The sequence below is a fragment of the Patagioenas fasciata genome, chromosome 2, assembly GCF_037038585.1.
Source record: "Patagioenas fasciata isolate bPatFas1 chromosome 2, bPatFas1.hap1, whole genome shotgun sequence".
NCBI classification, from domain to species: Eukaryota; Metazoa; Chordata; class Aves; order Columbiformes; family Columbidae; genus Patagioenas; species Patagioenas fasciata.
The window spans coordinates 90,239,886-90,370,966 of record NC_092521.1 but is presented as its reverse complement, the minus strand read 5'-3'; the positions used below and the strand labels follow the sequence as shown (position 1 = coordinate 90,370,966).

At 41.2% G+C, this 131,081-nt stretch overlaps 3 protein-coding genes and 1 long non-coding RNA gene across 12 annotated transcripts; 1 reads left to right on the top strand and 3 right to left on the bottom strand.

Annotated features, from left to right (window-relative positions):
- Window positions 1-2,789: 2,789 nt before the first annotated feature.
- On the bottom strand, window positions 2,790-25,397 carry RIPK1 (receptor interacting serine/threonine kinase 1). 2 transcript variants are annotated; one of them, XM_065832457.2, is made up of 12 exons: window positions 25,225-25,397; window positions 20,538-20,749; window positions 18,747-18,900; window positions 18,140-18,277; window positions 15,579-15,807; window positions 14,583-14,732; window positions 13,251-13,327; window positions 9,983-10,064; window positions 7,163-7,723; window positions 5,432-5,503; window positions 4,570-4,722; window positions 2,790-3,673 (listed from the first exon to the last, which is right to left on the bottom strand). In XM_065832457.2, exons 2-12 carry the CDS (start codon window positions 20,687-20,689, stop codon window positions 3,387-3,389), a joined length of 2,055 nt encoding a protein of 684 aa, XP_065688529.1. In that variant the 5' UTR covers window positions 20,690-20,749; window positions 25,225-25,397; the 3' UTR covers window positions 2,790-3,386. The 2 variants fall into 2 exon arrangements, with proteins under 2 accessions (XP_065688529.1, XP_065688530.1); XM_065832458.2 differs by lacking the exons at window positions 18,140-18,277; window positions 18,747-18,900; window positions 20,538-20,749; window positions 25,225-25,397 and adding an exon at window positions 17,491-17,682.
- Window positions 25,398-29,059: 3,662 nt separating this feature from the next.
- NQO2 (N-ribosyldihydronicotinamide:quinone dehydrogenase 2) lies at window positions 29,060-43,880 on the bottom strand. Of its 6 annotated transcripts, none has more exons than XM_071804540.1 (8): window positions 43,843-43,880; window positions 43,009-43,061; window positions 40,932-41,096; window positions 38,575-38,705; window positions 36,347-36,460; window positions 34,848-34,949; window positions 33,754-33,923; window positions 29,060-33,143 (listed from the first exon to the last, which is right to left on the bottom strand). In XM_071804540.1, the coding sequence occupies exons 2-8, from the start codon at window positions 43,013-43,015 to the stop codon at window positions 33,104-33,106; spliced, it is 729 nt and encodes a 242-aa protein (XP_071660641.1). In that variant the 5' UTR covers window positions 43,016-43,061; window positions 43,843-43,880; the 3' UTR covers window positions 29,060-33,103. The 6 variants fall into 6 exon arrangements, with proteins under 6 accessions (XP_071660641.1, XP_071660637.1, XP_071660639.1 ...); XM_071804536.1 differs by lacking the exon at window positions 43,843-43,880 and adding an exon at window positions 43,625-43,756 and having other exon boundaries at window positions 43,009-43,169; XM_071804538.1 differs by lacking the exon at window positions 43,843-43,880 and adding an exon at window positions 43,625-43,714.
- A 13,176-nt stretch (window positions 43,881-57,056) lies between these two features.
- LOC136098011 (uncharacterized) lies at window positions 57,057-85,697 on the bottom strand. 2 transcript variants are annotated; one of them, XR_011737538.1, is made up of 4 exons: window positions 85,610-85,697; window positions 73,120-73,261; window positions 72,253-72,897; window positions 57,057-60,708 (listed from the first exon to the last, which is right to left on the bottom strand). It is a non-coding gene; the product is annotated as an uncharacterized lncRNA (long non-coding RNA). The 2 variants fall into 2 exon arrangements; XR_010650890.2 differs by lacking the exon at window positions 57,057-60,708 and having other exon boundaries at window positions 70,595-72,897.
- On the top strand, window positions 85,399-130,496 carry DUSP22 (dual specificity phosphatase 22). Of its 2 annotated transcripts, none has more exons than XM_071804535.1 (7): window positions 85,399-85,662; window positions 92,189-92,222; window positions 100,711-100,793; window positions 116,878-116,927; window positions 122,249-122,323; window positions 123,847-124,018; window positions 126,819-130,496. In XM_071804535.1, exons 1-7 carry the CDS (start codon window positions 85,414-85,416, stop codon window positions 127,002-127,004), a joined length of 849 nt encoding a protein of 282 aa, XP_071660636.1. In that variant the 5' UTR covers window positions 85,399-85,413; the 3' UTR covers window positions 127,005-130,496. The 2 variants fall into 2 exon arrangements, with proteins under 2 accessions (XP_071660636.1, XP_065687083.1); XM_065831011.2 differs by lacking the exon at window positions 85,399-85,662 and adding an exon at window positions 85,797-86,109.
- Window positions 130,497-131,081: the final 585 nt, after the last annotated feature.

Genomic DNA, 131,081 nt, shown 5'->3' with positions numbered 1-131,081 from the left:
AATACATTGCTCTGAATTACATGGACTGTAGTCCTCTCTGCACTTAGTAATTTCAGCTTTGCCTCTGCAGAGAAAGCTCCTAGACTTCATGTCTAGACTAAAAGAGAAAGCAAAAGCAAGTGATTCAAAGGAACACAAGAATTCTAGGAAGGAAACTCTTTCATATCTTAAACTAGTGCTTTCTGTGAGCAGAACTCAGCTAGCAATAAAACCATGATCTAAAGTCTCAAAGCTCTTACCCTCTTAAAATGGGAAAACATAATGTCCCTGTGCATAAGTGGATGAGTTCACCTGCTGTGTAAATTCTTCAAGGAGTGACCATGACAAGGAGGTCTGCTGCTGCAACCCACAACCTTTTTCTCCTTTGCACCTCACTCAGTTTGTGAAAAATCTCTGTGAGGTTGCTGCATTACTGTGATCTCTGTCCTTGAGGCTGATAACTTGCCAGTCTGATGTGAAATTACTGTTCTGTCCTTTCTCTTTCTTTTACCTTGAAGGGTATCTGATCTGTGCCATAATACATCTCTATCTTTCTTCCTTGCTCCCATTATTTTATGTTGCTTTTAAAAAAATCAACTTTTTTTTCTTCTTTTTTTTTTTTTTTTTTTTTTTGGTGTGGTAGATGAAATGAGCAACCCAGTATCCAAGAAGTTAGTGTTAGCTAATCTCTCTCTGCCATCCTTAACATTTCTGTAAGTTTTTAGGCTGGGGAGAGCCCTAACTCTTTTCTTTGGATCTGTTGTACACCATTATCTTTTACATTTCACCTAGTTAACCTCATATTGAGTCCTATAGCTTTGTTTTTTACTATATCCATGTTAAGAAACAAGACCAGTCTTAATTAAAAGATATCAGCAGGATCCATGAACTCCCTAGGTAGTTTATTCTGGTAGTTAATCATCCTTATTATAAAATACGTATTATAATTTTGGCATGCTTGGCTGCAGCTTCCAGGCATTGGGTCCTATTATGTGGTTTTCCACATTATGCTAAAGAGCTTGTAGTACTTTATATTTTCTGCCCAGGAAACTGAATCTTCTTCTCTGTGACTGAGTTCTGTAAGCATTGTACTGGAAGAGTCTCTAGCTTTCAGTTTTGTTGTTGTTTTCTATACTAGCTACAATGTCACCTGAACTATGAGCACTAATTTAGAATTGGACTTGACAGCACCAGAGCCAAAATGGCCTACATCCCTTGCATCCCACTTTAAAGATCTAGGACTGCCCTGTGCCCAAGTCTTGTTCTGAGATGCTTCATGTCTGTGCTCTACATCTTTGTTGTTGTTTCAGAGCATAAGGCCCAGGCGTGCTTTCTTTAATAAAGAGAAAAAGAAGCATTTAGTGTATGTCCATTAAATTATCATGATTCATTTTGTGTACCAAATAAGACAAGGAACTCATGAGGGAAAAATAGAATGTTGTGTAAAGACTACACGTATGTGAGACCTTAAGGAAATGGAGGGTAGGGAATTGATGTAGCAATACAGTGAAACCAACCTTATTGGAACATAAATGAACTTTGTATATCTGTTTACGAATCTGTTTCATGGAGTAACATAGTAGCTGGTGGTTGTATTAATAACTCTGCGGACTGAGACAGAGGAGAAGACTCCCTGCTTCCCATGTGTTTCTCTTATCTGCTTCAAGAAGAGTAAATTATTATTTCTGTAAAGTGTATGCTTATTATACTAGAGAATGACGTATCTTATGTATTATATTCAAGAGTTTATAGAAAATTTAGCATGTTGCTAAGTCATACCACAGTAATATTTATTACTATTTTATACTGATAAACCTCAAGATAGCCTCAATGGCAAATATGGATTTTAGCACAGATTAACAGTAAATATGTAAATGCTCCAGCATCTGGGTGGATGACATAATCATTGTATTGATTTCTGCTAAACCCTCCATTTTGGGGGCCATTTCACTATTGCCTTGTGCTAAGTAGGTTTAAAGACTACAAATATGTTGATGCTTGCTATGATTCCAGTTTCATTTTGCTTCTACTAAAGGGTGGCTGCTGCATCAAAGAGCAGAAATCCATTCTAACTACTCTTTTTTAGATTGTTAGGGGTTTTTTGACAATAAGCAGAAGCTAATGAACACTTTTTCTAAAGCATAAAGAATGATCTGGTCCAAAACATCTGCTGGAAATATTTGTAGATTTGATGGAAGCAGGAGGAATCAACCTTCACAGGAAGAGTTTGGCATAATTATTCTTAGGACACAAAAATTTACAGCTCAGTAATTCTTTCATAGATCTTGCATACTGAGATTATGTTACTACTGTGAAGTTAGACTGACAATGAACATTCCCAGGCACTGGGATACCATCACCTACGCGACAGAGCTATTCCAGTCTTCCCTGACACAACTTCAGCACTGTGAAATAGCCCTTGCACAAATTTTTGGATGTTTTAAGAGTCTGCTATCCTGGCAGCAGGCTGCAGCATGCCAGTTAATCTCAGCATCCAGGAACATTCCTAGGCACAGTTAATTTTACTAGTCTAAGTGCAGCCCCAGAGATTCAGGAACTAGTAATGCTCTGAGCCTTTTGAATGAATAGGAGAATGCACCTTCTGTCACGTGGTAACAAAGCACTTTTCCCTTCCCAAAGCTCTCTGTTCCCAAGTTTTTACTTTGGATTGCATAATGATTGAATTTATTTTTTAATTATTTCACAAACCAGATGAGAGACTTATAATGTAAAATATTTTCTAACAAACAATGTAAAAATCTAATGCAATATTAACCTGTGAAAGAAGAATATTTTATCAATTAAATAAGTTTAAAGACAAAAATCATTTTTGCTTTTATTTACACTATTTTTTTTTGCATTATTCCAGACATCTGTATTTAATAAACAATATAAAAAGATTTTAAAAATATCATATTCATTTAGCAATCTGGGATAGTACCTTTGTAAGTATTGGCACTTCTGGCAAGATTTAAGTTTATTTTGTTTTCTGTCCGGGATTTTCAAGGAGTCAGTGTTTCACATATTATTACTGATATATTAGCTTTTCTGAAATGACACACTTGTTCAGACCTGAACAAGGGTACCAGCATGTTTCAGGATAGAATCTAGAAATTTTGTATAACACCTTCTCCTTCAATCAATATTACTATTGCATTTGGTGGTTACTAATAATTTTATGCAGAAGGAAGACGCTTATTTTCTTTTATCCTCTGGAAGACCAATTGTCTTGACATAAACTTCTTGATTTACGGGAGGTATTCACTGAAAACTGCTTGGCAGAAAGAATGTGTTCCAAAAAGTCTGTGCAAAAAGGAGAGCTCCAGAAAGTCTGTTCAGAATTATTACTTGTTATTGGAAGGCCTTCAGGAAAAAATACCCTAATTTCCTCCCAGTTCTCAGTCAACTTATTCCTCATTGATTTGCATCAAACCAGTAAGGAGATCCAGTCTGTGGCAGCCAAAGAGGGCTTTGGCAAGCTTTCCAACAGTGGCGCCTTTGGAGCCCTCCCTCATTACCCACTTCTGCAGCATTTGGTAAACTTTTTCTTTTAGTCCATCTCGTTCACAGTCGTGATCAATTTCTTCAATCTCGGGATCAGAGAAGCCCAGTTTACGAGCACAGTGCTTCCACTGTTTAGCCAAATTTTCTCTCACTAGATCCAGATGTTTCTCAGTCAGGACAGTAGCATTGTCTGCAAAAAGAAAGACAGTATAAGCAAATGGCATTGATTAACATTTCTTCTACTTTTTGCGCTATGGCACCTGTCTTCTCCCAACTATTTATTGGTAATATCAAGAGACAGAATTTTAGTGACACAAACAGAAGTGGGTTTCATGGAGGCAGTATTACCCAGTGATGCCAGGAAAGAAATTCCCAGTCGCAACACGTGTATTCACAGGTCAGTTGCTGGACTTGGTTTTTGATCTGAGGCTATCATAATTTGTCACTTAAACCTGCAAAATTGAAAATCTCCTTCTTAGAGTTCTGATGTCTGTATGATATGTTCTATATTCTGAAACACTACTTAAGAATACACAGGGATAGTTTAATTTGGTATTGACCAATGAAAATAAATTAAATTTAAAAATCTTCCTACCCAGATGAAGTGATCATGTCTACAACCCTGTCAGTGTTCAAGAAGTGTGTAGACAATGCTTTTAGATACACAGTTTAACTTTTAGGCTTCCCTGTGTGGTGTCAGGTGCTGGACTTGATGATTTTCATGGGTCCCTTTCAACTTGGGACAGTCTATGATTTAAACTATAACTCAGGTGAGGACTACCAATCCTAGCCTTGCTTCTACCACTTTGAGTGTTGTTATTTCTCTTGTTCTTGATGCATATACATCCATACTTGTACTGATAAGAGGTCATGAAACTACAGGACAAATGAGGTACATGGTATTACAGAACAGTATTAGCACAAACCCCTACTTATTTTATACACAGTTAAGTATGTATTAGAGAGGGATTCAAACAGCTGTTTCTCAAGTATGAGAGGGAGAAAGCTGTACTACTTTCAAGCCGAATGATTCTCAGATAAATATACGAGGAGAATACATCAAAACTAAGGAGATATTTCCCTTACCAAATATACCCATTGCTTCATAATGCGTATAAACTGCTTCTGTAGCAACAGGAGAAGTGCTGATGTGCTGATTTTGCTCTTCAATCTTCATGTGATTGTAGGATCCAATTTGAATTCCAGAACTGTTAGTTATGTTGTACTTGACTGAATCTTCTGTATAAGGGAATTTAATACAATTTTATAAAGAAATTTTACACTTTTCTTCCTTGTCACATGTGGCTCATCATCTAAAGACTGTAAGGGAAACCTGGGATTTCAAGTTTTCTTTGTGCCTGTAAACCACTTACAACCTGGACAAACCTTACAAGGGTTAATTAAAGAGTTCAGGGTGCTCCAAACAACACAGCTTGAAAGGAGCATATATTGCAATGCCTGAGGAACAAGACAGCATTTCAGGGGTTTGAAACAGCTAAACTGCAGAGACCAGTGCCCCGAGGAAGGCTGATCAGTGTGAAGCCTGCAGCTAGAAATTTGTATTAAAAATCCAAAGTGAGAAAGGACAGATGTTCCAAAGGCATATGTGGTTCAGGAGTTCGGTAGCATCACAGCAACTTGACGTTTAAACCAAGGAGGTGACTGGTTTAAGCATACATGAGATCTTGCAATGCCTTTATGTTTTTAAAAACTCTTTTACATAAAATAAGATGTTGTCATTGATCAATCAAATACACGTTTAACATTGTTTACAGGTCCTGCTAGAGATGGGGATTATTTTACATACCGGTACTGATAACTTCAGCTATGGTTAGAGGTATTAAAGAATAACAAATTATTTCAAGATCCTGAAGTTTTTTGCTGTACTGATCAGGATGCAATGCATAGCCTGTTAGCTACCAGGACAGATGAAGGCTACAGCACTTACCTGTGCTTAGTCTGGATGCAGGAGGATAATATGCAAAAGTTCCCTTTGTGAAAGAAGTGGAATCCTTGTTACCTAAACAAAGAGGGAAAACAAAAGGTGCCAAAAGTATTATGTAAATAAAAAAGCAAATGTACTTAAAAATGACTGCTGTATTTGTAACAATATGAGTACCTAGTTTGTGCTCTTAAATACAAAGAGATGAGAAGCTTTTTAATTAACATGACTTTATCTCCTTGAATAACTCTACTTAAAGCAATGACCTTGTTGTGGTTTTGCTCAGTGACTAACAGCTTTGATCATCCTTGGATCCCAGGGAAGGCAATGAGCTTCCACGTGGGTGTATGAATTCCTCTCTAGCAGATAGCCATGTGGGACCACAGCACACCACAGTTATGGACTGAGCTGCCTCATGTCAGGCACTGAAACTGGAAAATTCCAAACTCCCAAGTGTGCTCCTGCTGCTGAGACTAATTGCAGTTTTTATTAACAGGATGCTTGTGCCCGGCTCTAGCAAAGGTACAGGACACAACTGCATCTTCTGCGGTACCAGAGATGTAACTTCCTGCCCAGGGCAGGAATCAATCTGGATGCCCACAGCTGAGCTCTGTAACTCATGATAGGGCAGGAACAGTGACTGGCTTATGGGCACCCAACAAGACAATGGAAGCTCTTCTGCATCCCAGCCTGATATCTGCTACACTAATAACTGTTTCCTTTTTTTCTTTTGAACAGAAGACTTTATTAGCTATGTTGACAGTTCTAATCCCTGCCTTCTTACATGACAGCTCTCAGATTTATTTCAGTAAATGAATTCACATAAATCACTAATTACAGCCTCTGCATAAATAATTTAACAGAGTAACACCTTTTGTAGCACTCTGTCTGTGAATGGCTAGGCATCGCTGATTTTTTTTTTTTTTTTGGTGATACTATCTGGAAAAGAATGCCATACTAAAAATATCAAGCATTCAGAAGCAGGCTAATGTATCTCACAATACCTCTAGTTCCTAGAAGTTACAATTTATAGGCCTCTAGTTACCATTTATTTATACTTTTTGCCAGTGCTCAGTGTTCTCTTCCTCCTTTGTCTCATACCTTTCTACTCCACAGCTCACTAGCAAATACTGACAGAAGCTCCCCATCAGCACCAGGTACAGCCCTCTAAAGAAACCAGTTAAGAGCCTCAGTTCCCTGCACTCAGGAGGCTCTTCTCATGCTGCAAATCAAGCTAAAAATACCCATCTTTTTTCTGAAATGCTACAAATGTTGTTTCTGCACAAGCAGAACCTATGGTATGAATGTTACAATTTTGAGAGACAAAAGTTTTCCATCGCTTTCCTAGAATTATTGCTAGCAGCTCTTGGTTTTGGTAGCTGCTGTAGCATTATCTGCTGTCTGCTTTTAGATGGTTGGTAGCTGAAGAGTTAAGTATTGGATCTGAAGCTCCTCTATTATGCTGATACTTTATAAATGGTTCACTTGAAGTTGACAGCCAGAAATCAGTGAAAGCAGCATAATGAAGTCAAAGCTAGAGTATTTTAGTGACATGAATTAACCTCAAGTAAACAAAGAGAACTTCACGAAATAAATTCACCTTTGCTATATCACAGATTAACTGTTAGCAATAAGCAGGTCATTGTTACATAAACTACAAAACACTCTTGTCCACTTCAGTTTCAGAGAACAAGTGTATTTTTAGAAACATAGGTGTTGAAGGAGGAGGAATCTCACCCATATCTGCGTCTGCATTCTTTGGATACCAGTTTATGTTGGTCTGTGATGGCAAGTTTGGGCCAGATTCAGGCACAGGAGGTTTACTTAGGCTAAAGGTACTGGCTGGATGCAATCCATAGAGAGCCTCTGTGTTTCCCCTTGGAAAACTGTTACGGTTTGGCTCAAAAATATCTACAGTTCCCTGTTTTGGTGTTATTGCATCTGGTTGTGGCCAATAATACCGATTAGTGTTTGATCCCATTTTGTCAGCTCTTGGATACAGCTCACTCTGTTGAGGAAAACCAAACGATTTTGCAAAGGGATCATAGGAAACTCTTCGTCTCCTTTCTTCCTCTCTCATGTCAGGGGTGTATGCTACAGGTGGAACTGCTTTATCCATTCGGCTCCCGAATACATGGTAGTTGTATTCACACTGAAGTTTTCTTTCTAGGTTATCAGCATGTGTAAATGAGGTCTCACAGCTCTCAACAGGCTGGTTCTCAGAGGAGGCAGCGAACAGGGCTTCGTTAACCTGGCTGGTCATGGGACCTTGAGAGCTGTGTAGAGAATTAGGCTGATCTGAAAGGGAGAAAAATTACATATTTGAAATACATCCAAATGCAAGTATATAACTTTTTGCAATGACACTGTAGAATCTATTATGTAATTTACCTTTAATATTATGATAATATATAAAATGTGAAAATATATGTTACTTCCAGCATAAACTGTGTTTTATTTTACAGAATACTTTTACTGAGAGTATTACTGATTTTTTTTTTTTTTTTTTTTTTAATATCTAGGAAGTCCAGGCTTGTTTAAGTTATTAGTTTCAAAATCTCACTTAGTCATGTGGTGCCAGAATTGCACACTCTGGTTATAATGGCATCAAGTTCTCAACCACTGAAAAAAACAGTTTGTGGAGGCATATGTAGGGTCTGATTTACTAGTGTGTCTCAACCAGCATTAACTGGAGTTTAATTAGTGCAAAATTGGAGTGTAACAGGATGGAAAATAACACCACTGTAATAGCTGTTATTTCATACAGCACAAATAATTTGTCATTAAAGTCATGTTTGCAAATGATTATGTAAAATACCCCATCCGCGTATTTCATGATGCATCCTAGTTTATTTCTCATAGTCCTCAAAAATACATTTTCACAAGTAACATCCACCAGATGAAATAGTGTGTGACATCTACAGCTTTCAAACTAATTCTTACTATCGAAGGAAGCTCTACTTCAGTCTTGAGTTATGATCTGGATCATGCTGCAGCATTCCAAGGCTAAACAAGAATGTAAAAATCTGCTTGTTACTACTTATTCTTGTGTTTCTAAGGGTAGGTCTACAGTTGCTTTCTTAAAAAGTTCTGAAAGCTTCATAGTAGTCTAGAAAATGTGGTACATTGCCTAAAGCAAGAGACCCTTAAAGACCACTGTAAAATTGGAGTATATGTTTGGAGTGTATGTTTGTGCTTCTATTTTGCTCAGATAATGCCAGTGAACTGTTTTGTGGTTTTGTTTGTTTGTTTTCCAAACGCAAAAATTCAGTCCATATGAGGCAGGACCAAAACTAGTTCCTTTTGACGGCTGATGTTAGTACACCTTCCGTCTGACTTACTCTGCTGCTTTTGTTATTGCTGCTGGAGAGGGAGTGGGAGGAATAAGCTAATACAGAAACAACCTCATCAAAAGTGACAGCTATTAGCAATTCAGTATTAGTAAAAACTACATGGCATCCATTCTTCAGGGCACACTTGAGATGTATGAACAGATCCTGTGGGATATCTTTCACTACTGCTGTGTGAGTAATGCCCATTGACTGGAGAAAAAAACCTGACTTTGACTGACAGGCTGTCAAGATAGTATCTTTCTGCAGTGTAGATTCACAATAAAGCATTTCATACCTAAACCAGAAGACCATCTTAATCTGCTGCAGTCATATATGATTATTTCTGCTAAGGAAATGCAACTATACTAATTTAAAAATATAACAGTGGGGCTGCTCTACTGAGTCCATCAGTTCTACTGAAGAACAGTTATGGCAAGCCTAGCTTTGGGGAAGATTTATTAGTTACATGTTACAGGTTAACATCATTAATTTAATAATGTCTTTCAGATGCTGTGAGAAAAGTTAGCAGGACTGTTTTTCTACTGAATTTGATATTGTTCCTTGTAAATCAGCGTTGCAAATATGATCCTATATCCTTTGCCATTAAGAAATTTTGGTAAAAGAATTCCAGATACACTACTACAAAACTGTATTAGTGAAGCAGCTCTCTAGAAAACATGAAACATGCAACTCATCCAAGATTTTTAGAAGATATGAGAGAAAATTCATCTATTAGTACTCCTCAGATAGATTCCATAGAGCAAGATCATAAACAAAGCAATATGTTATAATTATGCACCCTGGTCCTATTCAGAGCATTCACAAGATAGGCTAGAGTGGGAAAAAGAAAAATCTTCATGAAATTAAAGCCTACAGTCGAAGCACTTGGCATGACTGAAAGGATGGGAAGAAAGATCAAATATGAAGAGTAATTATCACAGTGACCATTGAAAAGTCTAGTGTTAAATAAAATTTATTGGAATAGGAGAGGAAAGCAGAAGCATGTAAAATTAAATGGGTTCAAACTGTAGATTGTGGAAAATTTGAAACAGTAAGTATGACTTCAGGGAGCAAATTTAATCTCTTCAGTGATTACAATTCTCTATGAAACACTGAACAATTGAGTTTCTCCATAATCCTTTAGTGGTGAGATTACTTACTCTGTACATTTACACAACTTTATCTTTGGCAGAATACACAGAATAATGATGTGCTAGTGACTTACCTACTTGACTGCTACTGGTATCTTCTGCTACAGCATCTATTTGAAGGGACTGCATGCTGTTCAGCAGATCATCTGATTCTTGCTGCATGTAAGGAAGAACAAATGATCAAGTTATTATAGGCAAAAGCTTGACCACAGGGAGTACCTGTAGGGTAGGATGCAGCATAGCTTCTCAGTGAAGTGACCTGAACAGATTCCGTGAATCTGTGGGAAGAGATCCCATACTATTACAGAGAGCACAGCCTGATAAAAAATACCCATTACGTTGCTACAGGTGGACAAAATCCTTCCTTCAATGAAGGCAGGAAGGACTGCAATGCAACTGCAATATATATTATAATACTCTGAGTTGGCCAAACGATACCCTTGTATACCAACAATCATAACAGCATGAGCTTAATCCAGACAGAAAGATTTTGGTTGTCTGTCTTGTACTTATTGACTGGACTTTCTGCAAGCAATCTGTGTGAGAGGATGCTGCTGAGGTAAAGGTAGCAAATGTGCATTCTGTTTTGTGGATTTATATTTAGTAAGTATATTCATCAACAGGAAAGAGGCAAGGAAGAAGATTCACATTCTCAGGTATGGTCACATTGACTTTTATGAAGAGTATTACGAACAAGGAGTTCAGAGCAAATCTTCACAAAGATACAGTACAATTTCCCTTCTGTACACCCTTATCCTCATTTCACTGTGAGTGAAGGCAAAATCCATTCCTGTTCTATTCTTCTGATGTTCCCATTATTCAGAATTCACTGGAAGTGAAAAAAAAAATTACCTGGAAAAATTATTTCTCAGTTTCCCCCATTACTTCTAAAGTAATTTCTAAAAGTAGGGTTTGTTTTGTTGTGCGTATGTTGTTTTTTTTTAATTAAATGCAAGATGTACTTTCACAGATTAAAAACAACTACCATCTCTTCCTCCCAAAAAAATCTAGTCCCTTGCGAAAACAAAAGATGACATTCTAAAGCACATTATAACCTTAGGGCCTTAGATTTTACTTGAGTAACTGAACTGCTTGAGCATGGGGGTTGGACCAGATGATGTCCAGATGTCCCTTCTAACCTCAACCAGTCTGTGATTCTATGGTCCTTATAGTCAGGATGCTGTGGACTCTGCTTCCGTGATTGCTGATGGGGGGATGGGGAAAAGGCTGTGCCCAAATCCTCTAGCTCATGGTGCTATGGAAGCTGTATTAGTAGTTCACTGCACTGACTTGCCTTGGATGCTGTATTCACATTCTGTGCCCTGATTGGAACAAATGCTTTACTTCCTGAGAAAGTAATAGACACACAGTCCATTTTCTAAATGGTCCTTTGGTCCATTTGATTTGAAAGGTATATTTGCAGAGAGCTAATGCAGCTAGTATAATTGGCCATGATTGTGATTTGGGGCTGCTATCATAAATTAGGTGTATATACTTCATGTCATGAGTTAAGTTTGGTCAAATCAGTCCAGCAAATCTGCTTCACCTGTTTCATTTTGCAAAACTCTATTGCTTTTTTGAACAGTCACTGGTGCTTCATAAACATCACATGTTCTCTAAACCAGAAACTTTCATTTCCACAACTGTAGACTGAGTGACAGAAGGAAGCACTTTAAAGAGTAAATGAATGGTTTCACAAAGGATGTTGTTTTTATTCTCTTAGTTAAAATAACTGGGTATATGCTCTTCTGACACCCACTTCCCTGCAAAGATTAAGCCCCTAATACCAGGAGTTCTCACTGATAGCTGTCAGTACTACTGAGTGAATTAATAAAATCTGTGATTGAAAGCTTCCATAATCAGCCCAATTGTTCAAGAACTTCTCATTCTCTTATTTCCAGTCAGGAAATAATTCTTTTTTTCATAATTTACAAACCAAGCCAGAAAAGTAAGAGAAGCCAACTTGGACACTCGGGAAACACATGCAATTTCAAATTTTCCCTGTTGTTATTACTGTGGTAAAGCTTCCTGGTCTCAATCAGTGTGGGACTCATTAGACACTGCCTGAATGCAACACTGAAATTACCAATAGTCTACAGAGTTTTTTACGCTTCTTCTACATCAGATTCTGCCACTTTTGAATCTCTAGGAATAGCATTTTATTTCATGAGTGAGATTTAATGGAAATATGAGGAGCTTTTGCAAAGTATTAGCATAGAACCAGTGTCCCTCAGGTGGGAACAGACCTTGGAGGACCTCAGGCTGACCTCTTGCTCAAAACGGAGTCACTTATGGGATCAGAGTTGGTAGCTCCGAGCTTTGTGCAGTTGTGTGTTGGAAGTGTCTCATAATGATGACTCAACAAACTCCTTGGGTAACTTGCCCCACTGCTTGGCTGTCCTCATGGGGAAAAGTTGTTTTTTTTTCCTTTTACATCCAGTTTGAATCTCTCTTATTTCAGTTTATGCCCACTGTCTCTTGTCCTCCTACTATGCACTGCTGTGAAGAGCCTGGCTCTGTCTTCTCAAAAAACTCCACATAGGTAGGGGCAGGCTGCTATTTATGTACCCCCAAAACCATTACATGTCTGGTCTCAAACAGCCCCGGTCCCTCAGCCCCATCTCATATGGCAGGACTAAAAAGTGCTGAGCAGGTCTGCTGCTGCCTGTGACACTGTTGGCACAGCCTTGGACGCTGGTGGCCCACCTGATGCCCAGGTTGCTGCTCACCACCACCCCCAGATCCTCCTCCGCGGCACTGCTCACCAGCCAGGCAGCCCCATGCTGGCACTGAAGTCAGGGGTTACTCCAGGTGTAGCACATTTTATTTTTGCTTTCTGAATTTCACACTTCTGTCATCCCATTCCTCCCATCTGCAGCTGGCAGCCTTGCCCTTGTGACTGTATTGACTGGTCCTCCTAGTTTGGTGTCACCTGCACACCATATGAGACCATGCTCCGTCACTTCCCTGTGGTCACTGATAAAGGACTAAACCAGGGAAGGTCCCAGTGTAGCAGAAGCAAGCACTACTGCAGTTGTCACTGGCCTCCAGGTGAAGTAGAACCCATTATCTGCTGCCCTCTGAGACTCACCTTCCAGCCTGCCCATCCAGACAGTAACATCCAAACTTGGACACAAGAATATTTTTGGGAGACTGCATTGAAAATCTTCCTAAAATTGGGGTAAATGGCATGCACTGCTCTCACCTCATTCACAAATCCAGCAATTTTATCACAGAAGGAAACTGGGTCAGTCAAGCATGACCAGTCTCCATGTGGCAAAATCTGGACATAAGTGGGGTTGAGGAGAACTGACAATATAAACTGTTTAGAAAGTTACTTACTTTTAACTCCTTCAGATCATCTTCAATGCTTTTTCCTAGATTTTGGTAGTAAAATGGCTTGTATCTTTGACAAATTTCTGCAAAAAGAAAATAATTAACTGAATGTGGTTTTCAATGGAAAATAAGTGTGATTTATACTGCTAAAATTTTTGATGGATAAGGGTTGAATAAATACTTGTATGAACTCAGGAAAATTGTTCACATGGCTCATTGAGCCTTAGTATAGTAACAAGAACAGGATGATTTCTATTTTTTTTTTTTGGTTGTTACGTTGCTTTTTAGGATCAAAGCTCTCTGTTTATGATCTGTGACTGACAGCTCCTTTCCTTGACTTGACTGGCCAAAGGATTGGTTGCCACATTTTAAGAAATGAAATGCATTCAATTGCATTCAGCTATCTGATAAACAAATATCCCGTCTCTATTAACAACAGAATTGCTGAAATAATCTACAAATGTGAGAAGTATCAGTAGTTTGCATATGGGAAAACTAGAAGCTAAAACCCAGTGCAAGCATAAACTCAATCCATTAGCAGTAGATTATGCAGGTTAAATACAGAAACAGTAGATGAGTTTCTTCTGGTATGCACATTTCCTCTGAGTACACATGGTTGTTGTATATGAAGCTCTTGGTGCCCCTGTCTTAATCCTCAATTTCCTGTTAAACGTAGGAGTTTTTTTGGTGGGTTGGTGTTTGTTTTTTTCTTGTTTTGTGGTGGTGTTTGTTTCGTTTTTTTTTTTTTTTTTTGGCTTGGGGTTGTTTGGTTTTTTTGGCACTACATATTGAGACAGAAAGAAGACAAAAGAGGAGATAAAGACTTCTGAATTATTTGCTGAATGCTCAAAGTCTCCTTCCCAGACCATTCAGTCAAGACTTTTACTGACTGCAAGCGATTTGGGAACTGAGCATACAAAAGGATGATTAGTTAGTCAAAGGCTGTTGCATTGCTCACGGAAGGCTAAACTGGGACAGCTTTTGAAGCTAGCTTCAATAGGGTATTTTCTCAGTCACAGCCATGATATACTATGTCCCTTGATATTAGCTTTTCTGTCCATTTCAGCAGGAAGATTATGCTATGCTGAAGGCAAATTATCAGCTGGTATAAAGTGTCTTAGCTCCATCCACTCACTAGTATTTGTCCAATCTCTAAATGTTGGACCAGATCCTATTTTTAGTCAGGGTACAGGGAACAGGTTTTACTGGGCATGTGAATTCACACTTCTATTTTCAAAGCAAAAATTTATATTTTAAGAGGAAAACACTGATTTGTTTTGCTGCATTACAAACTATTAACAGATACAAAACAAAAAGCATCCCAAAGCAATGCCTTACCTGCAAAGACTGGCCGTTTCTCTGGCTCTTGCTCCCAGCATTGTTTCATTAAGTCAATAATTTCCACTGGACATTTATCAGTGATCTCCTCTATGTCTGGTCTGTTGCCATTCATGATGCCAAAGCAAATCTGGGCTTCATTTATACCATCTGAAAAATAAAATTTCCTATCAGATCCTGATCACGGGTTTTGCTTTCTTTCTGTAGGTAGAACTAGTGAAGCAGCTCCTTGTGCATTTGTGGATATGTAAAAGAAGATTTCAAAGAAAGATGCCTGATTTACAGCTAAAAATCCCTCACATTGGTGAATCTGGATCCACCGTCCTAATTTCCAAGGATTAGAGATTTATTTTAAGGTTGATGGATTTACTTCTATATGCAAGACACGCCCAGTGTGAGTAAGGGTAGCAGATTTAGCTCTCTAGAACCTGAATCTCAGTTATGCTCTGCACTGGTTATGAGCACAAAGATGGCCACACAGGCAACATTTAGCCATTTAGTTAGCAAAAGATCCATTAAAAATTATAAACATGTTACTCTGGAATTCTGCAGCCTGCTCCTATTGCTCTACATGAGTACATTGCTGCATGTTGAGAAATTCACACCACACAGCTGAGAAGCAGTAACTGGCTGTGGGACCATTTCTGTTAAAAGAAAAACCACACGTAACTAGACCACTTCAGGAAATAGCGTAGATCAAAGTTTTCATCCTGGCCTGGGCAAAGTTTGTCTAATTCTGTCAGTGAGTGCAGATTTATGCCCACACCGTGTGGATGTGAATAGATTTGTTTCACGCCTGCATTTCAATTCAGACTTTCTTGCATCATTCCTGACTTGTAAGCATCGACAACTAATGCCTCTTAATGGCCATGACCTGCTAAACTGGTGCTATTTTTGGGCACAGGCAATTTAGTCTACTGGTCTTAATTTTGTAGTTTTAAATGCTTAACATTTGTAACATAATTTTATGATAGCATCCTTTTGGAAGTAACTTACATTCGTATGGCTCTTTGTTAGCAAAAATTGCCCAGATCACTATGCCGAAGCTGTAAACATCTGATTTCTCCACAGGTTTTACATTAACACAGCGTAAATGCTCTGGGGCCATATAGAAGAGAGTCCCAGCATTGTTCTGGCAAGTGCTCTTGATTTGCTTCTGTCGGACAGTCTCTTCTTTGGTCAGCCGACTCCAGTTCTTAAAGGAGGCAACACCGAGATCTGCAATCTGAAAAATGAGACAAATCAGAGCTAGTGCTGTGATGAAGAGGAGATAAACAAGTATTTCATGCAGTGTTCAATTTTATAATGAATAGCTGGTCTAAAACAGCTCATCTAAAAACGAAACATTGCAAACATGCAGCTATGAGAAAGGAAAACAAACTATTTACTGTTTCATGGGGTTTTTTTTGCCTAAATAAAGTATCACTGCCAACTAGGAACCATTAGGATGAACCTTCATTATTAACTTAATCCCACTTGGAACAATTCCACAATGTAAAGAAAAAAGAAGTTTGGTTTTGCTCAGATTGACAATCACTTTCAAGATCCGCTTGCAGTGCTTGTTGCAGAAGACTCATATGAGAATAAGCTAGGATTCAAATCCAGAAGTAATCTGAGATGGGCAGATATCCCTCCTCCCTTACTGCCCATTCCACTTAGAGTCCATTTAACTCAACTTCCTTAGATCTTCCTATAGAAAGAGAGAGGAAGAGGATCTAAAATGATGTGATGTGTATGGCAAAGAGATGTAGAAAAGGATGGAGTAAGTTAGAGCAGGGATACCTGGGTACTGTGAGCTTGACAAGGTGACATTACTGAAACCTTACAGTTCCATTTTACAATTAGACTAATGGCTGATGGCAAAGAAAGTAATCCTTCACTCCTGTTCCCACAGCCTCCTGTTATGTGCTCCCTCTGCTCCTCCTGTTCCAGCACTGCCACCTACCTGACACTGGGAAGACCTCGTGCAAGGTCCTCAACCAGTCTGCTGAACCAAGTGCTCCCCAACAGAAGGGTAATGCTGCCAACAAGGCAAATCGTAATCTGCTCCTTTGGCTGCCTAAATCAGGGCAGGGTGGTCAGTTTATAGCATCAGTGCTAACACAAGCGAACAGGAGGTCAACAGGAGAGGGAAAACAGAAGAAAATGGGATTGCCTCTCTCGCCCATAGGCAGCTGTCAAACTGAGTCATGTAACAAAATCACTTCAGATAAAACAAGATGACACCTTGCCTCACTTCTAGCTCACTTTTCTTTATCTCTTTTTGTCTCTAACTAGCTTATTGTTCCTCTTGGGTTTCTAAAGCTTTGAGCTAAATTTAGAGGTCATGTATTCAGAGGAAGAGGAAAATGTGACATCCTGCTGAGGAAAAGGAGTCCAAGTTCATGTCTGCAAGTGAGAGGAGGTCTAACGTGATTGAGGAAGATATAAATCTTCGTATATTTGCAGTTTCCTAGAACAACTATTTCCCTTTATAAATATTGTCGATGTTAGACCCATTCAGGCAGACAGATCATAGAACAGCTGCCCTAAATTATACTTTTGATCAAGCTGCTTAAGGAAGTCTTATCTGATTCTGAATTTCATCCTGGGTTCCAGTTCAGTTTGTCATTCAGTGTGATGATAGCCTAGTTTGGTCCTGTCCATATAAGCAAGCTGAAACCCAAAAAAACCTCATCGAATTTACATTTAAAGCAGATTGTGATTTTTTAAAAAATTTTATTTGTGGCAAAAATTATATTTTATACCTCTTATCTGCAAGCTGGGACTGGGACTTCCTACTGTATTAACCTTGTCAAACAGCTTCTCACTAATTTATGTGTGAGAAATATCAAATATCAGAGCTCTCTCAACAGGAATTTATTCTGTAGTTTCAAACTGTAATGGGGTGATTAATTCAGCAACTCACCTTGACCAGAGAGGACATTTCATGAGGACTGCTGCATATTCTACTGAGGTTTACTCAGCAGTAGGCTGTGTATCTATGTGTATTGATCTAAAACCCCACTAAAGTTAATAGAAGGGCTTTGGAACAGGCTTGTAAACCATTCGTTGAAGTAGTCTCCTGCTGCTTTTTTTGTAGCTTCTGGCTGTCATTTTAAAATGATGACTAAGGGAAAAAGAGGGAGACAAAAGACGAAAAGGTAATAGGCAAAAGAAGGAAAAAAAGGAGGAGGTAAAGACAGAAGGATAAATTACAGCAATAGAGGACAAAAAAAGTGATCCATAAGTCATTCTACTTTGCTTCAATCTCTACGTGTTAAGGTTTATCCTTTCTAGCTGTTTTGTTATTTGCAGTTCATTAATTCTCAACAATGTTATTCATTTTTTAACAACCTTAGTAGATTTTTTTCACATTTGGGGGAAGATCATGCAAATCTCAGGTTTGGAGATTGTACAGGCCACCATAGTTCAGTGATCCACTGCTAACACACTTAGCGATAGCTCGGTAGACCACAAAGGCGTTGCTGTAGCAATGAGGAATACTAACCAATGCAGCTGAACTAGGTTCTTCAACCCAAATCACCAGCTCTCTCCAGTTACGTTCTAACAAGTACCTTAATGTGGAAATCCATGTCCACAAGGATGTTTTCTGGTTTTAGGTCTTTGTGTACGAAGCCTTGCTCATGCAGATAAAGCATTCCTTCTGTGATCTCCAGCACGAAACGCCCTTTCACTGACAAAGGCAGTGAGAGCTAAAACAAAGAACAAGAAGTACTATCTATTAAAAAATGCTACCACAGCCATCAAGTTAAAAAACAGTCTTTAAAAAAGTTTCTTCTCAGTCACAGGAGTACCTCTGTTCAAGCTATGGTAAAAAAGAACTACGGTCCTTCTTGGATTTAATTTTTGCATTAAAGTAATTTGAGAGTCATTCCATATTTACAAAAGCATTCTTCTTTAGCAAGTTCTCCACATATCCCTACAGACACTCCTATAACTTTGAACCTGTAAGTGTGGTCTGCTCATCTGTGATGGGCAGGAAAGCCATAGTTGTCCCCTGCCATCTCTAGAGAAAGCAGGGCTGCCCATGACTCTTCAATACAGAAAGGAAAATGAGAAACTAAGGAGTCCATTCTCTGGAGATGGCAGTAACATCCTGTCCCTTTCAAGCATCTTATCAACTCCAAGGAATGGCAAGGGATGAAGCAATTCACTGCTCACTTTCTGTAGCACTTTCATCATGTTCCCCCGGTCCACATACTCCATCACAAGTGAGTAGTTTCCATCTTCCAAAATTATACCTAGTAGTTTTACAACACGGTCATGCTGCAGTCTGCGCATAATCCTGCCTTCTTCAAGGAGGGAAGCATTATATCTGTAAAACAGAAATGACACTGAACTTAAGGTGCCCGGCTAGAAAGACCATAGGGATGAAAATGCTGTTGATTCATAATGAAAACTATGGCCAAAAATGTCGACATCCCCAGAGCCACTGTAAGATGAACCATACCTTCAGCTAGTTTTAAATTCATAGAGCTTTGTTCATGTCAGGTTCTATTCTCTAAGTCTGTACTCAAAGGCCTTGCACAAGGACTGTCTGCTCAGCCTAATTTTAAGGCCTGCTTTTCAGAAAGTGTATTTGTGGGTGCAGTGCTGGTTGTGTTATTTCCAAATCCCTGAACTGGGGTGAGATCAAGACAGGGCAGGGCTGAAAGAGCCTTTGGACAATGATCAAGACACACTCTACTACTTCTTGTACAGGAAACTACACAGGTCTCTTTCCCAAAGGGCTGGTATTCATTCTCACATTCAAAATGGATTTATTACAGGGGATCCACCCACATACTGGATGATAATAACATTTACTAATGATTACTGGTCTAGGATGAACTCAAAGCCTAACTCTTTACCTGGGCCTCAGTACAACCCATCAATAGTCACAGGTATGCAGATTAAATAGAGGAAGGGGTGGTATTTTTACTATTGCTGCTGTTCTAGTCATGGGGCAAAAGGATGTAAGAAAATAGCAAGACTGTGTTGCTTGTTAATGCTTTCCTACCCTGTGACTTAAAAGAAACTGCTTTCTCCCTCTATGTTTCTCTGTAGTACTAGAGAAGAAAATGGTTGGTTGTTTTGTTTGCATTAGGCTCAGTTATAAATTTGCTTAATACTTTTTGGTTCAATACTTCAAGGAATAACAAATTTATGAACCTGTATAGTGAGAAAGTAAAGCACAAAACCAAAAATAAATCTTGCAGGCTTGTCTGTTTTAACTGTGTTCATCCCAGACTGTCACTACGGTCTGCAAACTAGTAGAATCTCTTAATTTGCTTTCCACTGGCAAAATAAAAACTCTGTTAATTTATTTATCATAACCCAAAGTAGAAGAACATGGTCTTTTGTCTCTCTCCAGTGGATGACTCATGGGAGTTTTAGGATTGTTATGGCTCTAAGGTAGCAGAGCTGCAGTATGACCTGCATCCACTGAAAGCAACAGCTAATTCAATCCTTGAATTAAATCGGTTGGCTTGGCTCACTCTGCATTTTTTCAAGGGAGAGAGGGTTGCAGTTTTTGTATTATACCTGTGGGTTTGGAGTCCTGCTGATAGCTCATGTGTGTTTAGTTCTTAGTGGATACCTATGGTTGGACAATTATATTGAAAATTGATCTGTAAGCTTGAAAATATTGCATGCCCACTGAGTTATTGTATTTCCTTAAGTGTGTAAGAGTCCACTTGATTCTTAACAATTCACAACAGTGCTTATGTTGCAAAAGAAAATAAACTTCACTGGAACAATGAATTAAAACTAAAAAAGTTGGCTCATGAGGGAAAAAGGAAAATTTGCAGGACAGCTGCTAGTATTGTCTTAGAGTGTTTTCCCCACATGCAGGAACTGTAGGATCCAAAGATCTGAAATTATTACACTTTATTTAGATTTATCTCCATTGAGTTTAGAGGATTCCTTAGACTAACTGAAAGATAAAAATCAGAACTAAGATCTGCAACTTACTCAGTGCGCTGGGGTCCTGTATACACTTTTTTTAATACTACATATCCGTGTTTCTTGTGAAAGCATAAAGAAATCGTTCCAAATCCTCCAGCATCTAATTGTTCTTTTTCAAGCAAATCCTGGGTGTTCATGTAGATGTCTTCCAGCGACATGTTTGCAGTCTTTGTGCCTTAACAATTAAAACAAAATAAAGTACCCTTGTGCTTCTTGACCTGTAGTATAAAGGAAGAAAAGTGTCGTTATCAAGCATCTAGCTGTTCCACTAAATAAGTGCCTATGTAAGGAGTGGGACACAAGCGGATACTGTTGTGACCCCTAGGAACAAAGAGCCTCCATTTGAAACTGAAGATGCCATGGTGCTCACAGCATCAGATCTCTAAAGATCACTGTGATTTATCCTGTCAACCCACTTCAGTTATATTAATAATAAAGTCAATGTAAAACCATTTCTTTACCTGAAGATCTCAAAGTGCCATTAAGAAATAGTTTTTATCCATATAATATGCAGTAGATTGGTACTGTCCCTACACTTAACGTGCAAAAACTGAAACCCAGAAAAATCAAGGGCCACGATCCCCAAAGCATGTAGTGTCCAATGCTTCTGATAGGTGTCTCACTTTCTGACTTGCCTGAACATGGGCCTGTCAGGTGCCCAGATACTTATGTAACTCCAAGCTTCTTTTAGCCATCTTTGAAAATCTAGCTCTACAGAGTTTGCTTGAAGCTTAAAACAAACAAACAAAAGGTTTCTCTGGATGTTGAAAGAAAGAACCAAGCTTCCATGGGAAACTTATTTTCATAGGTCTCTTGAGTTTAAGCAAACAAATGGTAGGAAGGACTGTGGTGGGGATATAATGCAACTTCTTCCCTGCCCCTCAAGAAGAAAGAGGAACAAAGAAACTGTGAAGGTTTGCAGTATCTCCTAAGTGCACCAAGAAAAAGAGAGCTTGGAGGAGTCTATGAAATGGGTAGACAAGTGAATCCCAGTGGATGCCGCAATAATTTTAAGCCTTTGATAAAGCTGTGATGGTTACTTTCCTAACATGTCTCTCAGCAGGTAAAACCTTAAAAGAAATCTAGACAGACAGTACCTTTGGCATATGCCAGCAAGCTGCATTGCTAGCACAGGGACAAGCCACAGGCTCTGTTTGTTGGTTTTGTTTTTTTTTTTTTTCTCCCTGAACTTTTTACCTTAAGCACCTTACATCAGGTAAGGAGTCTGCTGAGAAAAGGTAAAGTCCAAAAGACTGGCAGGGCTGTTCAGTTTCTATTCCCCTTGGGGTGACTACAACACAGGTAGGTACACAGAGCTGGAAGAAAGGCACCATTTCCAAGTTCCACTAGCAGCAGTAGATTGGCTCATTCAGGTAATTATGAACTCTAAACAGTGTAGCAAATTTTTCAGACCAACAAGTGAGTACTAACTCCTGTAAACTGCTTTGCACATGTACCATCAAATCTCTGACTGAAAAGATTGCTTAATGTTGTTATGAACATCAGCTGCAGCCTGATTACCATAGCCTCTTTCTGGAGCCTGGGAACTGCAGAGGTAGTGAAAGCATCTATAGAGAGTAGGTGTCTGAGGGAAGAGAGATGTTTATGTGCAGATTTGGAAATTTGTCTGATCAGTGTAACAAGCCAAAATAGGGAAGTATAAGCTTAATACAAGAAAAAAAAAAAGTGCTTCCTCTTCCAAGTGTGTATCATAATCTCTGAGCCTTTATATCGACAAGGAACTTCCTCTCTACATCTGGAACGATGTGCTCTCTTCAGAGCTTTCTTCTTTAGCTTTTCTGATTTTGAAAGGATGCAAATTTTGTTTTGCTGGAGTGCTAGCCTGTGTTAGGAGCACAGGACTGAGGATATGGCTGCATTCGTTTGGTAAAAAGGTAAGCTCTGCTATGCCTAATACAGTTTTTAAGGAGAAGGGGATTGGTTTTGTTCATTTGTGTTTTTTAATTCCTTTAGAGTTAATCAAATAGCTGGGTAATATATGACTCATGGCAGTACAAAGAATACTCACTGCTTCTCTCACATGTGAGATTTTGTCTCCCTGTAAGTTTCTGGTGGTGGTTCTCTGGCCTTCTTGGTGTGATGCTACTGACTGTTGTGCAGATGAGGTGGATGTCACAGGTATGAAGGCCTGAGTCCACTTGAGAGACTTTAATATAGCATGAACTACAATCTCGCTTCTTTATCTGGGGTCTCCTTTTCAATAATTGGTTCAAAGTCACGTATCTGTGGTAATTTTTCCATGCTAACAATAATTATGTATCTAGGTAGTAGTTATTCTCATAAGAATTGTATGTGCTCTTCTTGTGAATGCAAATTAAATGTGTATTTTTGAATGCTGAATCTCTAAAGTGGCATTGATACTATGTGATAGCTTGGGGTTGCTGTTGAATACCATGGAACTTGAGAAAAACCAGCCCTGCCTAATACTGCAACAACATAGGACATAGTTCCTATTTACTTTGCTAATACCTGTTCCTATCAAACAACATATAATCAGCATAACCAGAAAGCCTGGAAATTCAGAAGAAGTTATAACTTCTGAAACAATGAGACAGCTGCTGAAATGAGTTGGATAACATTAATGAGAGGGAATTTTCTCATAAGGTGAGAGGGAAGCCTCCCCAGGCATGCTTTACTACTAGGATGCTATTACTTTTTTTCTGTTGTTATCAAGTAGTGAGGTACTCTGAGTAAAAGCTCTTTGATCAAATGACTTATTTCAAACTCAAACTTTTTTGTAGGATAGATATCACAGGAAAGCAATCTCTAGCAAAGTTTTTCAGCAAAGACTACTTATTTCATTATACTGTCTAACATGAGATATTGCCTGATGTTACCTGGAAATGTCAGATAACACAGAAATCAAGGAAGGGAGCTCAAAGCCTCAAATACATTCCAAGTTTACTGCTTTGTGTTGAGATACAGTGATTCAAATGGATCCTTAGCACCTATGATACATCAGCACATACACTGTATATCTGTGGTTAAGGGAATGGAAATTTTGTGGTTTGGTTCAGTCTAAACTTACACAAGCTATGCATACTTCTAGAGGTTAATTTGTGCTCTATAAGGTCACCCTCATCTGTATACTTGGTATACAGATTTAAACACAGCAATATAAAGCAATTTTAAAATATACTATTCTGAAGATCCGTATTAGGGCGGGGTGGGTTCATATTTAACAAGTGCCAAAACGTGCTATGAAGACTTTGAAGACTGATTGAAAAAAGAGGGGTTTTGGCTCACAAATGTTTGGGTTTTCTTTAGAGAGGGATAAACGTATAATAACTGTTTTTTTCAACACCATGGTTATGTTCTCCTCTCTGACCCCCAAAGGGCACATAAACTCCCAAGAATCATGACCTGGTCATTAGGTCATATCAGGCCTGATCACCATTCAAAAGCGGTTTGCTCTGTTTTAATAATTTGTTACTGACCTGATGTAGATCTGGTGTGGCCTGCATGGCTAAGAAGGATTGCTGAGGGCATTAGCACAGGAGTTTGGAAAAAGGTCACATGGTAATTGCAGCCCTTTTGGTCTAATCATCCTGACAAAACTTGAGAGATGTTACAGGATATAATCAGAGAAAGTGAAACAGGTTTCCAAACACCAAAACTTGTGGCCACTTAGTTATCAATTAGGAACAGAAGGGAATACAAACAGGAACCAAAGCTGGTATCACTGATACTGGTAACATGAGAAGCAAAATGGAGGGGTTCCTGCAGCTGAAGACAAAAATAGCGCATGTGTAGAAGATGTTTAAAAAGCTATCAGTGCATCTCAAGTCTTGCTGTAACTCTCATAACCCACTCTGTCTAAACCTTTCCCTTCTGGCTCGGGCTTTTCAGTTGCTGCATCTTTTCACTGAGGAAGGATTTTTTTTTTCTTTTGGAAACAGCAAAGCAAGTATCTGTGTCAGATCTGCAGTAGGTTACATTAGGCATTTCCGGGAACGCAAGGAGGAGCCCAAGACAAGGGAAGCAAAGGTATTTCATAGGACCAAAGCAGAGGGAGGGCAAAAAGTAGGGATGGGGGCGCAGCGGCTTGCATCAATACAACCGTGTCACAGTTCTGGTTTAGGACAGCAGTAGCCACATGAATGTGTGTTCATATATGGGAAATGGAGTAGGCTGTCTCGGCAAAGGCACCCCGTACCGCCGCGACTGCCGCAGGAAGGGGCGAGCCGGTGTCGGGTCCTCCCGGCCAGGCCGAGCTCGGCCCCTGGACCCCGCGGGCAGCGCCGAATGCATCCGCTGGCGGTGGCATCGGCAGGAGATGCGGTGTCGGCAAGCCCTGATGTCAGTCTTCTCCGCCTAGTTCCTCGTCGGCCGACTCAGCATGTTCTCCTCCTCCTCCCGGCGGCTTCCTGCCGCCGAGGCCGCCTCTCCGCTACCTCGTAGTGCAGCTTCCCGTCGCTGCGCTCCGGGGCTTCCCCCGCGGCCGGGCGACCCCCCCCAAGCCGCCGCCGGCGTGCGGGATGCACCGCAACCCCGCCGGGTCACCTCGCCCCGAGGCGCGTCATCCCACCAGCCCGGCACCGGCAGCCCCCTGGGATTCGGACCCCGCAGCAACGGCGCTTTCGCGACAGAGGGGTTACGCGGAGCTTTCGATTTCGGCGGGGCAGCCCAGGTTCCCCTCCCAACACCCCCTTCCCCGTCCGCTGTGCCTTACCGTGCCCGCGGGCCGCTCTCCTCCGTCCTGCCGCCTCCCTCGGGAGGACCCGGCGGGGTGCGGGTGCCCCGCGGCTGCGGGAGGAGGTCCCGGCCCACCCAGCCGCTGCGCCTGCTCGGAAGAGGCGGTTGCGTCTCGCTCAAGGGCGTTAACGGTGCTGCTGCTCATGGGGCTGCGTAGTGACTGGGTCTGTGCGACATAACGCACGCCCTCCACCGGGAAAAGGCGTGTGAGCCGTGCCCGCCCGAGCCGGTCGGGCGGCCGTACCCAGCGCCCGCCTGCATCGCCCCCTCCTGAGGGAACTGCGGAGCCGCCGGCACCGAGAAGGAGTCAGCTCCCGGTGCCCAGCCGCATGTGTGAGCATAGTACAACACATGAATGGATCCGGCCAAGTTACCTAGACTGACTGCAGTTGGGGGTTTGGTGCGTGGTGGAAATGCATTTCTTCGTTGCGGTTTTGGTGCCAAAGGGGCAGGTTTTTGTTCAGGAAGGGTGGAGCAGGAAGGAATTTCTGTTTGTCAACAGAAAAACTGTAACAGATAACAGTCCTACCAACAGCTACAGAAATACATAGCCTAAAAGGACAGCCATAAACCCTTCAGTAGATCTTCCTGCTCTACAGAGGTTAGTTGTGTCCAGGGCATCTCTTACAGATTTTATCTAGTTTGTTATTCTAACAACAAAGAATATATAATATATTCTATTGTTGTCATTAGGAAAACTGTTCTGCTATAGAAATAATGGTTAATACATCTTCTTCAGATAGGACTGATCCATTTGCCTTTCCTCCAGTGAAATGATGGCCATGACAAATGACTCCCCTCTTTGCCACGACCTTTCCCTTTCTAGAGAACAGCTGCATTCTCCATGGTGCTCCATGGATGCTGTGGAGTTCATGGCTCAGTACTATCAGGCACTACAAGAACAGCAGCAGCAGATCCACATGGGAGGGCAACAGCAGCCCACAACTTCTGCTTGAGGGAGCCTTTCTAAAACCGGAGGGCAAGCTTGACAGTGATGAGAGAATGAAAATGGTCCAGGTGCCTGGTCCCATTTGCTGCTGGAAACTGAGGCCCCAGACTGTCATAGATCTGGAAGAAACAATGGCTACAGAAGGTTTGATTTAATTCTGTGCTAGGCCCCATGGTGGATTTAATGGATTGGGTTCCACAGCTGTGGAGGACTTCTAAGGCTATATTTTTACCTGTCCTATTCCTGCCACATACAAACAAAACATTAACAAACAATAGAACCCCATTCAGTGTTGTGAGGCCTTTGAGATTTACATGGGTGCACTGGTGTGTAATGCTGGCATATTCTGGCCCTCTGTCCTTTATTTCACACTGAGATGGTCAGCAGTGCAGTATCTGAATTCTTAAACCATCCATGTACCATATCTGCTCTTCTAGGGGAAGACACAGTCTGATTTGTGCCTTTTGCTGGCCAGCATGTTCATCTGCAAGGGGCAGGTGGCTCCTGCCTTCCAGCTTTCCGAAAGGTGCCTCTTTGCAAGGATAGATGGGAAACAGTAATATGCAGGCAACTGCAGTTTTGGAGAGGTAGAACAGCCTTGGTGATCACTTCCAAGCTGAAGTTTTCTCTCTGAGTCTTGAGATGGTTTTCTGCACCTTCTTGGACAAACTGAACAAACAGCTTATTTCCAGGAACTCTCAAAAAAAATCCTGAATGCAATTGTTTCCACTCTATAAGAAAATCTTGAAAACGGAACTGGCATGTGCCCTGGGAATTCCTGTATTGAGCCAGAGAGTTTAATGCTCTGACAGTTTCAGATGCAGGGGCTGATCACACCTACCATAATGAGAAGACTCAGGATGGCTAGCTGAATTGCCAAGCTAAGCTCATCGTAGGCTGAGTACAGACATTTCAAGTCCGTCCACATTGTGAGGTATCATAAGGAGGGTGTTATTAAACCCATGGTCCAAAGAATCTGGGATGTTTGTCAACTAAATAAAGCAAAACCAAATCCAGACGTGCTGTCTCTGCTAGGCCAATCATGCAGTTTTGGTGTTCTGTTGCAAACCCAAACATTACAGAAATCTTTTGATAACATTTTATTTTTGAGGTGTTTGTTTTCTGCTTTTGAGTTTTGCTTTGTGTATGTGGCTGAAGGCACAAAGTAAGATGGCTAAATTTATAAGAACTGTGTGGTGATTCAGTGACAATTTGCCAACAAGCACTAGGCAAAAAAAGATAGATTAGCATTTATTTGTTGGTCTCTAGAAGTCAGTGTTGTCAGTTATGACATTCCTTCTTAAAATGAATAGGGAAAATAAATTGATCTAAAAATGCAATCTGAATTTACAGAGAAATCCATTCTGATTGATAAGAAAGGAAGTGGATGACAAGGCCACTACAGTTTTAGTGCTTTTCACGACAATGCATTCATGTGATCAGAAGTTTTTAATTTTAGTATTAATGAAAATAAAGTAAGCCCATTCGTTCTCTTTTTACTCTAAGTGAAACTTTCACTAATCTTGACTGAACTTTCATTTTTTCCAAAAAATCTCAGCCCTCTTATTAAAACTGACAGGAAAAAAAATGTAAATACACAGAATTCTAAGTGCCCCCATCCCCCTTTTTAAAAAATATGTAGCTGTTTTTATTGTCAGCAGGGTGAAAATTTCTGTATGTGAAATTTGCAGGTTTCATTGCACCACTGGAAAAATCGCAGGGGGCTGCTAAATAAAAACTGTCAAAACTGCACAGTGCTAGACCATGGCTATCTGGCACAGTTACCTATCTCATTAATCCTAAAATCAAATCACAATAAGCTTGTGCTGTAACGGGAAAGTGACTTTGCACAGGGATATTTTCCTTGTCTTAATTTGAAGGCTGTGTTGTACTACGCTTTGCCTACAGAAGTTTAAATTTTTCTGCTCCTTTCTTTCTACTTGCAGTTAGCTGCTCAGTGTCTCTTTAGAGGCTTTTTCCTCTCCATGTCTCACAAGAATTACGCGCTCTGTAGTGACCTGAGCTTAACGGTGCTGTGGCTGTGGCCATCCTTGGCTAAAGACTCTGCTGGGAGCAGCAGGGATGAGTGTTTCCTCACACAGGCAGTTCCCAGCTCTGGAGATGAGTCAATGCTGAAATGTTAATTCTGGCTTCAGCAGCCTCCCCGGACCTCTGGGGAGCGGGATCGTCAGTGAGCAAAACTTGAAGGAGATATTTGTCGATAGTCTTTCTGTAATCTACCTTTTAATCTAAAGTATTATCTGGTCTGATTGATCCCACTCATTTCCCCTTGGCTTCATGTTAAGTTCCAGTAAACACACCACCTTTGCACATGTCACTGGAGTACATAGAATAGACAGGACTATTTCAGGTGGAAGGGACCTACAAGGATCATCTAGACCCAACTCCCTGACCATTTCAGGGCTGACCAAGTTAAAGCATGTTGTTAAGGGCATTGTCCAAATGCCTTTTAAACACTGACAGGCTTGGGGCATTGACCACCTCATTAGGAAGCCTGTTCCAGTGTTTGACCACCCTCTTGGCTTCCTAGTATTTGTAGGCGTTGGCAGTTCTCTGTGGCAACCTGTTGCTTGGACAAGCTGGTTAGGCCTTGGTTTATTCTCCTTGTCAGATGTTAACAAAATGCTTTCTCATTTCATCAAGGGCACTTTGTAATTCCGAAGCAGCTATGGTGTATTTTGGCTACACAATCCTAGGGAAGAAACTGGTCTACTGTCTCCTTACTGAGTTTTCCAAAGACATCAGGATTCCTGCATGTTTAAGCTGCATTAAACCAATACTGCTGAATCTGGAGCAGCTTAAAAATACCTTAGGATGGTTGGAAATAACTGGTCATGAAACATTACTTCACTAAAGTTTAATATTCAAAGGAATAAGAACCTTACCAGTATTTATATATATTTATATATATATGATTTTTTTTTTTTTTTTTGTACATCAGTCTGCGCCAAGCACTGTGACACAAATTCTTCATTAGGTGTTTGCTTTGTATGTTGTTTTGTGGAGAATGTTCCTGTAAATATATGAACACCATCAGAGTATGACAGAAGCAACAAAGCTATTGCAGGAATAGACATTTCCATGACTTGCTTGTGTAATGATCAACTACTGCCACTACGCTAGAGGATCTAAAACGAGGCTGCTGAAATCCGAGGCTGTTGCTCTGGACTAAGCTCTCTTCTTCCCCCAACGTTTGTAGTCAAAGATTCTTTTATAAATTTTACTTGAGTTTTGGAACTAAGGCTGGAGTAGCTCTCCTGATTACTTTTTATAGTGACTTACTTAATTTGAAAGGAAACATTGTGGATCTTGGAGCTCGGTTTTCTTATGGATACATTAAGTATTTTAAACCCCTTAGAATGATGATACAATTACCCAGCACTAAAAATTGAGAGCTCCCTAAGCTTAAGTTTTTTGCGTGCCTTTAGAGTATCTTCTAACATGGTAAGACTTTTCTTAAAAAAAAAAAAAAAAAAGTTGTACATGAATTATGCATGGTATTTATTATTGGCTGTTCGTCTCTTCAGCACAACCTTTTGATAACTTGTGTACTGCAAAGTATATTCCTCTGCAAGCAGGCAGCTAGCCTCCATGACATTGTTCTGTGAATCAAATATTAAACGAAAGAAATATCTACACCTGCCTTTAAATGTTAATTTTTTTTGAAAACTTGGATAAAAAGCACCTTACTGCAAGAAATCAGTCTTGGTTTCTCTAGGCTATGAGGCTTATGGATAACATATTGATAACATATTTGTTTCCATGTGTTTTTCTGAAGTTGCAAGCAAATTGCACTTGCCATTTCAGAATATGAAATGAAAGAAACTCAGTTATGATTTTTGGAACCAATTATCAGAGAAAAAGAACAGAGTGTTGCCTGAAAATACGTTGGGAGGATGAGGACCACCAGCAACAAACCCCCAGACTAAGCGAAAGAGGAAAGCTTGTTGTCCTTATATACTTCTCCCCAACCTAAAATGCAAGTACAAGTTACTTGCCCAATCTTAGCTATATTCTGGTGAAGTCAATGCTGTTTTGACAGATTGCATTGGCTTTGGCATCATGTGATTTAGCAGGGCAATCATTCTTCAGATCAAAATGGCTGTAACATTTCCAGTGCTACTGTGAAACTAACACTGCCACTTCCTTTCTCTTATTAACCACAGACCACTCTCTATTGCTTTTCTGCTTGGTAAAATTCTCCCTTGAGTTTCTGAAAGGCACGTGCCACAACACACACGCACCCCGGCACCGTGTGCTGTGCAGCAGGCACTGAAAGCATCTCAGGACAAGGACATTAACTCTCAGCTCAGCACCCACTGTCCCCGCACAGTTGACTGGCTTCCAAAGCATTGCAAGAGCAGTGCCCTTTAGCAGATTTTTAATCTGTTGTGTCCACAGCTAAGATACAGCTCACAGCCCTGATTGCCTCTTCTCTGAACACAAGCAGAAGAGCTAGACCCTAAATAAAGTGACAAGGATTATGAGGCACATGGAACAATTTCAGTATGAGAACAGACTACACAGATGGGGACTGAGACTGACTGTGGAAAGTTACAGTTGAATAGTGGTTCTTAGTTTCCCCTTGCATCTTATACCCCCTTGTACGGTGGCTTTCAATTTGGAATGATATTCCTGAATAAATTTCTTTAGGAGGAGTTAAAACGTGGAGAGTGGTGATCTGATAGAGTCTACTTGCATTTCCAAGAGGCTTTTGATGAAGTTTTCTATCTTTTTTAGGAAAACTAGGCAGATGGGGATAAGAAAGAAGGTCATGTCATGGAGATGTGTTTAAAAGAGAAGACAGAGGGCAACAGTAAATGGTCAGCTCTCAGAACAGAGGGAGGTTATGAGTGCAGGGATTTGAGCTGCTGAAAATGATCTGGAAAAGCATACGAGCAATGAGGTTGAGAAAGTTTGCTGACAATACAGATTACTCAGAAGAGGGGGGACAAAGCAGATTGTGAAGCGTTCTAGAAAAATTGTTGAGTGAAATGGAAAGTGAAATTCAAGTTATGTAAAAGGGTGCACACAAAGAAAATAATTACCCTAAATTGATATGTGAAATAATGGCCCCTGAGCTAACTGTTACCACTGATGGCCAAGATTTAGGGTTACAACAGATGAAAACAGTACCTAAAGCAAATTGTATGTCAGAGATTCTAAGGAAAGGTGCAGAGAAAGTCATATGAATCCAAGAACCATGGAATTGACTCTGTGTGTACTTCTGCTCTCCTCAATAACAGGATAGTGAGATTGGAGGAGTTCAGCGAAGAGCAACAAGGGTGACCAATGGTCAGTGCCTTCTCTTGGAAGAACAACTGAGGAGGGCAGGACTCCATGGCCTGGGCAGGAGATTATTTAGGGAGGAAGTGATGCACATCTACAAAACTCTAAGTACTCTGTAAAAGAAAAGATGGAACTGATCATTTACTGTTGACTGGGAGGAATAAAATGAAGCTGCTGGGAGGAATAAAATGAAGCTACTGGGAGCCAGGTGCTTCACCTTCCCTGGGATCCCTCCCTACTCCAATGCTTCATGCAAGGAAAAAGCTGACCTGCTGAACTTTGCCAACAAATATTGTCTGCTTCAAGTTGGCATGAATTCAAGAGAAGACTGAACAAAATTCAGAGCAGAGATCCATCTGGCTTGGTAAATACAGAGAAAACATATATAGCTCAGGAAATTTCCCAAGCTAAATATAGTTGGAGCCCATGACAGTATTCAGCGGAAGTGCTTGCTCTTCCTGGTCTATAGCCACTGTGGAGAAAGAAACTGGGGTTAAAGGATCCTTGTTCTGACCTAATACAGCCACTCTTATATACTTACATTACAAATATCCAGTTTAATACACACACTTAGTGCTACTGTGTATGTGGGAACTGGTACATGTCTGCCAAATAGTGTTGAAAAGTGTATCTTCATCATACAGGTCAGTCTGAGATTCTTCAACAGTTAAACCCACTAATCTCTGTAGTTGATCCAATACATTAACATTTGGTTTGACAGTTCCAACTTCTGCTTTCATATCTGTAATTTCCTTCTTTCTTGAATAGTCTGGTAACTGAACACTGTGGTCATAAGGATGATTCCTCTCCCATACAATTTTAATATTTGCATTTGTCCTTCAATTTCTTTCAGGTAACTTAAAGTTAAGTCTTTTAGGCAAGAATCTGCTTTCCCCACAACTTACGTGTATAACATTTTCCATTTTATTCCCTTTCACTTTCTCTTTCCTATTCAAGAGTGACTGAGCCGAAGCAAATTTCTTGCTTGCGTAACCTAAAGACTTTGACTCAGACACTCTGAAGCAGACATCTGCAACAGCTTAGGGCAGCACCGCTTCCAGGGGTCTGTCTCTCCTACAGGTGGCCTCTCACCTCATACGGTGACAACAGGAACATGTGACTCTTTCCCTGCAGTAGCAGTTCCCAGTCTGGTGTATCATCCTACCCTGCCCTCTACCAGAATCTGAGCTCAGCATGTTTATTATCCAAATAGCCCTTAAGGAAATATAAGGGTGGGGCATGACAAGGCTGCTACAAGAAACATACAGCAGGTGCATAGACTGTGTGCACAGGCCTAAGTGTCATTTGATGGTGACGCAGAAGACCACTTCTTATTCAGGTCATGTTCTTTTAATATCAAAGCCAGCTGTTAGGTTAGTTGATCAAATCAAGAGATCCTGTAGCCAAGCAAGAAACCCACCCTTTGCCATATGCACAAAAAGGGTTAAGTGCTCACAAGCACTAAGCTTCAAGGTAAAAATCACGGATGTTAAGAGTCAGACAGTAATTTTATCCCACTAGATCCTGGCTCGCAGACAGACAGTGCTCCTGCACTGACTGCAGACTGCTGGTGCTGGAAATCTCTAAGGAAGCCCATCTACACTGACGCTGGAAGAGATGCACACAGCCCTCCAGACCTGAAAAGCAATATTGACTGCAGTGAAGGGAAAGGAAACAGATAGGACTCCTTTTTGTCTGTACTTAGGGTAACAAAAATAGAGAACTCCTATGTTAGGAAACTACATACTTTGCAAATGGGAGCTACATTCTATATAGAAAGGCAATACATGCACATACTGGTATGGGATATTTTTATTTGTTTTCCTGCTTTTCTGGTATCTGTCATAGCTTTAATATATTTGTAAATACATGGAAAAGCCTAAGGCTGTCTATAAGGCTTTCCAGCTGTGTAAGTCACTGTGCAACTGTACATCCTTCTGCATTATTTACAATCTGGCTTCATAGCGCAAAGGCACATGTGTAGATCTCTCATTTAAAAGAACAGGATTAGCCATTACAAGGTTGAGGATGGGCAGCATATTCCCTAGAAATAAAAAAAGTTTTGTATCTATCATTGAAGAGAAACCCTCAGGAATCAATGAAGATAAATGCTATATTGTCAAGTTAAGCAGGTAGCTGTAGTACTTGAGATAGCTACAGTTAGGAATTAGCATTCAGATATTGAGATAAAGCACAAAAAGAATGGAAAAAAAGATTTTTTTCTGTAGTTTTGTACCAGAACATTACTTGAAATACCACTCAGGAGAGCAGTTTATGGGTTCTTCATTCCAAAGAGTCTTCAGACGCTGAGCCCAGGCAATCAGCATCTCCTTCCTCTCCTCCTCAGAGGCATACTCCGGGGCGAAGCAGATGTGAGGGGCAAGGACTTTGACACCACAAAAGTGCATGATTCCATGCTAGACTCAAAGCAAAGAAAGAAACGCTTCAGGAAGTAGTCTTGCACTTTCGGTTCAGGAATGCGGAAGGTTCAAATCTGAAACCGTTTTTCTAACCCAGTATAAGGCAGGTTTTCTAAACCTGTGCATTCATCAGGAGAATGGAAATGGAAGAGTTCATTACCTATCCTGCCAGTCAGTATTGAAGGCTAGGCATTAAGCAGACTGACATATAATACACCGAAAAATAAGGTCAACTTCCATTTATTCTGCTCTCTGGAATTTATTTTAAAGTGCTATTAAACCCACAGAACTGTTCTCTTCAGCTGCTGTATGCCATTAAATTTGCAAGGATCAGTGACAGCCTGAAGTTCATTGTACTGTTTGAATTTCCACAGATTGCTCCCTGAACTGCAGTGTATTTCTCATCTACTTAGAAGTATTTCTTTAACCTTTTGCCTCTGGTTTAGCCAAATGATTCCAAATGAAGGCTAGTGCCTTTCAAATCAGCTCCACTTGCCATTTTCCCTCTGTGTATTTCAGATAAAAGGGTAGCAATAAGAAAAAATGTGCTATCTTCCGTATGCTGATCATTAATGCCAGGATAGTGTGTGACTCCCCTCCTGTCCCGCATCCTACATGAATAAGGTAGCTGCGAGGAAAAGAAATCCTGTGTTCTAGGGCTAAAGGAAATCCTATAACACCAGAGAAACTTAAAAGGCTGACAGTATAACCTTTCTCCAGATTCCAATCTGGAGGAAGGGGCACAAAACAACTCCAATAATCTGTGGACTTTTAAAGTTGTCTCAGAACTTTAGGGCCAAATTTATAACCTGCAGATGTTTGGAACTGACGATACTTGCTTATTATATTTCATATAAAATAAATAATAATACAACTGTTAATGGGAATAATACAAGGCAAACAAATGTACATATACTGTACCTGCATGGGCCACAGGAGATAGCGAATATCACCACTGATACCGCTTTTTGCATACATCTCTTTGCTTCCTCCAGTGGTGAAAGAAAACACGGCTAATTTGTTCTAGAATTAAGAAAGCAGCACTAGAGTTAGGCATGTTTAAAGAAGAGTGGTTGTATAGTTCAAGTGATATTCAGGGGAACCTAGACAGTATAAGCTTATAGAGGAGGTGGTGTCCTCCTCTTTCGCAGACCTGATGCGTAGTGGCAGCTCTAAGGCAAAGATTGATGGTGTACAACTAGACAGTGCACTCTGTGTCAGAGCTTTGGGCATACACAGGTTAAAATGAAAAGGAATTACATGTCTGACATGTTCTCCCCCATGAAATGTTTAGAAAACTGTGGCTGGAAAACACTCTGTTATGGAGAATATCTTCATTCCTGTTCTTCCTGAATGCAGCAATTGAATGAAACCCATCCCACTGCAAACTTGGGCTTGCTTGTCACTTGCCAAAGAATAATCTGAGAACAAATTATTCCTCAGGTGCTTTAAAACCCAGTTCAGAACATCTGCTTCTGTAACTATGGCATTAGCCACAGGCTTGTGCTCAGCATCTATCCTCTCGGTTTTAGCTTCCATGATTGAATTAACATTTTTTCTGGCATGACTTGGTGCAGTATCCAAACTGCCTTGAGCCCACACTCAGCATGTAGCTATGATCACTGGGGATTAATCCTGTTCATTTCAGCAGGGCAGCCATTTCTAAAATTTAAACAAACTGAAATGTTTGGAATTGTTAAGAAGATCAGAAATTACAGAGATTGATATGCAGCAAACATAGATGTAAAACTAACATTGAAGTGTTTCTGGATGCTGCATTTGTTACCAAATAAGATATGTCAGACAGTGGACCAAAATTCTCCATGGGTATTCCCAGTGTCATGGAGAATTAAAAAAAATACGAATTGCCATCTAGAGATACTGATTTTGCCTAATGTATAAGCTATAGAAAAGAAGAAGCTGAAAAGAGATAGGTGGGACAGAAGCCCATGCACTGTGTATTTTGGGTTTCTGATTAAGTTCTGTAGGTTAATTCCAACCTTTGACATCTAATCCCAAGGCAGGAATCTTGTCATCTGTTCTAGTATGCCACTCATTACAGATTCGTGCAATCCTACAGGGTGGGAAGAATGACAGACTAGTTTCAGAGAATGGATCAATTTAAACTGTTTGCAACAGTATGCCAGACCAGTGTACTCTGATACACCTACCAAATTATAAAGCCTATTTTGTAGGCCAACTAAAAATCTCCAGGAGATTGCTTAAATCTTTAGGAACCACTGCATCCTCCTTATTGTATCACCTTTCAGACAGTTTTAACAAACCAGGAAGTCACTCAACTTGTTACCAAAGCATTCCTTCAGGAGAGCATAAAAAGCAAGCTCTAAACAAATATAACAGAAAAGAAAAACCAGTATCCTCAAGAGCATTGCCCACATCTTGATCTTAATAAAACATACCTTGAGCAAACCGGAATCGTAGCAGTTTGGAAATTCGTGAGCAAATCCTCGGACCAAGACTCTGTCCATCCAGCCCTTCATGATTGCTGGCATGCTGAACCAATACAAGGGAAACTAGGCAAAAAGTAAATTACCTTGTTAGCATAGAGGGTCTGGGCCAGCCTTAGGCCTGGCCTACAGGCCAAATCCTGTTCTCTTAATCTGTTCAGATCTTGTACAGGCCTTCTTCCAGCTCTCTGTCAGGAGAGGCAGTAACTATGCTTGGCAAAAATAACTGAAGTGCTGTTTGTGGTTGTCTCAGGTACATACCTGAGCATCTGTAGCACACTGATGCCATGGTGAATGCAAGGGCTTTTACACAAATTAAAGTTAGAATATGATGAAGCAAGAAGGTGTCATTTAATTCAAAATTAAGACTCCACAGAATTGTGTCTCCTACTGCTGAAATGCAAAAGGCATATGTGATCTAATGGATGATCTGACCAAAATGCACAGAGAGAGCCTTTTTACCAGGACTGACATCTGGTGATTAGTTCTGATCTGACAGCCTGCTGACAAATGCCATAGGATCTTATGAAAAACTTACCTTCACGCCCTGCTGACACGATGACCCTGAATCACTTAATCGAGAAGAAAACAACTTCTTTAGCAGTAGGACCCTGTGTTTCTAGATACTCCTGTTAATCCATGGGACTACAGCCTACCTGTTGTGTCTTATTTGCATTACCCTGAATGCTTTATGGACTCTTATTCCAGGATGCATTGCTATCCCTAAACCTCTGTGCACATTGCAGTATTAGAAGAAATTCTGTAGAAGCTTATCTATGTGTGGCTTAATTCAAGGTGGAAACAACATAGAAACCGGGCAACAACAACAGCTCTAAAAGTGGTGAGTTTAGTCTAGTAAATTTTAAATTACTTTATGGTTCCTTTCAGAGGATTTTTCCTTCTTTCCTGCACCAGAACATACTCAACTCTTGATAGCATTCTGCAGACAGAAAGTAGAAAGCAACCACTTCCTTCAGGGGATGTTTTACTATACTTATCTCAGAAGCAATAGTGTAAAATGATGAAGACTTACAGTGAAATGCTTAATTGAGGTATGGTCATATTGTAAATATCATCTAGAATCAGACAGTGGAATAAATATAGGCTATGCCTAAGGCCAACAGGCACAACAGGTACACAAAGAAACGTGGGGCTCTTATTGCCTTACACAGTATTTCTGGGCCTCGAGGACACCAAGAACAGATCTGGCAGAGTGGTGAGCGGAGATGGGGTGTGACACCAGTCAGCAAGTCCGCATAGTGCTTTTGTGATTTGTCAATAAGGAACAGTCTGGTTGGAGAAGCCCAGATTCCCTGGTCACAGCTGCTCACCCAGACACTAAGCCTTGTCCTGCTGGCCTGTCTGACATCCATGGTCATGTACATCTTTGTGCATCCAGATATTAAGTTTGGCCCAGTGCTGGTGAATTAGTGGATCTGCTGTTGTAATGACCTGGACAACTATATTACTGATCTGTATTTATTACTGTACCATTACTTAGAGAATTGTTTATTCCTAAAGCTGTTAGTCTGGTGTCTTTTACCATATCCCAAACTTATAACTTGGTGGGGCCTACTTAAGCCCTTACATGCATCTCTGTGAGTAGATCTGTGTTTGATTTGCATGATCTCCAAGACAAAGGGACAGTATGGGGCTGTCTGATAACACGGCAGGGTTCTCAGATCAAGAATTATACTATTATTTTGCATTCAATACTTTCTGGTCTGAGTTGCTCAATGCAATCATTTTGGAGTGCAGGTAGCATGAAGACCAGTCTTCACAAAACCTATGCAATCAGACTACTTTTGAATATTAACTTTAAAGTGAAGCACAGCTGTGAATTTCACTTAAGTATTGTAAGGTTCTAATTTCAGATGTCTTCCTACTCCCCAAAAAGTCCAGTTTGGAGCCATTATTTTTGTGAAAAATTCATACTGGGCTACCATGAATAATGCTCATGCATGATCTGATATTTTCTTAAGTCCACATCATAGCAGAAAAACCTGACACCTTGAAATTGCTACACTGGATACAGACATTTTGTGTTGATGATAGAGCTACTCTTTCTTTTTACTTCGGCTAGATTCAATGTTCCTAATCTATAATCTCACTATTGCTTTTCTTTTGTTCAACCCTGTAAATTACAACTGAAGTCTTGTAATATGATTTAAAATAATGACCTGAAAAATCAGTAAGTCTGCTTCCTGCACCTTCTTTTGCTCTTCAATCAGATCATTGGACAAACCTCCTCTCTTGTAAGCTTCCCATGCCTCCACACCATAATTGAACTCTTCTGAGTTGTGCAAGCAACCTGTGGGTAGAAGTGAACAGTCATTACTTGTCCTGTTTCTGGTATTGTAGCCAAACAATAATGAAATACATGTTGCAATCTACAGTTTTAAATTGAGTTTAAATTGAGCTACTGCTTTCCATTTTTTCTCACTTTGGTTTGTTTGTATTTTTATTTCTTTTTGTTGTTTTGTTTTGTTTTGTTTTGGTGGCTTCTCAGCATCAGCACAGCTGATGGTGATTTGGTTTCAAACTGGAGATGAATGTAGTGTCTAAGAGTACTAAAACTTTTGACTTTCTTTAACAACATATGAAGTGCAATAAGAGGACCTAATCTTGGCTCTAGATTCTGGTGATGCAGATGGATGATTTAAGAGAATTTTACTAATTACTCTGCCTCTGCATTAGAGATTAGTGAAACCACCACGCAGTCACAAGCACTATGTAGCTGCTTTTCAGCTTCCATAACTGGGAAACTCAGCAGGGACTGGGGAACCAGTATGGGCTGGCTCTGCTGACTCCACTACAGTTGGGTGAGCTCATTCAAGTATGTCCGAATAAGATATATACATTCATTCTGCTGATTCAACTAGTCGATCATTAATCTCTAGCAGAAGAAATAGGCAGTAGCCTCATGAACTAAACTCCAGCAAGTCACAGCATGGTATCTGAAGGCACTTCTCACAACAACTCCAGGCAGTGCTACAGGCTTGGGGAAGAGTGGTTGGAAAGCTGCCTGGGGGGAAAAGGATCTGGGGGAGTTGATTGACAGCTGGCTGAATATGAGCCAGCAGTGTGCCCAGGTGGCCAAAAAGGCCAACAGCATCCTGGCTTGTATCAGAAATAGTGTGGCCAGCAGGACTAGAGAAGTGATGGTGCCACTGTACTCGGCACTGGTGAGGCCCCACCTTGAATCCTGAGTTCAGTTTTGGGCCCCTCACAACAAGAAAGACATTGAGGTGCTGGAGAGAGTTCAGAGGAGGGTGATGAGGCTGGTGAGGGGTCTGGAGCACAAGTCTGATGAGAAGCAGCTGAGGGAACTGGTGCTGTTTAGCCTGGAGAAAAGGAGGCTGAGGGGAGACCTGATCACTGTCTACAACTACCTGACAGGATGTTGTAGCATGGAGGGTATTGGTCTCTTCTCCTGAGTGGCAAGGTACAGGATGAGACGAAATGGCCTCAAGTTATTAGGAACATTTTATTGATGGAAAGGGTTGTCAGGCATTGGAACAGGCTGCCCAGGGAAGTGGTAGAGTGGCCATCCCTGGAGGTGTTCAAAAGATGTGTAGATGAGTTTCTTAGGGACATGGTTTAGAGGTGGACTTGACAGTGCTAGATTAACAGTTGGACTTTATTATCTTGAAGTTCTTTTCCAACTAAAATGATTCTATGACTTCAGAGAATGCTTGTGGACACATCTTAACGCATTTTTTGCTCTCAGTAATGCCACTATGAGCCAAGGCCCATATTTAGGAGTGGGCTTTTAGAAATGCTTATGTCTGGTCATTAATAGGATTCTTCTTGGTTTTGCCAGTGCTTGCACTGGACCTGTGTTATTTCTGTTTGATTCTTGTTTTAAAGAAGGAGTTTCAGCTATCTCAGATTATGTTATGGCTTTTTGTTTCCCAACCTGGAAAAATATTGTGGCTAAATCCTAGTAAGAGCATAGCAAAAATATCACATAAGCCTAACAAGAGCATCATTGGTTTTCTCAAGCCTTAACTGCATCATCTAGTAATTTTTAGTAATCATATACTACCAAGGAAGTTGGGAGGTGCCAAGACAACTCAAAAGCCCAAGCACTTAAGTGCCTGGAGCAAACTCGCAGAAAGTATTTGTAATGTTCGTAAGAAAGGGTGGCTCTTTGAACATCTTTGCAGTTGATTGCAAATACTGTAAAAATAATATTTTCCCTCATTCACTTTAGTCTAAGGGCAAAACACTGTTTTACAGTTCTGTACCATACAGATATTTCATTTTTTCTGATTGAAGGGCCATTTCTAGTGATCAGATTTATTTGAATAAAGATGATAATTTTGGGGTTCCTACACTGAAATGTCTTAGTTAATGCTAACAGAAAATAAAAAGTTTGGTTTGTTAGTTGAGAGATATTTGTACAAAATAGTATCAACTGTTTTTTGGAGTACACTTAACAGCATGCTTCTAGATTGTTTGTGCGGCAGGATAAACAAGGTGAAAGTTTGTATCATCATTATTGTTGAAAAAAGTGTATTTTGGCTAGTCTCACCAACAATATCATTTCTTGTGGCTCTCGGCTCAAACTGCATTGCATACAAATCAGACACTGTGACACTGCAGCCCTGCTTGCTCAATTCTTCCACAGCAATGCTCTTCAAAGATCCATTCAAGGACTTGGGCTCTTGGTGTGCATAGATTATCAAGACCTTTTTCCCTGGGAGCAGAAAGAAAATCAGAAGATACCTTTGAGTATAGGAGGCAGATACAAAAGAGTTTGTGGAGCTGGGGCCTGGTCCTTCATTTTTCTGTAGTGTGTTTTTCAAGCAGCGCAAAACTAGTGAAAACAGAATGGCAGTGGCAGCCTTTGACTCCTGCTTGGAAGCAATGAGTGACTCTTGAGGAACTAATCAGTAAATGCCCCCAGCTCAGCAATTTTGTGCTACACTGGGCTTTCCCAGGTGGAACTTGGTGGACAGTGCGTGCGTTTCCATAGCAGGTCACACTGCCCTACATCAGCACAAGCCAGTCCCATCTCTTGAGTCAGCATTTGTGTTCATCTGATCCCACTCCTCCCCAAAAACCCTCAACCAACAAGAGAAAAAAAAAAGTCATCGGCTGGTTTAGCTCCCTAGGCTGGGTCTGATAAGCAACAGCACAAGCATGAGGGGCAAGCTGGGATCAAAGCACTGCCAGCTTAGGTTCCCTCAAACTTGAGAGCTCAGAGCATCTTCCTACTGCAACGTGGGATACCCCCATCTTGCAGTTCAGTGCTGCACAATGACATCAGATATTTAAGATGCCACTGTCCCACTTCTGCATCAATACAGCAACTTCAACAGAAAGCAACATAACTTTGTCTTAGATGTGAGAGTGAGCTGTCTAGTGTATCTCAAACTGCTGGCAAAGCAGATTTAAGGTAAGTTGAGCAGCAAGACGGATGTGTTGGAGTCTGTGGGGGACTACGGTGGGTCTGTGCATTCCCTGACGGAGGGCATGGGAACAGAAATTAGCCTTGAAGATATTAAGGCCTACCCGTGAGAAAGGTGGGAGTAAAAGAGTATCCAGAGATATTAAGGTGTACCCCTGAGAGAGAAGGGAGTAAAAGAGTAACATGGATGAAAGCAAAATTAGCCAGTGAGATGTTACTACTGCAACTTGTAACTAATAGCAAAAAGACACTTGAGCTGGTAAAGACTATATAAAAAGGTGTTTGTGGCAATAAAAGACTGCTGTTTGAACTTAAGAACTTGGTCTATGTTGTTTGTCCATCTCAACCACGACAGGGGTGAAGCTTCTTAAACTGATGTAACAACATGTATCAGAGTTTACTTGTTCAAAATTTTACTGTACATAGGCCATTCAATTTCCAGATTTCTCTAGAAAATCATTCATCACTGAACACCAAGGAAAGACAAAATACTTTCATGGAGTAGTAGTTATTTATACATAAATGTTGCAGAGAAGGAAATTTCTAGAGATTATTGAAAATTACTGGATCTGCACAACATGCAGCTCTTGCTTCCTGACTGCCGAGACAAAAACTCAGGCATCTCCTGAGTTCAGCTACTCCAGGAGACACAGAAGCTATAGGGCCCAGAGCGCCACCAGGGTGACAGGTAAGTTTAAGGTATCAGAGATAATTAACAGAATGAGGGCTGAAGAATTAAAGAAACCATACTTCATTTTTTTAACCTAAATTATAAAGGGTGATTATTTCTTTAGTGTGCATAGCATTCATGAAACAAGTTTTCCCAAAAGACCATTACAATTTGTCATCAAGCGTATAAACTATTTAAATCTCTGCTCCATAACTTATTCTGGAATATCAAGACCAGTTAATGCTGCTGTTCTGTTTGCTCTCAGCAAACAAGCAGTTCAGTGGGTGGAGATGATACACGCTCACAGATAGGATAAGATAAATTCTGTGAGCTGTTGACCAGTTTCATATCAATGGAGCAGAGGGCACTCAGACACAGTGGGGACTGGAGTTTGCAAAGGCATAATTTACTGAAGTAATTTCAGTCATTTAGAAAGTAAAACCTTAGTATGTATACTTTACAGATATGTTCTATACTAGCATGCCCAGGCCTGAAGTGAATAGCATTTTTATTAGTATTTGTTCTTACCTGCCATTCTCCAGAAGCACTTCGTAGCTCCTGTCCTGAGAATCTGACACAGCCTGTAAACTCAAATGGCAAATTTGCTTATGCGAGAAACATCAGGAAAGGGTACCCGGAAATTCGCTGTTTCAGTAGAAAATGTGCCACTCCGTGCGGAGGTAAATGGGCTGCGAGGGGCAAACACTGTGTGAGTGCCTGTGTACATACACACCCCTACAGAGGCGTGCGCTGCAGAAGTCGTCGGAGGAGGCTGTGCCGGCCCGGGGGCGGTGTCTGGGGGTGACCCGTGGAGGCCGGGCGAGGCGAACCCCTCCGGCCGCCCCACGCTCGCCTTCCCTCGCTGTGGGCCGGGAGCGTCCAGCCTGGGCTCCACCCACCGCGCCGGACCTGCGCGGCTGCCGCACACCCGCTACAGGCTGGCGCTGAACCGAGCCCATCGCACCGACCCCCAAAGAAACAGCCGAGCGCTGCTCCTGTTTTTCTGACCACCCTCTCGAAGCCGGTTTCGAAACCACGCCGGCCCTTAGGGCAAGCGGTGGCGCTGCTCCGCAGCTCAGCGCCGGCCGTGCCGCTCGCCCGGGCAGGGCTGGAACTCACCCCCCGCGGCCCGGGGTGCTTTTACCTGCTACCCGCGTCCCCGCGTAGCCCTGCTGCGGAGCTGGGAGCGGCCCGGCCGGCCCGGCCTCGCTGCCCGGCCGGCCCGGCCCCAGGGGCTGCTCCGGCGGGGGCGGGGGCCGGGTCGGCGCCGCCCGCTCTGCGGCTCCCTTAGAGACCATGCGGTGCGCGCCACCCGCTGCTCTTACTACACGTGGTAACTAATACAGTTTATTACACACTTACTGGCGCCTCTTTGTAACTGGTGCTGCTCCTCTCAGAGTGTCGGGTCATCGATGAGTACCTCTGGCTCCTTGAAGCATTTGATTACCAAGCCAAAAGCATGTGTTTTCCTTTATTTTTTCCCTCATGTGTAAGGACTATGGTAATACATGGAAAACTAAAGAAAAATGCTAGTAGTTTTTATACTGCACCAAGGTAATATTGTCTAACAGACTACGCAACATGATACCTCACAGAAACAGTTTAAAAAATTACACTGTTCCTGCTAACTTTTCTCCATTCAAGACTCACTAAATATTAGGGTATTTCCAAAGGGTCCAAAGCTTTCTTTGGGCAGGAGCCAATGCATGCTCAGTCTTATATTAACATGGAGTATCAGAAACACTCCTGGATTCCCATCCAGGTTTTGACATAGCTCCTGGACTCACAAGTATCTTGTTCTCTTCCAGAGGTTTGATGTAAAGGGTATATGTATAAAGTAAATGGCTGATTTTCTCTTGAAGCATGGAATGTTTTAGTCCTCTCCAATATATATTGTTATCATATATATATGATTAATGTTAATAACATTTGAAAAGGTATACCTGAATATAAAAACAGCATTAGAAAGGGAGTGTATTTTTGTGGAGGAAGGACTTCAGAGAGCACATTAATTATGCATCAGATGGCCAGACAGTATATTTCTCTATATCAGATTGACAGCAGTGATCTCACTGTGGAGGTGACACTCCCACCCCCCATTTTTTAATAGGATTGTAAAAGTTTACAGGATTAGTTCGTGTGTTAATTCCAAATATATCCTGAAGTATCTTTTTCTCAGATATTGTCAGAATGACCTCTAATAATTTTACAAAATTAAAAAAAATTCTGTTTATGTTTATCTTTGGCCAAGGCCCATTATAAAGATTGCAGCAGCTACATTCAGCAAGTTCTTAGCAATCTCGTGAGGGCCCATCATTTTTCCAGAGCTCTTCAGAGAGTTCTTTATGAAACTCAGATTTCATAGTTTTAGGAATCCAATTATTTTTGCTGTTTGGGCAACTGAATGGGACAGAGTGACGTTTTCTGTAGCCTTCTTCTCCCTCTCCTGCTTCCCCTGTCTGCTTTAAAGTTTATTAGCACTCAGGAAAGCATTGCAGTATCTCAAACATCTTCTGAGATTTTAATTTTGCAGGTTGGGAATGTTCCTTACACACACACCCACCTACCATTGCGTTTGATATCCTTCTCTCTAGTTCTACTTTGCAATAAGAAAAGTTTTGGGGGATGCTGGTTTGTTTGTTCTATTTTTTTTAAAATAAGATTTATTCTGTCTAAGGACTTAATTGTTAATTAGCAGTGAAAAAAGTAGCTGTGGCTAAACTGGGAGAAAATTCTCCTGTTGCTGTCAGCCATTCATGTTCATTGACTGCGTGAGCCAGACTTTGTAGGAAGTTTGGATGTTTACAGTCTCTCTTGCTTTCGATTGACACAAACTGTAATACAAGACAAAGAACAGAAGAAAATGAAAATTCTGATAGTAATTCAGACCAAGGGTCTGTTCAACCCCGCTGACAAGTAGATGTGTGGGAAAGAGTAAGCGCAGGTAAGCACGTGTGATATGGATCCCACTGCTCTCAGCCTGCAGCTGTCTTCAACTCAGGCCTGGGCATGTTGTTTATATATAATAGTAACCTCCACTTTACCTCTCTGTCAAGCATGTTGTCCAATCTCCTTGTGAATCTGTGTCAACCCCTTAAATGTGTACCACTGTCCTGGACAAGGTCTTCTGCAGACTCAGCTCCTGCTATGTGAAGAACAGCCTCCCCCCCCCCTTTTTTTTTCTTTTTTGCTTTGCATCTGGTTCCTATCAGCTTCATTTGATGTTCTTTAGTTCTCACACTGGGAGCAACAGTGAAGAATTGGTCCCTGCTCATCCCCTCTGCCCATCGGTGATTTTGTGGACCTGCATCATGTGCCTCCTGAGTCACCTCTTTCCTGAAGTGCAGGGTGTTCTTCAAGCGGTCTTTGTTCAGAAACTGCTCTCTATTTTCAGTCATGCCTAGTGTTCTTCTCTGCCCTTTTCCAGTTCTGCTGTATCATTTCTTGAAGTGAGGGAACCAGATCTACATATAATATTCACAGTATAGATGCACCTTGTATTTACCTAGTGGTATAATGATTTTGTGCTCTGTGATCCTAATAATTCGTACTGTAAAATTAGCTTTTTTGACAGCTATTGAGTGTTCAGCTGATGTCTGTGTGGAATTATCTGTCATAATTAGAATATTTTACTCCTGTGTGGTGGTAGTTGGCTCAGAGCCCTCTATTTTAGATGTGAGGCCAGGTTGGTTTGTTCCTCTCCCATTCGCATCTCTTAAGACTCAAAGAGCCTAAAAATAACTTTAAATTGCATGGCCTCCTGAGCGGTGTCCAGAACACTGTGCTAATCTTAGTTCCCATATAGGTTAGAAACAACCCTCATGCTCTGTGAATGATTCACCTGTAGGAGGTATTTGGCTTAAGTTGGTAGCTTAAATACTGTTCTTCAGATACATTTAGGTACACTTCTGTACTCTTATCCAAACTACTTTTGATTTGTAGCCCCAAACCCTCTAGTGTATTTTATATTCTATTTTCAGTAATAAATATCTACTCTTAATATTACTCTGAAGTTATTGAGTTTAGTAATAAAAAATGTCCATTATCATAAGGTGTATATAACTCAGCTAGGAATTGGAGAGAACCAGCTCAGTGACCTGGAATATTTGTCCAGTGGCTGTGCTTTCAGAGAACTAAACTTCCTGAACCTGTGACAGTCCCTGTGAACAGTGACAGGACATCAAAGCATTGTCATCGCTTTAGGAAGCCCACTTCAAAGATGCTGTAGTGGTGCAAATGTTATGACAGAGGGGATTACAGTCAAGAATAGACAAGACTCTTTCAGGTGGAAGGGACCTACAAGGATCACCTATTCCAACTGCTTGACCATTTCAGGGCTGACCAAGTTAAAGCATGTTGTTAAGGGCATTGTCCAAATGCCTTTTAAACACTGACAGGCTTGGGGCGTCGACCACTTCACTAGGAAGCCTGTTCCAGTGTTTGACGACCCTCTCAGTAAAGGAATGCTTCCTGCTGTCCAGTCTGAACCTCCCCTGGTGCAGCTTTGAACCATTCCCACGTGTCCCAGCACTAGGTGCCAGGGACAAGAGCTCAGCACCTCCCTCTCCCGTTCCCCTCCTCAGGAAGCTGCCGACAGCAATGAGGTTGCCTCTCAGCCTTCCTTTCCCCAAACTAGGCAAGTTCGAAGTTCTCAGCCGCTCCTCATAGGACATGCCTTCCAGCCCTTTCACCAGCTTTGCTGCCCTCCTCTGGACACATTCAAGGACCTTCACATCTTTCCTAAATTGTGGGGCCCGAACAGTCTTCTCACTACTCCAGACCCACATAACTATTCTCCACCTAGGCAGGCATGCAGGTGGGATTCTTCTCTCCTAATTTTAGCTATGTAAAATTTAGGGCATCTAATCTGAACTCGGTCTAGAGCTGAGAGAGTCACTCTCAAACACAATTCCTTTCACTGCCAGTGGAAGGAGACCCAGCACTTGGCTTACAGCAGACACCTTGCAGCATTTAGGTGGCTACAAGGAGGTGAAAGCTGTCCTCCCCTGTCAGAAAACTTGGACTCCTACAGGCTTCTGAGCCATAGCTATTGTCACAGGCATGTAGAAGACGCAGTTTTCCAAGTGTAAAAAGTCCGTCCATGTCACATTGAAGGGTAAGGAAATAAGGGTTATTTTAATATTTTACTACTGCACCGAGGCTAATTACTGTCTGGCACGGAGAGCTGTAAGAGCAGCATTATAAAGTACCTGAGGTAGAATAGTTTACGATGAGTCAGAAGCTATAAACCACAAAGCATTCTGCTGAGAAGTGTTTAGAGTGAGCCCAGTGCTTATTGCTGTGACAGTGCCAGCAAAGTCTATAGAGCAAACAAAGTACAGTAGAAGCAGGTGGAAGGCTAAAAAACTGCAGATAACAAAGTGGCTGCAGGGGGAAGGAACCAGGTAGACCCACGAGTAGGCATGGCACCAAAATATTACACTTTGAAATGAAGTATGTTTTCCAGGTCAGAACAGTGAGGTACTGGCACAGTGAGACAGGGACATCTGTGGCACTACTTGATGTGTCATACTGTTTCGTGAACAGACAGAGACCTTCATTCCCCGGACTTGTCTGAATAACACTTCCTACCCTAGTATCCTGTAAGGAAGAAAAAAAAAAAAAGGTGTTTGTCAATTGCTGGTAAAAAAAACCCAAAACAAACAAACTAATAAGGGGTCAAAACAAGAGTATCTGTATACCTAAAAACAACTAAGTGCTTGTATTTACATTCTCTTCTAATATCTCACAAGACTTGAAGTAAAATTTTTGAGCAGATGATAAGAAAGATAAGAAAATCCTGCGTTTCAAATGTGTTTCAGAGAGCGGAAATAACAAAAACATTTTATTACCTCCAAATTATGTCCATTTATGGCCTGACGTTAAAATCTGCATGCTAAGAATATGTTATCACGTACTATAATACTCTCTCAAATTCAAGAACTAAACTACTCGGAAATGATCAGGTTTGTTGCTTCAAGTCAACAATGAACTGAGTCACAAATGCTATTAAAAATATTATAGATGCCAGTAAAAAATACAAACACATACAGCACTTTGATTCTTTCAGCAACTGAACTAGGCTAGTGTTTTGTTTTCTTTTTTCCCTCAATTTATCAGATGATAGAACACATAATTTTGTGATCCTTAATATCTGTTGTATAAATTAATATGGAAATGCTAATATCATATTGGTGTGTGTGTGCATTTTCTACATACAAATTACAAAATGTGGATTAGGGTGTAAGGTATGGTTGTCTATCTTTGAAAATAAATTAATTAGAATATAACAGTGCAGGAATTATTTTAGCTTTCCTTATGCCTTTTCCTAGGATTAACACCAAGTTTATTGTACAAATTGCTCTGTCCCTGGAGTAGTATACTAAGGTTTTAAACTGTCATGTATCCAGAGGATGTCTGTTGTGCCCTCTAGTGCCCAGTGGAAGGGGTTGTCTTTATGGCAGAAGTGAAGCCTTCATTAAGAACAAGATTTTAATCTGAAGTGCAAGTCCTGTCCTAGAGGAAATTTTTAAGAACCTTTGTCACCAGTGATAATAAGAAGCAAGGAAAAACAATGCTAACAAAATATTAGTATAAGATAAATCCTATTCGATGTTTGTTTTCAGTGACTATTGCAGAGAACATGGCCATTGGGAGAGCAGCCCTAAACAATGAGTACTGTGGTTCTGCACTGAAAAAGGAGGAAAAAAGAGGAAATGAGAAGTAATATTCTACAGAAAATATCATTGCACCAGTCTGTACCCCCATACATGTCACAATAGCACTTTAGTTATTCCTAGGCTTTGTTTGTCAGGTAATAAAGACAACAGCCACCCTCATGAAGATAGAATCATAGAATAGTTTGGGTTGGAGGGGGCCTTAAAGATCCTCCAGTTCCAAGTCCGCCTGCCTTGGGCAGAGACACCTTCCACTAGAGCAGGTGGCTCAGAGCCCCGTCCAACTGATCTCCCTCCTTGGAGCAGAAGAGCTGATGGGCTCGTGCAGCAGGAAGGAAGCAGGAGGACTGTGTGCTGCTCACTGTGACCTGCTTCTCTTCCCAGTCTCTCTGTCTGGTAGCAAGTAAAAGTTGAAAGTGGTAGCCTCTGGGGTTAGCAAGTCTGTAGTATCTCTAAATAAAAAACAAACCATTAACAGGGATAGTATCCCAGGAAACAATTCTTATCGGTTATTTAGCTTGTTATTATACCTGATGATGTTAAATATTCACTACTACTAAAATAATAAGTTAAATATGTATTTAAGGCTTTTATCTAGTTGAAACTTAATTGCAGCTCCTGCTAGCAGATTTTTGCCAGGCAGTAAGGGAACTAGTTCATCCAAGTGCAAATTCTGGGATACATAAATTTGTTACTTGTAAATTATTCATTTTCTCTGCACTTTTTCACTGAGAAGTCTGGCCTCAGATACTTCTTTGAACAGAGTCAAATCTGACTATAGACTCAGTCTTCATGTGCAAAGCACAGCAGATCTATGATTTGCCTTTACTTCCGAATAATGAGAATCTTTGCCGAGTGTGCCTGTCTTTCTTTGCCCCACTTTTGATTGCAAAAAGCAATAGGATGTGTCTGTGCTCTCCCTCAACTTCTTGTGAAATTGTTCATGTAAATATAGAGTGGCATTAATATTAACTGGTACCTAAAACGGTAATAAATAGGCAGTTTGACTTCCTGGGGAAGGCATTTTATGGAGTATTTGAACTGAGAGTGGCAATGTGTTAGCTGTGATATTAAAAAACTTGACTGTATTTGAGCATATTTTTCTGATAAGGTTCTTTAAAATCTTCTGATGTGTTTCAGCTCTACCTGTTTGAGTTTTAAAGGTATTTTTCTTTTTCAGGGGAGAGGTGGAGGAGGAAGAAAGTAAATTTTCTATGGCAATAATTCTTCCCTTAGATGAAACAAAAACTTGGGAGACCTGTTTCTATAGTCATTACACTTCAAAGTTACTTTCTCTCCCAGATGCAAGATTTACATTTGTCTATTGTAGAGAAAGAAGTCATATATCAAGTTGACACTCTGTTTTCGTATTTGGCTTGGTGCTTCTTTAGATTTGAAAAATGAGGCTGGAAAGGAGCCCAGCTGCTGGCTGAAGTCTGTTGTGGTGGGAGATGAACATAATTCCATAAAGTCGATAAACTCTAGTTAGGCACAAGCAGATACACAAGGTGCTGCCACTGGTGAGTCCAGCAGTGTGTGATACAATGTATTTCAGAAGCAACTAATTTCAGACATTCTTTGCAAAGGGACTTTTGCAGGTTCCTTTCACATGCCAGAGTACTTGTCTGAAACATCTTCTGACAAGCCCCTCCATGCAGCTGCAAATCACCTGGGGAGAAAGGCAACAAAATGAGAGGGAGCACCTGCTTGCCTGGTGTGCTATCAGCTCACCCTGGCAAGGCTTGTTATGGAACATACCCGTGACACTAACTTGGTTATTGCTTCCTGGTTACTGTCGTGTCTTTTATTGACTTGGGATCAAGCTACAATATGGTATCGCGTCCTGTACGTGAACACACCATCCCGTGATCAGAACGCTAACTACCCAGGTAAAAAAAAAAAGCTATCAAAGTAAAAAAGTTTTAACACACAGTCTCCTACGCAGGCTCAAGATGAACAACCTGATGTTGGAAATAGTGAGCAGCTCAGTGATGATTCGCTTCAAAACAAATCCAGCTCTATAGCCAGTGCTCAAAAGAACAGTTATGCAGAGGACATAATTTTGGGGGAAGGCTCCTCTAGATTTTTGCCACACGAAGACTCTCTAAGGCTTCAATAGGAGGCAAGTTTCATTGTCTTTAGCGCCTTGACATTAAATAACATAGCCAGTGGTGAGCAATAGAGAAGGGAGGACTATGCTTACCTAATGGAAGCCCAGAGGAGGGTGCTGTAGAGCCGAGAACAGCGCTGTTGAACACCTTGAACTCCTTCAGACACACTGAACAGCAGATCCACCCCCATCCCGGTGTGTTTTCTCCCGGATCGGTGAAGCTGCAAAACAAATAGGGAATTAATACATATCTTTCTTATGTTTGCCAGCTACTTTATGTATGTGAGTGCTCATCCTACGTGTGCTGTCTTTCAAATTTATTTCATGACTTCTTTTCATAATTTCTGCGTGATTCCGCTGAGCAGCTATTTTGTTACCTCCACCATCCTTTCTTGGTCTATATTATATGTCAGACAAAGAATCGAGATATCTTGAGTTTCACCTGTACATTTAACAGTTTACTCACAGAACAGATATTGTTGCCATAGTATTCGATACAAAGGAAAAATACTAATTTGTATTTGATGTATAGGCAACTTACGCTTAGAGACTGAGGGAGAAACTCAGCAAACGATACAGCTACCTCCAGTCTTACTATAAGCAAAAATTCAGCCCTTTAAACTGCTCTGCTGGCTGATCTATTACACTTAAAATTCACCTGGAGCAAACTTTGTGACTTAGGATTTGCCCAGGAATGTCTTAGGTGATGATTGTGTTGCATGAAACACAGGGACAGTCCCTGGAGCCAGCGCTGGGATCCAGAATTCTCCTCTCTGCACTGACAGGGGCAGCCACCACACTACAACCTTGCTGTGCGGGACCTGCTGGTTCTGTTGCTTTTTTTCTCCAGGCTGAAATCTCTACAGCATGGAGCTGCCCTGCCTTTGTCTCATCCTCAACTCCTGCTCTTCTGCAACATCATGGGGCTTGGTGGCTGAGGTGCACTGAGGTGTGAAACCTGTGATAAAAAAATCCTCTCTGGGGAGGCAAGGTTTGAATTCCTGTCTTAATAATTGCACTATAACATAGAAGGGGGAAAATTAAACAATTCCCTTCTCATGAAAAAATATATGCTGACTTCTGGGTATGGGAGTGGAGGTTCACTTGGGATGTGCCATAATGCAGATGATTCAAGACATGTTCCTGATATTACTTGCTGTTGGTTTACTGTTGCCTAGATGCACGTAATCTACTTTTCTGTGGCCCTGTGACTTCCGATCCACACAGGATGCCTCTGCACCTGAATGTCCATGGCAGCTCTTTGTTAACTGCCCAAACACAGGGTATAGCCAGCAAAGGGGCTGTCCTGGGGGGAAGCTGAGGTGCAGCTAGTGATCCCCTGCAAAACAGCTGCTTGTATTTCAACCGCTTAGTCTCTGCCAGCTCAGGGCCCAAACGCTGCCATGGACTGCAGGCCTGGGCTGTGATGGTTGCCATTTTGACGCGCTTGGATAAACACAAGCTTTTATAATACTAAATATATAATGTTTGCCTTTTGGGGACTGGAGCGTTACCACATCTGATAGCTACTCAGAGGTGTGAAAGGATAATCTGAACAGAAATGTAACTGCTTCCCATATGTACCTCCCCCCCATGCACAGAAAGGAGAAAGGCATTCCCACAGAAGGAATGTTATTGCAGTAGATGTGCAGAACCTGGCCTGGTAAGCTGCCCAGCAAGCTGGAATACTACAGTCTTACAGACCAAGCAATACAAGTTTTTGGCGAATGGCACAGCAGAGGTACCTTAAGGTGATGTAAAGTTACATATTCATACAAGTTGTTGTTAATTCCATGATTCGCATACGCTTAGTGTTTACTCTTTGAGAAATGTGATTTTGTTTCTATAATATGAACTAAAATCACCTCAGTGTGCCCCATTACTTTAGACTGCCTTCTGTGCTTGATCTGTGTGACATTGCTGGCAAAGACTTAGTGTATAGTTCAGAGAGATCTGTCTCATGCACTTAGTGGCATTAATCATAGAGATACATGCATGTTTTTGTCTTTTTTTTTTTTTTCTTTCTTTCATATTGCTGTGGGGTATCCCTGTTTGTGCCCAGACCTCCTACGCAAAAGGCACAAGCACAAACTTCCCTGCAGCGCTGTAACCAGTCGTGCAGATCCACCACCACTGCAACAGCACTGTCACACTTTAGAATTACTTCCTTACCATACATCTGTGCTGCCCGGCCACTTCCCCTCCCCCCTTTTTTCTTTGCTACCTGCAGTACTGCAAACCCCAAGAGCAATGAGCAGAGCTGAGAAATCCCCCAAACTCAGTTATCCGCACAGCTACTCAGTGTAACGCTCACAGCACCCAACATGTGCATTGCTTCCCCCGTTGTTTTTTTTGACCTTTCCTGTGGCCTATCATCATTCACCATCCTGCATCACACCACCTCACAAGCTCAAATAAGTTGTTCTGGGATTAATTGCTGTGTTTCAGGGGCTCAACCTAAAGAAAAATGTAGCAGCTGCTATACAGCAGTCAAAGCTGACAACAAAGCCCCAAGTGGAAAACTGAAAGACAGATGAGCTCCTCTCCCTTTCCACCTTCCTTCTCTTCTACAAACTCAAACACTGCAATTCAGTACATTTTTGGATAAAGGGACATCATGGTAGTCTTTTTTTTTTCTTTCTTGTAATTGCTCTGTCTCAGAAGCTCCCACTGCTGTAGTTTTACTTTGTGGGAAAATAGCACAGTAAAATATGTTTGGTTTGGTTTTTGTTTGATTGCTTGTTTTCCAATTTCTCTCTAACTACTTCTATGGCAACAGAATTTTATCCAGAAAATTGTGCATTAACGTTTGTGGTAGTGAATATGATTGCAGAAAATTATTTTGGTTTAGAGGCAGAACAGGCAAAAGATATGTGCAGGGTTAGGAAGCAAGAACATTTCTGCCACCCGTAATCTTTTTGTCCAAGGGGAAGTTGCCTAGACTCTTGTTTTGAGTGTCTAGTCATTTAATATGGGTTAATTTATCTCGCGTTTGGATGCCTATCTTGAAAAAGACGAGGGGTGCCAAAGGGCCACCTAGGCCCTGTTCCAGTGGATATTTCCAGTGGAAATATTAGAGACCCAGTGGTTTGTGTTGGGTACCCAGAAATGAAAAGCTACTTTTGAAAAAAAATAGGCTTTAAAGTGTTAGTGTTATGAAAATGCTGACTACCATGAATGCTTATTTTAAAGAGATAGGCTGGTGCCCAAGGTGAGTAGTTTAGGAGAGTGAAGGAAGCAAGGGCAGCCAAACATCCACGGCTGTTTCCCAGTCTCCTTTCAGTCCTGCGTTCTCCCTGTCCCTGCTGGTTGCAGGAGAGGCACCACATCTGCTGCGCCTCACCTGCTGCTGCTGTTGCTCTGGAGAATCATGGGCCACATGTGGTACAAAGGCCGACAGCATCGTGCCCCCCATGTGAGAAGAGCCCTTGGGTGCCGAAACTTGCACACTCCTTGCTCAAGGGTAGTTTTGCTGTAACAGAGCCAGTTTGTGTTGCTTCACAGGTGGTTTTGAGTTGATCTTAAGAGGTCTTGCTGCCACACAAATATGGTGATCTCTTGACCTGAGTTGTTATTTTAACTATAACAAAGGATTAAAAAAAAATAAACATCAATGGAAAGATGAGATAAATGGGAACAGGAACATGCACTACATGTTCCTGGTCTGTGTAAATGACTCATAGAACTGAGCTTAAAAAAATAATAAGGTAACAGAAACCTCTGAGGATAACTAGTCATCTGCTGTATTAGCACTATGACGGGGTAAAGCAGGATAATTTAGCTTGGGACTAACAGAAACTGATTTTTTCCTGGTTTTGTTTGTCTACCAAAACCTTTGACCAAGATGCATCTACGCTGCTCTCCTTCAAACGCCTATATTTCATTATCTGTACCAGTACAGGCAGACCTGCATAATATTGAGTACCTAATATGATGGGCTGAGCATCACAGTTGGTTTCCTCCGAATGTTGCTCTAATAAAAATCATAGGACAAATACCAAACTGTTTTCGTAACCTCTTAGGTGTCAGTGGTTATGCTGCAGAGATATTCAGTCAAACCATTCTCCCCAGTGACATGTTCTGAAGTACAGCATTGTTTTCAGACCTACTGGAAACATGCCAGGTTCTTGCTGAGCATTATGTGTGCTGGGGCATGACTTAGGGAAAGGCTGTGCGAATATATTGCCTGCAGTGTTCACTAATTCTAATGCTTTCATCGCTTGTAATATAGTGACTCATTTCTTTGCACATGCACATGGCAGGTAATGCTTGTAAAGCTCTTATGGTTTCTGATGTGGGTTGATACTTGACTTGCTAATGTCAGTGTCCTCTCTTCATGGCATTGCTTTTGGAAAAAATTGTTCTTTAAGACAGATTTCAATTTTGTTTTGCTTACCATATCCAACCTCTTTGCTTGACTTACCACCCTGGAGCAGCATAAAACCTAAAATCATTCTTTCGCTATGTTGAAAGGTCTCTGGAGAAGAACTATGTCTTAATAGTTCTTTTGGTGTCCCATAGCCTTTATTATTTGTTTTACCACTTCTGCAATACAATTGTATTTTGGAAAACCGCCCACTTACAATTACATGCTAGAATTCATATAAAAGATTATGAAAGTACCATTTATATTGTTTGAAACAGATGTGGGTTTGCATGTTTGTCTGTGTCTCCAAGATCTGTCTATGCAAACACCTTGCTGACAATTTTCTTTGTGTCCTCATCATCATCATCATTCAGCATCACTTACTGTTCACCTTCCCCTAAACCCCACTGAGAGCTTTTCTTGAGGTGTGGAATCTGTGCAATGAGAAGGAAATGGCAGTGATCTAGTCAGATATCAAATGCACATCACGTTTTCCTTGCCCACAGCAGAACTTGCAGGCGATGGCTATACAGAAGAACAGTTCAGCTTGAAAGTATCTCACACAGTACACCTCATCCCTCTGCATGAGGGAACAGATAAGCACGTTACATAGAAGGGAAGATGGCTCAGAGCCAGCAGCATCTGGCAGAAATCATGGCAGTTGTAGCGGTGCTGCCCTGTGTGAGAGATGCTACTTGGGAAGGTTTCCCCCCTTCCCCATGGGTTAGAGACATTTGCGGAGCCAAGGGTTGAGCCACAGTGTGTGTGAGTTCAGGCTTTGGGCATTACAGACTAGCACTGTTCTCAGATCCCAAGATCACACAATAACATGTGCCAAATCTTCTTAATAATTTTGGTTCTTAAACAGTGGGTGTGTGGATGGAAATGATTATATGTAAGTGATTTCATGCAACGGTGAAAAAAGAAAGTGAGCCTTTATTGCCCTGTGTACACAATATTCCAAAAAGAGCAACCTTCACTGCCTTCAGAGATAGTACAGGACTAACAGGAAAACAGCTGTAGGCATGAAAACCAAGAAAAAGTCTTCAGTAAGGCCCAGAATCAGAACCAAATAACTTGAATGAAACTAAGACTTGTGAGTCTTAGATGTAAATCTTCACTATTGACAATAAATGAAACCATTGTTTTGTCAACAGAAGGGCACACCCTGACTTGGGCATGAAATCTTTACTTGCCCTTGACGTTGGCAGGGTACAAGGTTTAAGCACTCGTCAGCTTTTACTGTTTAACAGCCTGTGTTTATTAAGCCAATGCACATAGTTCAGATACTGTTTCTGTCGCAGACATAAAAATCATCATTTTTACTGGCAGTTTATTCAATATCAGAAGTCATCATGTAGCATTAATTAAAATAGCTATGCAACAGTGTACATAATTACTGTAGACAGCCTAAGCGTGGCTGCACTCTATAAAAAAGCCAAAAGATTTTATTCCAGTTTTCAATGAAGTTATGTTTCAGTGTCTGTTTTCCAAACTTTTTCATTGGAAAAGAAGCCATATTCATAAAAAGCCTCACATCTAGTTTGAAAGATGGAGAAGCTGATCTTCTTGGGATTTGAACCTCCACTGTCAGTAAATCTAACATGAACCTAGTGACAGAATTTCAGCGGATGTACCTCATCAATATCTGATGCTGTAGGATTTGCTCCATGGGACATGCTAGTTCAATATTCCTAGTAAATAATAATAAGACTCCTGGTAGCATTACAAAACAAACAAAAGCAAGGCATCTTGCAGCCTCTGTCAGCCATCACTTTTATGGAGGAACTGTTGCAGAGGAGTTGACTCAGCTGTGTTGTGTAGCATCTCTTCCATGTAAATAGTTGAAGACAAATGCTACCACAACAAGATTTTCAAAGTACCCAACTTAATACTCAACTCCAGGAGTTTGAAAATCCTGTGTAGTCAATGAATTGCATCAGACTGCAGCCTGATACTGTAGCTACTTTGCAATGCTGGCCTGCAAAAGCCCTCACAGGAAGACCTTGTGAAAAAGAAGAAGTTGATTAAAAGTCCTGTGCTTCCTTCCTTCCTCTTTTGGGCTGCTGTAGTAGTATCTAAATCCTGCTGTGTACTTGGGGGTTCATTCAACTTTCTTTGTATTTGCCCTGCTGAGGGTTATGCTGAAGAATTCAGAAGACAAGAGATTTGAACTCTCTTAGAAACTGCAGTGAACGTGGTGGAAGCTGCATGGAGGGGTTAGAAAGGGACAGATCCTGAGGAGACTGGCAGCCACGTGGAGGCTGCTCCCAGTGCAGTATCAGTGCGGTATCTTAGCATGTGTATTGCACCAACGTTTGAAAAGGAAGTTGTGAGAGAAAGCAAAGAGCCCACATACATAATGAAACTACATTATGAGTAATGAAAGTACCACCTAGCCTGTGGGCCTCCCTTTCTCCAGGAGCTGTCATTTCCTTGTATCTGTATTCTGCAACTGGATGTTGTTTCATTTCCATGCCTGTTCAGAAAAGTCTTCCCTTGTTGGTGGCTCAGAACATCTCACATTTGAGTAGTGCCACCACATTCACTATGACTTACTGAGGCAGCATGTTAGCGAGGACCAGCCTAGTGCCAGTACTTGCCTGAGGATGTCAAAGCCGGGTAGAGGTAGACAGAGATGGAAGAAGTGGGAGATGAGATACGGTGTAGTTTAGAAGAGACTTCAGATGGTCTTGGGGCAACAGAAGAATGGTGGAAGCGACTGCTGCTGTTGCCCTGAGGCAACCACTGCCTCTCTGAATACACTCATTGCTTCATCAGTAACCAGCCTTGCTTTCCAGAGCTTTGACAAAGACAAAATTCGGCCATTAGGATATCCTCTCCATGTCTTCTGGACTTTATGCATACCATCTTTTCCTTTAATTCTTCAGAAATTGAGTGAAGCTGCACAGTTCTCCTTTTACTCCTCTTATATTCCCTGTGGGTGCCCACTTCGGCCAGCAGTGGGATTTTGTATCAGCTCTTCTAGCAGGCAGCCAACTGACCAGACTTGTATTGTCATTTTGTGGCTAATTTCAAAGAAAATACCAAGAGCCGTAATTTTACCTCAGAAATGTGAGCTGCTACATTGTGCTGTTTGCACCAAATTCGCAACCTTCTTGTTGTCCTATTGCTTTAGAAGAGCTTTTCAGGAAGATGAAGGTATTTCCTGGTAAAGGAGTGTGTCTAAAGTCTGATGAGTGTGAAGTCTGGCCTTCTTGAAACGTGAGTGGCTCTTGGTTTAGAATGTCTGAGTTCTGAGAAGAGGGAAAGCTAAAAAGCTCATCTGTTAAGAAATTAATTTGTGGTTTGGAGAAATTATAGAAGTGTGTGGGGATAAAGCATGGGATGAAGCCTAAAATAAAATTCCAGTAATTTATTCTGAAACGAAACTTTTAAAAAATTACCAAAAAGCCACCATGTCCACTTGTTAAGGACCAGCCCTATCACGTAGCAAACTTGCTAATTGTTCTTTTAAAAAATTAAACTGGTATGCTTTCCTCTCTTCTCGATCTTTCTTCAGTTCAACTTACTTGTGACTGTTACAAAGTCTGCTAAGGATGTTCTGCATGAAGTTATAACTTATCACTGATATTTTACAACTTACCCAAATTTGACTTCTGTCAATCACTTCTGTGGTCGCCAGAAGAAACTGAGTCTTGACTTCAAAGATGTATCAGAAATGGAATAGCTGATGCAAGGGAAGTCCCCACTTGATGGTGAAGCAAAGCTAGACCCTTGAAGACACCTTTTGTTTAGAGGCATGTGAAAAAACTTCCCCTCTGGCATATCAGCTCCAGAAAAATCATTATGGTCTATCATTATCCCTCCCATTCACCCCCATGTAATTAGGGGACTGGGTGTGTCACAGATGTTACAAGGCATTTTTGCTTGCTGTGTTGCTTCAGCGGTGTGCCAGGCATAACCTATTCAGATCCAAGTCTCCAATGAGCTCGTATGTAAGAGAAAAACCAGTACATCTCCAGACACATATATTTTTCTTGGTTTTCTGTGATCTTATTTTTCTTTTAATCACTAAAATATGTACATATATGTGTACTTGTATGAAAAACATATATTCATGTAAGTAATAAAAGTAAAGGACAGAATATAAGGTCTGCACTAAGGCACAGAATCCTCATGTGTTTTCAAAGTATAATTTGTTGTTAAATATTTACGCATAACTAACTCAATGAAGATGAGGTAGCCATTTTCCCCTCAATGTATGCAATAAGTATTTCCTTTGTGAGAGGTGCAAAAGCTTGATACATTGACTGGATATAAAACATAAAAAAACCTGAAATTAAATCAATGCATCTCAAACAGCTCTGTGACCTTAGATCTTCCCTGGCTGCTTGGTGGAATCCCACGTGCTTTTTAGAGAGAGTGTTTTTCCTCCAAATAGAATTGTAGCTATTCAGCTTTTATTTGTAGGGCTTATACAGTTCCCTTTGTAAACAATTCATTTTTTTCTCTCCTCCATTAGAAAAGTTAATTTCATGGAGACCACTTGGGACACTCAATCACCCAGTTTCCACCAGTTTTCACAATATTGCAAATATGCAGGAAGGTAAATTAGTTGTGTAGATTTAGGACTTGCCTGGCAAATTTGAAAGTACTAATCTCACATTTATGTAATTTCATTCATTACCAGGAATCTAAAAGTTTGGCAAATATACAGGAGGACGACAAATTATATTTACTGTGCTCAACAGTGGCTTCCAACCAGCCAGAGAGGAAGGCTATGAATGAAAGTGAAATGCAACTTCAGTTTTTATTTCAAGTTGATTTCAATTAGCATTTGATCCAGTTAGAATCTGTACTACTGGGAATCCATAACTGATGGTTTGAATTTGACCACCGTACTGATCTTCACAGCCTACATTTGCCAAAACTGACAGACGAACCCTGATGTGTTTTCTCTCCTTCACAGGGCAGTAGCACAGTATTTTCAGCTCGTTGTCCCTCAGGGAAGGTTGAGTCAGAGACGAGAGTCCTCCTGTGCAGGTCCCAGCGTTGCACTTGCATTTTGGCTTGCCTGATGTCTCCCATGCAGCTATGACCAAGGTCCCAGGCTGTGGTATAGAATTATTCATGAACAGTTAGTTTCACTGTGAACTGTGCTCTCCAGCAAGAGGAACGTATTCTACCAACATTTGCTGGTAGCCCACAGCACCCACATCCTCTGCAAGTGAGAGGCAATAGGTAATGAGGATGATAAAGGTGCCACATGCATTCTCTGAAACTCACAGGTCAAGATGAGGTTAGTGATTATAGAAAACTCTAAATGTTGCTACTTGATCTGCAACCCAGGAGAATCCCTCCGCCCCCCACCCAGTCTCTCTTGAAGAGGTTGTGAGCAAAATTTTACACTTGTTTTATGGTATCTGAATGGCTTCACTAGGATAGTGTTTGATACAATGACCTTAACTATACTCTTCTGAAAAACAAATTGTTCTTGCATTAGACTGAGCACTGAGATGAATTACGTTGCCCAGTGCTCTTCAGAGGGAGACTGTGGCAAAAGAGAAACTGAACAGCTTTGGATATCTTGCAAGTGCCACAAATTTGGGGATCGTTTTTATACCATTCTGTGCTTTTCTCCAGGTTTCAAGTAGGAGGTAATAGGAAAATAGCAAAATGCAGTGTTGCAATTAGAAGTTTCTCAGGGATTGGTCAAAAAGCAAATATGATACTGACTCGGCAGCAGAGAAAATAGAAATGGCCATGTTGTGGAAGGTTTTCTTTTGCCTCTGTATGCTATGAGGAATCTGCTTGTGCTGGTTAGGGTGCAGAAATCGCGTGTTGTTCCTTTAAATAGCTGTCATTATCTGGTGTGTTTCCCGATCTGAAATGATTTGAAAATCACTGCAGCCCTGCTACAACAAGTAGATAGACTGATGCTTTGTATCAATAGCAAATGGTTTGTGTGCAGCCTAGAGTGCTAATAGAATTCCTTTAGAAGGTGTTTGGCACAAACATGAAGGAAAGGCACACCCTACAGATACTGCAGAGGTTTTGGAAAATGGTAAGCTGCTTGGTTACCTTCATCTATGTCTGGTACTTGGTCATGCCCTTCATGCTCTTCAATGATACCTGAAGTGAGGCCAGTTCTGGTTGGAAGAGGCTGACTTGTTTTTCTCACAGACTTTTTTCCTGCTGGTAGTTTCTGGGACTTTCCCTTCCTGGAAAGTTGTCCTCTGTGGCTTGTAGCTTACGGCAAACTTTCTTTCCAGTTCCCATCTGGCACTTTCAGGAGCTAAGCCAGCTTTATGCTCCGGCTCACTTCTCCCACTCAGAAGAGTTTTCAGAGCAGAGAAAAGTTGCGGATAAAATTGCAAGGGGGTCCCTATTCTTAACCTAGCACAGCACTGTAGAGATTTTCCATGCTTTGGGTGTGGGTACAACTGCTTTGCACAGTCTGGTTGACAGGTCCAGCATGGCCACTCAGGGAAGCAGAGAAGGTGGCTGGTTCTTCTGTTGGCTCCATTTGCAAGGTGTCAGCCTTCCACATGGACACAGCCTTGTGTCCATTGTTTCACTCTTGTTCAGGTGGCAAAAGTAGTGGCTGACTCCTTTCAGTTGCCACACAGCTATTTGTCCCTGAGTAAGCAACACATTGTGGCTGGTGGAAGAAAGGTCCACCTGTCTGAAGTCTGAAAATAAATCCTTGTTTGTTGCTGACAACTGGCAGATGCCTTCTGGAGAAAATCATGAACGAGGGAACTGAGGTCTCTGGGAATTTGCCCTTAGAACAGGGTGAATTGTAGAGAGGGAAGCAAAGACAGGGATGGTGGACATGAAAAGTCAAACCTGTCTAGGAGTTTTGCTGTAGTGGCATTGGACTAGAAATAGGTGCTGGTTTCACCCAAAACTGTGCTACACTGGGCAGAAGATACTTGAAGTTATATAATATATACAACAAATATAAACATATTTGATTTAAATCATGCAGCATTTACTCTTGCTTTGGCCTTTAGTACCCAGACTTGCTGCCTAGCAGTTTGAAATAAGTTATGTACTAAAGATCAGTGTGATGACAATAGCCTCAGGCTGTGTGTCAGGCTAACCAAAAGGTGCCTTCTGATGGCTGACTCCCTTGAAGAGCTTGACTTGGGTCATTCACTGAGGTAAAACAAAGTATGGCCATTTAATAGAATTTCAACTTGCATCTGGGGTATTTTTCACTGAGATTTTGGATACGTTCAAATCCACAACTGAGCAAGACTCTAGGACAGGGACTAAAAACAGATTGCAGTTGAGAACGCTTGGCATGAATACCTGTGTGTTGATCTCGATGCACTACCTAACACAAATAAGAGTCATGTTTCCTTGTCATGGATCTAAATATTTCATTATGTTGTTTGTTTGCTGCTTATTTCATCAAACTGAAGTGAAGGATAACATAATAATCTGTGAAAGACTAAATCTGGACCCACATTCATCCAGGCAACACATGTGAGTAAAGTCTCTAACTGAAATTAATTTAACTGCCTTATTAGTTTTTTAAAAGAAAAGTTCCTTAGTGTAAAACAGCAAAATTACTCTATTTTACTCTCAACAGCATTTTTTCCTTCTTGGATTTTTGGTTACATGATTGATTAAAGTTCATTTTTTCTTTGATAACTAAGCTACTATTAAACTATCTGTGCAGGCAAAAAAGGGAATATTAGAGTTGAGATTCATAGTCTTTTAAATTCTTCCATTTTCATATTCTTCACATAAAAATCTGTCCCTGATTAGGATTATGACAAGGTATATTGGGAGATACCCACAGGAAACTATTAATACAGATTTTCCCTATGGCTCTTTCTCACTCTTGCCTTCTTAAAATAAGGGGAGAAAGTAATAACTTTGCATGAATTAGTTTCTGTGGCATAAGGATCTAGTAGAATATTTTTATCTCAAGATGCAGTGTAGAAACAAGGAAGAAAGTGGGATGTCAAGTGAGAAGCTCCAGGATCTGATTCAGTTACAAGTCCAGATATGAATTTCAGTGTTTGTCTGAATATTCATTTCATCACTAACACAAGAGAAAAAGGCAGAACTGGAATTGTGGGTGAAAGAATTCATACTATGTAACATGCATCCACTGAGCTGCAGCTACAAAATTTACCCTTCAAAGTAATGACCCAAAGAAAATAATACTGGTTGCACTACTTTGGTATAAACAAAAGATGTCACTATCAGACACCAAAAGCATTGAGCTAATTAAAGATTGTTCCGAAACTATTCAGATCATACCATTATGATATAATAATGATTATTTTTAGTTTCCTTCTTTCAACAGAGGGAAACCACTGAAGACACTCTGTGAAACTACTTTATCTGAAAAAAAAAACCAAATTCAGATTTACAAAGCTCCTTTCTTGATAGGAATGGTTATAGAAATGCTTCCAAGTTCCTGTAAATGCCCCCACATTTCACACATCATATCATGTGAAGCTGTTCTTGACCCTGAAGAACATGCGGGTGAATCATTAAACCAAAATGAAAGAAGAAGAATATGGAGAATAGAGAGTGTGTGAATTGTGAAGACAGAACATTGTATAGAGTGGAACAAAGGGGAAGTTTCAAAGCAGAAGACAACAGAGTGAAAATAACACCAAAAGAAGAGATTACCTCCTGCACTCACCCACATTTTGGTGGGGTTAAACTGAATGCAGTAGAACAATGTCTGTTACAGTATGGAAGTCAATTTTCACTATCCCATTGAGGTCGAACACCTATTGCCTCTTCTGGAAGTAGGACTGGATTTATGTGTTGTAATCAGGCTAAGCAGTAGGGCAGTGGCTTCATGAAAGGAGCATCATCAACAACAAAGCTGTTTCTGCAGACACAGCCAGACTCCTTCCAAGATCAGCTGGATGGGTTTATCCTGGCCTTTTGGTCTGAGTTACCTCTCCCAGAGACATCCTGGGTTGGATCTAAAAATTGTTACATAGGCCAACTTTCTTCCAGCCTTTGTGAGAGTGTCAGCTCTTCCCTCTGCTTCTCAAGTGTGATAGAACAGAATGTGGTCCTTGGGTTTTCATCTGTCTTTATTGAGGTCAAGCTCCCAAAAGCCCAGGCTGTTTTCCCAAAACGAGTATTTGGAAGAAATGTCCTATCTGCATGCATGATACTCTTCCCTGCTTCCACTTCTGTCTAGGCATCCTCTGCTGGACTATCATGATTCTTGTACATATTTTTCAAAGTTTGCCTTTTTTGTTGTTGTTTTGTTTTGTTTTGTTTAATAGAGTGTGAGCATGGGATTCAAAAAGGAGCTCATTCAAGGGAAGAAATTCGTTGTCCCTCTGTTAGTCCCTTGGGGAATCTTTTCAATACTCAGTACAACTGGAGACTTGCATTCATTTCTCTGTGAGTCCCATCTGCTCTGGGGAACTTCCCCATGTAGGGGGAAATCCACATTCAGCCACAGCTGGGGGAGTCCCAGGCAGCTGGACAAGAGGAGTGAGGAGTGTAAAGGACCTAGAAATTGCTTCAGAGAAGCAATTGTGTAGACAATCTTCAGTGCGCACCAGTAGATGTTCCAGTGGACTTGGAACACCTGTAGATTTGAGAGGTAGGCCTACTAGTTGTTCCATGACGAAACAAGACGGCCACCTTGGTCCCACTCCTTGGAAACAGCAAGTTTGGAAAGTTGGTGAAAGCAGGTCATGGAAAGTGATGGGAATTTTTGCCTGATAAAGCACTGGGGAAAAGCTGGGTAAACATGTCAGGTTTTAGCTAGATGAGAGGAACAGAGGAGGCCTCTGATGTTTGCAGAATTAAAAACCAAAGCTTAGGTTCACTAGTGGGGATGTAGAATCTTTATCTACTGCATTGTGTCACGAGCTGCTAAGAGGTTATCCAGGGAAGATACCTATATGGCATCATGCCATTGATCTAACGTATCACTAGGTCAGGTTAACTGTGGACATCATCCTATGCTGTGTTTAGAATCAGATTTTATAGGTAAATTTGCCTCCATTTAAGTAGTTTGTTCTGTGAGAACAACTCAGAAAAAGAAGTCTTTTTGAACCTCAGTTTTGAACCTATCTAAGTGAATGGAAGTTTTTCTATTTCTTTCACAGGATCTTTAGACAAAATTATAATTTTCTACCTGAATGACAATGGAAGTGTTGGTGGTTTGGTCTTAATACAGATGAAGGACTAGAAGGAGTACAGTGCTGGGTAGGTTTGTTAGTTTTTCCTGTCTTATTAAAACTCTAAAATAGGTGGCAGCAGAAGATGCATCAAAAAATTTTCATGTGTTATCAAAAATGTTGATCAGTTTTGGATCCCATAAGAACTTCCCTGAAAGGTGAAAAGCACAGGTTTCTTTTATTTTCCTTACATTGGCACCTCCTTAAACAAATCAGATATGTCACTCAGCAGGGTGCAGCATTGTGCTAATTATAGCATGCCACGCAGCATATAATGAGAGCGAACATATTCATTTTAATTAGAAAAAAAAATCTAGAAGTTAAATTACTTCTGCTTCTTAAGAAGTTTGTATAGTATGTAGAATTTGTATTTCTTAAGCTATTTCTATATCATTGCCACCTTTTTCTAAAAATTTTACATGTATCTCCGTATAGTAAGTGGTTACATGACATATTTATAGATGTTCTTTGGTTGCCAATTCACATTTTTATTTTCCAGCAATTTTAGGACATGCCTCTGTAGCTGTTCTTTCCAATGATACTGTTGTAAAATCTTATATATAGATTAAGAATCTGCACTGATGAAATAAATCTCTATATGTAGAAAGCTTTTTTTTTTTGCTCATGCAGCAGCATAATCATCTCCCCTGGCACTCATATCATATTCCAGTAGTGATACATGTAGATGTATCTCTGCAATGCACAGAATCCTGAGTTATAAAAAAATCTGCTAAAATGTAAGTGTTAGGGAGCTCATCAGAGCTCTTCATTTTGTACTGTATTTGTTTATTTATTGTTTATTGATTTCCCAGGGTGCCCAGACTGAAATTTTTGTTGTATGGTTGTGTGCCAGGAAATTACAGTAAAGCTCATTTACAATAGGCTTTGTGCAACACTTTGGCATTGCAGTAAAGTCTTTACGGTATACTCACTTGACTGTAGTGGAATAAGTGAGCTCCTGATGCATCTACTCTGGTAAATGAGTATGAGTAAACTGTATAATTTTGTATATAATCATCAGAATTATGGAAGCATTTAAAAACCTCATCCAGGATGCTTTAGAAGCAATTTTTTTTTTGGAAAATGTGTAATTTACAGAACTGTTATAGTGTTTGGGAATACTGCAGAATACCCTAGGATTAATACAAAGACAGCATATTATTTATTAATTTTTAATTAATTTGCATATATTTCTATTAAAATTAGAATTTTTACCCAGGTACTGCAAACCCCATTGCTATCAAGGTGGTTCTCTAAGAGTAACTCAAAAAGATAACAGAGAAGCACAGTCTGGTAAGGAAGAGTGAACTTGACGTGATCTCACTGTAACATATTTTTTTAGGACTCACAACAAAGGAGCATTTCAAAGGGAAATGTGAAGGTGCATGTCAGTAGGGCAGCAGAAAATACGAAGGTGTGTATCTCAAAATTTGACAGGTGGCTGTATCACAAGTTATTTGGAAGGAACCTCTCATACTCAGCATTTGAATAGCTAACAAGGCAGTAAATAGATTAGGACTAAACTGTGACAGGTCCTACAAACAGAAGACTAGTAAGGTTATACTTAATATGATAGAAAAGCAAGAATAAGAGGAGAGATGTCTCAAGAAACGACATTAAATCAAAATATCAAGGTAGAAAGTTTGTCTTTGCTGAACCATTTGCAAGATTGTGTTGCCAAAGCTAGGAAAAGAATTTACTGGGGGAGAATGATTAACCATATTAAGCTTACACTGATGATTACACATCCACGGTGAGTTGTCAGAAAGACAGGCTGAGTTGTTAGCTTGGCTAAAATGATTCATGCCTAGAGTGGAAATGTGGATTTGTAAGCGATGAGCATGAAGTTGTTAAGCACACCGGGGGAGTGATTATTCAGAGATAAGGAGCAGAAGAAGAGAAGGGAACCAAATCCAGGGTTTGAAGAACACCCCATCCCCCTTGCAGTGCGGGAGTAGGATAAAGATGCCTCCAAATTGCTTCGTGAGCTGTTACAGAGCATGGAGGAGAAATTAGGAGAGAATGGAGACCCGGAAGCCAATGAGCATCAAATTTTCAGAAATTACATTACAGTTGTGTCAAGAACAACTGGCAGACCCAGAACAGGAAGCCTGCAGCACTAGAATTGTAAACTTCAGTTAAGAAGTCACTAGAGACTATGGTGAAAATAGTTTGGTTGAATTCAATTGCCAAGAATAGAACTGGAGGAGGCCTAAGATGTAATTAAAAAAGCAACTCTAGACAGTGCTTATAGGTGCCATGTTCAACAAACTTGGAGTATCTGAAATCATTAATTAGGTCTACTTGCTAAGTTAGACCACATTGCTAAGTAATTCTAAAAGAAAGCGCTCTTCCATGTTCCAAGTATAAAGCCTGCAGGAAACAGCTGCAGCTAGTTTAGAGAGTTGACTGGTAGTATAGGATGAATTAGTCAAAAGAAGTGAAAATGCATGTAAAAAAATAAAAACTGACTAGCCAGTCTGGTGTAAAACAAAACCAAACCAAACCAATAAAACCCAACCCAAGCCCAAAACCAGTTGAAACAAACCCAAACTGATAAAGGTAAATGGTGAAAATGGAAGAAAAATAACAAAGATATTGGAAATTAACAACTAGAAATAATTGATAGAGTTCAGAAAAATACATTTAAAATCCACAGGAAGAGCTATGTCAACATTGCACTGATTTTGAAGAGAGAAATTTGATGCTCATCTTTGTATCAATTTCCTGTACATAAATACGGGCCATGATTTTAGGCATTTTGCCTTATTAATAAAAATTATATTTACCTGCTCACTAATGAATCTTATTCCAAAGGAGATGAGAGAAAAAAACTGTAGAAATAGCAGAGTTCAGGATAAAATGTAATCAAGGTTATTTGTTTTGTGAGGAGAAACACAGACGGAAAAGAGGTTAAGAAAAAGGAATAGGGAGCGATATAAAGACATGCAAAATAGACCAGAAGCTGAAATAGGGAAGGATCGTGATGGCAAGAGAAGAAGTTAAATGAGGAGAGCAGATAAAAACCTCTACTTGCGAGGTGAGAAGGAGGAGAAAGATAAAGAAAAGGCATGAGCAACTGAAAGCAAGCTAAAATGAGGAGGAAAATCACAGTATATTTAATCAGTTATCACTTAAAAGAAATTTATGGCTTCTGGTATGATTTAGCACACATTCTGTAATCCTTAAAGTTCGCAACCAGAAAGGAGACCCACTCTGTTAGACACTAGATATCTTAGCAGTTTTGCCTCACTGGGCTTTTCTGAGCGAAATCAACCTCTTTCCACAAGTATTTTCCTTCTGATCATAAATTATAGCTCCAAGTTTATATTTTCCTTTTCCTTTGCCTTTTACGGAGATTAATTTTTTGCATCCAAGAAGAGAGTTAAAAGAGTTTACATTGTTCTGGATTATTTGTTCTCTCTAGCTCTCACTTTACAGACCATCCTCTTACATCAGAAAGTTCTTCTGCTGATCATTACTGGAATGAGTGACCTTTCTACACAAAAACATAGTGAAGCTATCTTTCATCTTTTCTTTCTAAAATGGTACCAAGAAGATGCTGCCAGTATTGATTCAGACTGCTTCAGTCCTGTGAATTTTGTTTCCATTGCCTGCAGTATAAAATCAATTTTTTCTTCCCTATTCAGACTAGAAGGCTTTTGGAAATCACCAGAAGATTTGTTTGAATGTGGTCTGTATCTCAGAGACAGAGGTAATATTTTACACCTAACTTCAGGATGGAAGACAAAGACATAGATCTGTATGATGAAATGAAACTTGGAAGTACTTGGAACATGGCAAGACAACAAATGAAAACCAAATTTTTTAGTTTCTAATTGGAATGCACCCAAAACTAGCAAAATGTTTTAGTCAGGAGCAAAGGGTGAGAAAGGCTTTGGGAAGTTCCAGCAAAAGCTGAGATTTGATTAAGGCTAATCTTGAAGTTCCCCCACCCACATATGTCACCTGATATTCAAAAATACGCACAGAAACCAGAAACTGTATGGAAGATTTTAGTTTCAGCTGCATTTCCTAGCCTTACTTACAGGACCAAGAAGAAATGAGAAAAGTTCTCTTACAAAATAGGAATATCTTCTGAAAGGCTCCAGCATAAAGAAAGATGCATTTTATAAAAGACTGCCCTTCAAAATTCGAAGCAGTAAAACCTCTTTGTGTTTTTCTTAGTTTCTGCTTAAAACCCTACAGTCATTCAAGAGTGGATACGCAGTTATGCTTTGCAAAAGACAAAAAATATATTGCTGGCTGCAAAGATCTTAAGATCAGCATAAGCAGATGAAGAAGGGTAAGAGGGAGGAAATAGCACCATCCCCATTTTCCTGAAGTGCAATTTTTAGCATAGCCATTGGATATGTTTACCCTCTAGACTTCAATAGGTAAATAGATAGCAAAGGTGGCTTTAAATAAATAATTCTGCTTTCACGATGTAAATTAGACATTTCAAACTCTTCATGTACTCCAGCTGAACTACTGTTGTCTCTGAACTAATTCATATGAAGCTCTGCACCGCAGCCCTACTGAAATGCAGGAAATTAGCCCAAGTTCTCTGAATCTCAAATCTAGTATATTTGCTACCACCCTTCCTGTTATCCATTAATAAAGATGGGTTATGAGAACTGGAAAGAGAGATAAGATCTTGGAATTAATCTTCATTTTTAGCTTGCAGAAATGACTTTTGTCAATTAACTGAGGAGATAAACACTTTTAACAAAATAAAAAAATAATGGAAAGCAAAAAATTGGTGATACTTTAGATTATCTTCAGTGAGTCATCAAAGACTGCAGAGAAACAAACAAACAACAAAAAACCCACTAAATGATGTATCAAAGTAGATATAATACCGAATATAAAACTCAGATCTCTGGATCTCTGTCTTAAATCCCTGATGTCTGAAAGGACGGGATGAGTATAAGAGATCTGATGTACAAAGAAACTGCAATGTTTACATACAGCTTGAATATGTAGGTTTACAGACCTGTATAAGTAAAAGATGGCACCTAACAGTGACCTGAAGATGTTCATGTTTTCTTGATGACTGAGATTGTGGATAAGGTTTTTGGGAGAAAGTCTTAAAGTTCTGTCTCTGTTGTTTTTAAAGCTGATGGCTAGACATCATAAGAAAATACCAAAATAAGGTGTTCATTAGGATGGCAGAGGAAGAGTCCAGGGAAGAAGCTGCAGAAAGCTAAGACTAGCAGGAGAGAGCTGCGATAGCTGCATTTTATGTGAGACCCCTTAGCAGTAAGTGATATAAGGAAAGAAGAAGCAGAATCATTGGGTCCAAGACAAACTGAGGTTGGAAGAGATCTCTGGAGGCTGCTTAGTCCAAGCTCCTGCCCAAAACAGGGAACGTGCCATGGTCAGATCAGGTTGCTCAGGCCTTGCCCAGTTGGGTTTTGTTACACACAACATCTCTGGGCACCTGTTCGTGTGCTTAACCACCCTCCCTGTGACCAGGCGTGAAACTCTAGAGGACCATGTTGGATGTTGGAGAATGGTACAATCATTTAATTTTAAAAGGATGATTTCAGCATTCGGATGAAGTGCCAGAAGTTGTCAGCGAATGAGGTTTCAGGACTGGCAGGTCAAAAGCAATTTTGTATAAGCCCTTGAAGCACAGCACAGAGATGAGACTTTCATAAAAAATTCCTATGAGCTCTAGAGATAAGAGAACTTGAGTTTTATTTACACTGGTAGATAGACATTTAATTTTTATATGATTCTGCAAATTCTATCTCTTTCAATGGCTGACTTGCCTGTACTTCTAATGCAGCTTTATGTCCCCATCTGTCTGAAATGTTCATACTCAGATACCTTCCCTAGCATTTAAAATATCCTGACAAATGAGAGCCAGAGTCAAAAAGAAGGATTTAATTTAGCCAGAATGACTTCCACAGTGGGTCTTCTGTCTAGAGGTTCTTTCTGGCTTTTGAAATAGAAGATGAAATGCCTCATAGTACGCAACCATCACCCAAACCCAAAGTTAATAAAATGCTATTGATTTTGGTGGAAGCAGAGTTAGGCTGACACTTTGTGGTTTTGAAAATTCTACCCATAGATGAGAATTGAAACTACTCAGAATATTAACTGTGATGGAAAAAATTCATAAGTAATAATATTTGAGACTGGGAGTTACATCTCACAACTCAGTAATGCTGTGTGCTTGTGTAGGTGCTGGAGCAATTCAGTTTTCTCACCTCTGTGCCACACACACAGAGTGACACCCTGCCCGAGGCAAGGCAGAACCGCTTTGTTATCAAAAAGCGTCTTGGGGGCCACAAAATAATGAAACAATAGCTTGAATGTCACACGCACACAACAAGAACGCAAAGCACGTAGCAGACTTCCAGCTAAACAGCAACCCGGATGTTTATTCATCTGGTAAGTAAAATTTATAGAAGCAGTACGTTTCAGGCCCTAGGGAGAGACTTGCACCTTGTTTGAGATTACCTGCTGGAGTGTGCCGCAGCTCCTCGCAGGTTTGTACATCCAGGCTTCACTGCTGAGGTGTCGGTGGAATAGGAGTAGCTGTGTTTTTAGGTCAAACTCCAACCAAGCTGGTGTTAGGGTGCAGCTAAGGTGGGTACCTGGTCTCAGGAACTGGATAGTTTTCTTCTGTTCCTTGATCTAGGAGTAACTTCAAGGCCTGTCTTTCATTTCCAAAAAGTGTAGTGCTTCTGATTTTCCTGCTGCCCACATAACTGTCACCACTTCTGCATTTTTTCTGAAATAGCAGCCTTCTCTCTGGTCAGCCACCAAACTAACATCATGATAGGGCTACTGAAGATTCACTAAAAAGAAATCTGTGTCTTAAAGCCAGGAAGAGTCCAATGCCAGTATAAACATGGCTCTGTTCTGAAGTCACCAGGCAAGAATTCCACCTGCTGTAGGAACAGCTGACATCATCACTTGGTGACCAGAAGAGGGGTTTTCCCCTGATTCGATCTCTATCCATCTTGTAGTCATGACCAGGTAAAGGAGGTGATATTTAATTCAGTTTCAATGTGAAAAAGTTCAGTCTTTTGCAGAAAGGACTTCCACAGCTTGACTCAACACAGAAGCACTTCCTCTGTTTCATATTGTACTCCAGTCACCCTGAAAGCAGTGAGCGTGCAAAGAAGATATTAAGAGACATAATATGGTATTCTGGCGAAAAATTTCAAGAAGGAGAAAAGCAATTATGAGCTCGAGTGATCAAGCTGGATTTACACTATCATGTTGTACGTTAAAATAAGCACATTTATAATGGGAAACACTGAAGATGACAAACATGAAGCCCTATTACTGAAAGCAATAGCACATAAAGCTGAAAAATACCTTGGATGAGCTCAAGGAGCAGTAGATACTGCTGTATATAGACAATGCTTATTTTCAGTCAAAGGTGAAGAACAAAAGAACAGTTGTGCCTGGTCAGATGGAATGTCCTTTTAGGCCTTTTCCAATGGTTGACAGCAGATATCTAGGAGGGAATTAAAAGGTAAGTTAAGTATTCTATATAGTGAAACTTTGCCAGAATATTCTCTCGGCCTTCAGTAATATGTAGCTCATGGACTTCTGTTGCCAAAGTCTTTGCTATTCAGTGATCCTTTATGGATTTTTCCAGTTGCTTACTGAGCCCATAGAGCACCTTTGTACACATGGTCTTTTGCAGCAAGGATCTCCACAATTTAGCTCAGTGTGTAAAGGGCCACTCATGTCCTTTGTTTCAGCCTGCTCTGTGCAAGTTTTATCTGATGCCCCTTAACCCTTGTACTGGAGATCAGGGACAGCCATTAGCTATTCATTTTGCCTATGGCACCTACTTGAACAGATCTCTAAACCCATCCTTTGCCAGCCACCTGTTTTCCAGGATGGAATCTTCTGAGTCTGTATTTATACAGCAGCATGTCCCACACTCACATAGGTAATACATGTTAAATATGAATTATGCTCAAGCTCCAAAGCTTCCAGATTAACAGGTAGTTTGGAAGGAAGGCTTAGTGACTTGAGATGTGTTTTGCCCATAGAAAACTTCGATTAATTTTAAATAACACAGTATTTTCATGGAAAATGATGAATTTGGTGGTAAAAGCACCGAAGTTTTAGCAACATTCATTCTCATCTCTCTTCATCTCACTTCTTCCCATAAGCTGGTTTACAATGTAGATACTTTGGTTTACTTGAAAGCCTAACTTTACTTTTTATACTAGTATGTGCTTTGGCTGTTAGATTGCGTAGTGATTCATCACTGCAACAGAATAAAGAAAACAAATTTGCATGTTCTTCCTCATTCTGGCTTTGCGACATGGGCAGAGGAAACCAACATCTTGAAATTAAGATTTAACATCAAAGTCTTCAGCAGAGAATCAAGTATGCATTGAAGGTGCCAGACTAACAGCACAGAGACTGAAATCCTCTCTGTAATCACAGAAAGGCTCACAGAGGCAGCAGCAATGTAGAGTTCCCAAGCATTGCCATACAGCAATCTTTTTCTGAGAGAATCCCTCCCTCCCTCTACTAGAGATGGTTGAGTGACCTATGTTAGCAACTTGTCAGAAAATTTTCAGACATAGGGGAAAAGGGTACAGCTCTTTTGATTTCAGTGAATGTTGCACTTGATGGACTGGAGCTGGCTGTCACCTTCTGGTTTCCATCAGAACATAAACTACATTGGGAGTATTTGAAGGTATGAGACATACAGTGGTGTGATTTGACTCAGCAAAATCAACCCTTTTAGGAAAGGTCTATTTCAGATTTCATGTAGGGGTAGAGAGGCACTGAATGTGCAGCATGGACAGGATGTCATAGCTCTTGTTCCTCGAGAGCTGGTGCTTTGCCTTGTTCTCTTTCATGATGAACTGCAGAAAACATTTATTTCCTGCCACTTGTGTTCTAAAATAATCCCCACTGTCGGAGTGAAAAAACTGAGAGGTCTGCGTGTTTCAGACAGCATCCTGCTGCCACATAGATTGTCCACCAAAACGTCAAATGGAAATGCTTTTCTTCTGTATGATCACTGCTATGGGTGTCAGTTCTGTACAAGTGGAGGAGGAGGCAAGGAGAGGACAAAAGAGCCACTGGAACAACAGCTACTTCTTTCTTTGCTCTGTGAACTTTTTTTCCCTTGAGCTTCTTGGGACTAGTATTTCAACCAGCACAAGCTATTGCCACCTGGACTAGCACCAGCTCTGCTGCTCAGCTGCAAGTCGTAGCAACACACAGCAGAAATATGTCTTGGGAAAGTCACAGCAGGAACTACCTACCACAGAGGACATGTGTCCCAATAGCAACAACTTCCACTAGCCCTCCTCCTTTATGCAGAAGGCTCTCCTTTCAGAAAAGACAATACATAAAGTGATGTGTAGAAATGTTAATTTGCTCATCTCTATGTTGCTTCTCTGTTTCCTGTATTGAAGAGGCCAGCATATTTGATTAATATAGACGCTAGCCTTTTGCAAATACATCTGTCACGATCCTGCTGATCCCAGGATGTGGAAAGAAGGTGGATCTGGTGTAGGTGTATAGATTCATGCATTCGGTTCATTAAGTTCTAGTAGCTTTTGTCTTTGTGATTTCTTTCCTACTGTGATATTTTATGTTCAGCCCTGCTGACAACCTGGTGCTGCTAAGCCACAGCCATCCCATTGTTCTGCAGTGCTTCCAATTTGCATGGAAAATTATTCATGTTAATAACTATCCATTGTTCATGTGTTATCTTCCTAAGTCATGTCGGAGAGCTACACAATACAAGCCCTGCTGTCAAAAGGCTTCTGTAGACTTGAAGGCATGAAGTGATTTGCCTTCAGTGAATTCAGATGAAGGCTCTTAGGGACTCACATAAAATCAGCCATAATTCTTAAGATTTTCTTCATTTCCCCTCAGGTCATGCTGTCCCCCTTTGCCTCTGATACCTGTCTTTGACCCAAATACTTCTGCCTGTGCTACTGCTGAGCTTTGTTGTGTTTCAGAGGGAGACCATTTGTTCTTCTGCATGGCGATGGAAGGTGCTTTGCTTGTGGTGCAAGGGAAAGGTACTTTCTCAGCTGAGGTTGACTTAAGATATTGATTACAGATTATCACTTGAATTCAGCAAACAATATTTGGCTTACCCTTGCATTCTCTGCAAAGGGGTTTTCCTATTCTTACAAACTGAGAGAATAATTGCTGGTTATGTGAAGATACTGACACTTTAGGTTCATTGCCATTTTTCCCCATTTGTATACATAAGATAAGGTTCTGGAAAAAAAAATTTTTTTTTAGCAGGTAGGTTCATGAACATGCTTTCCTCATCTCCAAAAACTGCTGACATGCTCATATTAAAAGAAAAAAAGTTAATGTCTGATGCATGTAATCCAAAATACAGAAGTAACACTGATATAAGATGCAATGTATTGCAGAAAACTGTGACATGTTTTTAGAATATAAGGGAGTGCTTCAAAAAACATCAAAGCATCTTTTCAGTTGCTGTTTAAAACCACTATTGTTTCTCAGTTTTTAAGTACTATCACTCAGCACTGGTTTTGCTTCCTAATGTTGATTTGCTTTCAGCTGAGCTTGTGTTTCACAAAGTTTGTGAAACACACCTGCTTAAACACTTGGGCAATATGGAGCAAATCTGAAAAAGGCTCAGTATTTATTATTTCATAACTGAAACCCAGTCAAGTTTCTTTTGTATTTTAGTATGATATTGTAAGCCACACAGGAAACCTACCTTCATTTCTATAGTGACTTATTCTAGAATATTTGGTCAGATAATATCAACTATATAATATATTAAAATTACTCAGTGTTGGCACCACTCCTAAATGCAAGCCCATCTACGTGCATGATAGCTCTATTCGGATACTAAAAGAGTATAAAATGAGTTTCATTTTCTGCCAGATGACAAATGAAGTAACCATCAAAGCAGGTGAAATAATAATTAAATGAAAAAAGACACTGTGAAATTTCCTGAAATGTCTTCTTTCTTTATTTACAAGAGGATTAGGTCAAGTGAATCTTTTATGACAAATGGTGTTCCTGTTCCTACTGAAATCAATGACAAAGCTTCATTGACTTCACTGGCAGCATAGACTGTTCCTGTTATGCAGTAAAAATACAAACCCTGACTGTGCCTTCGTGGACTTTATTGTACATTTGCATTTACCCTACCCAAGTCTAACTAGAGTTTGACTATTGCATTCCCTCCAGGCAGGTTTGACTCTTTCTGAACAAAATACAATTGTTTACAATGAAGAGACAAAAGTATTTTTGCTTACAGAACCAGATTCAGAGACATGAGTTAATGAAACAAAACTTAGTAAGTGTACTGACAAGCAGAACATTCAGCCTGTCATCAGCATTGCCAGATTTATTTCAGTGGAAATATACTGCTTTTTCACACGTAGTGCTCTGGCAGACTACACCATTTTCTCAGGTTAAGGGAAAGCTTAGGCATGAGGAAGACCAGAAACTACCTGGTGTCAGAGGCAAATACATCTCCTTGCTCCCCACCCTTCTCCCCACTCCAATTTCCCCCAGCATTTGTATAATGGTATTTTTCAGAAATCTTTTCACAGGATTCCTCAAATCCCAAAAGGCTCATTAAAAAGCATTAGTTTGAAGGATGAAAAGCAAAAGTGGGAGCTACTGATCATTTTTCACAATTAAAGGAAGTTGCAAGAGGAAGGCAGGGGAAGGAGATGGTGCCAGGCCCTGCATTGTCCAAGACATTCACAAATGGGCTGGAAGAGATGGTGGATAGCCAAGGTGCCTGATGATACAAAGTTGTTTCCAATAGTCAAAAGCAAAAGCTGCCTAAGAAAGTAGTACAAGGATCTCACATTATCAACTGACTGGACAGTAAAATGGCAGAGGAAATAGAATGCCGATAGATACAAAACAGTGTATATGGGAAAAATACAGCCCTAATAAATGCAAACAGTTCTGAACGAGCAGTTGTCACTCAAGAAAGAGATCTTGGAGTCACTGTAAATGTTAATATAAAAACACCAGCTTAACATTCAGGCCAGGGACTGGGTGTGCCCTTGGCTTGCAAACCTGACCTGCTGGTTGCCAGAAAATGGAAGATACAAAAAGGGAAGGAACCCTCTGTACTCACCCTGTTTGTCATAGGTGTTCATTACTTGCCACTGTTGAGAGAAAGTGTAGAGCTATGTGGATCTTTGCTACGAACCAGAAGAGCTGCTCCTATATGTTTACGTAAAATGAACTGTTCGAGAGAGTAGATTTAACTTGGAGTCACAAAGGAAAGTGAAACTATAGAGAACCAGTGTTTCAAGTCGTGCATGTAATCGAGTCCCAGACAAAGGACCAAAGGATCAGAACAAACACAAAAAGCCTCAGAAGAGCCCACAAAGAGACCCTGAATTAACCCTTGACGGGTTAGAAGCTGACTGGATGTTGCTGGTGCTTTAGCACAGGGGATGAATGAGACTCTAAAATACCACAATAAAACATCACGGAAGCACTGGAAGAGCTCAGAGGCAGATGTGAGCGATACATCCTGGAACTGCAAGGTGTCCAGTAAGTGCGGAAAGAGACTGACATCACCTTAGTGAACAGAGTGTATACAAGGAGGAAAGGATCAGCAGTTCCAGTAGTTCTTCCCTTGGAAAAAGACACTGGTTGAAAAGATCAATGAGCTGTCAACCTGAAAGCAAACAGAACATTTCCCAGACTAGTAATTCTTATCTTCCATGACATAACCTTACTGATGACTGTGCCTGCTGTGCTGGATAAGGCATATGGGATATTATAATGTCTGAAAATGTCTTTAGTTCAGTGGCCCTGAATTTACACCATGTGCAGTGGCGTACAGGTTTACACATCAATATCAGACGATAATCTGTACTTAACTGGGCCACACCTGTGGAACAGTCAGCAGTTGATACTTTGCTCAGCAGGAGGTGATGTTAGAACAGGAATTTGCACAAGTATGGGGAGACAGACAGAGAAGCAAACAGCAGAATTTGAAGTCCTGGCATTGTTAACTGCTTCCTCAGCTTGAAATCGTTCACATCCCCAAAGGTATTAAACAGTTGCTGAAAGCAGCTACGATCATACTGATCCGGGGTGTCTCAGGTGGCCATATACTTAGAGAGAAAACACATTTTTTAGTATTACGTACAGATGGCAGGCAGGCAAGGGGCACTGAATCTGCTATTAACCTGAGAACGTCTTAATAGCTTACACCTATATACCCAAAAAGGCATCTTTCTTTGCTGCAAGCGTGCTCCCTGCTCTGCTTCCCGCTCATCTCCCGTTCTCAGCTGCCCTGCAGACCACTCACAGATTGAAAGTGTCCTGGACATGCAGAATCCCAGATGCGCTGGAGACATACTGCCAGACTTTCAAGGTAACCAGGTAGCTTTGAGGCAGCTTTGGGGGGACTCAGTCACCATGGTCACACAGATAACTGCAACAGGCCAGAATAACCAAACCAAGCAAAAACTCTGCAAAGACAACCGAATAACTAACTCTGGATGATAATATTGTTGTATCAAGAGTGAGCCACCACTACAAGCAGGGCCCTCGAGAATAACTAAATGTTCTTGGAGAATGTAGTGAATATATTAGAAATGTAAGTATTTGGATTGTGTTTTTTGCAAGTGGTATTTAAGGGCTACTGTCTTAGATTTTGGCTGAGAAAACAATATTTGGATAGAGAACCATAGCTTTAACTGTTTCCAATTTTCCAAACACAGGAAATCTTAAGACATTTCCCATTAAGCAGAAGCTATTAGGAAAATGTCATCAAAATAAAGATCCCTGCCCAGAGTTTCAGCTGGAGGCAGGTCATGATTACTGAATACCAGAGTCTACACTGAGTATCATGTGATGGTGGAGGGATGGGGAACTATCTCCTGGCACTGACCACAGCTGCTCTACAGGTGATTCAAAGATTCCTGCTGACTTTGGCAGGTCACACCCTCATGGCTCTCAACTGACAGCTGAACATCTCAGTGATGTTCACCAAGTTTCAATGGGAACTTCAAAACTCACCTCTTTCTACGCTGAAGAGTTTTCATGGACCACAGAGGAGAAGACAAAGCGATATTATGGCCTATTGGCTTCCTGCAGAGAGGTGTTGTGAAGGCTGTGTTCCCTTAGGATTATATGTATATGAACTGGAAACAGAGGTTAGGTTATCATAACATTATTTTTCCATTTGAGGACGCTTTGACGTGTGCCGAAAGAAAAGAATACATACCCAGCTTATCAAGGGAACGCATTTGGATATTTTCACTCACACTCAGCAATGGACTATTCTTAGTAACTAATAATATGCATGTGCCTCGCAGTATGCTTTTTGATAGTCTTGTTTCTGTTCCTTAGGGATCTAATATTTTACCATATTTCCAAAGAATCCTGCATTAAAAGAAAATGTCTTACTCTTTTTGTAACATGGCAGTTCTCACACTGAAAAATAGATAGCGCTGCTGCTAGGACCAATTTCTTTCTTATATACAAATTGGGGGTAAAGGTGTCAGGTTGACCTGGTAAATATGTGCAAGTCAAAGCAGTATAAATTAAGGGTAAGAACTGATTGCTGTAAACGTTAAAGAAATTATCTCTCTTTTAACCACTTAGTGTAATCAGAATTTTCAAGGCCAATTATTTTTTCTGTCTCTGTTTTCTAAATGTTTAAACCAAGCACCCCACAGCAATCCCAATATATGCGCTTCAGTTGCAACCTGTCATGAGTTTTAAGGTGGATTCATTTTTTCGCAGCCTGAAGCACATACAAACAAAAGTAGCTGCTGGCAGGTTTAGAGACACACAAGTGCAGTAATTTGGCACACGGTTGCCATGGCAGCTAACCTACATCTAAATGATCCTGTGTGCTTTTCTCAGCCATTCTCTAGCGTTGTTCCTCCTGCCTGCATTGTCAGTTCCTTTTTTTTTTTTTTTTTTTTTTTGAGATCTGCCTTCTGCAAAGCCCTAATTTGTGCCACTTTGGCCTCATCTGCTGGCTCAGCCCTTTCGTCCTGGGGTACCACTTATTCTGCTGATATTATCCATTATTGAAGGGGAAGCAGGAAGAGTACAAGGCAGAAGGAGATGATGGTCCTTCAGCTACTCTGCTTGTTGAGAGCAGCTTCTTGAAAGCTGATTTTTGCTGAAGTAAACCACAGAGGTAACTCCCTTCAGTTTCACGACTTAAAGCTTGCTGCAACATCACCGATGTTGATGAAGTTACTGCAGATTCATGGTGACATAATAAAAGCCAAATTTGGCCTTGAGACAGTGAATTTATCAAATGATGAATGAATTCTGCTCTGTGGATATGTGGCAGTATATCAGGGTGCTATCTCTTCTATCCAGAAAACAGGCTTTGAAATGCTTTAGCAATGTTTATTACCAAGTAGAAATATTAAAAGAAAGGGCAATGAGTCCCCCAAGCTCTTTCCTTTCCATTGACCTGCCTCTTAGCACAGTTAGAAAACAAGCCCAGTGCTACTTATGAATTTTAAGGTTTTGTTATTTATTTCTGGTGAAACAGTTCCTTTCTGTCAAATCACTCTATTTCAGAGGAAAACCATTCCACTGGCTATTTCTAACCAATCATCCTTTTTATCTCCCTTCTTGCCATCTCTCAGAACTAAGTTGTGACGCCGCTTCAGGGGAACCCAACCCAGGTCTTATCAGTTCCTGACAGATCATGGAGAGCTGACGTGCCTTCTGCCTATGGCTGAATGTCAGCTCAGGGTTCACAGAAAGTGAGATCAGAAGATAAGCAGTAGAGAGTATGTACTTACTTATTTTTAAGATAGTAAACTCAACGTACTGTCAAAGCAGAAGTTTTGTCTAATCTTTTTAAGAAGGTTCAGTTTCAGTATCGGGCTGTTTGTTAGTTTTCAGGCAATTGCCTAGAAGACAATCGCTGCTGCCGAAGACTTAGCATTGCCAGATACATTTGTGTGCAAAGTCAAGAAGTGGGGATTACTCAATTTATCATGCCCACATCACAAAGAAGTAGAAAAATCCCTGGATTTGTAGGATTACAGGCCATGGTAAACTGACCTCTCTTTTTGGGGTACTGAAATTGATGAGATTCAGCAAGAGTTTTTTGGTCTTATTTCCCGAGTTCATTTTTTCAGTCCAGTCATCTCAGGATAGCTTGCTTTTTAAAATGGACTTTCAAAACATTAAAAACAGTACAGATGCTAAGCACAAGGAATAAGATCTTCAGAAGTGACAATGAATAAACATTTTATGATGATTTAGGCTTGCTGAAGACCTGCCCCCATAAATGCATCATGTCATAGTTTATTAAACAACAGCCAAAGAAGTAAAACAGGAAGAGAGCCAGGTCTGGCAACAGTGTCAGGATTCCCCCTCTAGACCAGTGGGGAGGAAAAGGAAATACTACGCATCACAGTAAATGTTTAAGACAGAAGTGGATTTCCTCCCACTGCTATTTGATTTTGGTATGTTACACTCTCCCACTCTAATTTTTGCTTTCACTCTAAAAAGCTGCATGCATGCAATAACATTCTAATAAGGGAAAGCACTGCAGGCTGAAGTAGGCATCCTGAAGGGAGTTGCAAAACTTGAAAATAAAACAGAGAATCACACTTCCTATTCAGAAAAATGTCAGATACTAAGTTAGATATACTTGTCTTCCATCTGTATTGCCTAATATGATTTCACATGAATTGCCCATGCACAGTACTTTTCAAAGGTCAGAAATATTGTTATTTGCATTTTACAGATAGAGAAACCAAGTTATGGGCAACTGAATTGACGAGCCCAGATTTCCAGCATATTAAGCCCAAGGCCTTTCAGTTATTATGGACCCCTTAGCACAACACAGACCCCTGCAGTTATCAGGAATATTATTTATTGTTTATCCTCTTGTCTCACAAAAAGAAACTACTTGCCAGATTGTTGACAAGGAATGCGGGCACAATGTGTTCAGTAGTTATTATGGCAAGCAGTGATTCATACCTTTTGGACCTCAGTCATATCTTGCACAGCATGAGAATAAAGTAAATTACATTCTGGAGAGTTTTGTCAATTAAATATTTAAGCAAATATCTGTGATAAAGTTCACTGCTATGTTTTCCAGCAGTTTGGAAGCAGAGAGGAGGGGGAAGTGCAGTACCTTAAGTCGAGCTGCTACCCTTCCAGGCCTTACAGAGAGGCTGCTCTGATGTGTTTGAGGCTGATGATGACATGATACAGACCCCAACATCTGCAGAGAACCCAGGGAGGGGTAGGTTCCAGAATTGTTCAAAAGCAAAATCAGTGTCTCCCTAGTGTTCCCCTGTTCTGCTGTGAGCTGAGGCAGCAGCAGGCATACTGCCTGGTCTGAGAGGCTGGGGGCAAGGGAGTTGTAAGCTGAAGTGAAGGTCCTGATGCCAAACAATCCAGACTGAAGCATGTGTTGGCTTCCTACTGCTTTGCTGGCATGGTTCCGTGGGATATGGAAGAAAGCAGCAGTGGATGGCTCATACTGAGTCTCCCCTAACCTGGGTTGGGGGAGGAATGCTCCCTGGGCCACCTAGGTCAGACGGAGCAGAAGTGGCCAAGCTTCAGCAGTGCTTGCTGCTTGCTTTCTTCTTACAACACCAGGATAAGATTACTCGTCAAACCTCTTGCTAGCACCCTGCCTCCTTGCCGGTCACTCCACACACCACTGTCACAGAAGCTGATGCTAAGCTGCCAACCAGCTGCGGATGGCGCAGGAGCCCGTGCTGCCTCAGCTGCCCCAGGCTGTGCTCCTCCAGCAGTGCTGCTCTCAGGTGTGCTCCTTTCCCTGGAAAATTAAGCATCTGTGGTGATGACATAGCTGTTTCAAGGCTAGAGTTTTCCAGCTTCTCAGGCAGTTAAACTGATGGCTTAAGTTCTGTTGGCTTTCAAGCGTGTCACTAGTCTCTGTGGGAACAGTGCTGGTTTTTGAAGATGTGGCAATCCAATGAGAAGCCACTGCAGAGACAGGTGGTCCTGCTCCCTGTCTCCCTGTGTGCTGCTCTGACCCCAAAGGGAGCGGCTGTCACCCCCCAGCCTTATATGGGGTTACTTCTCTGAATGAGTTCAGTGTTGGGTCAGACAATTGTTGGAGCTGCTTAAGGAAGAGGTCACAGCTGTGCCATTGATGGTAACATGGAGAACACATGACTGCCTTTTTGGCAACAGTCAGTGTTCGCAACTGGACGTTATGAAGTTGTCCTCTTAGAGTGGGCTTGTACTGGCAACCGCTGCGTCTGTAACAGTCCTCCTCACTCAGAATCACAGAATGGTTTGGGTTGGAAAGGACCTTAAAGATCATCTAGTTCCAACCCCCCTGCCATGGGCAGGGACACCTTCCACTAGACCAGGTTGCTCAAAGCCCCGTCCTACCTGGCCTTGAACACTTCCAGGCATGGGGCACCCACAGCTTCTCTGGGCAACCTGTTCTGGTGCCTCACCACCCTCCTGGTGAATAATTTCATCCTTATATCTAATCTAAATCTATCCTCTTTCATCTATCTCTTAATTCCAGAGATTGTCCATCAATTATTTGATATTTGGCTCTGCTGCCTCTTGGCTTTGCCCTTTTCTCTGTCTTTCCCCTTTCCATTGCCTGCCTTGGGCTGCAGTTGCCCCTGACCTGTCCAGTCCTACTGAAGTGTGCCCAACAAATGACATTTGGACATGACAGAGCTTCAAGTCACACGTGACACATGAATACTGGTGTAATATTTTGTTGATTTTTTTCACAGTATACTATTTATTTATATGCTATATATATTTTATATATATATATATATATGTTATGCTGAGAATAAAGACCTAATTGTCCACAGTGGGGTATTTTAAGTATTTCTATAAAATATTATACCTGTTTCACACTGATGCATATATAAATGTATAGGGAACATGAAGGTGGCTACAGAGTAACATCCCTCTTGTCTTTGTTTTGCATTTTAGCCACTAAGAATTTCACTTTTGAGGGGAAGTTATTGGGCTGGTTAATGGGAGAGATCTTACATAGTTGTGTCCTGTCCCCATGTATTTAAACTGTGCGTCCCTTAAGTCCCTGCCTGCATTCCTTATTATATTAACTCTTTGGAGTAAATTTCCCTCATTAACCACCAAATCCTCAATCATCATCTCCCAAAACAACATCCCTGTGGCTAGAGGGATATGGCTGTATCATGTTATGTTTAACTGTGCATTAGGAAGCAAAAGCGTAGTTTCAGGAGGACTGAGCAGGGCTTTGAAGCCACGCCAGCCAAGACGCTGCAGTGAGCATCCTTCCCTGACTGAGAAGAGGCATTGGACCAGATGGCCTCCAGAGATCCTGTCCCACCTCTGCCAGCCTGATTCTGTGATGTTCGCTTCAAACTAATTGCTTTTTCCTCTCTGTTTGTCTCAGTTAAGGACACAAACGTCCTTCATGTACTTGCCAACCTGCCGTGCCTGCAGCGTGGCTGAGACCAAAGAGCAGGAGGCCAAGGCAGGGCACCGACAGGGCACTGGTCGCTTGGCGAGGCCTTGTCCTCCGTGCAGCCCAGGCTTCACACCTGCAGCCAACCGCCTCCCTCCGGCACCGCACGCCGGATAGGGACGGGCTGGCAAGAAGGTGGCTGCGGCGGCAGCTCCGGCGCCCAAGGCCCGGTGCCTGCCGTCAGGCACGCCGCCATGGCCCGTCCCAGGCCAAAACAAAACCGATCTCGGGACGGAAAAGGCGGACAGCACCTGCCCGCTCCAGCACCGCCTGCCGCAGCCCTGCCCTCTCCGGGCGCAGGGGGGAGCTCCCGCCGGGGAGCCGCAACGCGGATCTGCGGGTCAGCGCCCGCGGGAGACGATCCCGCCACAGCCGGCGTCATTTACTCACCCCCTCAGGAATGGGGCGAGGCCGGGCCGTGCCGGGTGCCGCGGCCGCTACAGGTGGGGCAGGTCGGCGGCGCGGGGGCCGCTGGGAGGTGTAGTCCCGCCGGGCGGGCGGCGGCGGGGCGGCGCGGCAGCGCGGACTACAAGCCCCAGGGCGGCCGGCGCGCCGGGGCTTTAACCGCACGTGGGGGCGGCGGCGGGAGGCAGTTCCTGGTGGCACGGCCCCGCGGCTGGCGGCTCCCGGGGGCGGCCGAGCGGAAACCCGCCTCCAGCCGCCAGGAGAAAGCCCCGGGCAGGGCGGGGGGAGATGCGCCTCACCCTTCCCAACAACGGCAAGCCGCGGCCATCCTTTACTTAACAATTAGCTCGTCCCCAGTCACCCCCGGCAAGCACTGTCCCATGCACGCTGACCCGCCGCCGGCAGCTCGGTAGCCGGCAGCTGACGGCTCCTCCCGCGGTGCTGGCGTGCGGGTCGCTTAAGCCATGGGGAATGGGATGAACAAGGTAACGCCGCTCCTCGTTTTGTTCCTGTGCGTGAGTGCATGTGGGCGGGCGAGGCGCAGCGGTGGCCGGGGGTGGCGGTCCCTCCCGCGGCGCCCCCTCCTTTGTCTCTTGCCGCCGGGGCGGTCTGCGGGCGCCCGTTTATAAGAACAAAGGCCAGGGCAGGAAAGGCTTTTCCCTTTAACTTCGGGGGTCCCCCCGCCCCGGGGCGAGATGGGAGGGAAGGAGGCCGTGGCTGCACCGCTCCCTCGGGGCGCGCCTCCTTCCCAGCCGCAGGGCGGGCAGGCGGGAGGGGGGCCCTGGTTTCGGTGATGCTCGCTCGGGCTTCCCCTCGGGCGAAACGAGATTACGGGGCTGGGGGCGGCCCCGCGCCCCCAACGGTCGCTAACGGCCGCTGTCGGCCGCCGTGCCCCCCGGCGCTGTGTTTCAGTCATCCGCAACGCCGGGCCCTTCCCCGCCGCAGGGCTGCGCGCTGCGGGCCGGGGCCGCCTCCCTCCTCGGCTGCGTTCCCTGCTGGGGGTGCCCCGGGGCGGCCTGGGGCAGAGCCAGCACCCCCCGGACTTGCGGCAAGACCCGGAGCGTTGGGTTGTCAGCTCAGCGAAGTCAGCGAGCGCGGGATCGAATCGTTTTAACTTCTCCGTGGCTTGCTCCCCCTTCCCTGAAACAGGATGGTGGGCGCTGGCCCGCACCCCCCGCGCCGGCCAGTGCAGGTTCCGAGGGCACAGAGCAACTGGTGGATGCGGGCTGGAGGGCTGGCCCCCGTGCTGGTGGGACAGGGAAGTGGTTGTCCCCAGTGGAGATGGCAGTAAGGAAGGAAGATGGATCTGTTTGGCAAAGGGTGTTGGCCTTTTGGCAGTAGGGGCTTATCGTAAGTGCCCATTCCCCTGGCATGTCATGGTGGTTATCAAGGAACAACTGTGATTTTTTCTTTTTTTTCTCTGTATCTCCACCTCTGTTTTAAACTGAAGTTTGAAACTGGTGGTAACTAGCCCTTTATATATAGCTTACTATAAGGAACAGAAGTTGAGTCATTTCTTCTGTCTGACATCCTGCTTTGAGTACTTTAGGAGTAGATTTGCTGAGAGCGTGGCCTCTGACAAAGCTCACAAGTTGTCAAAGTCCTGACATCTTTGCCCCTGGAAGTCAGATAGGTGAACATCCAGAGTGCTTAGCGTGCCACCTGGGAGGTGAAGCCTTTTCATCCTATAGATAAAGTTTCTATTTCAATGCCTCTAGGTAGGGGAAAGATCTGGCTGGTTATTCCAACCAAGATAGCAGGTAGGAGGTAGAACCTTTGTTGGACCTTCTCTCCATTTTTGGTTTCAAAGCCTGGGGATAATGTAGCCAGTCCTTGGAAGTACCTTCTAGGGCAGGCCAGTTAGGAAGAAACACAGCTGGAAAAACTTTTTGTAGACTCCTAGTATGTTTGTAGTATTTTTCTGGGAGAGTTTTAAATTATCAAAACATTTAGAGTGACAGGATATGGGACGTTAAAGTTGCAATCTGGTGGCGGGGTGGGAAAGACTATTCTCAGCCCTTTGAGCATTCTTTGTCTGCATTACATCTTCCTGTGGTACTGTGTGGGCAGGAATCAGCAATCTGTGACTCCAGGCAATTTGGTCATTTTAATTCTGTCAAGTGTTGTCCTGACATGTACCAACTGGAGTTTTTGGGACAAGCATAGCGCCACTTTGATTTTTCTCCTCCCTTTTTATGGCTGTATCCATGAGGATGAAATGTTCAGCAGTTCAGGAGGAGCTGGCTCCTTTAAGGAGTCTACAACTGTGTTTGGGTCCTGGCCATCAGGGTTTATTTTTGTAGGGGTCCTGTGTGTAGGTCTGGTGCTTGCCACCTTCAGAATGTGCCCCTAGATCATCTGTTCCTTTTGATCTCATCGGTCAGTGAACACTGGAGGGGCAAGGGGAAGCCTGGAGTCATCAGCACGGATGTTGGGGGATATTTGCTTGACTCAGTGTGGGCTATCAGTACAAGTTCCCTTAGTTTCCAACTGAAGTGTGTTTTTTGTAATAGAGCTATATGCAGACAGTAGGAGAAAATAAGCAGCTTATCCGATGGTGGATTATTTAATTTGGGGAATCTCTTTGTACTGATGCCAGGGGAAGAGGATTAGTGGTGACCTGTAACGGGTATGGTAAGGAAAAGCTCCAGAGATTGCTGCAGCTGCTGTGGCTGCTCTTGGATGCTGAGTCTTTCTCAGTGGCATGGTCCCCTCCTATTTTTCTGTCACATGATATTGATGTATTTCATAGTAAATGGCAAATACACCTGACTTTATGTGGCTGTTAGTGCTGGTCAAGGGCTGGAGGCCTAGTGTTCTTTTTAGATGGAGTTTGTCTTTTGTTGCTAGTGTTCTCTATAAAATTAGCTGTGCTTCCTTTTTTTTTTCTTCTTAAGCCCATCCAAGACTCCTGACTTTTCCCAAATTAAACTGAAAGCTTGGTTCATAAATACCATACTTATTCTGCTCAGAGGAGAATTGCCCAATGAGTATTCATTGACTTAGTTACTACTAATTTTCAGTGATTTTTTTTTTCTTTATATCTTTAAAGTACAGGATGAGTAATGGGGTCTGACTTGGGAAATTATCTGGGTGGCCTGATTTGTCTCACGCTTAATGGCTAACTTTAACATGTATTCAAAGTTCAAGCTGAAGTCTGTAGTTGAAAATTACAAAGGTGTTTTTCAGGAGCTGAAGTCTAGAGGTCTTAACTATCTGTGAACAGGTTATGCTTAGTGAAGAGTTTTTCCTGGGTATTAGTTCTTGTTCATCCTGTTAACTGCCTGTTATTCATGCAGACTCTTCTGAAGGGGTGAGCTGAGTGTTATCTCTACAGAAAGGGCAGATAAGCCATGTTCGTTGTAGGAGCTAATTAATAAGAAATGTAAAATCAGTGTGGATAGTTGCAGCTGATGCAACCAGTTCTGTGGAAGCCAGCGAAGCTGCACCAGTTTGCATCAGCAGCAAATCCCTCCCCTGACCCGTGCCGCTCTCCTGTACCGCTGGACAAGGTGGGCACCTCTGCTTCATCTGCAGTGCCTGTCTATCTCTGCAGAAAGCCCCATGAACTTGACCAGAGTGCCCATCAGTACTAGTGCATCTAGAAGCAGCGTCAGGCAAGGAGTTAGGTGCTTTACTGTAAGTGTCTGTATAGGAAATGGGAGCAAAGTAGCTCTTTAAGCCGCTTTCTAGAGAGGCACATTTTGCGTGAGGACTGATGAGAAGCATTTGCTGTCAATTGCGGGGCTCTGATGTTGTGCGAAGTGGAGAACAGGGGCTGTTCTCATGCGAGACAGGAACAAAGACAGGCGTTGCTGTTCTTATTGCTTGCTTGTGCGCTCTTCATCTGTTATTTCGGTCCGTGGTAATTTTTTCAATGTTTTGGATGATATAAAGCGGCTACTGTTTTTATTCATAAAGCAGTGGCTGAAAAGTTCACAAAAACAACCACCTTATTTTTCTTCTTTTCTGATTCCCATCCCTTCTCTCTCACGCCCCTAGCAGCCATCGGCCTTCATTTTGCGGGGCCCAGAGTTGCAGTTACTGAAGGCAGTGTGAGATGACACAGCTGAAAGTTCCCAGCCATAGTCTAGTGCTGAAGTATTAGTCAGCACAGAATGAAGATTCACTTCTTTCCAGGTAGCTTTCACCCATAGTAATGTTTCTTGCTTCTAGAATGACTAGGACAACAGGGGAAACATCTGTCCTTGGTTGCATGGTGTCCTAATTTCCTATCTAGCATACAGTGCTGCTTCATCATGCACAAATGCTAACTTCTGGATTTTTCTTCCTTTGGCAACACCAATCTAAGCAGCCTCGTTTTTGTACACCCACCCACCCCCCCCCAGTGTTTTTTGGTAGCTTTAAATTATAATGTCTAACCTTAATGACTGTGACTGGAATTTAAGCTTTTATCCTCTCTTGAGAGCACATATTTGATGCAGAAATAATGTCCTGGAGTCTGAAATGGTATAGTCTACAGTACTGGTGATGTGATTTGAGATATGTGCTGCAGATAGGAAATACCAGGCAGCTATTTACAAAGATCAGAAAAGCTTTTTTTCTGTGGTGTTTATTTTGTTTTTCCGGGCTTAAGTTGAGGGACCTGGCTGGGGTGATGGGGTTGGTGAAATTAGGTCATAACTTGACTGTCTTTTGCTTTAGGGTATGTTTTTTTGTTTGCAGAATTTGGCCCTTGCCAAGGGCCATTGGGTACTCTGCTCTCTGGAGCAACTATGAGCTTCTGACTCCTGGCCTGAGATGGTGGCCTTTGGACTGCACTTCTAACAGAGTCATCAAGTGTGCTTAAAATAATGATTCTGTCTGTGAAACCACTAGTCTAGTGCATGCAGAAAGGGACAGCAGGATGTTGGAAGGGTTGTTTTCCCTACTCCATACCCTGGCATTGGAAACTGCTCTGCTGATTTTTGCTGTCTTTGTAGGAATGTCAAATTTGTACAAATGAAGAGGGAAGGCAAGGGAAGAAAGCTGTCTGAGCTTATCTGTGCAAAATTTACAGGTGCATGTTTGTACTAGACTGAAGAACCATTTTCTTGTCTAGCGGGTGTTGTCAAGCAGCTCTTAATTTTTAAGCAGGGTACGGCAAGGGTCCCAGAGAAGTGATCTTCCAGTACTGGTGGCAGAACTGAGCCTTGTGGTTAGAGCTGGTGTGATGTGGCAGGGGGAGAGAGATCACCCAGCGAAGCTCAGAGGAAGGAATGTTTGCACAAACCAAAGCTGCAGAGAATGTGGGGAGTGCTGCAGCCCTTCTGTTTTCTGCAAGGCTAGATAAATAACAGTGAACACAACATTTTTATCAGATGAAAGCCCTGAATTTAAGGCAAATCAGTAGCTATTTTGCAAACCCTTCTGCTGACCTGCTAGCCTTTGTCTGGTAAGCTGGGCTGCCCTTCAGCAGGAAGGCTGCAGTGAAACGGAGGCTGGGGCGATAATTCCCGATGAAAAGTCCTTCATGACTTTCGGAACTTCGCGGCTGCCGGACTGAGCAAAATGGGTGGAGTTATCCCTTTAAATAGCTGCATCTGAGAGACTGTTGCTGCTGTTGTGGTGACACTTGGGTGTTGCTAAGGCTTTAGGAAGTCAGTGCTGACATATCTGTATTGGTGGTATGTGCTGCATGCACTTAAGAAAAATGGATCATACATACAGTTTCGCCACCGCAGTTCTGATACCTTCAAAGGGTATGGGCATATGTCAAAGAGTTCAGGTGGAAGTGAACAAAATTCTTGGCCAGAAAGTGTGTACTTGGTGCGCCTGGGGTTTTTCTGTGTCCTTACTGCTATTCCCAAGTTAGGAGGGTTATGAGAAGATGGGAGGGGTAGAACCACAGTGTCACCTGCCTCTGTGTGTGGCTGCACGTGTCCTCAGACTGCAGACTGGTACTCAGCCTGACCTTGAAATTCCCCAGTTAAAGAAAGTCCTGTAACCGAGACCTGTGCAGCCTTCTGGGAGTGTTGGGTTGAGTGGGTGGATCTGGGAGAGAAACATGCAGCTAGTGGACTTTCCTAAATTCTCTTTCTATGTGAATACACTGCTCCTTGTTTGCAGTGATTTCCTCTGTCAAAGAACTGTGCCCTGCCTTGTGTGGCTTTGCACTTCAAAAGACTCAAAGGCTGTCATTTTGTAGTGCTTTGTCGAACTTGCTTAGCAACTTTAGGCAAATCACCTTTTTTGTATGAAGTTTCATCATTAGTTAAATGAGGATAACTCTTGCCCTGGTGGGGAGGCAGGGGGAGTGGCACATTGTGAGGCCCACTTTGTTTTAGTAAACCACTTTTGCTACCCTTGGAGAGCCTCCATTATGTGAAAGTCTGCATGATTAACACCCCTCAGCTGTCAACAAATGCTGTCAAAGCGCGGCATACCTAGCGCGATGTAGTTTGAGAAGGTTGCAAAGAGGCATAAAATGTTGTCGGCGCTTTTTAGATTGCATTTGACAATGGTCTGCTAAAGTAGTATGTTCCATCCTGTATGCAAATTGAACTTTGTCAAATTGTCTTACCACAAGATATCTATATTTGATACTATATTTCTTTCTCACAGATTCTGCCTGGCTTGTTCATTGGCAACTTTAAAGGTAAGATTAGTTTTATCATTATCTCTAAGATTACTTAGTGGGGTCTTAAGGTGTTGTTTTGCAGGCCTATGGAATTCTCTGACATCTCTACAGCTTCTTTAATGCCATCTTGCTTCATTTCTGGATTCACCTGGTAGCACTTAAAGAAGAACTTATGTGCTCTGTCATCCGTGCAATGTGCTGCAAGTACTTTAAGAAAAGAAAAATGAACGCCATCTCCTCGGAGCATGCTTCAGCTGGAATTCCTTAACACTGACCTGCCTGAAATGATTCCTGTGCTTGGCAGGCAAGCCTATGAGCTGGGCAGATTCTTTGTAAGGCATATTTCAAGCCCTCCTTATAAGTAAAGGCTTAGTATGCCTCCTGCTCATTGCTTTAATTATTTTGGTTATTTATAACAACTGCTAAAGAGTTCTGTTATCACTACTTGCCAGACTGATAGGTCTGCAGATTGCTGTCTGACCCCTGATACTTGTGCTGTCCATGTTGCAAATATAAGATTCTCTGGATTTTTTTTCCTGTTTGCATGAGGTTGATTTTTTTGTGTACAGAAAAACAGAACCATATTTAGAAAACACAGGAAACTTTATGGAGACATCCAAATAAATGACCTGTTCTCAAAGCACTCTGTTAGTGTTAGTTCCAGCTGACTGTCCCTGCTCAGAAGTAAACTGGTTATGCCTGCACACTCATTTTGATACATGTAGATCTTGTGTTTCTTACGCTTGGGTACAACAGCAAAGGTGGACTAATAGGGGCTGCTGCCATATACTGACCTTCCTGGTCTGCCTGATACCACAACTGGTCTGTTAAGATTTGACAATGTATGCATTGGATTTAGGTGATGCTGCACCTCCTGTCTTCCTCATGCTCACCATATCTTCCCCTCCATCCTGAAACCTGTGAGTTCTGTGGTTTTTGCGTAACTTACCAGCTTCTGGACCTGCTGAACCATGTTGCTAGTCTAGTGTTTGGCAGTGGAGCCAGTCACCTTGAGAGGCAGCCCAGAGGTCCATGTGAAGATAAAAACTGACTTTTTCCACACTGGAATGGAAACACAAGTACAATAGTGTGAGAGGGAGTTAATCATATCATGGTAAGGGAAATCAGAGGATGGAGGTGACTTTATACTGGTGGAAATAGGTAATGAAAGGAGAAAAAAGAAAGCAGGAAACAAGGAAAATAAAGAGGATAATTTTGAAAACACTTTGCATGAACCCCCGCATGACTCAGTGACAAAACTGACAGCCATGTTGCTTCATTTTGTATATTTTTTTTTTTCCTGTCAAATAATTTAGGAGAGGGGTAGGATGGGAAGATGTTTGATAGTAGACTCCTTTAGGTTTCAAACTGTTGGGCAGGGTGGGCAAGATGAGCCTGGGGATCATATCTCTCGGTCTGTCCCTCTCTCTCCGGCAGCCCCACTAGTGAGCCCTTGACAGGCCGCCCGGGGGGAGCGAAACTCAGCCGGAGCATGTGTTTCTTGGTGCAGTTCTGTTTTCAGCTGATGAGCAGTTTGGCCAGCTGAGGGGAGTTGGCCAAGGTTGTGGAGTGAGTCAGCATCTGTGCTGATGCCAGGGCCCGCGACCCTCTCACTTGTGCTGCCCTGTCCGCTCAGCTGTGCCCCTTGCAAATGGTCCTTAAATGGCACGTCTGGGCACTTTTAAGCATAGAGACGAGCACGTGAAGGTAGTGTGAGTAGGCAGTGGCTTTGGGAGTCTAGCTGAAAAAAAGCAGAGGCTGAAATGCTTCAGCTACCTCCATAAGAGAGATTGAGAGTGGGTTAGCGTTAATCTCTGTGTTTGTGTTACAGGGTCTGTTTTATAAATGTATTAAAATGAAACAAAATGTTTGTTTATTGCTGTGACCCTTGCTCACGTTGCATATAATCATTATGTTCTACCATTGTATCTGTTATTGTAATCTCAGATTAGCTACCATACTTACACAGGAAGAGAGAAGATTAGTGTTACAGTACTTCACTAATACAAAAGCAAATTTTCATGATTTTGTGGTTTTCTGCATCTTCTGCCCCCAACACACACACTCCCCCTGCCAGCTACTTAAGAGCAACAGCCGTGAGCTGTCTGCAGCAAAATAATCCCATTTAGGAGCAGGCTGATGGATAATCACCAGTGTATTTTTCTGAAGAAGTTTGATTACCGTGTTCCTGGAGCATGTTCTGATTTGTGGCACTTTTTCAAAACGTGACTAATGAGTTTTGAGACTGCCATAAAGGGAATTGTTGACTGAGAAATACTCAGCAACATATTCAGTTGGGATTGGTTAGGATATCCTGATTTGGGCAGCTGAAATGTCTAGATACTTTTAAAGACATGGATTTACAAAATTATTTCCTATAATGCACTTTTGAGCAGTTTCCTATTTTTTCAGCTTGAGACCAATAGCTTGAATTGCATTTGGTCAGTAAGAGGAATAACACTGAATCCTTGGCATTGTGTATCTTGCCCAGACACAGGCCTGAGACATTGTGGTACCCTCCAGGTTTCTGTGCAGGGGATGGAAAGGAGGGAGCTTCTCCAGAAGGTGAGTTGGTCACTCTTTGGTGAACTTGGGCAGGCAGGGTTTCCATATTGCAGTTGTAGAAGTACTGTTCTACTCACACTCCTGTCTGCCTACAACGTGGGAGACCTCTGAGGACACTGACCGAGTGGGAAGAGGCACAGTTGTCTCAGATGGGTGACTCCCTGCCAAGTGAAAGCAGGACGTTAAAGGATGTTAAACACTGTAATAATAGAATCATAGAACACCAGGTTGTAAGGCACCACAAGGATCATCTGGTCCAACCTTGGCAAAAGCACAGTCTAGACAAAATGGCCCAGCACCCTGTGCAGCTGAATCTTAATGGTGTCCAGTGTTGGGGAATCCACCACTTCCCTGGGGAGATTGTTCCAAAGACTGATTGTTCTCACTGTGAAAAATTTCCCTCTTGTGTACAATCGGAATCTCCTCAGTACTAACCCCTACCCATTACCCCTCATCTTTTCTCTGTGACTGCTTGTAAAAAGGGAGTCTCCATCTTCTTTGTAGCCACCTTTTAAATACTGGAACATGGTGATAAGGTCTCCCCCAAGCCTTCTTAAGGCTGAACAAACCCAGTTCTCTCAGCCTTTCATCATATGGCAGCTTCCCGGTCCTAATCCTGGAGGGCCATTGTCTGGAGAAGGCATTCAGCAATTGTTCCATTTGGGGAATTATTATTCAATATTCAGTATTGTTTCTACTTTATGTATATATGTTTCTATATGTTTCTACTTTATGTATATGGTTTTTTGATGTCTTTTTACCTGTAATAAACTTAAAAACAGTCCCTGACTGAGGAAGTACAAACTCCTCTGCATTTGACTGGGAGACGACCTGAGGCCTAAGAAAATCTTGTGGAATAAATCTGTGTCAGAAATGGGAGCTGAGTTTGCTGCTGCTGTGCAAACCTCTAGGCACAAAGAATGAGAGAGTTTTTTGTACCCAGCCTAGGACCTCCAGGGTAGAAAGTTACTTGTAGTCCTGATTATGGAAAGCACCAAAGTACATGCTGAAATCCCACTAAGTCTATGTGACTTGAGTATGTCTCTGGAAAACTCTACTGAAAAAGCATAGAACTAGGCATGTGCTTAAGTGCTTGTTATCTTTTGAGATCTATAAGCATGATGCTACTCGTCACTAGCACATTAAATCTGTGGAGTGTATTTGAGATTGCACAGCTAGAGGGCATAAAAAGTCAAAAATGACAGATGTCCATACAAAACACCAAGACTGAGTTTGGTCTGAAAGCCTAGAAGGAAACAGAGCTCTGGTGAAAGTTAATGAGGAGTTATTTCTTTGCAAGCTGAAGTTGGGAGGCGAGGAGAGAAAAATGAGGGAAGGAAAAGAGGAGGTTAACTTTTCTTCCTGCCTCCAGTTTGGGGCTGATTTTGGCTTGTTCCAGTTGTATCGTACAGATGAAATTCAATCCTCTCAAAAGACAGAGAATTTATTGTGGGATTGCATGCCCACGTGCCTTCTGCACTGGAAAAATGATGTACCTTGAAAGGCACCTGTGCTAATGATAAAAATAAGTACTTTGTTCCTTGAGCTACTGATATGACATGGCTTTTTAGCTTTTGCACAAATATCAAAAATACCATTTATTTTGTTATGGGGTTCTAAATGAGTGCTTATTTGTTTCCAAATCAAAAGGTGTAGTGGTAGCAACCACCAGAGGCTGAACGGTGTTCCTACCTTGAATATTAAAGAGCTCGTGTCCTTCTTTGATTGTAATCATATCTGGAAGATTCAAGTTTTTCCAATGGTATATTTGGGGGCTTTTTGATTTCAAAAGGAAAGCCACAATATGAGGTTTAATTCCCCCCAAAGAGTCCAGTGTTGCTATGGATGAGCTGAAGAGTCTTGGGGAAGTTTCTGCCCTTCCCATAACTCAGTGTATAAAAAGGCAGTGCCCTCTAAGTAGTTCTGCTGTGTTTCTAGATCCAGTTAATTCCTGTTAACAGTTGCTTTTTTTGGGGGAGCGAAAAGTTCCCTTTTCTAAGGATTTATTTCAGGTACTGAAAACAGGAGAGGGTGACGATACTATTCCCTTTTTCAGAGTCATCTTTTGGAAGAAGACATATTATAGATGTTCTCATTAAACAGAGTACTGGACCCTTTTCCTCACCTTTCTCACACCCCAAAAATGTCCTTCTGCGAGACTGGGACAGAATATATACTAGAACATGGTGTGAAGTGGGAAGAGGAGATGTGACGTTTTTGTTCATGTGCTTAGTTTCTGTGTGTGTCTCTGTAAGTGCGGATCACTGGACTGTGGAACAAAGCTTTCCGGATGGGAAACCATTCTCAGTATTAGCTCTTAGTGCTCAGAACCACTGGAGAGGAGGTCCTCCTTTAGCTGTCTATTTGTAGTTCTCTCTAAAGCAGAAAATAAAGTGTAGACAAAAATTTGTTTTATTTAAAAAATAATAGTAAATCCAGTGATGATGAAACTGAAGTCTCTGTACATCTGTAGATTGAGATGTAATACTGTTGCATGTACTGGGCTGACTTGCCTTCTCTAAGCACTTACCTTGTTTTTGCATACATAGCCTAAAATTTTATACTGGAAACTTTAATACTCATTAGCTTACTGTGTTATAGGAGCGTATCTGTCCTTTCGGACTAACAACAAAGTCATAAATGCCGGCTTTGGAAGAGAAAGAAGGGGAGGATGTTTTTAGTTTAGGTTAGGTGGCTAAGGGGAAGAAAGGTGACAAAATGAAAATAAAGTAATCTCGCTTATTTTGTGGAGATATTTAATCTTCTAAATTCACACGTGAGTTGTGGTTAAACATTGCAGATAAGGCCCATATCACTGTGATGCTTTTTTTCCCCTGTTCCTGACAGGATGCTTTTGTATTTAATTGCTAGCAGTAGAGGTGGGAAAGACTCTTCAGCTGTTTCTTCCCATCTAATTCTACAAAAGGATAAATCTTTTTTCCTCACCTTGCATCTCTATGGAGGTACTAAAATACTAAATAGAGAGAGAATGGTTGTATGTATATTTGAGACTTCATCACTCCAGCTTTGGAGCCCTTCCCTCATTGATGTGTCTTAATCAGAGTGGTCGGAGCAGTATTGTCTTCCTTTTCCACATGAGGGATGGAAGCACAACGTGTGACGTGATTTGCTCCTCAGCCACATAGTAAGGCTTCCCAGTGCTGCAGGGAAACAAATTATGACCACCTCCCCCACACCATGCCGTTTTGATGACTTTGCCATTGCATTTGCAATTAAGTGTTTGCAGCTCTCTGCATATGAGTAGAGGTTAAGCTAGGAGTCATAGGTTGAAATTGAGGGAAAAGAAGCTAAATATGGGTGTGGGAGAGAGAGAAGAAAACTTCCCCAGTGTAAATTGTGTCCTTTTGTGTGAGAAGAGTTTCCTGAAGGCTTTACTCAAAAGTCCATATCAGCTGAGAAGAGTTTTGCTGTATGAAACAGACTATTAGGCAACCGACTGTGAAGAATAATAGCACGTTTGAGGGACCCTTTAGGGATGCCCAAGATGAACTCTGATAGGTTTTTCTCATCTTTATATTTGGAAATGGGATGTTTCACACTGTGATTTCAAACTGTCAGCCTGTATGTGGTCATGCATGTGTTACAGTAAAGAACTTAGAATTGCTGTAATAATGGTGATTCTTCTGACTTTGGTGGTCCTTTGCATAACCCCTTAATTTTTTTGTAGCTTATGGTATGAGACGGCGAGTGACAGGGTGTATCTCATTTGTATTGCTGTTTAAATAGCTTTGTCTGTAGTATCTGTAGAGATTTATGGCAGGTGCTAGGGGAACCGGGGAAATTCCCCTTTGTAAACAGTTTAAAGTTTAGATGCAGATAATACAGTCATTGTCTGGGAGGCTTTTTCTCCTCTGCTTTTGTGATTTGAATGGTTATTTCCTAAATACATTGAGGACCTGCTGGTTGCCTGGGCATGTGGGTCTGGGATAGCCATTTCCAGCTTGTTTCTAGGCATATGTGAGATCTCACTGTCTTTCTGTATAGTTTTGATTTGTTGAAATTCCTTTAGCCAAAGTCCTTGGTTAACTGAAAAATTAAAATCTCTCAGTCCTTTTGAGTTGTACTGTGTCCATTAGGCCTTTCAGATTGATTCAGAGGAGTCAACATTTGATTTGGACCATATCTCTTTTTAAAGCTGTTTGCCTTGTATGGCAAGCCATTTCTTACCATGGGGGTCATACTGACGATTGGAGTCTCATTGTGCTAGCTATGCATTAACACCATGAGCTCCAGCCAGCAGGCTCTGAAATCTGTCCTTAGCCTTTGGAGAACAGAAAGCAGTGATTTTTTGGGGCACTTAAACTGGCTTCTGAGCTTCCAAACCCTTGCCTGCTTAAGTGTTCTCTGAGGAATCAAGACTGTATTACACACTGCTAATAAATCTGAAGGTTAGGTGGATTAGAAGGCCTCTCTTGGCAAACATTGGTGTTTCTTCTTTGAAATGCTCACTCTGAGATTTTTTTGGAAATTGTAGCTGTTCTGTGAAGCTAGACCTTAATACTGTTTCAGACGGAATTTGTGTTAATTCTTTCCTGAAGGATTAGGCATCTGTATTGGTTGTGCAGGCTTGACCATTAGCAAGTGAAATCAATGTACTTTTGACTCTTTTCTCAATTTTATTAGCCTTAGAGAAGCTTTCATAATTGGATTAGATTTAAATTCTATTGCCCATTATTGTGCTCACGTGCATCTTGTCTATGGGGCAATGTAATTAAATGTCCAATTCCTCTTTGTGATGTAGAAAAGGCACTGAAACTTTATAATAGAGTGGAATAAGATGAAGCAAGAGATACTAATTGAACTCTTGCACATACATAAAGAATGTACAGGTGATGCTATTGTTATTTTTGTACCTAGAGAGAACCGGTTTGAAACCTTTGTGGTCAGTGCTCTTTTTTTGTGTGCAACCAGGCTAATGTGAACAGATTATATGGGCAGATTTGGCGGGCAGGTGTTCACATCACAAAACCACTGCTGTAATTGCTGTGGTGTGGTGTGGTGTGCCATTCTCAAGCGAAAAGCTCTAAAGTAGATGAATGCAAACTAACTTTTACCTGTGTTAGTGATTCTTTGAGGTCATTTTCTGGTATGCTAATGGTTTAGTATAGGGAGAGTTGCTCACTGATGACAGATAATCGATTTTACCTTCTTTCTCATAGAAACAAACCTATGCTTTTGCAATATCGATCATCAAATTTTCGGTCGCCTCAGTTTGCTTTCCAGTTTTGAATGTCTGAAACCCCTTGGTTACAGGTCTAGGAACCACCTTTTCACAACTGTGCTTCCTTGATCTAGTGTTTTGCTTTTTCATATGTTTTGATATCCCTATAAACTTTGCCTCTTTTCAGACATAAAATTATGGCATGGATTGGCTAAATGCACATTTTTCCCTACTAGTCCACAGGAAATAAGACTCTACGTATTTTTTTGGCTTGCCTGTTAGTACCTGAATTCAAGTGATAGACTTGAGTTCACTCCTCAGACCTGGATCTCACAAGGTCTATCTCCCAGGTGAAAATATATCTCCTGAAGGGGGATTTGTGGGTAGAGAGGAGGTAAGCTGTTTCCTATAAAGCTCTGACTGCTTGTTCAAATGGCTGTCACCTGCACACAGACATACACAGACTTATATTTCAGATGCAAAATACATGAAACTTCTGACTTAAGAATACATTCCTGAGTCACTTAGACTTGTTCTTTATATAGTATATAATTTGTTTTGGAGTTAGAAATGTGTCTTCCCGTTACCCACTCTGATTACGGTATTCTAGAACAGCTGCATTTGGGGTTTTGCGTTACTTCACAAAGCTTCAAAAATAAATGTACCAATGATAAGTGATTTTCAACATGCACAGTGGAAAGGGGAGTGGGCTATTTCAAGCGATTAAAGAAATTATCTTCCTTTTTTCCTTTATTGCAGATGCCCGAGATGTAGAGCAATTGAGTAAGAATAACATCACGCACATTCTTTCCATCCACGACAGTGCCCGTCCTATGCTTGAGGTAAGATGTGTGGAGGACTCCATGGTAAATCCTTACTTTGCAGTTGACTCTTATAGTCATCTTCAGTTAATTTTTTTGTTCTGTACAATTGGTGTTTTGAGACTGATTTTCTTGTTGAAATAGTTGACAGCTGTAGTTTTGGGACCAGTCACAGATTTTGTTGTTGCTGCTGTTATAACAAGAAGAAATGCAACTGGCAAAGGAAGAGACACTTACAGTGTCAATCAATGTAACAATAATGGGATTGTGTTATTTAGTAGTAAAGGTAAGTTTCCCTCTGTGTGGAGTTGAAGCATCACATAAACAACAACATTCCTTCTTCCCCTTCCCCACTACCAAACCTTCTTTGTACTTGGGCCCTTGTTGTGGTTTAACTCTAGTCAGCAACTAAGCCACACACAGCTGCTTGCTCTCTCTCCCTTGGTGGGATGGGGGAGAGAATTGGATGGGCAAAAGTGAGAAAACTAGGGTGTTGAAATAAAGGCAGTTTAATAGGTAAAGCAAAAGCCACGCAAGCAAAGCAAAACAAGGAATTAATTCACCCCTTCACATGGGCAGGCAGGTGTTCAGCCATTTCCAGGAAAGTTGGGCTCCATTGCGCGTAACAATTACTTGGAAAGACAAATGCCATCACTCCAAACATCCCCCTCTTCTTTCTTCCCTCAAAATATATACTGAGCTTGACATCACATGGTATGGAATATCCCTTTGGGTCAGCTGTCCAGTTTGGGACAGCTGTCCTGGCTGTGCCCCCTCCCACATTCTTCTGCACTTGCAGCCTTCTTGCTGAAAAGTCTGTGACTTGGTATAAACGTTGCTTGGCAACAACCAGACCATCAATGTATTATCAATAGTCTTCTCATACTAAATCCAAAACACAGTGCTATACCAGCTACTAGGAGGAAAATTAACTATCCCAGCTGAAGCTAGGACAGCCCCTTTCTTGCATCTTTATAGCAGATGGTTGTGTAAGAGGTTTGCAGTCCTTTTCCAGAGCTCCCTCATATGATACATCTAATATAGCAGAGTATCTGTAAGTCCCCAACAATTTAACATAAAGTATTATTCCCCATTTTACTTAAGGGAAGCTGATCTGAAGAGCAGAAATGATTTGAGTTGCTGTGTCTCAAGCAGTGAAAGAGCTGGGACCAGACTGCTGTGATGGACTGTTGTTCTTTCTTCTTTATGCCAGCTTACCTTGGAGGGAGAGGAGTTTGGCTGGGCTTTGCTACTCCTTAAAATCCTGCTGTTTGATTTGTGTTTGGAACTGTTGTCCCCTTAAATTTGTTTGTTCCTTCTCTGCATTCCACTTTTCAGGAAATATGTCAAAATAGTGGGTAAGGCAGTTGCTGGTGTTGTCCCTAAGATGCTGCTGGGAATCTCTAATTTTCATTCTTTTAATGTAAAAAGTCTCTAGTGAATTCAGTCCTTAAACTACAGAATTTCCACCTCTCCTAGGCAAGTCAATAGATAAGCTGATTAAAAGATGTCCATGGTATGCCATGATTAAAACCAAAATCAAGTTGATGGTGAATTCAGGGTTGACCTTGAACTGAGAAGTATGCTGAAGCAGAACTTTAGCTGTTGATTTTATTGTACTGTCCATTTGACTTCTGTTGTGCCTGATGCTTGTTAAGTCTGAAACATACTGAATTTCAAACCTGCTATTGGTTGAAGAGAGAAATAGTTGTACTGAGTAAGGGACATATAATGTTTCCTCTAGGGTGCTGTTCTTGAAAATGAATAGAAGCTTGCTTTGTTTTATTATCACGACTAGAAAAGTAGGAAGACTAATTATGGCACAGATCAGCTGCAGCCTCAGGCCAGTGTTTCTTGCGGTGGTGACTGACAGTTTCAGCAGCCCGCATGCCACCTCCTTACTTGCAGTGGTGCATCTGTTTGTGGGGCTGCGTGGTAAATGGATCTGGGAGCTTTTGTGGGTTAAATATAACCAAGTCACCACTTCTCCCTCTAGCTACCCCCACAGAAGAAATGACGGATTATATTTCTCCAGATCTGTTCCTAATCTGGTTTCCAATAGTGTCTCAAAAATCACAGTGGCATTGGAACGAGTAGTGGCTGATTGAAGCTGGACTTGCTTTATTCACCCTTGCATCTAAAAGAGTTTTGTCATCATGCAATATGGTCCTTTGTGTGCTGGTGGTCTTGAAGACAACTGTTAAAACTTTTCTCCCGTTCTTAAAATAGTGGAAGGATTGCAAGTTTAGTTTGCTTGGGAGCTGAGCTGATTATTAATTACTTTATCATTCATGGTCTTAGTGCATTGCTTGTTTGCAAATAAATGCTTCTGCTTAGGAACAAGGGCCTCGGAAACATATTAGGTTGTATTATTTCCTTTGGTATTTTCATCTTTACCAGGTTGTAGGTAGGTTCGTTTACAGCTTGTGTATCCACACCGTGCTTGGGTCTTGTTCTCAAGTCCACTGAAGTCAAGAGGAAATGCTTTCCCTATGTGTCTCCCTCCTCTCCTTCCCCCTCGGATTTCGCTCTTGAAAGGTGAGGGCTTATATTTGTGTTCAGAAATCCATCTGATGTTACTCAGACCTTTAAATGTGGAATTGCGGTGGTATGAGAAACTTCCCCGCCCCACCCTCCTCCACCCCCGAGGTTCTCTGTTTTGTATGTGTGTATATATGTAGATGTTGATCATCTGTAAAAAGTTGCCTTTTCTTGGACTGTGGTAGTTGCATTTGTCTTGCTAACAATATTTTATCTCAAGTATTTCCTCGTCAACCTATAGGAAAAGCTACAAATATTTAATTAAAGCTTTCTGTGCAAGCCATGGAAAATAAGTGATTTTAGATTTTGAAAACTCCATTGTGTTGTAGTAACATGTTGTTAAAGAGAATTTGGCCTTTTTTGGCTGTCTCTGGAACAAACGAATATGGATGCATACCATAACTCTCAAATAGGTGACAAATTACCCACACCTTGCTTGTCAGATTTTGGAGTTTTGGTAATAACTGTTTTAATGCACTTCTGATACAGTACTTAAAGCTGATAATGGTGGGTAGAGAATGAAAATTACTGAGTTGGATTCATTGTCCATACACAAGAATGCAGTACTCAAGGAATAAAAGCAAACATCAGTGTATGTGGTGAACACCAACTTGCTACAGATTGTAGAATTATTTTCTACTTTAGTAACTTACAGCATTTCCCCTCTCTGTGATGTTACAGACCATTTTTACTTGATTCTGTTTAGAATATGCTTTCCACTGTGGTTTATATACTGCAGGATTTGGATATATGTTGCTTTAGTTCCTCATAGCTTGCCGACTTAGTAGAAAATGATTGAAGAGTTTCACAAAAACCTATTTATTAAATCTGTTTAGGTGCCATAGCGTGTGCCTGTTGAGAAGTAAATTAATGAAATTTGGTTTCAGACATTATCTCGATGATCAGGTACAAATCCTTGTGGATGTGTGCTTTATGGGTGGCTCATGATCAAAGTTTGGCCTTAACTTATTGCATGCTTTCATGCTGGAATAACTGGAAAAAAAAAAGTTTAAAAATCAATTGGGTTCAAAGACATGTACCTTTAGACACTGGCAGCCTGCAGTAAGTACAAGACAGAATTCTTTTGTAAGAATTCAAGTGATTTAGACTGGAACAAATTTGCCGATGTCTGGCCTGAACTATAGTGCAAAATTGATCATTAGTTCTTTTTGTATGAAGTGTTTCAAGGAAATCAGTTTTCGAATAAAACCAAGCCTGGAATTAATTTATATTTAGCAAGCATCCTAAGGCTATTGCTCCATTGAAGTACATCATTGTTTTACAGGATCTTAACCACTTAGGTAAGCATTTTGTAGTTTAAAGATGCATTTCTGTAAATCCATCAGAAAAAAAAAAAATATAGGTAGCTGGTGGCGTGTCAAAGAGAAAGGAGTGCATGCAGCATGGAATGAAGTTTGTTATTTCAGATGCGCAGAAGTCACCGCTGAGTAAGAGCGATGTCCAACAGCATCATGTTTGTTCCCATGGAGGCACAGAGGCACAGCCCTGATGAATCAGGTTGGCTCCTCCAGAGCACTTTGGACAGCTGTCCATGGAACACTCACAGATGTTTTATAAATCCACACGAAACCCCTATACAGAGGAGAATAATTAGGTTTCTTGCCACCTGCTTTCTAATCTGTTTCTCAGCTAGTTCAAGTTTTAAAATCTCTGTTCAGATTTTGAGAGACACTCAAAAGCAGATGTGGAAACATATCTCAGAGTGTGCTTTAAATAATGGCGTATCTGGCAGTGACTTTGGATCTCTTGGTAGAACTCCCTTTTTAAAGCCAGGTCCTAACCAAGCTGGTGCAGTCAGTCAGGACTCACAGAGAATGTGGAAGCACTTTTAAATAATCCTGAGCAATTTTTCCTGATGTTACTTCAAAGGATGCCAGCTAGGTGTTATTCTGCTGCATTAGATCATAGAATCATAGAAAGTTTTGGGTTGGAAGGGACCGTCAAAGGTCATCTAGTCCAACCCCCTGTAATGAGCAGGGACACCTTCAACTGGATCACATTGCTCAGAGCCCCATCCATCTTGGCCTTGAATGTTTCTAGGGATAGGGCAACTACCGCCTCTATTGCAGTATTTTACCACCCTCATTGTAAAACATCTGGATTAAAAAAAGATCTGGAGTCTAACAAGTTTTGTGCCAGTTGACGTAAGTGAAGGAGGTAAAGGCAAGTCTTGTTAATCTTGCCTATAAAAATCTGGTCGTGAGTCCACTGAAGCTAAGAGAGTTTCTCTGGAGTTTCCAGGTGTTTGACCCTGTTCTGGGGCATATTACGTGGAGATGAATGTAGGCCCAAACCAAACAGGATGTTGATGTGGATTGTGCTGCTGCTTGAAGACTGCTGGATCCCATCCTGGAAAGTACATGCTGTGGTGGACAGCTACGTCCAAGCAGCTGAACTTGCAGCATCCTTAACATCCTTAGTCCACATTCTTACCTTTTCCCTCCTGGCACCCTCAACCACACACTTGCACGCATGCTGAAATACTGGGAAAAACAAGAACGCTTCCTCCAGTGCCTTGGGCAGCGATTGCTGTGTGTAATGCAGGAAAGAGCACAGCATGAGCCCTGGAGGAGAAAGGGGTGCTAGAAGGTCTTCTAGTCAGCTGGCCAGTCAACCCCTGTCGCAGGGAGGTGTTATCCCCAAAGAGAGGCAGAGGACTCACCTCAGAGAAGAGCGCAATATGTGTGGCTAACAGATGATGTCACACAGATTCAGACTAGAAGTAAGTGAGGCTTTAATTGTGAGGGTTAGTAATGGCTGAAGTATATTGCCAGAGGCAACAGTGTATTTTCTCACACACTCCTTTTTTTTTTTTTTTGTGTGGAAGTTGGTTCAAGTAAGGCTGTGGTACATGGGTGTGTGAGCTTTGCACTTCACAGTCAGGACATTTCACTCTCCGTGGTCCATCTGAGATGCTTTGAGGTGCCAGTTGTGACTGTTGTGTGCATCATAGACACCTGTCCATCAATCAGGAAAGGGACTAAAACTACCATCTTCTTTCACATAGTCCACCACACATGTCAGTTACCATTAATTTTGCTGTTGCTCTTGACCTGCACCAGAGGTTTGATCTAGTAAATGTATGAATCCTGTTACTAGTCACCTGTGGTTGTAGAGTCTTTTGGCATTAATTTATTTATTGCATTATCATTGTCAGACAGACCACTGCTGCATTGCAGGTAGCTCTGTGCGCTGCAGTTATCTTGGAGACATCAGCATTAGTGTGATCATTACGATATTAAATCAACAGGAGCTTACTTGGGCGTTCCTGTACTGTCCTCTGCCACAAAAGCTTTCTACTGCTCACTTTGTTTATGACAAATTACATTAAGAGCAGGCTTTTGCAAGTACGCGGTTTCTATATGCATGTCAGTTTTCTTTCTTTGTTTTCTGTTGTTACAGAATATTTATTTTCCTTTTATTTAGTGTTTTTGTTGTGTGTTTTTTTTTTTTTCAGATGAGGGAAGTCTGTCAGTATATGTGATAGTTTCAATTAAAGTCATTTGGATGAAGTGCAAGTAAATGAAATCTCAACAAAATATGCACAGTTTTTTTGATTGGGGGTTGTTGTAATTTTCTCTCTGCTCAGTACCAAAGCCGTCTAAGTTTTAGGCATCTCCATTTCATGCAAATGGCTGATCTGTGTTCCTGCGATACTCATGAACCATATGGTTCTGTTTCAGGTCTTACTTATTTATGGGATTTCTTCTCCAAACAGAAGGGGTCATCTTAAAGCACTGTATGGAAATTTTTGAATATTGCAGTAGTGTCTTCTGATTGTTGAGAAAATACGCTGTGATGCCTATGGAACATTTGCTCTTCTTTGACTTTCTTAAAATGTTAGCTTTATAGCTTATGCTTTTCTGTCTCATTCTGCATAGTTAACCAGAGCTTTGGCAGAGGACAGTTATTGTTATTTTTTCTTTGTATTCTGATGCCATTAACACTGTCACCGCTATCTGTTACATGCTGTGTCCAGAGCAGTGGTTTTCCTCCCCTTTTTCCCGAATTGATGAGTACCTAAATACGTGTTGATGTAGTAGCGGGGTGGAAGGATGGGGGAGGTAGAGAAGAGCTAATTCCTGACTGAACTAAGCATCTTTCTTGTCCAGTCTTAGCTTGTACAGCCAGCACAAGTTAAATGAACAGTATCTTTGAAAATGAAAAACTTCACAGGCCAGGTCATGTTATAAAGAATTTTTGTGGTTTTTTTTTTTTTTTTTCCTTGCAAGTTTTGAATTTTAATCAGAGTAGAAATCAGGTTTCAAATACTCAGCATCTAAGAAGCTGAACTCAAAGAGCACAGTTAAAAAAATCAGTGTTGATCTTTTAGAACAACCTTTCACACTCCCTGAGTGAACAGCCAAATGCATTAATGGAATACAGGCCATAAAAAGATGCTGTAACTGAAACAGAACCAGTAAGTGTGAGGAGTAGAAGTTGTAGAAAAATAAGAATGTTATGGAGAAGCTGTATAACTTCTCTGCTCTAGTTTTATCTCTGCTGAGTGCTGTGATATACCTGCTTTGTGAGGTGTTAAGGGTGAGAAAATTGCAACTGGGAAAATCACAAGAGGAAGTGATGGATCAAATTTGTGAATTAAAAAAAATAGTGCGAGTCCAGACCTTTGAAGGAAAGGGAAGAGCTAAATGACTGAAATATCAAAAACTGAGATATGTTTCTAAGATTGAATGGTCATAGAAATGGCCATAGACTACAGACCCAGTATAGACAATGCATTCATACTGGCTTGCGTTAAGATCTGAAATCTCAGTTCACATTTTTGAAGCCTGGCTGATGCTGTAAATCTTAATGCAGCTTTAGCTGTACATTGTAGTCTTGTATGATTACAGATGATCATTAGACTATACATGTGTAGTTTTTTAGAAAAGAAAAGCAATCTAAGCTATAAAGGAACTGAACTGGCAGCTCTAGTACAATGCAAGTAATCTACTTAGCGTAGTTTGTAGATAGTATTTTTGCACCTAGTTTGGTTTTTGCTATAGAAACCTATTATATCTACTCTGACCACTTATGTGATGATGGGAGAGCTTTTACTGAAGCTTTGAAGGTGAATAGCCTCTTCTTTCAGTTTTCTTATTCTTTCCATCACCAGTTTGTAGAAATTTTTGTTTCTTTCTCTTGTGGTTGCATATTTGGACTTTTTTGTTTCTTTTTTTTTTTTTTTTTTGGCAGGTGGGTATATAGCAGGGATTACCCTGTGCTAAAACAAAAGAAACAATTATTGTGTCATGCCCCCAGCTCCCCTAGCTGATAACTTGGGAAGTGCTGAAAGCTGCCTTAGTGCTTTCTTCTTTGGTTCTGCAATCCAAAGGAATATCTTCACACAGACACCAGTACAGAAGGAGTTTGTCTGGAGTCAAAAGTGTATCACTGCTCAGCACAAAATAACTAAATAGGGAAATAATGAGAAACCAATTAGCCCTGGTGTGTGTGTGGTTTTGTTTGGTTGGTTTTTTTTCCTTTTTATTTTTTAAGAAAAAAGCATGTGCTAATTCTGGACATATGCTGCTGAGCAACTGAGAATTGCTAGTCTATTAAAAATGTGTAACACTATTGGGTAGCATACGAAGTCTTGAGCTGAAGGAGGCCACTCATATATGAAAATTGCATCTTAATGACATGATGGGAGAAGACCCTGCTGGGTGTGGCTGGGCAACATGTTCTCTGCACAGCTTCCGCTGTCTTTGGTATCCAGCCCAAAGACTTATGGGCAATATTAAAGAGGAAGATGGCAAGATAGCCTTCAAAATCAGGAGTTGCTAATATCATATTGCAAAGTCATTGCTCATTGCTGTTTTATAAAGATCAGCTCTGCAAATTAATAGTTTGGTCAAGTCAGACTGTTGCATTTCCATGTGTAGCACTAAGCTCTTATATCACCAGTGTTGGAAGCTGTCAATTTTCAGGCTTTGTGCTACCATCAAGAGGAAGTATACAAGTGCTGCTTCTAATAAAAAAAACTTTCTTCTATGATGTTTCACTGCCTTTTCATGGTAAGGGTTTCCCCTCATGAGATGTTTCAGAAGACCATGCTGAGCAAAATAGCTACCATTTTTCTTTCAGGTGTAGTGGCACCAGAAGATTCTCTCTAGTTTGAAGTAATGCCTCGTTTGGCATTGGCTCTGGTGGTGAAGTTGGGAGCTCTGACTAATTTTTCAAAAATGACATCGGTAGCCCACTAAGAAGCCTGCAAGAGACTTCCACAAAGCAGCTTTTCAAGCGTGTCATGCCAGGCCTTCATCATGAGGTACCCTTGGCAGAGGCTGCTGTGGTGATGCACTGACTTAGTTCCCTGTTTGACTTGCTGAGCACACGCTGGCCGTGTTAGGAAGCACGTTGCTGTGGTGGCAGATGGCAGGGCGAGGAGGATGAGGACCATTTGAAGCTTTCAATGGCAAGCTGTTTGCAAAAGAGTAAATTTGAGAACGAGTGCAATTCCACGAATACCTTATTAACTGTAGTGTAAAAGCTCTGCATATATGTGTGCATGTAAATCTTTGTTTCTCGTGGCTTGGAAGCAGCGTTGACCAAAACAGAGCAAATGCTCTGACCTGCTCTGTGTAGAGGAGAGGATACGGAGAGTGCCTTAATCCGTGCTTGTAATGTGAGCATATTCCAGAGGTGTAGCAATCATGTTCCAGCATTCCCTGAAAGAAAGAGGTAGGTGGGATATATTATTTTATTGTAGCACTCCTTGAATACCCCTTCACAGTTTAGGGACCAAGTGCCATAGGTAGTGCTCAAATGTTTGATGCACCCTGAAATGCCTGTGAGGCTTGAATCTAATCAAGGTGGACTAGCAAGGTCCTTCCTCTCAGCGGAAGTATGTAGTCCTGTAGGTATTCTTGGTGTGTCCTAAAGGAGATCAATCACAATTTAGTATAAACTCATTAGTGTTTTCTCACAGTCTACATTCCTTCAGATGAGCCAGATTAGAACTGGAATTCAGGATTAGGATTAGAAATAATACGTGCAGCTCTTTGTGCAAGTAAAGTAAAATCCTTCACTGTTCACCCTCTTATAATTCTAGAAGGGGTGATAGAGAGTTGAAATGGGATAAGAGGGCTCTAAAAGGCCGCTTTATATTTGTGATTGGCACATTCCAGCCTTAATGACAGGGACTTTTCAGAAGTGTCATTGAGACTACTTCCTAAGAAAACTATGAATAAACATTGCAAAAAAACCCTTGACTTGTGAAAACTATTGTATTATTCAAGATAACACAAAACGAACAAATAAATTGTACTGCAGTAGCATCCTGCTTTCTGTGGTTCACATTCTTCATGTAATTTCAATTTCATCTATAATATTTTTCAAAACCAAACCTGAGTGTGTTGTTCCCTTAAGTCAATTAGTGGTGGTTTTTTGCCGAAACACAAATGTATTTTCACTGAGTCATTAATAAAATTGGCACCAGTGGTGATTGCTACAGAAAGTAACTGAAAGGACAAACAAACGGTTAAACTGTTTTCAGTTTAGCAGGTTCAGTTTGGTGCATTACTGGACAAAACCCTAGATAAACTCTTGTTGGTTTGGCTTGAAGAAGCTTCATGCCTGTTGTTTCCCACTTTAGCTTTTTTTCTGAAATACCCCTAAACAAAAATAAGTCCTCCTGCCCTCATCTGTTGATGTGACGACTCAAATTAACACATGGTTTTTGACTAACCTGAAAGAACTTGCCAGGTGCTGGAGGTTTTCTATTTGCATCTGGGTTCACAAATTTAAGTTTAGGGTTTTAGGTTTAAAAAAAATTTCTTGGAAGTCGTTGATCGTATCTTTACATAAATTTAAATAGAGAGGTTTAATGCCAGAAATACAATCCAGCTCTTCTTAAACTTTTTTTTTTTTTTCTTTTTTACAACCCCTTCCCCCACCCCTGCCCTTGGAGAACAGAAATTTTGTAATTTGAGGTTCTTTCTCCCCCTCCTTGCCTTTTAACATCTGAAATTCTAGATTCAGGTTTCCAGTGCTAACTAGAATCTCAGAAATGTAGTATGTACAGCATTAGGTAGGGCCAGTGTTCTGAAGAACAATTGTAAAAAGCGTTACTTGGAAAACCCACTAAACATGAAATAATGAGTAGCATTTTAAGTCCTTCCTCTTATTCTCATGCATACCGTTTTGCTAGAGTACTCAGTTGTGTAAAAGTGGCTGGACAGTTTTCTTTCACAGATAAAGCGTATGGTAGTATGATTTAGGATGTAATCAAACGGAACGTAATTCTTAATGACTTCAGAACATCTTCAGTCATTACAAAGGAGCAAACATCCTCATAAGCACCGCCTATGTCGCACAGTACTTTTGGACCTTATCCTGTTCAGAGTCAGAATTTTTCTTGGTATTGTGTGATTAACTTTGTGTTCTTTAGGGATCCTATTCTCAGTCACTGAGCCGTTATCTGACGTGTAGCACTTGTAGATGTGTCATTTTGCTGCTGCAAAATTCTACATGTTCTACTAAAAAAAAAGCAAGTGCCAGTTTTTACAAGTTTAGTTAAAACGAAGCTGGACTTTTTAAAATAGTTTATAGGTAAGTAGAATAGAAATGGTGGTCCTTAAATTGGACTGTTGCATTTCGTGAGCATTTCATGAAAAAACTGGATTTAATAACAAAGATTTAATAATCTTTTTTAAAAGATAGTGGTATTAGGAAGGTGTTGTTCTGTAATCTTAGTGACTTTTCCAAATGTGAGATAACTGTTCAGTTTACAATATTAGTAGATTGACCTCTAAAAAAATTAGGAATTTGTAAACAACTGCAACTCCACGAATACCTTATTAACTGTAGTGTAAAAACTCTGCATATATGTGTGCACATAAATCTTTGGTTTTAATACCTTGATATTCAGTGCAGCAGAACTCACATAGTTCTAGAATCTGTGATGAAATTGTGCAAGTGTTGTCATTTCCCAAATAACAGTGAATTTTAGAAATTTTGCTTAACTCTCGCTTGTTTCAACTTTGACAATCTTGAAATCAGAATACTTGTTCTAGTTTTGTTAGCTCTCACTGTATCGGTTTAACTGTAGCATTTAGTTTCAGGGCCTTAGAGACATAGAAATCTAGTTTTGGTGGTTACTCTGTCTGCTGAAACAGAAAACAGAAAAGTAAATTATATTTTATTTTACTGATTTTTTTGAGGATAATCTTAACAGGTTAAAACACCAAAAGAAATGGGAGTTCTGCTTTTATTTGATGGTGGCATCAGGATAGTTGTGCAAATAATAAGGAAAAAGCTTAGAGAAGTGTGTGTGTGTGTGTGTGTGTGTGTGTGTATTAGCGGGTAGAGGTGTTTGATGATAAAGATGATTGATGGAGAAAGTGAGCAGTGATTTAAAAGTAACAAGTAGCAAGTCATAGCAAATAGAGATGGGCAGAAGAAAGCTGTGTTCAGCATCTCATTGGCCTGGAAGCTTGAGTTTGACCACATTCTGTATGTATGGAGTATTTTATTACATGAGAACGTACATTAACTTCTGTTTAATTGAAAAGGTTGTATTTATTTATTTTCTTTTTTTAAATGGGTAATTTGGGAAAAAGCTTGTTTGGAGAGGTAACACATGACTGACAGATGTCAGCTGAAGAAATGTTTGAATAACAGTATATCATTAAAAATATTCAATAAATAAAGTGGATATATTCACGTAGGATTTAAGATATTTCTCTTTTCATCAGTTTTTATAATTGCAAGCTTTTCTCTTTGCTTTGAACAAATACCAAGTTTTCGGATGAGAAGCTATTCTGTGGAACCTAATTTAGTGTGTGTCAGTGAAGTGGTACAATACCTGTTTTGAGTTCTTCTGTCCTTCCTCCACTGAATAATTTTTAGAGAATTGTTGATCCCAGGCAACGAAACAGAGTTGATTTTAAAATAAACTAATAAATAAAAACTTCCATGTGGTTGACATCAAATTTGTATTTGTCTTCCCACCTTTATTAATATGCAGGTTTGGTTCAACTTGGTATATTTCATCTGCAACCAGATTTAAGTTTATTGAATGAAACTGCAAACTAAGTACTGATCTGGAGCCTGTTGAAATTTTCACTAGTAGCTGGTCTGTTTGACTCTTCAACAATCTTTTGATTTAGCTTACTCTGTTTTAGTCACTGTTTCTGTGATTGCCTTCTTACATCTTATGCTTTTCATTTTCAGAATGGCAAACAAACTGCTAGGCAATAAAATAGTGATGTCCCTATCTTTCTTTCATGCCAGTACCCCATCTAAAATGTTGCAGGTATTTACTTGTTCAGTTGGCATAAACTGTTCTACTTTGAAAGGTCCCTTTGGGACAGTTCTTAGATGTTGTCTGCAGGGTATGAGCACAGGAAGGACAACAGTGTCTTGGGGCACAAATATACAAATAATATTATGATCCTGGGTAGTGTTGTTGTTTTTTTTGTTGTTGTTGTTGTTTTGTTGGGTTTTTTTTGTTTGTTTGTTTGTTTTTTTCAGAACAGTCACAGAGAGCAGGATTATTAATTAAGTATTTTCCTATTGCCAGTATATTTAAAAAAGCAAGTCTATCCAGCATATGTGAGGAAAGCTAATTCTGGCAATCAGCATATAAATATCTACACAGAAAATCCCTTGAAGTCTCATTTATTAATACCTGCCCCATACAATCTTGTGTTATTGTTGTATTTCAGGTGTCTGATTACAATGAATGATATTTGATCCTGTTATTATCATTGTTATTTCAACGAAGAGAAGTAAAACTTGATGGTAGGGTGGGATTCTCAGGAGTTACCAACTCTGGCCAAACTGTGTTTGGGTCGAAGTTGCTGAGAGTTTCACTGTTGATTTTTGTGGGAGTCAGGTTAGATCACTGCACAGTACATTTGAAATCCCACCTGTAACTATTTCTGAGTATGTGATTATTTCCTCCCAGGGAGGAGTCCATCACCGCAGCCTTCCAAAAAAAACCCATACAGGTGACATGCATCGGTCAAAATACCAAATTCCAGTAACTTTAACCATCTCCTGTCTGAGAAGCTATGTTAATAAGGCTAATAGGCTGATGCAGAGCATCTGCAAGTGAAGTAGTGAAAAGAATGCTGTGGGCTTTGCTGGAAGTTGTAAGTGCTGAACAACTCTGGAGATACCATTCAGTACCTTGTGTGGTCTCTCATAGGGGTAGTTTCAGGCTTGCTTGCAGTAGTGGGAACTAGCCAGCCATGTCAAAAAAAGAACATTGTGGGTCTTAGACTTGTGCTGGTGCTACTTCTGCTTTTAAGGTGAACATGATCTGAAAGCCCCTCTGCACTCAGCCTGTAAAATGTACTCAGCATGTGCCATAGCTTCTGAAATCTGTGGAACAACTTGCGTCAGTGTGTGCTGGAGGAGTGAACCTTCTGGCATATAATGCACTGGAGTTAACCCATCTCTTCTGTTTTCTTCCATTTTGTTTTCCCCTAGTGGTGCAGTGTTGGTGGCATGGAGTTGTCTAGAGGTGTGGGCACTAACATGTAAATTTACTTTCAGGTCACAGGCTCTTGTTCTACTGGAGTGATTCACTTGAAGTGATACCAGTGTCTGAGATAAACCTCTCAGATGTATCATACATGATGCTTATCATAATTAATCTGTCACAATATAATAGTCATCCTTGCCTTAACAGTCTACCAATGTATGTATTACTGCTACATCATCTTTCTAAATGAATGTGTCTGTGCAAGCCATTGTGGATCAGCTTATGGCTGTGGAACAATCCTGTTCTTCCACTGCGGGCATCCCTTCTCCCAAGGCGGAGCAGGAGGGACTGTTACCTGTTGGTGCTGTTGTCTCCAGCAGCAAGCTGCTTTGTTTGCAAACTGACTTCTCATTCTCTCTCACCTCAGCTGCATTTTGCCTTGCAGCTCTCATGCACAGTGCCACATGCTGTCACTGACTTGATGGTGTCCCTCATCAGGCGCTGCCACCATCTCCATGCTTAGGACTGTCTGCAGAGCCTTCCCCAAACCAGAAGGCCATAGAGAGTAGCAGTTCTCCTCCAGTTGTGGCATGCTGGGGATGGCCTGTCAGAGCAAGGAAGTCCAGAAAAGCATGGACGGGACAGGGCTCTTAAATTTGTGTGGTCATGAAGAGGACACTGGCTGGAGGGTTCTGGTGGGTTGAGAAAATGGCTTGTGCCATGTGTCTGTGATGGTGAAGGGATGGGGGTGAGGTATTACCACATCCTTTCTGACATAGTGGTGATTAACATCGTGGTGTATCATGGTGCCAGGTGTCAGTACCTCTTGTAAAAGGGATTGCTCTTTGTTGTAAGATGGCAAGTGAAGTAACAAACTGCGTGTAGAGGAAAGTAAAGAGGGGTTTCTGAGCCAGCAAAGCAAGAGTGGTGTTGGAGAAGATGCTGCCTCAGGTAGCCATCACAGTTGAGCAATGTAAATTCCCCAAAATTTCCACACACTCCTCCCAAGCTGGTAAATGAAATGCCTGGTAGTTGCATGTTGTGTTCCACCCTGTTGGCAAAGGATCTCTTACAGATAAATGTGTGAACTTCCATGTGTGTTGTTGAACATGCAGGGTTGCTACAGGGGTTTGCATTGTTACAGAAAGATAAATTAAGGTGCATTTTATGGTGGATTTTTCCTGTGAATCCTTTTCTTTACAAGTACATCTGAAAAACTCATAACTCTGCATTCGAGATAAGTTGAAAGATGTCCAGTGAATGATTTAGGTTTCATGTGTCTGAGCTGCAACCTGTATTCTTGGAAGGCCTATTTGAGAAGTTAGCTAAAAATGCTTTCAGACATGTTCGTTTTCTTAACAGTCATAGGAGCAAAACAAGCTTTGAAAATAAAAAGAGAGTTAAAATGAGCACTGACAATGCAAAGCAGTAGTGTATGATTATAGTGGTATTTTAAATATACCCAGTAATGTTTTTAATGCATCAGAAATGGTTATCTAACTTCCCTAATTGATCTTGTAACTTGCTATGATAGCTGACTAAGAAAGTGAGACTAACTTTGTGAAAGAAAAGTGTGAATTTTATGGTTGTCCTTCTTGAAGTTTCAAAAAATAAAAAAAAGACCCATACCACAAACATGTTTCTTCTCTGAAATGCATTTTGTTTGCTTTATCAACTAGGTAAAGAAAAATGATTGCATGGGATCAAAAGAAATTGTTTATCACAATTTTAAGTTGTAGCGTCTATTCAGAGAAAGGGAAGGGCGGGAGAAATTGCAACTTAGTTTTACTAGAAATGTAAGAAGAATGAAATTTTGAAAAAGAGGTTTATACCTTTTTAGTAAAGATGATTCTATTTTAAAAAGCTCGCTATTGGGCCTTGGGATAAGCATTGACTAAGCTATGTGCTAGTGCCTTAGCAACAAAGCAGATGTGAAAACAGTGTTTTTAAATCTGGCTGCATAAACATGATCTCTGCTTGTCTGAATAATGGTGTGCCTTCCTCAAAGCCAATGAAACTGCACCAGTCTGGGGCAGACTTGGACCGTGGTAGGTAAATGTATTTAACTTGGATATTTTCTTCTCATTCCCTTTTTGCTTCTTTATACAGGGAGTGAAGTATCTATGCATTCCTGCTGCTGACTCACCCTCGCAGAACTTGTAAGTTTTCTTTAAAAAGAAATCACAAACCTCCAGAAATCCCTCAGTACCATGATGACTGTTTTGCCATGAGCTGAAAGATCTGATTCTGATCTCTCACAAGTATTACACAAATGTGTTTTTTAATCTGTTAAGAAAACACAGTAACACTTTATTTGAGCTGCTTTGATTCAGACCCTGCTTTTTGTGTGTAAGAGTTTGTAGGAGGGTCAGTATGTAAACACTCTTTGTGGACATAAACTTCAGGAATTCCTTAGTGAGTCTGCTCCTAATTTAGTCCCAGTTTATTTCAGCCATTGTTTTTGTAAATCTTTTTACTTGGCTGTTCCTTTTTTTTTTTTTTTTTTTGCTAGCACCATCTCCAGCCATTAACAAGAGGAAACTATTTGAAAGAGGTGTGAAGCCTGGTGCTTCAAGGGCAGGAATAAATTCCTCACAGTGGGCCTTCGAGATAAAGTCCCAGTGTACAAACTACTGCAACTATCCACTCTGGACTTCTTGAACCTGCCTTAGAAGGCCCTGCTGTGCTTAGTAGTAGACTGGCACGGTGGGGAGTTTCTGTCCTCTGGTGACTCTTGCCTTGAGGATATATGTAGTGAAACTAGGGTGTCCCAGCCTTGTTTGCTCTCATCTCTGCTAATGTTCACAAAACACTCATTAACTTGCCCTTGGTTTTAAAGTTTTGAGCCATTGAGCATAGCAAGTCTTGATTCCAAAGAGAAATCAAAACAGGTTTTGTAAGAGAACTTGGAGAGAACTCTTTCTTCTAGAGCTCACTGTTTATGTTGAGGAGAGGTGAGGGGAGTTTCAGCCACATCCTGCTGCCAAGTTTTGTAGAGAAACGAGTAGCTGAAAAGAGGTCTGGTAGGTACGGAAGGAAATGCAGCACTGCTTTTTTGTCACATCACAGCAATATTCCGGCTCATACTTTCAGAGGATATTTTTAGAATATGTGTTTTTCTTACCCTAGAAAGATTCCAACGTGGTGGTTTGCCTTTTCATTCTGCATTTCTGTCGTGATTTAGGGGAAGGGAAAAAACATACACCTTCACCCCTTGCCAGACAAAAAACATCCCAAACCCCTGAATTTCAAGATGGGTCTGTAATGGGGAGGCAGACAGCTAACTGCTTTTGTCATGGACAACTTTTGTGGCCATAATACTTCAAATTTATACAAATCAGTAATTTTTTAAAAAGCCCTTTTGAGAAAGGGAAAAAAATATGAGATTAGAGGGAGACATTCGCGTGTTGTCATATTGTTTGTTGGTATGCTGAGATCTCTGTAGCATTTCTGAAAATGCTTTTCAAATCTGCTTCCTTTTCATTTCCATTCCCATGTGATCCAGAACTCTATTAACAAAGGACAGCATTTGTGATGAATGTTAATAAACAATTTGGCTCCTCCCTCACTGTTAAATATGAAGGAGTTATACTGAATAGCCACCTCCAGTGCTTGAACTGTCTGGCACAGTACCAAAGCTCTTAGAGCTTCAGTAGGATACAATATTTGCATGAGTATTGTTTCTGTTACGCTGCAGGCATCTAAAATACTTGCTTTGGTATCAGGTGGTTGCAAGCAAACGTCATTACTTCTAATACTGATACATTTTAGCACTTAAAATAAAACTTGATGAGTAACGATTTTTTCTTTTTTGCTTTAGACAGTCAAGATCTTCAAGTAAAATCGAATAGTGATGCTCACAAATAGCAATGTTGCTTGGTTTGTGTATACAATCTTCTGAAAGCAAGAGGAAGCTGTCTTTATTCAGTCTGTGGGGATCTGACAGAGTCTTATCTAGGAGGTGTTAACTGTGCTGCCCATGTGCTCTGCAGAGGGATAGCTGGGGAACAGGAAAGGGAGTTGGTCTCTCTGCAGTATCTTTGCATATCTACCCTCTTCTTTCAAAAGAGGGATTCTGGTGGTGTCAGGAGAAAAAAAAAAAAAAGGCAGCATGCTGTATTGAAGGTCCTTGTGCTGTTGCAGATTGATAAAGTCCAACTGAATTTTGGGACTGCAAGCTCTTAATTCACTTCAGCTCACTTTTTGTGAGGGGAAACTTCTGGTTTCTTATGTGCATAATGCACATTTACTCCTAGTAAGCTTGTTTAGTGAAGCATCCTTCCTCAGAAGAATGAGTTACTAGGGAAATACTGCAAGGATTCCCCTGTTAACCTGTGGGTGTTCATTAAAGTGGCTCAGAAGCTTGCTTCTGCTTCCATGTTCTGCCCCTACCAAACATAGGGATCAAGCAGTTCCTTTTGAGACTCAAGGTGCTTCCTAGGTGTTAAATGGGTGTTTTCCCTGGACTATGAGAATTTTACCTTGGGATATTGACTTCTCCAGAAATGTCATCTCCTATACAACCTCTTACTAAAAGGTTAATTCTGTAGAAATCAAATCTTCCCTTTCTCTCCTGTTTCTGCTAATTGTCTTAGGCTACGTGTTTCTATGGAACTAGCCTCCAACGGTCAGGCTGTTAGTGGTGATAATACAGAAGCCAGATAAACTATTAAGAAAAGAAATTTAAGTGGATATTTGTTGCATTTACATCATCAAATGAAAGAATCATCAAGATGCTTATTCCCATCTGATTTGGAGGCTTTCTTTTTAACCTTTATAATATTCTTAGACATCTGGCTGTCAAAAAATGAATATGTAGATCTGTTATCATAACTCTGCCCTCAGGCTTGTTTTGGATCATCCAGTTTACTAATGCGTAAGTTTAGATAACTTTTACAACATGCTGGTAAGGGCACTGTACCAGTTGTTCTTCCTGTGGTGTTTTCCTGCTGTGAGGATCATGCAGTTCAGGACCCAGCTTTAAACTGGGAGATATAAAAGCCACATATCATGTAATAAATTGTCTTAAAGTAACTGTTCAGTCCATAAAATAGACTGCAAATCAATGCATTTGTCAAGTGCTTTCCTGTTACAGATGATAATCAACTGTTTTGTGGTTAATGTAAGACTTGCCATTCTTCTTTGTGTCTGGCACTTGCCACACAGCTTAAGTGGTCTTTAATCTTAGTTTTCATGTAAATATGGTTAGTACCATAACTGAAAATGAGTTTAGACAGCTGTCTGCTAGAGCCAGCAGAAACCCTGATACTGTAAGGTTGTGGAGGAATAAGTTTTTCCTTTTCTCTGAGGAGGGGACATGGTTCTAAACAGCAGCACTAATTCTAAGCTTGGCTGTTTCTCTTCTAATTTTCATGAATGCCTGTAAACACTTAGACTTGACAGTGTTTCAGCAGACCAAGTGTCAGCAATAAGGAAGGATGAATAAAACTGAGTGAATGGAGTTGACTGCTAGCTATATTTAGTACTTTGCAAAGGTGTTATACTCATTCACAGATACTTATCAAACCAAAGCATTGAAGTGTTTAACCGAAATTTGTGCTAGACCATTGGAGTGAATTCACTGGTGCTTGGAGCTGCGCTGTTGGCCAGATGATCTAGAGAGAAAGAGAAAAGATGGGTGCATGAGAAGATTGGGTTGTTGTCAGTCCAGCCCTAACCAAGTTTAATCTCAGTCTGTTTAGTCTTGGCTAGGTGCTCCTTCATTGTGCAAAAGCAACACCTGCACACACAGCCCGACATCTCATTTGTCCTCTGAGTTCAGTTGTGTGAAGCTGCTTGTGCTCCCCAGGCAGACCTGAGCACTGTGATTTATTAGAACTCAGCTGCTGAAGATATTTTGGAGTGACAGTCTGAGTAAAAATGCATTTGTAAGTCTTTGTCCCTCCTCTTTACTCATCCCACATACTTGATCAGTTTATTGAGAAACATAAATCCTGAGCTAACATGTTGTCCTAAAGCTTGGGATTCCATTGTGCCTAGATATTTTCCAAATAAGTCACTGAAGTCTTCTCCAGGTGTGTTCTACATGTTGTATCCAGCAATGGAAGAACTCATTTGGAAAGGGAGTCCTGGGCTTTGGGAACCCTCTTTGGATACTTCAACTTAGACATCATTACCTTTGCAAGTTCCACAGACATTGTCATTCTGTTGCATCACTCTTGTCCTCCCCGAGGTCTTGAGTGTTTATAGTAGCAGCAGCTGCACTGTTGAGCAGGACAGGAAGCTTCCTTTTATGTGGGTATTCCTGATTTTTGTGTGGCTACTGGTGCTGGGCTGAGGTTTTTTCTTTTACCCTTGTGGTATAATATTCATCCTGAGAGGGGAAACATCTTGAATACAGGACGTCGTGTTTCATGAGTGTTGAGCGCAGTGTGCTTTCAGGCTTGTCTTTGCCAATAAGCCCGGTACTGACTGCCCTTTAAGAAGCTCCCTCCTTTACCTATATGTTGCGCACATTGCTACTGCTTGCGAGCTTAAATTGCAAGAGCTCTCAAAGGCCACAGTGAACTTCAGCTGTATTGAACTAAGAGGTGCTGCTTGCACCTGCCATAAATTGCAGGCAGCCCCAAAACTTTTGCATTCTGAAAGGCAGAGGCAGGGTGAGCAACTTATGCTGGTGTGCAAAGAGGTGATGCTGCAGATTGACTGAGATGATGACAGCTTCCCTGTTACTTTCCTTCAGACTTGCCCCACATAAAATAAAGAGGCATGTGTAAGGGGTAATGAGGGTACAGACCTTAAGGTTTGTAAACTCAGTCTTTATCTTCTCCACATTTTCTCCTCCACTGCATTGAAAAAGGTAGGCTGCAGGCAGGAGTTGGCTGACACTGAGTGAGGGTAGGCAGAGGGTACTGCAGTCTCAGAGGATGAGACTGGAAGGAGCTGCAGAAGCCAGGACTTGAACTGAGAATTTTTTCATAGCAGCACCAAAGGGAGAGATTTCATGTTGCAAAGAAGAAAGTCATAACATTTAGATATGCCCTAATACATGGCTTGACGGAAGAGATGAAGTCAAAGCTCAGCATAAGTTTGGGTAGCGGGTAGTGGATGCCTCTTTGTGAGAGACAGTCTACCTTGGGAACTGTTCATGGAGCCCTGGGAGTTTCAGCTGACATCTGAGCTTATGCAAAGACATGTGAGGTCAAGTTACTAGTTTCAAGGGGAATAAAACACAAACTGAAATACAGACTTGACAGTCATCAGAATAAAGTGTTGGTAATGTTTACCACACTGTAGTGCTTAAGATACCAGTTTCTTTTGCAGGTAGAGTGGAGGGTAACTGTGCCAGTGATTGTTGTGTTTCATTGTTAGACAGTGACTTTTACTTTGTAAGACCTGTATTCAGTTCTAAATTCTAGAAACAGTGTTAAGCGGGCTTTCGGATACATTTCTCTCTTTCTAAGTAGTGATTTTACTAAATAGAGCACTTTCTTTATTCCCCTTCTGCTTCTGTTTTCAGGGCAAGGCATTTCAGAGAGAGCATCAAATTTATCCATGAGTGCCGGCTTACAGGTGAAGGCTGCCTAGTTCATTGGTATGTATGCCACTGGCTAAAAAAACTTACCTAGGGGTTTCTCTACCTCAATTTGGATGTTCATCATTTTAATAAGTTAGTGTTCATCTGCATTTATAGCAAAATCCTCTTGGAGTGAAATGCCCCCTTTATTTGAAGAGCCCTAGAAGAATTCCAAATGCTTTTGAAGCCTCATGCTAGGATTTCTGAGTCCCTGGGCTGGGCAGCTGCCTGGAGGTAAAAGGAGCCCAAGAAATTCTTCTTGACCTTTTCTTCTTATCAAACCTTTTTGTAGGATTGATTTGACCAGAGATGTATTGATTAGAGACGTGTTATTTATATCCCGTTATTTTAACCACTATATTTCTAAATATGGTTTCCAAAATCCTAATAATTTGATTAGTTTCTATGACAGCTATTTTGGTGACTTTAGAATTGTTAAAAAAATTTCCTCTGAACAGAATTTGATTTTCGTGCCCCCCCCTCTCCCCACCCCCCCCCCTTCTTTTTTTCTTTAAACTGCTGAAGCATTCAAACGTTGCATTTGTTGTCCTGGGACCGTAGAGAATAAAAAAGGAAATCCAACCCTGTATTGTTTTTTCTTACTCTCTGCTATTGGCTGTAGTCATTGTGCTGTATGTCCGAGTTGACATATCTTGAGTTCATATTGGGAATCGGAGTAATCTCATGATTTGAATACTGGGCTTGCACACAGACGCTGAGCATAAATCCTCAGTTTGATACTGACTCATAAATGTGCAAGAGTCCCTTGGTCAGTCTCCATATATTTAAAAGAGGGATAATTCATCTGAATTCTGATTGTTTTAAAATCTGTATATTTAAATTTGTGAAGCATTTCAAAAGCACAATACATTCTCAAATGCCCAGCGAAAGACTCTGGTACAGATGTAACTCAAAATAAATTCTTTATAATCAAAATTGTAATAGTTTGGAGTTTTTTGTCCAGTGCTGTCAAACCAGTAATGGTGAATGATTCTTACTTTATCCCATCGTATCATTTGGTGAAACTGGAGTCCTGAGAGTTGAAGTTGCATAGTGCATGGACACCAGAAAGAGGAAAAGAACTCAAACAACCAGACATACGTACTATAACAGTTCACTTAAAGTTCATTTTGGCCTCATGAAATTGAAGCCTTTAGTCATGGTGGAGAGGGAATGGTCTTATTTCACTGCTCTGATCTATATAAGCAGAAGAAAGTGGGTGACTTATTTCTAGCTTATTAAAAATCAAATCTAACTTAGAAAGTGTGCACTGTCCCCTGCTTTTGTGAAGACTTAAAACTTCTTTCTTGCTTTACTATGTTATGAATTACCACTCAGAACCTACTTTCTCAGTCTTGTCTTAGATTTGTTCTGATACGTTTGAAAAAGCAGCACCAAAACCCTTTGACTCAAGTATTTTAATAGTTCTTCCTCGTGGCATGCAAAACTATAGCCTGCTGGGATGTTGGGAAGTGATGTTTTTAACTGTGATAGATGAAGTACAGCACTACCCACTTTATCGAGCCTCCTTTTTCATACAGCCTTGCAGGTGTCTCCAGGAGTGTAACGCTGGTGGTTGCCTACATCATGACAATCACAGACTTTGGTTGGGAAGATGCACTGTCTGTTGTCCGCGCAGCAAGATCCTGTGCCAATCCCAACATGGGCTTCCAGAGGCAGCTACAGGACTTCGAAAAACATGATGTTGATCAGGTAAATTAACTACAAACAAGTGAGCTGCAAAACACAACCCCAAGCCCGATCATGGGCTGCTGCTTGTTATTTTGTTGCCTGAGTGGCTTATCTGACTCCTTGGTTTTGCTTTGAGAGAACGGCTTCTTGGCCAAGCCTGCTCCACTGGGGAGGTGCGGATAGAACTGAAGGTTTCAGGGAATGCTGGATGGTACAAGAGATGAAGCACAACATCTAAACACCTCCTGTCCAGCTGTCCTGTCAATCCAGTCATTGCTTCATGTGTGCTAAGACACAATACAAGACTGACATCTTTAGAGGGATAAAGACTAAAGAGTGAGTTGCTCAGAAAGACCAACTATAAATACCAGTTGCTAAAAAATAGTTGTCTTCCCCTGATCGCATTCAGTTGGAATAGTAAGCAGGAAAGAAATCGTAATCAGAAATCTTTGCTATCCAGGAATTAAACTAGGTTCTCGTTATGACCTGTGTGTCATGTTCCCTGTACCTTCTGTGGCTGAGACTTAATAATAGAACAGTCTCAAATATGACCTTTTTTTTTTTTTCTTTTTAACCTTTGAAGGCTTTGTAGGACTAGGAGAACTGAAGGAACAGTAAGACTGAAAAGTGATTTTCATAAAACAAAAATTAGGTTTTTTACCCCTAAAAAGAACCATCCCACGCAAAAGACCTGCTCCCTGTGGGTGATCAGAGACTTCCATTTATGTTACCAACCTACTCTGGCTGTGCTCTCTGTTTTCCATTGCTCAGCGTATTGCTCTTCTCTGGGCTTTTGTGCCTATTTTGCTTATTAAAAATCAACAACAACAACGGAGGCAAATGAAAATCAGAAAGTAAAATAAATGAGGCAAAGGATGCTGTGTTTTCCCTCCCTGTCATTCTGCTGCAGAAAGCTCAGAATTTAGAAATTACCATTTGTTTTGCGTGATGCAGTTTGCATCTCTAAATATTTGCGTGGGGTTTTTTTATTATTTATTTATATTTAACTGAATGTTTCCTGGATCGTTTGGAACTGGTCTAAATGGCAGAGTAACTGATTTTTAAGAGACAAAAATCAGAGCGGGACTTTCCAGACTTGTCTCCTTCCTCCCTTACAGTCATTTCTATTCTAATTGGTCTGGGCTAACAGCAATGACAATTAAGGCTATATGCAAATAGGCTGATAAAGACAGTAACGTCTCTCTTTTTTCATCCACCATGGACGGCACATTCTGCCTTTTTTTTCACTGAGGGGGAGGCAGTAGGTTGCAAAAAGAAATATCCACCTGTAGTCACTGGCTGGGCTGTAGTTTCCTACTGTCTCTTAACAGCAACCACATCCTTAGCAGGTGTCTGTTTACACACCTGATTTCAGGGGAATAATGCCATCTGCCAAGGGCGTGAACTTTTTTCTCATTTCAACAGCATGGGTGTTTTGCTGTGCCACAACAGGCTGGTATCCTGTGGGGTTTCTGGAATTGGGGTCCTTTAGGCCTTATTCTTACAGGGAGGGGTTTAGTCACTAAGGTCACAACATGGTTTGCACCAATTCCAAACTTCCACATGGTAGCCTGAGACTTCAAATTTAACTCAGGACCTTACGATCTTTTAGGAATGGGAGGGAGTAACTATGTTGAGGTCTTGTCTCCCACTGTCCTAGTAAATGGTCTTTATAGAAAAAGCTGTGCATGAGCCCCAAACAGAAAAAATCTGTGAAAGTTAAGGCTTGAAAAATTACCACAGGAATATCATTCCCACTGCGACAGAACAGTTGGAGTCTGTGTCTGCTTGCTGCTTCTGCAAAGAAGAGCAACTAGATTGGCAGAATTGACTAAGTGGAGTAAAATTCATCAGCTGGCAAAGAAATGACAGAGGAGAATGTGTTAAAGGTCAATAAAGCTGAGTTGAAGAGAGGCAGTGAACAGGTCTGATTTTTACTCTTCTCTGTAACATGAGATGGAGCTATCAATCGGGAAGGTCCCAATCAAGGAAAATGAGGGGTTTTTATACCAGCTGTACTTACGGAGCTTGTGGTAAAAATTTGTGGATTTAGAAAGTGATCTCATGGCAGAAAAATTCATTTGTTGCTATCAAACAGATAGATACTGCCTCAGCCTCTGAAAGTACCTGAGCTGAAAATTTCTGGACACTGAGGAAATGAGCAGGGAAAAGGTCCCAGCATTATTGCCCTGCTATTGCCTGATTGTTTCCTTGGCATTCACATCTTGGTACTCTCATATCAGGACACAGAGCTGGACTGGACCTGGTACCTCTGTTTCCGTGTAATATATTCAGTCATTTGTGTTAGTAACATATAGTGTCCTATTCTATAGCTTTTAAAGCTCCTGGTCTTTTTCTTCCTGGCAGATACCTTTCCAGATATCCACAGTACAGTTTTTTTTACTACTGATGTTTGTGGGCTCAGATTGAAAAACCTGTGAGTGGTTAGTTTTTCTGATCTTCAACCTTCTTTAGGCCTGTTGTGACCTGAGCAAGCTGGCTGATCATATAAGCTTCCCTGCTTATTCATCTCATTGTATATGCAACAGGAGGAGGGTGCTTTAAGTCCAGGATGTCCTTGCCTTGTCAGCCAAGCTGTTATGCAAGTGTGTCATTGTAGGGGATGTGAGGAATCTCGGTGATTTCAAATGTGTATTCCTGTGCCACTGTTGAAGGACATTGCAATATTTGGAGCGCTTTTCTTTAAACTACTTGTGTTCTTAACGACTCTTGAAATTCTGTAGGATGGGAGGGAGTATTATTTTTGTATCAGTCATATTATTTTTTCATCATCTCGTATATGTGTGCTCCATTTCTGCAGTTCAGGCAGTGGCTGAAAGAAGAATATGGGGAAAACTCTTCTCAGGATCTGCAAGAAGCCAAAAATCTCCTGAGCAAATATAAAGAGCAGGCAGAGTTGCATCAGAGTACTGGAGGAAGACAGTGGAATAACAACTTCTCATCTGTGCCATCTCTCTCATACAGCAACTACACAACAGAGACCTAATCGTAGGAGGTTGAATTTTTTCTTTCTACCTTTGAAAAACATCTTACCGTAATTTCCATCCCATCTTCAAGACTCTCAGCAGTAATCATGCAAACAATTGATTTGTAGAAAGCTTCTTGATGAAAATACTACATTATGTGTGTGTGTGTGTGAGTGTGTTTCACACAGTTCTATAACCTGGGCAGGATCAAGCTCTCTGTATGCCCAGAGACATGATCCAGTTGCTGTGGCTGAGCCCATTTATCAGGCAGCCACAGCTATTATCCCCGTATGCCCACATTGCCTGGCATTTGCTGTGAGGTTAGCTTGACTCCCTTCATTGTAGGCTAGCAAAGCGCTCTGAGAGGTGAAGTCTTGTGATTCAAGCTGTGGCAGTTTGACATCTCTGCACTGTGAATGTGGCAAAGATGTTATTGCACCGGAAGAAGAGACTCGAGTCCGTGTCTCCGCTGCTCCTGTTCACAGTCCATTGTCAAGTAGCACTGTGGAGGTGGGCTTGAACGTGAATGCTAGGCTGCAAACTGGAGCATGTGAGATATGGGTGCACGTACCTTTCTACCAACAGTAGCATCTAGGAGAGAAGTGGGACAGACAGCTCTGAGTAATAACATCTTCAACTGCCACAGTTGTACTTGCTTCAGTGCACGTGAGACAGAACTGTCGGTAGAACTGCCACAGACCAAGAGCACCGAGACTGTTACCACAGCTCAGCTGATGTGCACTGATTTAAGTCATGGTCCCTTGATTGTGCATCTGCTTTCCCAACATGAGCTTCTCTGGAGAATAGTTTATCTGGTCTCCAGTGCCGCTGAACTTCATTCCCTGTGGAACATGTGCCTCTTCAACACTTGCCCCTGCGCACATGATAACGTGTCTCCAAAGAGTGGGCTCAGTGTGAGTGTGAGCACCTGTTTCTTTGCTTGTGCTGTGGTTTGCTCTTTGACTTCAGCTACCTCAAAAATGCTGTTCTTGTCATTGTGGTTGTAAATGCAACCTTGAAAATTGCCTTGTGTAATCTTAATCTGACACTGAGTGAAGTGGGCGCCTGTGTGTGTGAGTGTGTGTGTGCGCGAGTGTGTGTGTGCATGTATATTTCATAAATGTCTGTATTTTAGAAGTTCATTGTTTTCTTTTAAAACTTCTCGTATTTCTCACTGGTTTAAAAATTGAGTTGTTTGAATTCAACTTTCTGCCATTTTAAAACCACTACATGTTTTGCTGTGATCAGATTTGTAGGAATGCATTTGTAAAATATATTTTAAACTAAGTTAAAACTAGGGGCCATACTCTGTTAACATTGTGTGTTTCTGGAATGGAGCCATTGCCTGACTCAAGTGTACTCTAAGACTGTAGCTTCAAAATATGTCACCAGGGATGCTGGGCAGTGTATTGATTTCTGATCGTATAAGGTGGGGTGGCACTGATGCCAAGATCATGGTTTCTTGTCTTTGACTCAGAGGATGAAAGGCCTATTTTTCTTGAAAATTCAAGTATTCTGACCTCCCATCCCTTCCTCTTCACATGATTTCCTGCTTGCTTGGGGTGGCAGTGAATTCTTTGGATGGGAGCAAAGCTTTTGGGGTCAAGTAGCATCTGGCTGTTAAATATCTGTTGTTATCTCCAAAAAATATATGTTGTGGCTTGTGGCATATAGATCTTGCATATCAATAATTACCAAAAAGGAAAAAAAGGAATGGGGTGGAAGCGACCTGACTGTTTCAGCTAAGTCCAGGCCTGCATCAGGGTTCTCATTGCACTATGTGCTCTAAGTGTACTGAACACAGCGAGAGCAGGATAATTGTGTCTGTGTTGCAGTAAGTGGTGCTGTTGGATTTGGGAAAGGTGCTGGAATTGACTTTGTTTTCAAGCTTGTAGTTAAATGAACCATGACCTATTTGGGATATCCAGCAACTGCTCTGTGTTTGCCTGCTAACAAAAGTATTTAGCTTTTCTCAAATATGTTGATCTGCAAATAATTGGCTGTTTAGGAATTCCAACACAGCAGTGCCCACACGGGCAGTCCCCTCTCTGCTCCGAGGGCAGATGTGGTAATTGGGAAATGCTTCCCCCGGTGACAGGGTCTGACATGTGCTCAGGATATTTGTCCATTTTTTCAGCCCACTCCTCATAGTAGGATCTGTGGTGCAACTTCAGCCTGCAGTGGGCAGCTTCATCAGAAGTAGCCTGGCTGTGCTCTTGGAGGGATCTGGTCAGTCTGTCCGGTAGCTGACTGCCAGTGCTATGGATCCTGTAACACCTCCAGCACTCTCATTCTTGCAGTAGTAATCTTGTGAGTGCTGGTAACTGGACGACGATTCTTTTCTCTGTTCTGACAAATACAAGGCAGAACGGGAGACATCTGTTAATGATCATGTGTCCAAGATAATTCTGTACTGAACTTTTTTTAGTAGTTTGGTTGTCCCCATAGAGTCAGTCCCACAAATAGGATATTTGTTTTTGTTGTTAGAACTGAATTTGGCTTTAGGGCCATAAAGCCATATCAATGTGCATTATGCTGCAACTGGAAAGCAGATACAGGGTAAAGAAGGAAGACAGAGGGAGTGCCATATTGTCAGCAAGTGGAAGTGCTTCTCTCTTTTTAAAAGACAGAAGAGGTATTTTCTGTAGGCTCTTGCATCTACATCTTGTTTAGCAGTTTATATGTACTGCATACTGCATTTAAGAGTGGTAAAAGAGCAAGAGCAGTCTAAGAATACTTGAATCTGGTTTCTCCCTGTAGGGAACAGAATGATAGTTTTCTCTTTTATTACCACAAGGTGCAGAAGAAGAGAGTAGCTACAGTTCTCACCTTTGACCTTTTAGAAAGGGAGAGGAGCTAACACAGACTGAGAACGTCACGTGATTTGTCTTCCAACCAGCCTTCAGTGGCAGTTTGTAGGACTTTCCAGCAATCTGGAACACAACTAGACCCCAGTCCACCTCTTAAGTCACTGGCCTTCATGGTGTAGACGATGCACTCAGTTGTTCTGTTTCTGTACTTCAAAACATTGTCCTCATTTTGATGTTCACTGGAAAATGTATAAAGCTTATTGGATGTCCAAATTTGAAATGTATAATTGATTTATTGGCTAAACTTGATATCCATGTGTGATTATAAGCTAAAGTTTAGTGTTATACAATGTAGGTAATGGGTAAACGCATTAGTATTTATTACCCTGATTTTTAACCTGGAAAGAGCTGTTTCTGTACATTTTATGCTTGAGTGGGAAGATATGGCAAATCATATCTCTGTTTTTTAAAAAGGACAGTAATAACATTGGTTGCTATAATGGCCACTGCCTACAAACAAGTCAGTGAAAAATTATAGTGATTATTTCGGCTAGTTTAAAAACTCTAAACTTTGAGAGCTTCTTGATTATCTGTCTTCCTCTTCCTGGGCATCTTAGCAAAGCCTTGATTGCTTTTTCCAAATGTTTGTATTTAATAAGTTCTACAATTTTTTTATAAATAAAAGTAAATGTTAACATCTGATCTGCTTGTGTATTTCTTGAAATAAATGAAAGTCTCTGGAAGGTTTCTACTCACTCTCTGTATCCCTGCAGGTACGGTATGAGTACAAGACAAACTTATTTGGGTATTTATATTACTTTTTTCTCCTGTACTCAGACTTCTTCAGACTTCCCCTCTCTTCACCAAGTTCTTCAAGGTGAGTTCAAGAATCTGCAGCACCAGCACCTCTTGATAGTAGTCACACAGGAGGACGTTGCATGTTGTTCTCTTACTCATCATTGTAACAGGGTATGTGGCAAGTCCAAATTTTTTATTCTTCTGAAATACATTCTTTTTCTATAGGACACTGGTTCAGGGCTTGATTAGCTGTAAAACTTAGCTGGTGTAGAGACTGTCAAGACTCAAGGCTCTCAGTAGCAGTTTGTCAGAGGAAACTGCTGTAAGTAGCAGATGATGATTTCTGGGGAAGAAAAAAAAATAAACTTACAGTTTAAGGGGGGGAAAAACCCCATTTAAATTCCCACAGATAACACACTGAATTTCTGGTTTGACACTGTCTCTACTAAGAGGGTAATTCTGGCATTTGAACAATCAAGAAACCCAAAA

Excerpts from the sequence above, each read along its gene's own strand:
- RIPK1 (XM_065832457.2), bottom strand. The coding sequence starts at position 20,689 with ATGTCGCTGGAAGACATCTACATGAACACCCAGGATTTGCTTGAAAAA. Across the intron at positions 18,901-20,537 it reads ACAGGACCCCAGCGCACTGA|ATATAATGCTTCCCTCCTTG; the intron begins GTAAGTTGCAGA and ends TCTGTTTTACAG. Across the intron at positions 13,328-14,582 it reads GAAACGGCCAGTCTTTGCAG|AAATTTGTCAAAGATACAAG; the intron begins GTAAGGCATTGC and ends TTCTTTTTGCAG.
- NQO2 (XM_071804540.1), bottom strand. Across the intron at positions 34,950-36,346 it reads ACGATTCCGGTTTGCTCAAG|AACAAATTAGCCGTGTTTTC; the intron begins GTATGTTTTATT and ends TCTTAATTCTAG. Across the intron at positions 33,924-34,847 it reads ATCTCCTGTGGCCCATGCAG|CATGGAATCATGCACTTTTG; the intron begins GTACAGTATATG and ends CTTTGAGTCTAG.
- DUSP22 (XM_071804535.1), top strand. The coding sequence starts at position 85,414 with ATGGCCCGTCCCAGGCCAAAACAAAACCGATCTCGGGACGGAAAAGGC. Across the intron at positions 85,663-92,188 it reads GGGTGCCGCGGCCGCTACAG|ATTCTGCCTGGCTTGTTCAT; the intron begins GTGGGGCAGGTC and ends TCTTTCTCACAG. Across the intron at positions 116,928-122,248 it reads GACTCACCCTCGCAGAACTT|GGCAAGGCATTTCAGAGAGA; the intron begins GTAAGTTTTCTT and ends TTCTGTTTTCAG.